This window comes from Zeugodacus cucurbitae, chromosome 2, assembly GCF_028554725.1.
Source record: "Zeugodacus cucurbitae isolate PBARC_wt_2022May chromosome 2, idZeuCucr1.2, whole genome shotgun sequence".
NCBI classification, from domain to species: domain Eukaryota; kingdom Metazoa; phylum Arthropoda; class Insecta; order Diptera; family Tephritidae; genus Zeugodacus; species Zeugodacus cucurbitae.
Window position 1 is genome coordinate 22,012,805 of NC_071667.1, and position 114,573 is coordinate 22,127,377.

The 114,573-nt window shown below is 37.0% G+C and overlaps 8 protein-coding genes across 9 annotated transcripts; 3 read left to right on the forward strand and 5 right to left on the reverse strand.

Annotated features, from left to right (window-relative positions):
* Window positions 1-5,955: 5,955 nt before the first annotated feature.
* Window positions 5,956-8,266, reverse strand: LOC105215835 (putative odorant receptor 85e). The gene is made up of 5 exons (XM_011189995.3): window positions 7,586-8,266; window positions 7,316-7,515; window positions 6,518-6,803; window positions 6,174-6,434; window positions 5,956-6,088 (listed from the first exon to the last, which is right to left on the reverse strand). The coding sequence occupies exons 1-5, from the start codon at window positions 8,141-8,143 to the stop codon at window positions 6,023-6,025; spliced, it is 1,371 nt and encodes a 456-aa protein (XP_011188297.1). The 5' UTR covers window positions 8,144-8,266; the 3' UTR covers window positions 5,956-6,022.
* A 9,167-nt stretch (window positions 8,267-17,433) lies between these two features.
* On the reverse strand, window positions 17,434-19,735 carry LOC105215836 (putative odorant receptor 85e). Its single transcript, XM_054225341.1, has 5 exons — window positions 19,178-19,735; window positions 18,909-19,108; window positions 18,022-18,307; window positions 17,689-17,949; window positions 17,434-17,595 (listed from the first exon to the last, which is right to left on the reverse strand). The coding sequence occupies exons 1-5, from the start codon at window positions 19,733-19,735 to the stop codon at window positions 17,530-17,532; spliced, it is 1,371 nt and encodes a 456-aa protein (XP_054081316.1). The 3' UTR covers window positions 17,434-17,529.
* Window positions 19,736-23,170: 3,435 nt separating this feature from the next.
* Window positions 23,171-25,579, reverse strand: LOC105215837 (putative odorant receptor 85e). The gene is made up of 4 exons (XM_054225657.1): window positions 24,923-25,579; window positions 24,657-24,856; window positions 23,685-23,970; window positions 23,171-23,605 (listed from the first exon to the last, which is right to left on the reverse strand). The coding sequence occupies exons 1-4, from the start codon at window positions 25,460-25,462 to the stop codon at window positions 23,261-23,263; spliced, it is 1,371 nt and encodes a 456-aa protein (XP_054081632.1). The 5' UTR covers window positions 25,463-25,579; the 3' UTR covers window positions 23,171-23,260.
* A 1,279-nt stretch (window positions 25,580-26,858) lies between these two features.
* Window positions 26,859-60,074, forward strand: LOC105215798 (probable cytochrome P450 313b1). Of its 2 annotated transcripts, none has more exons than XM_054228084.1 (7): window positions 26,859-27,819; window positions 53,662-53,859; window positions 54,151-54,339; window positions 54,453-54,522; window positions 56,350-56,476; window positions 56,706-57,020; window positions 59,436-60,074. In XM_054228084.1, the coding sequence occupies exons 1-7, from the start codon at window positions 27,783-27,785 to the stop codon at window positions 60,024-60,026; spliced, it is 1,527 nt and encodes a 508-aa protein (XP_054084059.1). In that variant the 5' UTR covers window positions 26,859-27,782; the 3' UTR covers window positions 60,027-60,074. The 2 variants fall into 2 exon arrangements, with proteins under 2 accessions (XP_054084059.1, XP_011188224.1); XM_011189922.3 differs by lacking the exon at window positions 26,859-27,819 and adding an exon at window positions 47,424-47,852.
* Window positions 60,075-71,283: 11,209 nt separating this feature from the next.
* Window positions 71,284-75,125, reverse strand: LOC105215802 (dual specificity mitogen-activated protein kinase kinase 4). Its single transcript, XM_011189926.3, has 6 exons — window positions 74,581-75,125; window positions 74,262-74,519; window positions 73,556-74,145; window positions 73,339-73,479; window positions 72,911-72,996; window positions 71,284-72,802 (listed from the first exon to the last, which is right to left on the reverse strand). Exons 1-6 carry the CDS (start codon window positions 74,609-74,611, stop codon window positions 72,628-72,630), a joined length of 1,281 nt encoding a protein of 426 aa, XP_011188228.1. The 5' UTR covers window positions 74,612-75,125; the 3' UTR covers window positions 71,284-72,627.
* Window positions 75,126-75,415: 290 nt separating this feature from the next.
* On the forward strand, window positions 75,416-76,509 carry LOC105215801 (uncharacterized). The gene is made up of 2 exons (XM_011189925.3): window positions 75,416-75,857; window positions 75,919-76,509. The coding sequence occupies exons 1-2, from the start codon at window positions 75,528-75,530 to the stop codon at window positions 76,351-76,353; spliced, it is 765 nt and encodes a 254-aa protein (XP_011188227.1). The 5' UTR covers window positions 75,416-75,527; the 3' UTR covers window positions 76,354-76,509.
* Window positions 76,510-77,986: 1,477 nt separating this feature from the next.
* LOC105215800 (protein NASP homolog) lies at window positions 77,987-89,307 on the forward strand. The gene is made up of 6 exons (XM_011189924.3): window positions 77,987-78,148; window positions 86,192-86,498; window positions 86,581-86,986; window positions 87,552-87,711; window positions 87,810-88,090; window positions 88,354-89,307. The coding sequence occupies exons 2-6, from the start codon at window positions 86,230-86,232 to the stop codon at window positions 88,594-88,596; spliced, it is 1,359 nt and encodes a 452-aa protein (XP_011188226.1). The 5' UTR covers window positions 77,987-78,148; window positions 86,192-86,229; the 3' UTR covers window positions 88,597-89,307.
* LOC105215799 (uncharacterized) lies at window positions 82,064-93,088 on the reverse strand. The gene is made up of 4 exons (XM_029042623.2): window positions 90,939-93,088; window positions 89,908-90,114; window positions 83,935-84,072; window positions 82,064-83,768 (listed from the first exon to the last, which is right to left on the reverse strand). Exons 1-4 carry the CDS (start codon window positions 91,195-91,197, stop codon window positions 83,488-83,490), a joined length of 885 nt encoding a protein of 294 aa, XP_028898456.1. The 5' UTR covers window positions 91,198-93,088; the 3' UTR covers window positions 82,064-83,487.
* Between the last annotated feature and the right edge of the window lie 21,485 nt (window positions 93,089-114,573).

Genomic DNA, 114,573 nt, shown 5'->3' on the forward strand with positions numbered 1-114,573 from the left:
CTAGAAACAAAGTAAGTAAGATCTTAGAACTCAAGGTAGGTCATAGGTCAAAAGATAAGCGGATTTTACGAATGAGAGTCGATCTACGCATAAAAATACGTTTTGTTTTCTGGAGATCTAGAAGTAGAAGTGGATAGTCCGGTTCTCGGCGCGAGTTTTCTTCAATGCGGCTTCAAAGTTCAATAATTTGGTTTTGCAGAACCCTGTGACCGTATTATTTCTTTCCAATTAGTTGATGTTAAACATACCAAAGGAATCTAAGAAAATATCTCCTTACCGATTAATAGGACAGAATCGCCGATTGAAGTCCACTGCTTGAGTGCGTCGACGGTCATTTAATGACGCAGAAACTCGATGTGAAAATTGGCAATTCGGTCACAGCAACCATCGAAGAGAATATATCACACGATAGATCTCTTGCAATAGAGGCTTAAAAAAGCGGTGAGATTAAATAATGAACGTACTGTCTTAGTATATCAATCAACGACTTCTTCTCATATCCGTGGTACGACACTTAACATTAGCTCCATATGAACTTTAAATCTCTTGAAATGGCTAACAGAATTTAGTGACAAGATTTGTATCAGAAATACTTCCAGATACGTATCATAAGACTTATAGAGGGCGATCACAGTTAGAAACGGCTCTCTAGATAATTAGAAATTAGAATTTGAAGTCATGATCAACCGATTGGACTTCTCCGAGAATCACTAAACACAACACAGGTCCACAAAAAAAAATCGATAAAAGGTTCCTTTGACCAAACATGGTGTAGTATATGTATTTTGGGCCGCTGAAACCGAATCTGAAGTCCGTTTTGCTCCATTAAGTCAGGATTTTTTCCTAACCTCAAAATACAGGTCCGATTTTATTTGACGGAAAAAGATTTAAAAATATTAACGAATTTAGCTTAATTTTGGGATAGAGGGGTTTTGAGTCCTTGATTTACGTCCCTGATTACCTGATTACGAAAAGGGATTTTCGAGGTCACTGATTCGAAATTACAGAGGTAGTCAAAATTATTTACACATCGGACGTTTTTTTACATGTTTCACATAAAAAACTTTCGCTTGTTGTTGTTGTTGTTGTCGCTATGTTGTTGTAAACCTTGATCTATTCCTGAGCGAATGAAGTCAGTTTGGCTAGAATAGCTAGAAATATGGCGGAGATATAAGCAAATGAACTGAAGACTCGCAGTAGTCAAAAGTAACGGGTGATTTTTTTGAGGTTAGGATTTTCATGCATTAGTATTTGACAGATCACGTGGGATTTCAGACATGGTGTCAAAGAGAAAGATGCTCAGTATGCTTTGACATTTCATCATGAATAGACTTACTAACGAGCAACGCTTGCAAATCATTGAATTTTATTACCAAAATCAGTGTTCGGTTCGAAATGTGAAATCCGCTTTTTTATCGACAAATTTTGTTCAGCGATGAGGCTCATTTCTGGTTGAATGGCTACGTAAATAAGCAAAATTGCCGCATTTGGGGTGAAGAGTAACCAGAAGCCGTTCAAGAACTGCCCATGCATCCCGAAAAATGCACTGTTTGGTGTGGTTTGTACGCTGGTGGAATCATTGGACCGTATTTTTTCAAAGATGCTGTTGGACGCAACGTTACGGTGAATGGCGATCGCTATCGTTCGATGCTAACAAACTTTTTGTTGCCAAAAATGGAAGAACTGAACTTGGTTGACATGTGGTTTTAACAAGATGGCGCTACATGCCACACAGCTCGCGATTCTATGGCCATTTTGAGGGAAAACTTCGGAGAACAATTCATCTCAAGAAATGGACCCGTAAGTTGGCCACCAAGATCATGCGATTTAACGCCTTTAGACTATTTTTTGTGGGGCTACGTCAAGTCTAAAGTCTACAGAAATAAGCCAGCAACTATTCCAGCTTTGGAAGACAACATTTCCGAAGAAATTCGGGCTATTCCGGCCGAAATGCTCGAAAAAGTTGCCCAAAATTGGACTTTCCGAATGGACCACCTAAGACGCAGCCGCGGTCAACATTTAAATGAAATTATCTTTAAATTTTATGCGTTTTTTTTTTTTAAAAAGTTATCAAGCTCTTAAAAAATCACCCTTTATTTACACACGGCGCTTTAGCCTTTATCCTTGGATTTGGTTTGAGCAATAATAGTAATTGGATTCTATTGCATTCAGAACAAACTAACTCAGCCTTAAAATATAAAAAATGGTAAATAAAATGCAGAAAACAAAGAAATTATCGATTATAACTAGATCGGAGACTGTTACTAAGTTTAAGACTGGGGTTTCGGCTTCGGAGTTAGTAAAAATTTATAGAATTTAAAGGAATACTGTTTATAATATTATTATAAAGAAGGAGACGAACAATTGCAAGGATACTTTAAAGAGAACTGGGTAAAAACCTGTGATAACTCGAAGATAATGTAGAAGATTAGTAGGAACTGTCATGCAAAATCCCACAATTAGTCCTATTAATATTGCAGCACCATCGAATCAGCATATTGCATGAACAGTCAATGATGCTACACTGCTCAGGACCTTAAAAAAATTAACATAAATGCCTACGTTGTGCATAAAATGGTCAATATTTCCGAAACCGATCCGATTCCGAAAAATCAATATGCCTCTCATTTGCCACAGATTGCATCCTAAAGCCTGTCGTGGGCAGATAAGGCTAAATTTTAATTCCAGGGCTTCTTTAGTAAAGGCTTTATGCATTTACCACGTGAGAGAAAGAATAATGCAGTTTAGGTGCTAAGTAGAGTCGGAGGTGACACTATGATTTTTTGGGTAAGTTTTCCTTACTTAAGTTCTGGTGATTTGGTACTAATTTAGGGACCCTAAATCATCCGGATTTATCAGAACTCACATGACCATGCCACTGTGGTAGTTAGTCGGTCTTTTCCAACTATTGACCAAATTTTACAACAGGACAATGCTCCATTTCATAAAGGATCGTTACCAACAAAACTTTTAAGTGAAGCAAATCCAGTTGACCTCCGCAGAGTTCCGACCTAAACTTTATTGAAAATATTTGGTGTTTCGTTAAATATCAGAGGTCAATTGATATAATAACCGAAAACGCCGAAATTATCGACATTTGGTCTAATTTAACAGTTAACTTAGCGCACAATTGTGTTGAATCAATTCGGACCATAAAATAAGCTGTAATTGATACCAAAGACGATGTAACCAATTATGAATTTATCGCCTTAGAATAGTAACTTAGACTAAACATTAAAATTAAAAAACAAAAAAAAATATCATTAAAAAATAACAGGGTAATTCATTTCAAATTGTGTGTAAATACTTTTGACGCAAAAAAAATTTGTGTAAATACTTTTGACTACTGCGAGCCTGTAGTTCATTTGCTTATATCTCCGCCATATTTCTAGCTATTCTAGCCAAATTGACTTCATTCGCTCAGGAATAGATCAAGGTTTACAACAACATAGCATTTTGTTACCCTGCGACAACAACAACAACAAGCAAAAGCTTTTTCTGTGAAACATGTAAAAAAACGTACGATGTGTAAATAATTTTGACTACCTCTGTAAAGGTAAATTTTCAAACTACAAAATTAAAAAAAAATATTAAAGAAATATTTCCGACAGCCATATTGGATCCGCCATTTTGTATTTTGAAAATTTGTCTTTAATTTTGTATTCAGGGACCCCTCAAAACCCCTCTATCCCAAAATTAAGCTTAATCCGTTAATATTTTTAAATTTTTTTCTGTCAAGTAAAATCCGACATGTATTTTGAGGTTAGGAAAAAATGTGATGGAGCAAAACGGACTTCAGATTCGGTTTCAGCGGCCCAAAATACATAACGTACACCATGTTTGGTCAAAGAAACCTTTCATCGATTTTTTTTGTGGACCTGTGCAATTAATGAATATTATATTCAAAATCTATGGAAGTTCTCGAAGCGAAAATAATCGATAGCCCATGACAAATATATAATCACATCCACACCATACAGTTATATACGTTTTCGCAAGAAAAATAATTATTATAGAAACAATTGAATTGTCACAAAAGCTCTAAATTAAGTAAACTTTGGTTCCCTTTTGTTGTCAAAAATTTAAAGATGTTCAATCAGTACTTACATCTGGAAGCTTTGTAATCTATTATCACCGTTAAGCCAGCTGATTTAGTACTTCAAATGTTTACACCACAAGAAATACATTGTAAGTTACATACATGTGAAAAATTCAAAGTCTCCAACCACACAATTAATTACATCAACAACAAAGACAACGCAAGAAGTTTAACAATTTGTACCTATCTGTTTGTCTTGTGATTGACTCACAAGTGTTGGCATTTGTCTATCCACTCACATCCCAATGAACAAACGAAATTACTCACAATACTTCTTGGTAAAAACTTCCGCCACAACCACACACATGCCACATAACAAACGCGTATACAATTTATGAGCGACCGCGTCGCTTATTTGCTTTTTCTACAAACGTGAAATGAAAAGCCTCAATGAGTTGAAAACTTTTTTATGACCACCAGGCCTTACAAAAATACTTGAATGCGTGTACTTCACTCACGTGGTGCTTGCCAAGTCAGCAGTGCTGAGCCCACGCACAATGCGCCGTTTTTTCGTCGTACCTTTTCTGCTGCCTTGAAATGGTTTTTATTCGATTACTTTTTTGCTCGCAGCTGTTGGTGGGGGCGGTATTTTGCTATTATTTTACAAATGTCACTTTTACAGTTATTCCGAATGCATACAAAGAAATTTGTAACAATCTGCTTCCACTTCCTTTCTTTGACGGTATTTTTGTTTTTTTTTTCGAAAATTTCCTTTATTCATTTTATGTCTTTTGTAAACTCATCACGTCGATAAGAGAGTTTAAAGTGTTCTTGTGTGTTTTGTTTTACTAAATTAGAACGAAAAATTGTTGGCGAGAAACGCAAACTTTTGGCTTAATTCGATTTTCTAATTTTTGTTGTTGTTTGCTATTTGTATTTTGTCTTTTGTTCGTTTGAATTTGAAAAATAGAGATGTTCAGTTTTTCCGTGTGTAATCTACTGACTGCTATCTGATATAACTACTTAAAGTATCTACATACACGTATATTATTGGTATTTTTAGCAGCAGCATGAAGCATTATCCAAATGGTTTCACAGAATCATACCTATATATGTCATCTATATATGTCATCCTCCTCTCCTGCCTCTCTTATTATCTTACTTATGAATTGGTCGATTTCCCTTGAAAAAACATTTCTGACAATTCTTGGTCCCGTCATAATTTTGAGGTATACAGCTTCATGAAAATTTTATTATAGAGCAAATCATTTAATATTAAGTAAGGAAAGGCTAAGTTCGGGTGTAACCGAACATTTTATACTCTCGCAATTTATTGAAGAAATTTTATTAAGATAACACACAATTTACCCATAAATTCGGCATAAAGTTTAATAGAATAACGAAAATCGTCATACATACTATATGAGGGCTGAGGTAATTCCTGAACCGATTTCATTCATTTTCACCAGCAAGGCATACTATATCCAAGATGATTCGCTCACTTAATTTTGCTAAGATATCTCACTTATTAACCAATACATATATACAGATTAAAGCCCACCGTATTTTTGAAGAACCTATAATTAAGTATATGGGAGTTAGGAGATGTTATGACCCGATTTTAATAATTTTTCGAACAGAGACACACTATTATGAGAAAATAATTTCCTCTGAATTACATTAAATTCTCCTTAGCGCTGAGTTCAACATGTTCGACATCTGGGGCTTGGAAAGTTATAGTCCGTTTTCGACAATTTTTTCACAAGTGATGTCACAGATGATATGCATATTTGTGTAAAGTTTTATTCCGCTATCGTTTCGACAAAATTCAACCTGTTTACTTACTGCAATAACTGAAGATGTAGAAGAAGCTAACTATTTCTAAACGATTAATTAAATAAAATCGAAACTAGAAACCCTGATCTCATTAGCATTTATTCATATACACATACACAATAATAACGGAAGCAATTTCTAATATTTTTATTTTTGATTTTTAGCTGCCAACTTTTGTAAGAGCGTCAAAAACGAAAATGCTTGAGTTACCACCTAAAAATTAATAATAATCAATTACTTCGCTTCAATGCCACTTAACTGTAAAACTCAACACTAAAATCGCACTTCCAACACTTACCGACCGCAATCTCTCCACATCCATTGCATAGAATTTACCCGCCGTCAACCGAACCGCACGCTTACTATTCGCCAATAAAATTATTATATCCTTACGTATGGCAACGGAGTGTGTCCACCACTGTGAGCGCCAAAATGCCTCACCACAGCGCACACTATGACCGCGCAGCAATTCACCAAAATAAGTGAACATCAACAACTCAATGAATGTCAGCGTCACATATTGAACCAAATTCAAAATGCGCACCATCGAACGTTCGCCCTGGCAAGAATGGAGAGAACGAGAAAATCAGCTTCGATGCTGTGGCAACATACAACAGTAGCATTTCAGTAACAACAACTCACCGCAACGCCAACGAACACCAATAAACAAAGCTGGAAAGTAACTTGAATCGATTTAACAAGGCAATAAGGATTAAAAAGTTCCTCCAACTCTTTGCAGGCATCCAGTATGAAACGATGCAATTGTACACACTGCACTACGGCCATATGCAGGGCTTCCGGCAACGTCACCGCTGACTGCTGAGTGTATAAAAGTTGAAGTGTCGAGAGATTGGTTAAGTGTTCCTGGCAATACATATACTGATTCAGTTCATCGTCGGATGTTATTGGCAGTGCTGCTTGTTCGTTGCTAAGAAGAGGGAATTTAGTAATTTCATGGATTTAATAAAATATTTTCTCTGAGGAAGCTCAATTTCTGTTATCCCATTCGGTTTTCAATATTTATGTGAACAATTAGAAGACACGATCTGAATGTAAAAGGAAGAATGGTTGCAATTGAAGCTCTGTTTTTCCATTTATAAGATCACTTTGTTGTGTTTGAAATAAATTATATCGGAAAGCGCATTGAACTCTAAGAAGATCAACAACAAGTTCGCTTCGTACGATCTTCGACACAAAATTATTAAAATGTTTAGCATTAGACAACTAATTTTTCAAGGCGGACTTGCCGTCTTCTTTCGAACTTAATCTAAGTTTTTCAAATTTAGCTCAAGTTGGTGCTTCGTAGAGAGATCAGCGCTCTGAGGAGAGGCAGTTTTAAGTCGAATTCCTCTTATAATATTTCATACCTTTGAAAATATACACCTAATGGATACATGCCCAAATGCTTCTGAGCTTCCAGTCCAACAATATTTTACCTACCGCAATTTCTCCACTTCAAAGCTGGAGCGCAAACGAGCATAGTAACTCAAGTTCTTCAAGCTGCAGTAGAGCACATCGAACTGTCCACACATAAGTATAACCAATGAAACGAACAAAGCAGAGCCATTGCCGAAAGTGGCGCCCATTATCATCTGCGCCGACAATTGTAAAACGTACAACAACTCGTAGACATATGGTTGCTGTAAATAAAAATAACAAAAACTATAAATAAAAAATGAATTAAGAACTTGTCCCAAACAAAGCACCTACCAACGGATCAAAGGGATACCAGCACTTCAATGGCAGCACGTGCACACCCATCACCAGCGGAGCGAAACCGTACAACAATGTACCGGCCACACAGGCCACCGTCCACACAATAGACATACGATTTGCCAAAACAAAGGTACGATGCGAGCTCACAAAGCTCAAACCGGGCAACGAGTGATGCCAATAATGGTGATTGATACGCCGTAGAAATACCAACAGTCGCTGCCAACGCAACAACCAATAGCAGGCCGCATAAACGCTGAACCAGAATATGATGGTCATTGTGAGTGCGTCGGTAATCTCCTCCAGTTTGCCGTTGAGCAGCATTTCGTAGGAGGTCTTCAAGAAGAGCACAGCCATGTGGAGGGTTTGTGTGATAACGAAAAAGCAGTAGACATAGCCCAGACCGTAACCTAAATTGAATGGAATTTGTCCGGTGGCTTTGAAACAGATTACTTGTGCGACAAACAAGTCAGCAATACGTGGTTTGTCTTCATCGGAGTAAAGTAATGTGGAGCTTTCTAATTCTCTGACGTCCCTTGCTGTTTTGTCTTTCATTATTGTTTAATGTAGAGACTTTTTCGGTTGATTTGGCGAAGTAAACTGAACCGTGAACACTTTTCAAGGCAAATATTTATATTGGATGAACTCAAATGTAGAAAAGAGAAAATTAATGAAATTTCATTTTTGTTTTAATTTATTTATAAATATTTAATATTCAATAACAATCAATGTTTATAAACAGTTTAAAAGCCTCCTAGCACGGTAATCAATTTGAGTTAAAGGGTTTTACAATAAGAAAGAGTCGAAACCATTAATGTGGCAATATTAGTTGCGCACTCAAAGTACCATAACAAGGTCATTGCTGTTGGTATTTCTCGAACAATCCGAGTTTTTATCTACTGAATTCTATCTGAAGTAATGTCTTAAACGACCAAACACGAAAGACCTTATTTAAGTTAATAAGACTCACAATAAATCGAGCTCAAATGAATAATTTCTTTTCGGTTTCGTCGGTACATTTCTATGGATGTACAATGTTTCTTCGATTGATTGTGCATTCCCATCAAAGGTTGAAAGGTCGACTTTTAAAGTCCATCAGTTGAGTTTTTGCTCCAGTATTCCAATTGCACACCCCTATTAGCCGTTTTCCTCTTGTTATTTGAGGCGTCATATGGAATTAAATATGTGTATTCACTGAGTATATCACAAATTCTGAACATTAAACTTTTTGTCAACGCCTGTCGAAACTTTTCAGAATATAATTAAGTGTTTAGTGGTCGACAAAAATACTCTTACCTATATCCTCCGCGCGGGTGTCGACTGGGCAATGGGTGGCGCTGCTTGCACTGTCGTGGACTCAAGCTGCCGCTTGGCTGGCTACGTCATGACAGTGGTGGCAGGCGTCATCCAGCGAAGGATGGCATAATTCTCCATTCCTTTCCCTGAGGTGGACTGCTTTTAACGCTTCCCCAAAGGGAGATGGATGGGGGAAGATGTCGGTCATTGCTATTGAGGTGCCTGGCGGTAGGTATAAAACGCTAGGGGTAGAGGACCCCGAACTCAAAAAACTCACAATGGAGAGCGCAATAAAGGATGAAAAGCGGGCTGGGATATCAGCCCAAACGTCGGTGGGAGATGAGGCTGCTACCACCGGCGGGCACAGCGAGAGCTGTGTCGCCAGCGGCCACACCTCCACTGCAACGGGAGCAGGTTGCAGTGGTTGCAGTACTACTACCAAACCAACCTTACAGCGCACTGGTGCCACAGTCCTCGAAGACTCGGACCAAGAAAGTGCCGTAAGCATCAACGCTGAAAAGGAAGAAGAGCTTCTTCGTTCTCCTGAGCTGTCGACCGTGGGTAGCAACTCTGGTAACAAGAGAGGGCCCCGGAAGAAGCCTAACAAGGAGGGGATGAAAGCTAAGGCCAGATACAAGGCGGTGGTCGGAATATGTGACCGCCTCGAGGGCAAGTCCAACCTGAAGGAAGATGAGGTGCAAAGGTTGGCTTGGGCCAGAGAGGAGGTGAAGACCGGTCGTGCTCATTTCGCAACACGGAACTGGTGCAATGCCTCGGATCCAGCATTTGCTAATCGGATTGAGGAGCACATAGCTGAAAAGAGGCAGCGTTCGACGGAGAGCGAACCAAAGGCACCAGCGAAAAAGAGGAAGTGCGAGGACGTTGCTGAAAAGCAACAAGTCAGGCACGCCGACGACAGACCAATGACATCCAAAGCAGCGGCGGCGGCCAGTGAGATTGGGAAACGACATCTGATCGTGGCACTCATTGACCGTAGTAACCCGCTGGGGCAGATGTCACAGGAGCGGTGGAAAATAGTGGAAATGAAGCTATTGAAAGCCCTCTTCGCATGGATGGATGCTCAGCCAAGCGCGCCCATGCCCACATTTGATGGAGCTGGGTGGCTTAGCGGAGTTAAAATTTTAAAGTGTAAGGATGACCCGTCGCTTATATGAGTAAAGGAAGCAGTCAAAACGCTTCCTAGCCTATAGGAGAATGGGAGACTGGAGGTGGTGGACCGCAATGATATTCCATCGGTGCCCAAGGCGAAGGTAATTATACCTCGCGTAGTGGACCAGGAATATGCTTCGCGGCTGCTACAACGGCAGAATCCGGACGTGCCGACTAGCGACTGGAGGGTGTTGAGCGTGGCAAAATCTTCAAATGAAGATGGAGGCTAAAGCTACATCCTCCAGATCAATAAGGCGGCGGACTATATTCTGTACGGAAGGTTCGGGAAGATGGCGTGGGGCGTTGGGAGCGTGTTCCTTCGCCTCAAGAAGCGCCACCCCGCAGACAGCAACGTAAAAACGCTCGAGAAAGGTGAAGTGGAGAAGGATCTCGATTTAGAAGAGATCCTGGCGACTTCACTGGTCCTACAGGAGGTGAAGAAGGCACCGACCCAGCACTCTGGAAATGCAGAACCGAGAGCTGAGGGTAATACAGGTGAACCTCCACAAATGTAGGATCGCCTCCGCCGAGCTCCATCTCAACTTAGAGAAGGGCGGCTACGATGTGGCTTTAGTCCACAGACGACCTGACTGTTGTGACGGTAAAGGATGTCAAGGATAAGCCTATACTCCTTGCGTCCTGTTACCTGCCACATGATGACGAGGCACCCACGGCGGAGGTCCATAGGCTGGTAGCGGCATCCAGAGGAGGGAAGCAGGCGCTAGTAGTGGGAGCCGATGCCAACGCCCATCACACGATCTGGTGCAGCACCGACATTAATCAAAGAGGTGAGTCTCTACTCAACTTCATTTTACAAAGTAGTCTAGTGATAGCTAACCGAGGGGAGAAGCCTACAAATATAGGACCCACCTCAAAAAAGTCTTAGATATAACACTCTATACCGGTAGATGAGCAATGGTAGAGAATTGGAGAGTGCTAAGTACACCGTCCCTCTCTGACCACAGGTACATCTACTTCTCTATAACATCTGAACCGAAAATTAAGGTAGACGTTAGGAGGAATCCCAGAAATACAAACTGGGATTTCTATGTTCAAATACTAGAGCACACAAGACTAAGACCTTGCGTATTCAATTCTCATGAAGAAGTAGAAGCAGGCGTGAATCTATTCACAAATGCTCTCAATAAAGCATTTCATTCCGCGTGTCCAACTATACGATTAAAGCGCAAAACGAAGCCCCCTTGGTGGAACAAGGAGCTCGGATTGCATAGACGCATGGTACGTGATATGTTCAACTGAGCCAAACTAGCAGAAAGAGAGGACTGTTGGAACGAGTACAAGGATCTTTTAAGGGACTACAAAAAGTTGGTGCGCTGGACCAAACGACAGTCTTGGATAAACTTTTGTAGCAGCTTGGAAAAGACCAACGAGGTAGCGAGGCTCAGGAAGCTACTATCCAAAAGCCCTGCCCGCTTGGTCTAATTCGCAAAGATGACGGGGGGTGGACGGATAACTGTAAGGATTCATTAGAAGACCTGTTCAGTGTGCACTTCCCGGGCTGCAAGAACACGGCTAGTCCCATTAACGAAGGGAATAGGGCTGTAAGTGTACCCGAAAATATCATAACAGAATGGAGGATAGAATGGGCAATCCAGTCCTTCGACGCATTTAAATCACCCGGTACGGATGGAATTATTCCTGCCAATCTGCAAAAAGCTCAATGGTTGGTTGTGCCGTGGTCAAAAACGATTTTCAGGGGGTGCTTGAGGTTCGGCTATGTGCTGCATTCATGGAGAGAGGCTAGGGTTGTGTTTATAACAAAGGCAGGTAAAAACAACCCAACCTTCTCGAAAGAATTCAGACCCATAAGCTTAACTTCCTTCCTCTTGAAAACGCTAGAGAAAATACTAGATGCGCATATCAGAGATGCAGCGCCTCCCGGCAGCTTGTCTAAAGCGCAACATGCTTATACAAAGGGCAGATCCGTGGAGACTGCACTGCATTCGCTGGTATTCAGCATCGAAAAAGCCTTGGAATATAAGGAATATGCCCTCGGAGCTTTCTTGGACATCTCCGGAGCTTTTAACAACGTGTCAACGGAAGCCATTCTGAACAGTATCGAGTCAATAGGAGTTGAGACTGCAATACAACGGTGGGTCAAAAGCCTCTTGACTTCAAGAAGGATATTAGCAGAATGGAATGATGCCAGAATGACCAAGGAGGTCCGCAGAGGTACCCACAAGGTGGGGTGTTATCTCCGCTCCTATGGACATTAGTTGTGAATAAACTATTAAGGAAGTTAGACGGCAAAGCCCCTAGCTAGTAGCATATGCGGACGGCATTGCCATCTTAATAACGGGCAGGTGTCTACACACTATTAGCAACATAATGACAACTACTCTCAGTACTGTACTGAACTGGGCAACTCATGCAGGCTTGGGATTGAATGCGGAGAAAACTGACTTGCTTGTTTTTACGAGGAAGTACAAAATTCCCACATGGAGACACCCCTCGCTAAATGGGATAGGACTCCCTCTCAAGGACCATACCAAGTACCAAGCACCTGGTAGTCTGTGGAAGTACAATGTAGATGAGAGAGTAAGAAAGGCCATCAATGCTTTATATGCGTGCAGGCAAATGCTGGGTACTACCTGGGGGCTTTCTCCCTCTCTTATGCACTAGTGCTACACAGCAGTGGTAAGACCGATTCTGCTCTACAGTGTTCTAGTGTGGTGGACAGGCGCAGGGAAATCAACGTATCGAAAGCCAATGGAAAGGGTTCAGCGGCGTGCGGCTATTTGCATAACGGGAGCACTAAGAACCACCCCAACGACGGCTCTTGAAATAATACTAAACCTGCCGCCTATAGATTTCTTCGCTGAAAACAGCGGGGCAAAATCGGCGGGGCGCCTTATGGCAGCAGGAGAATTTAAGTATTGAACCTTTGGGCATAGCTCAGTGGGTAATGGTAATTTGGCGGACACCGACTACCTGACCCCATCTTTCAAATGGGAAAGAAGGTTCAAAGAAAGAGATGGCTGGCGTAAGGGCATAGCATAAACATATTTACGGATCGCTCGAAAATGGAGGACGGGATAGGCGCGGGGATATATTTCAAGCGGAGGTGTTTGCAATTGGAAAAGCCGCTGAGCTATCCTTAAGCGCACCAACAGGATACTCTAAAGTAAACATATACGTAGACAGTCAGGCGGCAATCAAGGCAATATCCTCCTTCAGCATATCGGCCAAAAGTGTCTTAAGTGGTAGAACAGCAGTGGATGATGTTGCCAGAAATAGGCGACTTCAATTCTACTGGGTGCTAGGCCACAAGGGCATAGAAGGTAACGAGATAGTGGACGAGATTGCCAAACGAGGCGTAAAACTGTCATCCGAAAATATGATGAACGCAGATAGACCTATACACTGTCTATATGATGATCTAGACAGAAACTTGGTAAAAAAGTTCAAAGCGCGCTGGAAGAATATACCGGGATGCAAAACCGCAAAAGTTATGTGCAAGGCGGTAGATAAGATGTACACGAAATTTCTATTGGCGCTCGATAGAAGCAAATGTAGGAATATGGTCGGCATACTCACTGGTCACTGCCTTGTGACGGCGCACACCTACAAGATGGGGCTGAAAGATGGTGAAGACTGCTGGAAATGTCAAGAGCAAGGCACCAGAGAAACAGTGGAGCACCTCTTCTGTGAATATCCTACATTATCAAGACAACGACTTCAGCATTTGGGGGCTGCACATTACGTTAATCTGGAAGAGATTTCGTTGGTAAAGCCACAAAGCCTTTTGAAATTCGCAACAAGCGCTGGCATCCTAAAGGATGACTACTCCTCATTAACCAAGTGACGGCACTCCATCTGGTTTCCCAAAGGACCAAAACTGGTCTAAGTGTGGCGTTATAACCTGCCAGAGTAACCTAACCTAAGTGTTTAGTATTAAGTAGTAGCCATGCGTCCCTTATCTCACCGCATGTGTACTTATTGGACAATGTCCAGTCTGCATGACCAGCGCTTTAGCACAAGTGGACTACAGATTACTCCCTAACTGGCTTACAGCGTACTATCATCGAACCCAAGACCAGTACTGCTTCTCTGCTGTAGGAGTGATCACACACCTCCGTTGTGCATTCCAGAGTGTCCCTGTTGGGACCTTTTGTGCCCACTGAGTACGCCATCACGAGCCGTAATGGAGCGGCCTGTAAATGCACGGTTGCAACGTGCAAAATAGCATTTAGTGCCATGGTTGGTGTTGCCATTCTCATTCCGTAGAGAATAAATAATACGTATATATGGTGATTAGTTCCTTATATTAGTATGGGAAAATATGGGAAGGAATTGTTCCTTCTTCTTCTTGACTAGCAGAGACACCGCTTACATGGTTATAGCCGAGTCCATAAAAACGCGCCATTCGTTTCTTCTTTTGGCAGTTTGGCGGCAATTGGTAATGCCAAGTGAAGCCAGGTCCTTCTCCACCTGGTCCTTTCAACGGAGTGGAGATCTTCCTCTTCATCGGCTTCCACCAGCGGGTACTGCATCGAACACTTTCAGAGCTGGAGCATCTTCGTCCATTCAAAGAACATGACCTAGCCAACGTAGCCGCTGTCTTTTTATTCGCTGAACTATGTCAATGTCGTCGTATAAGTCGTACAGCTCATCGTTCAATCGTCTGCGAAATTCGCCGTTGCCAATTTTTAAGGTACCATAAATCTACCGCAAACCCTTTCTTTCGAAAACTCCCAGTGTCGCCTCTTCGGATGTTGACATCGTCCACGCTTCTGCACCATACATCAGGACGGGGATGATGAGGGACTTGTAGAGTTTGGTTTTTGTTCGTCGAGAGAGGACTTTACTTTTCAATTGCCATTCCACAATAGCACCTGTTGGCAAGAGTGATCCAGCAGAGTTATGACTGTCAACAGCGGCGTGGAAGCCAAGACGCGAATGCGCTGACTGTTTGTTTGATGACAGGAGATATTTCGTCTTGTCCCCATTCACCAACAGACCACCACACGCTTCGCTTCCTTATCCAGTCTGGAAAAACCAGAACTAACGGCGCGGGTGTTGTTTCCAATGGTATCGATATCATCGGGGTACGCCCGCAGTTGTACACTCTTATAGAAAATTGTGCCTTCTCTGTTTTGCTCTGCAGATCGTATTATGTTTTCCATCATCAGGTTAAAGAAGTCACACAATAGTAAGTCAACCTGTCTGAAACCTCTTTTGGTACAAAACGGCTCGGAGTAGTCCCGATCCTGACGGAGCTTTTGGTGTTCCTCAACGTCAGTTTACACAGTCGTATTAGTTTTGCAGGGATACCAAATTCAGACATCGCGGCATAGAGGCAGCTCCTTTTCGTACTGTTGAAAACAGCTTTAAAATCGACAAAAAGATGGTGTGTGTCGATCATCTTTTCACGAGTCTTCTCCAAGATTTTGCGCATGGTGAATATCTGGTCAGTTGTTGTCGATTTTCCAGGTCTGTTCCATCGTTATCGGTTGGGGAAGCGTGTTCGCCATCTCCTGATGTTGTACAACAACCACTAGATCACCTCTGAAGGTCCTACAGGAGTGTGCTCCGATCTTGAAACCTTCTGTTAGTCGCCGAATCTTTTCAAAGAATTTTCGAGCATTACCCCTGTCGGCCAGTTTGTCAAGCTATTCATACTCACGAATTCGGCCTCTTTCTTTTTTTTATCTGCAAATGCGTCTCGCTTCCCTCTTTGACTCTCGGTATCTTTCCCATCCCGCCCGTGTTGCCGTCGATCGCAACATTGGGATGTAGGCAGTCTGTTTTCTCTCCACTGAGAGACGACAATCCTCATCATACCAGCTGTTTTTTGTTTACTTTTCCGAAAGCCAATAGTTTCGGTTCCCAGAGAGCACGAGTGCTCGAGTAGAGAATCGTTCAGCTGTCGGTTGTGATTGCAGCTTCTCGATGTCGAACCTTCCTTGTATTTGTTGACGTGCGCGCTATCCAACACCAATTTTGTGCTCCTATTAATTTGGGTCCCAAACTTGGTCTCAGACCGGAAGTCGTGAGGTATTGATCCTACTTTACAAACAAGTAAGGTAAGGCTAAGTTCGGGTGCAACCGAACATTTTATACTCTCGCAATTTATTGATGTTATTTTACAATTAACACAATTCGACCCATAAATTCTTTATGCCGAATAGAAAAACGAAAATCATCATAAATAGTATATGGGTACAGAGGTAATTCCTGAACCGATTTCACTCGTTTTCACCACCAAGATACAATATATAATTAGGTATATGGGATCTAGGGGAAGTTATGGCCCGATTTTAAACATTTTTGGTACAGAAACAAACTGTTATAAGAAAAAAATTCCCCCTGAATTACATTAAAATATCTGAGAGATTTACTTATATCGGTGAAAAATTACCCTTAGGCACTGAGTTCTTCATGTTCGATATCAGGGGCCTTGAAATGTCATGTTCCGATTTTGACAATTTTTTCACAAGTGATGTCACAGCTCAAATACAGTATTTGTGTACAGTTGTATTCCGCTATTTTCAATGGTTCCTAATGTATATATTATAAAGTGAACGAAACAGATGGAATTCAAAATTTTGTGATATATCGGAAGTTGGCGTGGTTGGGAAACGATTTCGCCCATATTCCATCCGTGTCATTTCTTAGTGTTTCTGGCGTTTTTCGTTAGTGAGTTAACGCACTTTTAGTCATTTTCAACATAACCTTTGTATGGGAGGTAGGCGTGGTTATTATCCGAATTCATTCATTTTTGGACTGTATAAGGACACAGCCCTATGCTCCATGCAGGAGTAACAGGAACTATATATAAGGAAATAGCTAAAAGAAACGACTGCAGAAAGTTTGGTTTATACAGTTTTTTTGGTTTGCAAGATATATAAAAATAGATGCCACGGCCCCTTTTAAAAAAAAAATACATTTTTATACTCTCGCAACAAAGTTGCTACGAGAGTATTATAGTTTTGTCCTCATAACGGTTGATTGTAAGTCCTAAAACTAAATGAATTGGATATAGGGTTATACATATATATCAAAATGATCAGTTATGACGCATTATAGGTTTTCGGTTTTCGCCATTTTGTTTGCGTGGCAATTGTCCGATTTTGCCCATCTTCGAAAGCAACCTCAGAGTGACCAGGAATATGTTTTCCAAGTTTCATTAAGATATCTCAATTTTTACTCAAGTTGTTGCTTGCACGGACAGACGGACGGACAGACATCCGAATTTCAACTCTACTGTCATCCTGATCATGTTAATATATATAACCCTATATCTAACTCTTTTATTTCTGGACACAACCAACCGTGAACCGTATGCGAACAAAACTATAATACTCTTCTTAGCAACTTTGTTGCGAGAGTATAAAAATGATTAAAGGAATAACATGCACGCTTGAAACCTGTGTCGAAAAACAGTTGCTTTAACGTTTATTTAAATATGTATGTATGTAAATAATATATATTGAGTCAATTGATTAATTCATTTACTTTGGATTCTTAGCCGCTAACTTCAGTAAAAGCGTCAAAAACGAAAATGCTTGAGTTACCACCTGAAAAATGTAAACATAAAATTGAACATTTTCTACGCTCCAATGCCGCTTAACTGTGAAACTCAACACTAAAATCAAATTTCCAACACTTACCGCCCGTAGTCTCTCCACATCCATTGCAAAGAATTTTCCCGCCGTCAGTCGAACCGCACGCTTACTATTCGCCAATAATATTAGTATATCCTTACGTATGACAATGGAGTGGGTCCACCACTGCGAGCGCCAAAATGCCTCACCGCAGCGTACACTATGACCGCGCAGCAATTCACCAAAATAAGTAAGCATCAACATCTCGACGAATGTCAGAAACGCATATTGGGCCAAATTCAAAATGCGCACTATCTGACGTTCGCCCTGGAGCGAAAAGAGCAAAATCAAAAGTGAAGTAAAAATCAAATCGTTAAGGTTTCAATAATAACAACTTACCACAACACCAATAAAAATCAATAAACAAAGCTGGAAAGTAACTTGTATCGATTTAACAAGGCAATAAGGATTAAAAAGTTCCTCCAACTCCTTACAGGCATCCAGAATAAAGCGATGCAATTGTACACATTGCACTACGCCCAAATGTAGAGCTTCCGGCAAAGACACAGCTGGCTCTTGAGTATATAAATGTTGAACTGTCGAGAGATTAGCTAAGTGTTCTTGGCAATACATATACTGATTCACTTCGTCATCAGCAGTGTTTGGAAGTGCTGATTGTTCTTTGCTAAGGAAAAGTATTCAAAGTAAATATATTAAATAATTTTTTAGATTAAAATTAAATATATTAGATTAATTGGTTTTAAAACAACTGGAATTCTAAGAAATCCATATTTCTGGACAATAGCGAATCCTGTTTTATAAGAGCAGAGAAGGCAAAATATCGATTGATAGATGTTGCAGCTCCATTTCGCTGCATTATAACAGGGCGCTAATACTCATTGACAAATGTGGTTTGAAGTAAGAAGATCAACAACAAATAAGTTGTATCAAGTAAGCTTCGTGCGATCTTCGTCACCAACGTACGAGAGAATAACGAGCCCGCAAAATATAGGAAAATACAGCTTCATTCTGCTGAATTCTCTAGAATTATTATACTTTTGCAAAAAAAAGATAATAAGAACTATAACATTATCCGCCACGGATACTCGGAGGATTAGTACCTCTGAATAAAAATATTCATTTGACAGCATGGTCAAACCCGACAGACTACTGCATTATCTTTATAAAACTGAATAATCTTCAAAATTCCGTATCAAATTCCGGATCAATAGTGATAAAAAGTTCATTAATACTAGTAAATACAGGTGACCTTGTATTTGACCTACCGCAATTTTTCCACTTCACAGAAGGCACGTAAATGACCATAGTAGCTCAGGTTCTTCAAACTGCAGTAAAGCACATCGAACTGCCCGCACATAAGTATAACCAACGAAACGAACAAAGCCGAGCAATTGCCAAGAGTAACGCCCATGATTACCTGAGTCGACAATTGCAAAGCATACACCAACTCGTAGACGTAAGGTTGCTGTAAGCCAAAATAACAATAATTATAAGAGTAAAAGAATTAATAATTTGTTCCAAAAGAGGCAACTACCAATGGATCAAAGGGATACCAGCACTTCAATGGTAGAGCGCGCACACCCATCACCAACGGGGTTGAACCATACAAAATCGTAGCAGCCACACAAGATAAGGTCCAAGTAACAGTGATGCGTTTAGCCAAAACAAAAGTGCGATGCCAGCACACAAAGCTCAAACCGGGCAACGAGTGTTGCCAATAATGATGATTGATACGTTGCAGAAAAGCCAATATACGCTGTGAACGCAGGAAGCAATAGGTGGCCGCATAAACGCTGAACCAAAATATGATGGTCATGGTGAGTGCGTCGCTAATCTCCGCCAGTTCGCCATGCAACAGCTTATCATGGGCGGTCTTCAAAAAGAGCACAGCCATGTGGAGCGATTGTATGATCATGATGAAGCAGTAGATGTAGCCTAGACCGTATCCTAAATTCATTGGAATTTGTCCGGTGGCTTTAAGACAGATTACTTGTGCCACGAACAAGTCTGGAATACGTGGCTTATCCTCATTGGAGTAGAGTAGCTTGTTGCTTTCTAATTCTCTGGTATTCCTTTCTGCTCTTTCTTTCATATTCTCTTTGTTTGATGAAGATACTTTTTCGGTTGATGTGACGATAAAACTGCAGCGTTAACTGTTTTCAAGACAAATATTTATATTGGATGAAGACAAAAGGACCTAAAGATAAAAGTAAAGTAATTTCCTGTATTCTACTTATTTATTTATAAGTAATTAAAGGTCAGTAATATAATTTTTACAATCAACTTAATAACATCCTGGTTCGGTAATCAATTTGAGTTAAAGGGGTTTACAATAAGAATGATTGTAGAGTCGAACCCATGAATGTGTCACTTTGACAGTAAACGAACGATTTGGTATATGATAACCAAAAAAACTCTTGCTGCATTTAATGAAACTTACGTTAAACCGAGGTAACACCGATGAACATCGGGAAATTATATGCTTTAGTGATGCCGGTACATTCCTCTTCAGTATTTCTTCGATTAACTATTAATTCCCATTAAAGGTTGAAAGGTCGACTTTTAAGGCCCATCACTTGAGTTTTTGCTCCAGTATTCAAATTGCATACCCCTGTAGCCGTATTCCTAATGCTATATGTGACGTCATATGTAAATATGTACGTATATATTGAGCATAGCATAAATTCAAAACATTAAACTTTTTGTCAACGCCTCAGAAAACTTTTCCTGCTGTAATTAAGTGTTTAATGTTTAGTCGTAGCCAAAGTCCTCAAAATAGCCAGCATAGACATATTCGTGTATATTTTTTATACTTTAGCTACATATTGTACGGAGTATAATAGTTTTGTTCACGTAACTGTAGCTTGTAACATCTAAATCTAATCGAGATAGTTATAGAGTTCTTATCAAAATGACGAGACGGATCGAGTTCTGAATGTTTGTATATCCATCCGTCTCTTTGATTCTCTGAGGAAGTTGATATTGTTGATGGATAAAATCGGAAGTCATAATATTTCGTTTAGTGATATTTCATCTGGTAACAGAAATTGTGGCTCTTGGAAATGAAGATCTGAAGAAGCTAAGCTTTGACAACTAGAGAAAGAGCGCAAAAGGCAGAGTAGCTTTTAGGCATATTGTTCTGCAGGCCGAAGCTCACAGAGAGCTGTAGAGTCAAATGATGATGATGATGATACTTATCACGCAAACACTCCATTCACAGTTTCGTTGAATAACGAATATTGAATTACTATAATATTTAACAAACACCAAAAAATGTTTCTACGACTTTGAGCCTTGCATATTACAGGAGTATAAAATGTTTGGTTGCACCCGAACTCAGCACTTGCACAAGTGTTTTTATTTTTTTTTTAGTTCGCTTGAATTCGAACACTAAAAACGCTCAGTACTTCCATGAGATATGTATATACACATATGCTTAAGGTGCGATTTACTTGTTTATTAGGAAATGCTTGAAATATTATCGAAACTGTGTTGAGTAATTCTAACGAAGTATCAGTTCTTGGTCGGATATAAATTCAGATCCATTCTGGGTATGTAAATTAACTTACCTCCAATCACTGTAAAATAAAACAAGTAAGGAAAGGCTAAGTTCGGGTGCAACCGAACATTTTATTCTCTCGCAATTTATTGATATATTTTTATTAACCCTTTCGCGGACACGTCGGCATAATCCGACACAACGAATGGCTTAAATAGGACACGTCGGTATATGCTGACATAGAAAAAAAATCGTATATAAACACGTCGGACATAGGCGACGTCTACTGCATTGGTTTTATATGTAGTAGCTTATTGTGTGCCACTGCAGAAGCAATCAGATTTAAGTTAGTGTCCCAATTTTGAGTAAAAATTACATCAATAAACCATAAACCCAAAACTGAAATCGGAATTCAATTATCGGTTTTATAAGCCAAATAAATGCATGTGTTATTCTGATAACATTTACTAAATTTCGTGTGTCCGCGAAAGGGTTAAGATAACACACAATTTGACCCAATTTGAAAATCCTATAATTAGGTATATGAGAGCTAGGGGAAGTTACACTAGTAGAAGAAAAATATTTCCTCTGAATTAAATTAAGATACCTGAGAGATTTACCGAAATTTTCGGTAAATTTTCAAAATTGAGTTACATGGGAAGTTGTCGTGGTTGTGAACCGATTTCAACGATTTTCCACACGTGTCATCAGGGTCAAGAAAATATTATATACCGAATTTCATTCGAATTGGTCGAGTAGTTCCTGAGATATGGTTTTGGACCCATAAGTAGGCGATGCCACACCCATTTTCCATTTTGTAAAAAAAATCTGAGTGCAGCTTCCATCTGCCATTTCTTATGTGAAATTTAGTGCTTCTGACGTTTTCACTTTTAGTAATTTTCAACCTAACCTTTGTAGGTGGGCGTGGTTATTATCCGATTTCAACTAATTTCATGGTGTGTGGTGGGGTACGTAAGAACCGACTGCAGAAAGTTTCGTTTATATAGCTTTATTGGTTTGCGAGATATATACAAATAACCGATTTGGGGGCGGGGCCACGTCCACTTCCCCAAAAAGATTACATCCAAATATGCCCCTTCCTAGTGCGATCCTTTGTTTCAAATTTTACTTTTATAACTTTATTTATGGCTTAGTTATGACACTTTATGTGTTTTCGGTTTTCGCCATTTTGTGAGCGTGGCGTTTTCGAAAGCAACCCTCTCACGGTCCCAAAGAACATGTGGTCCAAGTTTCATCAAGATATCTCAATTTTTACTCAAGTTATCCGTTGCACGGACGGACGGACAGGCAGACATCCGGATTTGAACTTTACTCGTTACCGTGATCATTTTCATACATATAACCTATATCTAACTCGTTTAGTTTTATGACTTACAAACAACCGTTATGTGAACAAAACTATAATACTCTCTTAGCAACTTTTGTTGCGAGAGTATAAATATAGTGAGGAAGCGCAAAGTTCAAGCTTAACTCGCAACTGTAAAGCTCATATCCTGGGAAATATTAATTTTTTTATTTTTTTTTTTCATAATTACCTAATGACTTAATGAAATTTAAAGGATTTTCTTGGCGACACCTTCCATTCGGATATATGAACTTTGAATGCAAAAATGTAATATATACAAGGGAAAGGAGGGCTAAGCGAGTTAGATCAAGGCTTGGACCGATTTTGTTCCTATTGTCTCTCCTTTCTGTGTTTAAAGTTTAGTTATAACATTTTCCGATTAACGATATTTTGTGGGCGTGAGATTTGTCTATATATTTCCCATCGTCAAAACCAGCCCTCTCAGTGGTCAAAGTATACTTGTACCGATTGAATAAATATTTATTTAAGACTAGTTTTTCATCCGTTTGAAAATGCTCTATATTATCAAACTGATTTAAACTGATGAAAGGAATAATATCCAAATTGAAGTCTTGTACACTTAAAACACGTATCTTTGACATTTATTTAAAATAAATGGATAAACATTATATTCGTATTTATTAACTCAATTGACTAACTCGTTTATTTTGGATTTTTTGCAGCCAAGTTCTGTAAGAGCGTCAAATATGAAAATGCTTGTGCTACCACCTGAAAAATAGAAACAAGAAAAATTATAAATTACTTTCGCTCCAACGCCACTCAACTATAAAACTCAACACTAAAATCACATTTCCAACACTTACCGACCGCAATCTCTCCACATCCATTGCATAGAATTTACCCGCCGTCAACCGAACTGCACGCTTACTATTCGCCAATAAAATGAGTATATCCTTACGTATGGCAACGGAGTGAGTCCACCACTGCGATCGTCCAAACGCCTCATCGCAACGCACACTATGACCGCGTAACAATTCACCAAAATAAGTGAACATCAAGACTTCTATGAATGTCAGAATCGCATATTGGGCCAAATTCAAAATGCGCACCGTCGAACGTTCACCCTGGAGCAAAAGGAAAGAAACGAAAAATCAAATTTTATTGTAGAGTTTGTAGTATTCAATACTTTGATAGCATATTTCAACGAAAACTCACCGCAACGCCAATGAAAACCAATAAACACAGCTGCAAAGTAACTTGCATCGATTTAACAAGGCAAAATGGATTAAAAAGTTCCTCGAACTCCTTGCAGACATCCAGGATAAAACGATGCAATTGTACACACTGCACTACGGCCATATGCAGAGCTTTAGGCAAAGTAACCGCTGGTTCTTGAGTGTATAAATGTTGAAGTGTCGAGAGATTAGTTAAGTGTTCTCGGCAATACATATACTGATTCAGTTCATCGTCAGATATTTTTGGCAGTGCTGCTTGTTCATTGCTAAGGCAACAAATGTAAAAAAGTGCGTTTTAGACTTTTTCATATAAATATTATATGTATATAATAGACATAAAAGCACTGAAATCTTAAACACATATTTGTATGACGGAAGTCTGGCCCTTAGAGAGTATAAAAAGTGAATAGAGGAAAGGTCGACATTGAAGTCCATATTCTGTGATCTCATTTCGACTCTCAATATTGGCATTTACACTAAAATCTGAATTTATATTTCGCTGATCTTTTTTCTGGTGCAATATCGGCTCTCAATATGGCAGTGATAATGAGCGTATGATCTGTATGGCCACAGGGTTCGCGGTATCAGAGAAAAAGAATCATTAAATTGGAACAACGATATATGAATTAGAGAAAAAATAAGCCCTAGTTTTATGGATATTTTCAATCCAATTTTACTTTTTCAAAAATGTTTAAGGTGTTCTACCTTAGAGAATCTATGCATGTTGTAACTTTTACGGGAAGAATGTTTCGGTAACGACTTTCAAGGAACTGATGATATCGGTTCACTTAAGCTTGGTTTACCTTAGTTTGATATTTGAAATGAAAATTAGAGCTCTCTTCCCGGAATCAGTCTCTGCAGTGTGGACCGAGAGGTCGACTTCAGTTTTGAACTTACGAGTCAACTTAGGTGATGCTGCAAATGATTTTCAAAGTCCAAATATTTTACATACCGCAATTTCTCCACTTCACAGCAGGCGCGGAGACGACCATAGTAATTCAAATTCTTCAAACTGCAGTAGAGCACATCGAACTGTCCGCACATGAGTATTATCAAAGAAACGAACAAAGCGGAGCAATTGCCAAGCGTGGCGCCCATTATTATCTGAGCCGACAATTGCAAAGCATACACCAACTCGTAGACATAAGGTTGCTGTTAACAAGAATAACAACAAGTATAAATATATTTTATTTACTATTTTTTAAAAAAGCCACCTACCAACGGATCAAAGGGATACCAGCACTTCAGTGGTAGCACGTGAGCACCCATCACCAGCGGGCCCAACCCATACAACACCGTACCGGCCACACAAGCTAGTGTCCAAGCGATAGTTACGCGTTTTGCCAAAACGAAAGTGCGATGCCAGCACACAAAGCTCAAACCGGGCAACGAGTGATGCCAATAATGATGACTGATACATTGCAAAAAAGCCAATAGCCGTTGCCAACGCAGCAACCAATAGCAGCCGGCATAAACACTAAACGAAAATATGATGGACATGGTGAGTGCGTCGGTGATCTCCTCCAGTTCGCCGTCGAGCAGCTTATCATAGGCGGTCTTCAAAAAGAGCACAGCCATGTGTAGAGATTGTATAATAATGATGAAGCAAAAGCCGTATCCCAATCCGTAACCGAAATTCATTGGAATTTGTCCGGTGGCTTTGAGAAAGATTATTTGTGCGACGAACAAGTCTGGAATACGTGGCTTGTCCTGATGGGAGTAGAGTAGCGTGGTGTCCCCTAATGCTCTGGTGTCCATGTTGCTTCTTTTAATTCTTCTTTATCCTTTTGTTTGCTGTAGAGATTTTTTCGGTTGATGTGACGATGTAAACTGAACTGTGTACACTTTTGAAGTCGAATATTTATATTGATTGAACCAGTTAGCAGAAAGAGCGAAAGTTGCCGAAATTCAATGTTTTGTGCTAATATATTTATAAATAATTTAGTTTCATTTATAATCACAGTAAAAGCATCAGGGGTCTGTAAACAATTGGGGATAAAGGATTTTGCAATACGGATTGTTGTTTCAATGAAATGAAGTCAAGTGTGTTGTTAAATTGTTAAGCAGTGTTCAGGTGTCTACCAAACTATTGAACCAGTTTTAATATCGAATTCTACTCTTCTTGCTACTGCGGTCGTCTTAAAGGATCGTGGATGTCTATTACAGTTCATTCCTAGAAATGCACGGTTTTGACTACACCAACCTCAACTAACTATTTCTAATAACCCAATTGTAAACCCCTGTTTAGCCAAATCATAAATTCCAAATACTCAACTTTTTGTCAACGCCTCTCAAAACTTCGTATTCGTATTGTAATTAAGTGTTTAGTGTTGCGACGTAGCCTCATAAAAGTCAACACAGACTCTCCAGTCTCAAACCACGTCCTATTCTTATATAAATGTATATACTTGTTTGTGTATTTTATTTTCATTGTTTAATATATTTTAGAACTTGTTGAACTATTAGTGACTAGACTAGACTTATTATTGTTAGAGCGGGCAGGCATGTTCAAATATGATGACGTCGACCCGAACCTGTTGTTTCTTGCTTCATGTAAGCTACTATAGAACAGATGGTGGGGATAGAACAAAAATTCTACTGAAACTTAACTCCTAAAAGAGCCAAGCAATATATACAATATGGTACTGATGAACATAATTTCGAATACTTTACTCGGAGCTCCTCTGAACTAATATAACTTATAGTGTTCGAGTTTCATAGATGTAAAAGACATCCCACAAGCCTGTTAGCTTATGATAGACCCTCGAAAATACAGGAATGAGCGCAATACCCCCAGATAAAAGTAGCTAACTAAAAAATTATACAAAAAATATTCAATTTCATTCTGAAAATTATAGAAGTTCATGGGACACTTTTTTAAAATTAAATCATGGACTCATTTTAATTTTAAACTATAATATTTTATAAATTGTTTGACAATTTTCGACAAAATTTGGTATACCTATAACTGTTTACTTTTGAAAATCTTTAAGAAAAATTAGAAAAATTGTCATATTCCCATTAGGCCCACCAATATATAAGAAGAAACAAATACGAGTGCATACTACAATGTAAATTGCTTCAAAATCGTATGCATCGATTACCCTAATATCCTAGTAGCATGGAATTTTGTTTCAAATTCACGATCCCTCCATGTTTGTGTCATGTATGTGGGAACGGTAGTGCGACCCATTACTAGAAGTGGACGCACATACAACAACATACAGCCCTGAAAGATAGCGAGTAGAGTAGTACAATAACATGCAACTCTGAAAGATAACGAGTAGAGAAGAGTAGCGAGAACAAGCGGGTAGGATAAAACGAACGATCTCACAGTTGGAATAGACGCGGACGCGAACACACGGCACTGGTAACCTTTTTAACTTGTTAAACAAATATTCTTAACTTTTAAAATAAACGTTGTAATGAACTATTTTTAAAATAAACGTTGTAATAAACTATTCTTAACTTTTAAAAGAAATGTGGTAATAAACCTTTACGTTTTAAATAAACAAATCCACAAACCCACAAATTGGGGGCTCATACCGTGGAAAAATTGTGGATAAAATTTTAATGCGTGTTTTACTTATCGGTGACTGTACATGAAGCGGTAAAAGCGTCCGTAAGCGTCGATATCCCAACATTTTTTTTTCCGTTAACTTTCATTGAAGAAGACTAGCAGATCACTCAAGCTGCGGGCGAGAGTGAGCTAGTAAGAACATATTGGTTGGTGTCAGTGAATAAGCAGAACGTGCGTTGAAGAAGACTAGCAGATCACTCAAGCTGCGGGTGAGAGTGAGCTAGTAAGAACATATTGGTTGGTGTCAATGAATAAGCAGAGCGTGCGTTGAAGAAGGCTAGCAGATCACTCAAGCTGCGGGTGAGAGTGAGCAAGTAAGAACATATTGGTCGGTGTCAGTGAATAAGCAGAACGTGCGTTGAGGAAGGCCAGCTGGTGAGCGGCGGTGAGTAAGCAGAAAGGCGAAATCAACTAGAAAGCACAAGCTGAAACAAAAGCGGAGCGAGTGTACAACGTGAAGGCGTTTCGGCGAAAATACAAGTACAAAGCTTATGTGTGATGAATGAGCAGAACGGCGATTTAAGGAAAAGCAAAGGTATTTGCAGCAGCGAGAAACATTTCATTCAGAAGTAGTTTGTTTAGAAACATTGTAATAAGAGTAATTTGTTTAGAAATATCGTTATAAGAGTAATTTGTTTAGAAACATTCCATTCGAAAGTAGTTTGTTCAGAAATATTCAGATACCGTAATATTACTGTGTGGTGCCCAAAATATGGACAGACAAACGATACTGACGTTTAACGTCAGGGAACTGCAACAAGCACTCCGTGAACTAGACATTTCCGTTACTGGACGTAAAGCGGAGTTGCAAAAAAGACTATTGTTGCACTACGGACATGAGACAATTACGGACGACAGAAATGACGAATCAGTTAGTTCCTATGAAGATGTACAAGACACAAATTTTACGACCGCGGTGGCACCGATTAATAGATCCACCTTTACGTTCAACGATATAAAAGAAAGTTTAACACAATTTAGTGGAGATGATAATATTGATATCCGACAATGGATAAGCGAATTTGAGGAAAGCGCAGTAGTAGTAGGGTGGAATAATGTGCAAAATTTCATTTATAGCAAACAACTGTTAAAGGGAGCCGCCAAATTATTCATTAGAAGCCAACGAGGCTTAGTGAACTGGGAACTCCTTAAGCAAGAACTGATCAGTGAGTTTGGGAAAAAATTATCGTCGTCAGAAGTACATAATCAGTTAAGAAGTCGTAAGAAGAGGGTAAACGAAACGTTTCGCGAGTATTTGTATGTTCTTACTGAAATTAGCAAACCATTAAGCATTGATACGGAGAGCTTAATAGCATATTTCATTGAAGGTATAACAGACACGAAACTAAACAAAGCGGTTTTGTACGAAGCAAAAACAATTGAAGAATTAAAAGAAAAAATTAAAATTTACGAAAAAATTCATTGTAAACCAGTTAGGTCAATACAGAATACCGGCAATATTCCTTACAATCAAAAACATACAAAATCGTGTTTTAAGTGTGGAAGCTCTACACATCTCATTCGTGACTGCAGCAGTCAGCAAACAAAATGTTTCAAATGTAATGGCATAGGACACAAGTCTTTCGAGTGCAAAAGTGCTGAAAGTATAAAAGTAAAGAAGGAATCAGATAAAATTAATGTTGTAAATGTTACCGGAAAAATAAGTTTACCTGTAAAAATAGTGAAAGTAGGTGGGCTAAAAATTGATGCACTGGTTGATACCGGATGTTGTTTGTGTTTAATTCGGCGTGATGTTTTCGATAAAATTAATTTTGATGGTGAAGTGACCGATGACAAAAGAACTTTGTATGGCGCCTGCGCAAAATAATTTTCAACGTATGGTAGTTTCGTTACAGAATTGGAAGTTGATGATTTAAAATTCTTACAGCAGTTTCACATCACCAGCGAAACTGCTATTCCATATTCGGTATTCATAGGCACATCAGTATTAGATAAAGTCAACATTAATATAAAGCCAGAAGGAGCGAAATTTGTAAAGAGAAACAATATTAAACCAGAGGTAGAAGGAAAAAGTAAAGAAAACAGAATGGAATTACTACATGAGTTTGAGGAGTTATGTTTGAATGTAGAAGAATATAGCGATTACGTAGTTATTCGGGAATTGGTAAATAGTTATAAGCCCCAATGTATTGAAAAATGTCTAACTAAAATGAAAATCGTTTTAAGCGACGAAGTACCTGTATTTCAACGTCCACGAAGACTATCTTTAGAAGACAAAAATTTCGTAAACCAGCAAGTAGAAAATTGGTTAGAAGCTGACATCATACAGCCAAGTTTTTCAAATTACGCATCTCCGATTGTTATAGTAAACAAAAAAGATGGGTCAAAAAGGTTGTGTTGTGACTACAGGTTGTTAAATAAGAAAATCATTCGAGATAATTTTCCGATGGCACAGATCGACGATATTTTAGATAGGTTGCAGCAAGCAAAAATATTCACAACGTTGGACTTGGAAGATGGATTCTTCCATGTACCTGTAGCCGAAGATTCGATAAAATATACAGCATTCGTGACCCCAGATGGGCATTACGAATTTAAATACGTTCCATTCGGTATATGTAACTCGCCAGCTGTATTTTGTAGGTTCATAAACTATGTTTTTAGAGACCTCATAAAAGACGGAACGATTTCTATATATATGGACGACATCATTATTCCTTCCAAAGACGACGATGAAGGGATAATGAAACTGAACGTCTGGTACGCATCACTAGCAAAGCCTTTAACAGATTTACTTAAGAAGGACAGCACTTTTAAAATAGGAAAAGAACAGGTAGCATCTTTTCAAACTTTAAAGAATGACTTAACCACATCACCGGTTCTTCGGTTGTACAACCCTCATGGTGAAACCGAGATCCACACAGATGCATCAAAATTTGGATATGGGGCAATTTTTATGCAAAAGTGTAGTGAAGATCAGAATTTTCATCCAGTACAGTTTTTAAGCAGAAAAACAAGTCAGACAGAAGAAAACTATAGCTCATATGAGTTAGAAGTCTTAGCAGTCATTACAGCGTTAAAAAAATGGCGAATCTATCTAAAAGGAGTAAAGTTCACAATAATTACAGATTGTAACGCTTTCGCGCTTACGATGCGTAAAGAAGACGTACCCCCCAGAGTCGCAAGATGGGCTCTATTTTTACAAGAATTTGACTACCAAATTGTACATAGGTCCGGATCTCAGATGAGGCATGTAGATGCTTTAAGCACTTACCACTTAGACCACTTAGGACCTTTGACGGCTACTGCAAAACGTTATAACCACATTTGATCAGTTGTAGATGCGTTCTCTAAATTTGTCTGGTTGTACCCAACAAAAGATACTGGTGCATTAGCAGTGATTGATAGGTTAGGTAAACAAGCAGCCATTTTTGGAAACCCAAGAAGAATAATAACGGACAGAGGTGCAGCCTTTACCTCCCAAGTTTTTAAAAACTATTGTAGTGAGCAAGGAATACAACATCGGTGTGCCGAGGGGAAACGGACAGTTGGAGCGCATCCACCGAACGGTAATCCCAATATTGACGAAACTGTCTTTGAACAATCCAGATCAATGGTATAAAAACGTCGACAATGTACAAAAATGTTTAAACAATTATCCAAATCGTAGCACAAAGGTGTCCCCATTTAAACTATTAACTGGACTTAACATGCGTTTAGAAAATCAGGTAGACTTGAGCGAATACATTGAAAACGAAGTAATAAAAGAGCTAGAAACCGAACGTGAACAGATTAGAGAGACTGCTAAGAGAAATATTAAAGCAATACAGGAAGAAAATCGGAAAAACTATAATGCGACTAGAAAAGCCGAACAAACGTATGAAGAAAATGAATTAGTAGCTATAAAGCGTACACAATACGGTCCCACATTAAAGATTAAGAAAAAGTTCTTAGGTCCGTATAAAATTATTAAAAAGCTGAACCACGGTCGGTATGATGTCGAGAAGGTAGGTGAACATGAAGGACCGAATCGAACGACAACAGTAGCCGAATTCATGAAAAAATGGTGCGTGTCGTTCGAGGACGAACGAATGTCAGGACGGCCGAGTGTGGGAACGGTAGTGCGACCCATTACTAGAAGTGGACGCACATACAACAACATACAGCCCTGAAAGATAGCGAGTAGAGTAGTACAATAACATGCAACTCTGAAAGATAACGAGTAGAGAAGAGTAGCGAGAACAAGCGGGTAGGATAAAACGAACGATCTCAGAGTTGGAATAGACGCGGACGCGAACACACGGCACTGGTAACCTTTTTAACTTGTTAAACAAATATTCTTAACTTTTAAAATAAACGTTGTAATGAACTATTTTTAAAACAAACGTTGTAATAAACTATTCTTAACTTTTAAAATAAACGTTGTAATGAACTATTTTTAACTTTTAAAAGAAATGTGGTAATAAACCTTTACGTTTTAAATAAACAAATCCACAAACCCACATGTATTTAAGCTTAACTAACTCACGTGGCAAAAATAAAACTCGTTCATAATCGCACTTAAGATGATAAAACTCATTTTGAAATATTTGCAACCACAAACGAGTAAATGTCTAACTTCAACCGGCAGCTGTGATTTCACATTAGATGCAACATTTCAACTATCCCAAATACTCATGTGACCCCAAATATTTATGCACTCATTTTGCATTATTCACACACACTACTATGTGATTCTTGGTATTGCGTGTAATACTTTTGATTCAGCAATGGTTACAAATACTGCTGAACTCGAAACCAAACATTATGGCAAATTTTTCTCAAGCACTCTAACTGTCCAAATAGCAGACGCTTTCAGTATGGTTTATTTGCCTTAGTATGTTAAAGCTTTTCTAAAAGGTCAATATGCTTCATTTTATGAGCGGAAGTTCGTGGAAATTATGGAAATGCATGCAATCCATATAAAGTTAGAGAGTAGCAGTGATTTTTGAATCCTAAGTTGATTACTCAGAATAATTCAAATTTTGTCATAAAGAGAAGCCATCCCCTACGGATAATAAACAACAAGTCTGCACGTTACGAAAAAACAATTTATATATTACATATAAAATGGAAAGGAACGAGCAGAAATCCTCATGTATCTATATATACTTAACTTACAATAGAGAGAATATTGGTATTTTCATATAATATCTAATCAATCCTTCTGATCCTAAAGAATGGAGACTTAGTATATCCAATTCCTAGCAGCAGGGTAGAGTATTTACATATCGATGTCGGTCTTCAAAGTACACTATTCAGGCAATCTCTTTTGAAGAACTATTATTCCGAATGGGCAATCAATGTTCCAAATCTATTTCCGATCTCCTACTGTTTCCTATTATCTATTACCGCCCGAATTCTTTAAATACCATGAGAACTAAGTGGGTTCGTTAACGCGATCTGGCATTATCTAACAAACTCAGACCCAACATTCCCCGATAGACTAAGTACTTATAGCGCCAAGTATGAAAATGAACCAAATATTGTTGGAAATATGATTCAAACTAATCTCTAAGCCACCTACTTACTTTATAAACCTAAACAGTTAAAGCTTTATTTCTTTCAGAATATTTTACTTTTCGTTACAAAAAAATAATTGAATCAGCAACATTAACGCGCTTTACGCAGGGTCTTCCATTCACGCACACGACAGTATGTGAAATTACTCGAATAACTGCGGTACAGAAAAAATAAATCCATTAATATGCTAGTTGGTATTCATTAATTTGCTGCAAGTGCTGCGTGCCGTCCAACAAAATTACCCGACTGTGTTTATGAAAACTTTCCCCAGTAGTCGGTAGTATATGTATATGTATATATGTACTTGTTTATGTGTATGTGTATTTGTACTTCCGGGTTAAAGCAGGAAGTTGTGGAAAACTCAATTATACGCATCGCTTGACCGTGAAGCATATAAATCGTTACCCCATTCGGTCGTTATTGCCCTTTAGCCGCTTTCACGTTCATATGATTTCACACAACGACGCATTAGTACATAATCATATACGAGTATGTAATTTTGTTCTCCTGGTTGTGTGCAAAACTGAGACAGTTATCAGCTCAGCTAACAGTCGTCCTTCGCTAAGGTTCATGCATTATATAATATGTCTGTAGGAAGTTAACCTTCAATGCGTACAAAATAATAATATTTGATACATACTTACATATGTATATTAATATAGATAGTTGTGAACTGACCTGTCCGTCTCTTAATGTCTTTCAGTGTTTAGGAAGTGATTCACTACTGATTTATTTAATTTAATATTGGAATCAACATTTAACTCTCTAAGAGCCATTTTTTTTTCTAAGACTGTATTTAGAAGCTATTAACTTTCCAATAACTCTCGACAAATCTTTCCATATACAAGCCGGGTTTATACTTCCTACTTTTGTAACAACTTTCCAACTTCCATCTCACAAAATCTCGACCTATGTTATCAGGCCTGGATGTATCATCACTGGAGAACTTTAACATCGGTCAATTAAGGAAGCGAAAAATCGCTTCATATATATTTTTACATTCGGATTTTGAAATGTAACTCATCCACTTCCAAACAACCCGAAGGACAATCAAAATCAAATGGATAAACAACAACCAAATACAGTGCGGTCTAAGTAGTTAGACTAGTTCCAAACCAACATTCAGTCTAGGACTGTGATATTGTATTCTAGTGCAAGTGGCAAAACATAGGAGCCTCCGCCCAAATATGGAAAGTCTACCATTCAGGGATATATATTTAATACCAAACATTTTGATGTAAGACACCAACTCACGTAGCATTCCTTCCAATTGTCGAAGGAATTACTGTTCAAATTTCCTTTTTCCAATTGTTATTGAAAAAAGTTCGCTAAAATTTATAATGACTTCAATATCAATTATGAATAATCGAAAACGACTGACATTTAATTAAATTTCTAGTTTTAAGGAAATTTAACATGTTTGTAAGCGATTTTGTTTTTGTTAAATTTTGAATGTAAAAATGTTTTAAACTAATTGTTCATAACACTCGAATCTGACAATATTTGTTTGTTTTTACCGGTGGAAAATGTAAAATTTGTAAACTCCAATGCACTTAAACAAAACACACACCCATAAGGGTTAAAAAACGTAAACAAAAAATCTGTAAGAACGTACAAATTTCGGATAGCTACCGCGATGATAAGCTGGAGATACATATATTGGAGCCATTGGTCGATTTAGAAGTGTTTTTACGCACTTTCCTTCGTATACTGCAACTCCAAACGAGGTATTACCAAGTACACGTAAGATGGGTTTAGTTGCAAATATGAGTCCAAAAAAATTATCTGGCCCATATAATCGTCTCATTTATTTCTTAAATTATGTAAAAATTCAAATATTCGAACTGAGCGAAATAATCCACCCGCTATACCTTATCTGCTCTATTAAACTATTCGCAATTCATTTAAATTTGATAATGAAAAATTAATACCATCGACTAACCAGATTAACCGGTTAGGCCATTATTCGAATAATAACATTCGTTTTGCAGTATCCGAATAATCGTTAGTCGCCGACTATTCGATGAACCGCTCATATTCGACTATTCGAATAGTATTAATCGGTTAATATTCCTGTGAACCGTTACAAACCGGATATTCGAATAACAGATTTTCATGTTATTCGAATATTTTTAAGAGCCCTAATATATTATATTATATAGTCTTGTTTAAGCCTACGACCGGATCAAATAACTTCCTCTGGCCAATTTGATATAACCGTATGGTAAATAAAACTATAATATCCCAAGGCAGTTTTAGCACTCTGGGTTAAAGTTAGAATACGAAAAAAATACTTTGAATACAAAAGCCCATTAAAATAACTCTACTGTCAAACTTTGTCAACAATCACATGGTTTCCCAGCACACATACACGACATATTTATGTAGCTACGAGTATTGCCAGTGTTCAGCCCAGTAGTCACAAATTATAAAACTCGATGAAACTAGCTTGGTTCAAAATTAACTGTAAATATAATGTTTGAAAAGCACTGATGGATCTTTTTCTCCATCAAACGGTAGTCAAAAAGTTTTAAAAGCGACCAAAAATTTATAATAAACTTAAACTGAAGAGAGCATTTTTATACTCTCGCAACAAAGTGGCCAAGAGAGTATAATAGTTTTGTTCAAATAACGGTTGTTTGTAAGTCATAAAACTAAACGAGTAATATATAGAATTATATATACCGAAGTGATCAGGGTGACGAGTAGATTTGAAATGTCTGTCTGTCCGTCCGTACGTGCTACGGATAAATTGCGTAAATATTAAAATATTTTCTTGGGATTTAGGGAGGGTTGCTATTCAAAATAGGCAAAATCGAACCATTTGTGGGCGTGGCATCACCCACTTATGGGTCAAAAACCATATCTCAGAAACTGATCTACCGATTTCAATGAAATTCGGTATATGGCATTTTCCTAACACCCTTACGGACGGAATATGGGCGAAATCGGTTCACAACCACGCCTACTTTCCATATAATACAACGAATCAGAGATATTGATTTTATAATACATGTATTAATTGCGAACCAATGAGGATTGCTTATCGGGTAGTCTAACGAACTCGGCAGCTATTCTCTTTCTACAATTGTTGTTATTGTTGTCGGAATATATTCGGACAATGCCAACATAGCACAACTTGCGCTCACAAAAATTGCATTAAAAAGTTTCGTTTATGGCGTGTTTTTGCTATTGTTGCTAGTGTTTTGTTGTCATTGTTATTGGTGTTGGTGTTGTTGCCACAACCAATGTTGACAAACACAATGTTGTAATGGTTTTATGCGAATTTTGTTATTGTTGTTGTTTTTTTGTTTTATTTGTGTCTTTTCTGTACATAATTGCCCAAAATGAATAAAAGAGAAGAGGAAAAAGCGGAAAAAGCTGGCAAGCAAGCATAGCGAAAAACAATAACAACGTAAGGCCGAGAGTGGCAATAGCAATAAACTAGAACACAATAAATAAATTAAAAACAATAAAGTGGTGTTGTCAGTTAGTCCTTTCGACATAGTATTTTAATGGCTACACTTTTGTACAACTTTTTTGGGCCGAAAAATTGAATAGATTGTCAATACAGTGGCGTCCCAGATGAGAGAGATATGTATGCTAGAGGAGATTTTAAAGGCTTTAAGTTACGCCATGTACAACGTACAACAACAGCAACGTGCCACTTTTAGTTGCAGAGTTGCAGCTGGTTCTTGTTTTATTTTTTGCATACTCCAATTGTTGCTTAGTTATGTTGCGAGCGCAAAGTTGTTGGCACTTTAAAGTTTTGCACTCTCATCAACTACTAATTCGCTAAAATAGTTTATGCCACTGCTGGAGAACGCGAAAATTCGCTATGCTTGTGGCCATTTTACTGCCACCAACGGAGCGCCAATGAGTGCTAAAAAAAAAAACAAAAAAAAAATATAACAACAAAAAGTTTAGCTAATGCAACCACGTTCCGGGGGTGAAGAGCGTTGTTGACGTCGTAATTGCTCGAGCGAATAAATTAACGAGCACCGGGAGCAAAATGCCAACTTGCCGCATAAGCGACCCCACTTTATTGCGCACTGATATTTGCACTGCAGCGTAAGGCTTTCTAATGTGATTGCGCAACACGTTAATTGGCTGCAACTGGCAGCGCCGCCTTCACTGCAAAACTTTATGCACGCGCACTGCGTACTTACGGTACTTCCATGGCACTCGGGCGTGTGTGAGCGTCAAAGCTGTGTATTGGCGTTGTGGGCGCAATTAATTAGACAATTCTAAAATGCAGCCGTGTGTTAGTGACGCATAAGTGGCGGCATAGTGCCTACATTGCGGCTAGCGCAAGCTTCACAACAACTTTAAGATTTACATAGCAACTGCAATCAACGCACACTGCGGTTGAACTTGAAACTCTTGATAAATGTGTATTATTTTATTTGAATTTACATTTCTTGTTTCTTGTTGCCACGATTGAAGGTTTGCTTTTTCTTTTCTTCTAATAAAGTATGCAAGAATTCCTCGTTTAATTTTTAATTACTAATTGAAAAAATCATACAACCCAGAGAGAAATTTTAGTTAAATTTGAAGGTCACCGCCATGGAGCAACTTTAGAGACCTCTAGATAACGTATTTTTCAGATGGGTAAAAAAAGTCGTATCATCGCTGGGACAAGTGTACTGAGTATTATATTGCGAATTTTTTATACTCTCGCAACAAAGTTGCTAGAGAGTATTATAGTTTTGTTCACATAACGGTTGTTTGTAACACCCAAAACTAAAGGAGTTAGATATAGTGATATGTATGTTAAAATGATCAGGGTGAAGAGTCCGAATGTCTGTCCGTCCGTCTGTGCAAGCTGGAACTTGAGTAAAAATTAAGATATCTTAATGAAACTTGGCACACTTATTTCTTGGCACCATAGGGATGTTGCTTTCGAAAATGAGCAAAATCGGACCACTGACACGCCCACAAAATGGCGAAAACCGAAAACACATAAAGTGCCATAACTAAGCCATAAATAAAGCTACGGAAATAAAATTTGGTATGAAGGATCGCACTATAAAGGGGCATATTTGGATGTAATTTTTTTGAGGAGGTGGGCGTGGCCTCGCCCCCAAATAGCTTTTTTGTACATATCTCGGAAACCAGTAGAGAAATATAAACCAAACTTTCTGCAGTCGTTTTTTTTATTCCTAATACAGTCCTAAAATTAAAGAAATCGGATCATAACCACGCCCACCTCCCATACAAAGGTTAGGTTGAAAATGACTAAAAGTGGGTTAACTCACTAACGAAAAACGTCGGAAACACTAAATTTCACATAAGAAATGGCAGATGGAAACTGCACTCAGATTTTTTTACAAAATGGAAAATGGGCGTGGCGTCGCCCACTTATGGGTCAAAAACCATATCTCAGGAACTACTCGACCGATTTCAATGAAACTTGCTTTGTAATAGTTTCCTTACATCCCAATGATATTTTGTGAAAATAGGTAAAATCGCTTCACAACCACGCCATATAGGATATCGGTGCTTCTAACCTAATATTATGGTTTCCAACTTTCAATGGACTTTATACAATATATATGACGAATATGTATGTCAAATTGTGTATTATATAATATAAATAAAGTTAAATAAATAAATTGCGAGAGTATAAAATGTTCGGTTACACCCGAACTTAGCCCTTCCTTACTTGTTTTAAATTCTTATACTCTCGCAACAAATTTGTTAAGAGAGTATTATAGTTTTGTTCACATAACGGTTGTCTGTAAGTCATAAAATTAAAAGAGTTAGATATAGGGTTTGGAATGTCAAAATGATCAGGGTTACGAGACGAGTCAAAATCCGAATGTCAGTCTGTCCGTCCGTCCGTCTATCCGTGCAACGGATAACTTGAGTAAAAATTAAGATATCTTGACGTATATCAACCAAACTTTCTGCATCCATTTCTTTTACATACTCCATTACACACCATAAAAGTTAACTCACAAACGGAAAACGTCAGAAACACTAAATTTTACTGAAGAATTGGCAGAAGGAAGATGCACTCAAATTTTTTTACAAAATGGAAAATGGGCGTTGCGTCGCCCACTTATGTGCCAATAACCATATCTCAGGAACTACGCGACCGATTAAAATAAACTTCGGTCGATAATACTTTCTTGATACCCTGATAACACGTATGGAAATTGAGCGAAATCGGTTCACAACCACGACTACTTTCCATATACATAACTCAATTTTGAATTCCATCTCATTCCTTCACTTTATAATGTATTCATTAGGAACCAATGAAGATAGCTTTACACAAATACTGCATATCATCTGTGACTTCACTTGTGAAAAATTTGTCGAAATTGGACTATAACTTTTCAAGGCCCCGGATATCGAACATGATGAACTCAGCGCCTAATGTGAATTATTAACCGAAAATATGGAAATCTCGCAGATATTTTAATGTGATTCAGAGGGAATTTTTTTGTTATAACAGTTTGTCTCTGTACCAAAAATGGTTAAAATCGTGTCATAAATTCTCCTAGCTCCCATATACCTAATTATATGAAGGTTTTTCAAAAATACGGTGGGCTTTATTCCGTATATGTATATTGTCTGGGATATAGTGTACCTTAGTGGTAAAAATGAGTGAAATCGGTTCAGGAATTACCTCAGCCCTGATACTCTATATACTCTATATATGATTTTCGTTATTCTAGTGGACTTTATACCGAATATATGGATCAAATTGTGTGTTACCTTAATAAAACTAAATCAACAAATTGCGAGAGTATGAAATGTTCGGTTGCACCCGAACTTAGCCTTTCCTTACTTGTTACTCAAGTTATCGCTTGCACGGACAGATGGACGGACAGACATCCGGATTTCAACTTCACTCGTCATCCTGATCATTTATATATAACCCCATATCTAACTCTTTTATTTCTGGGTGATACAAACAACCATTATGTGAACAAAACTATAATACTCTGTGTAACATGTGGCGAGAGTCTAAAAATGTTTTTTTCCCACCAAATAAAATGGTCAAATCGGCTCAGAAACATATCGACTTAACCTAAATTTGAATTCTAATAAAGTTTATGCGTGCCTTACTCCATCCCTTGACAGGTGGATTTTTCTTCGAAAGAATTCTCTCCATATTTTTTTCGATCAAAGTATCTAATATGGGAAGCAATATACCATGTACCGAATATGAGGACTTCTATCCGTCCGATTTACTTCATACCGATTCGCCGCGCTCGAACTTAAGCATTCCTTCCTTTTTATTTTTTGTAACAACAACATGTGTCAATGGTTAATGAATCGGATAATAAATATTCAATAAGTGGTAATTGTATATTTAGTATGCTATTTTCTTTTTTTCAGCAATGCAGAGATTCTCCACATGCAATGTTTCGGACAATTATTGACATTTTTGTGGTTCGATGGATACTGTATAAAAACATAAATAAATATATGAGCTCAATGTATTTGAGCACTTGATTTATTGACCTCAGTAAAAGTGCAATTTCTGTTATTTACAAACAATTAAATATATTTACGCATTAAAGCCTCGGCTGTAAAAATCTCTTAATTTAATTCGCAAAAAAACAAAGTATAAAATATACAGATAATTGAATGGGATGTAAATATAAAATGTTGCAGTTATAATTCAGACGAGTACACAATATGAAATATATGTATAGTATTAAACATAGAATATGTAATAAAGTATAAATAATAAATAATTAAAAATATAAAGTTTAGAATATTGAATACATCATAGAACAATATAATACTAAATAATATACTTATATATTAGAAAATATAATATGAAAGAATCACTGACGTCTGGAAAGACTTGGCGCATTTTACGTCGATATCTTAAATTGAGAGCGTACAAAATACAGCTTTTGTAAGAACTGAAGCCGCTTGACCTTCCCCAACGAAATCGCTTCGCTCTATGGGCTCTTGAAAAGTTCCAAGAAGATCCGACGTTTTCAAGTGAAATTCTATTCAGCGATGAGGCCCATTTCTGGCTCAATGGGTATGTAAACAAGCAAAATTGCCGCTTTTGGAACGAAGAGCAACCTAAAGAGATTCAAGAGCTGCCATTTCATCCAGAAAAAACAACAGTTTTGTGTGGTTTGTGGGACGGTTTGTGTTTCTTCAAAAATTATGCCGGTGAGAACGTAACCGTCAATGGCGACCGTCATCGCGCCATGATAACTGACAATTTAATGACTGAAATTGAAGCTCGTGATGTCGGCGACATTTGGTTTCAACTAGACAGCGACACTTCCCACACATCGCATCAAGAAATGGGTTTATTGCGAGAATACTTCGGTGAGCCGATAATTTCACGTTTTGGGCCGGTCGATTGGCCACAATATCGTGTGGTATTTCACTGATAGACTCTTTGCTGTGAAGATATGTAAAGTCTAAAGTCTATGCGAACAATCCTGCAAGTATTTTCGAAAGTCTAGGAGATTTCGTGCTTCCAAAGATTTTTAATGATATTTCTGTAGAACTGGTTTTATTCGAATAAATTTCTAAATAAACTGAGCTATTATTCATTGCACAACAAAGATAGTGTAATCCAAAATATAGTGAAAATGTTCGCTATTTCGAACGAAACATCGAATATTTTATTTTCGCTAATTTTTTCAACTATTAAATAGAAGTTACAATTGTTTACTAACACTGCACATATTGCACAAAAACAAAAACAAACTAGTTTCAAACTCATTGTTTTGCCTCACTATTGTAATAAAATTATTTTTAAACAAACTTCAATTTCAGCACAACAAACCTTTGTTTACCTTTTGTTTTCTAAATTCCGAGAATGTGAAAAGTATGGAACAAAAGCGGAAAAACAATAGAAATCTGCTGGCCAAATAGTTGTTCAATGGAGTGTATTTCCATACAAATAAATAACGAGTAGTATTAAATAGAAGTGGGCGAATTTCCAAACGAAGCGTTAGTAATCAATAAAACTTTAATATTTAATTTTTTATCCACATTGCGGTTTATTATCACGAAAAGCAACGGTATTGCGGTTATGAGATAAAGATAACCAAATGATTTACTGGTTCTGTACCCCTGTTCAGATTATGTTATCCCAACACATCCAAATACTGAACGCTTTCCATATGCTAATAGAAATCAGAAGGCCTCTTCTAGACACTGGGAATTATGCGCTGCTCGGAAAGAAACTATGGACGACGTGTTGAAAAAATATACATTTCCAGCGAAATTTTCAGCTTTCCTTGCATTCACAATCACGATGTGGCAAATGAAATTTTCTGCCTTTTCTGATTTTTCTGAATGTTGCGTTATTCCACCTGTGGCGCCAGATGTTGCAATTCAGTCCAATATCAGCCATTTTCCGTATGCATGCAGCCATTCACTCACAACCAACACTAATTTGCATCAAAGCCTTTGGCGTTTCATTGAATGAGTTCCGTTGAAGTCGCTTGTTCGTGCAAGCTTTCCACTACCATTGCAGCGCGATTCGAGTTTTCCATGCAATTTGCCAATGCCAGCGTCATCGTCAGCGACACCTTGAATGGCAAAGCATGAATAGCGAACGCCGACTGCGCAACCGAATGGCGGCAAACATTTTCATTAATTAACAGTTACATTTGAGTTTCGGTGCAATAAATGCAATGCGCTTTATATGCTTACGAAAAGAGATAATATTTTATTTGAACTTTTTTCATTTGAATGTAATTCTGCATTTACGCTCTTTCTTATTTGTCGCAAATTGATTAACGTCACACATTACGCACCTACTCGTACAAAGCAATGTCAGTACTCATATGCACAGCCATACCCAAGCATTGGTGGGCATGCAAATGTCGAAATTAATTTGAAAATCCAATTCAGCAGCGAACAAATCGTTTGAATGCAATGCAAAAATAATGTTTTTATTTCTTTGCGATACGGAAGCATGCGTTGCCTCAAAGTACATTTTAATGACAGCTATGCCATATATAGCTGAGTATACAATCTCGTTGGAGAGTCTTGAGAGCCCAGTGAATTAACTATCAAAAAAGGATGAGATCTTTGCAATAAGTTTATGGCTATCATGTACCTCTTTTCAAACAGTCAAAGCTTTCTTTAAGAAACCTTCAGATACTTTCTCTTTAAACTAGTCAGAGTATCTCGAAGCAATGACACTCAAAAATACTGTTTAATAACTCAACTATAAGCTTAATTTAAGGTAAGTGAGTTCGAGGTATCCTAATTGAGCTTGCTTCATACAGTTGGACTTACAGCATGTCCAAGACGATCCCGATAAATACTAAATTGATACGCCGACGTTTCAGAGAACATTTATTCTATTGAAATATCTGAAATTTCGATTAAGCCTCGAAATGGTTCTAGAATTAATACCTGTGTAATTGTGGAATACTTAAATGTACTAGGCCTACGTAATATCACCTTATCATAAATTTCAATTTCGTATAAAGAAAATAGCGCCTGTAATACAATATCGTATTAACCTAATACTCTGAGCACCTACTTTCGGAGTTTTATTTCTCAAGATCAGTAAAATTTCGTCTATAACTTTTTCCATCCGTTAAAAGTTTTTTTTAATCGGTTACATCGATGAGTTTATATTCTAATTCTCTGATAATCTTTACACAATTTGTTCCGACTGAGAGATTTTTTTTTCAAATGATCCTGAACTCAGAAGGTCTAACTTCAATTAAATATCCGAGTTTGGAGAACATACTATATTATTTTCATTTGATCACCTGAGTTCCAAAATATCGACAAATTAACGAGAATAGTGGCAGTCTTACAGCTTCAGCAGATCTTTTTCTCTTTTATTGTAATTTTCTCTACAATTTTCGAGATGCCAAAAAACCACTCCATAAAAAAGCCTGTGAAATTACCTTTGATTAATTTTATATTTCATCCAAATGGATTCACTTCACGCTGAAATTTAACCCACTGCCAAACAAGAGTTTCGTAGCCTCAGCCCAACCGATTGCCTTAACCCAGACCCATACTAAATATTGTTATTTACATTAAAACTTAATTTGTTTTCGCCAATGCATCAATTCATCACGATTCTATAATATAAATATATAAATACATGATTTAGGTTAAGATGATAATTATTTAGCAATTTCGATGAGTTTATATTATTCGCGCTTCTATGCAGACTTTTAGCGTGTTTAATGATTCCGAGGAAAGAAAACAAATGCGAGAGACGCCAAAACACATTTATATTTAGCCCAACGATCATTTTATATGTACATATATGTATGTCAATAGATCGGAAAAATATAGTCAATGAAAGGAAACAATTCCTTATTGTATTTTTTATTGCTTCCTCCATGTGTGCCGTTGTACTATATGCCGTTGTAAATATGTATTCAACAACATTTTTTAAGCAACACTCACATCACAAGCATCACAGTCACTAAAATCTGCAGACCATATTTTTTCAACTCACACACATCCATGCAAAAAACACACATATTGTGGCTGGCTCAAATAATTGACATCTCGTGCGAAGCGACGCTAAAACCAAAACAAACCGCTATGCTGCGCATACAAAGCACTGCATTAGCGTGTGAATACGTGAGTAATTAGCAATCAGTATATGCACGTACAAATTATGACAAGTACAGTAACAAAGAGACATGTTATGTATACGTAAATATACTCGTATACGAGGTTTGACTATGAAATAAAGAGACTAACGCTAGAAAATTTTAATCTACCAAGTCTACCAAGATCGAAGATCCTCTGAAGGAATTCTTCTATCAGAAATGTAAATAGATTTCGTCGTGTATGAGTTTTAACTTTATACAATTTCTAAATACTCACTATTGTCTTCAACACATTGTATATGTACATATGTAAACACCACCTTTGCTGTACCCTAATAATTAAACAAGTAAGGAAGGGCTAAGTTCGGGTGTACCCGAACATTTTATACTCTCGCAATTTATTGATGTAATTTTATAAAGATAACACAATTCGACCCATATATTCGGTATAAAGTTCAATAGAATAACGAAAATCCTCATAAAAAGTATATGGGGACTGAGGTAATTCCTAAACCGATTTCACTCGTTTTCATCACCAAGATACAATGTATCGAAGACTATACGCTCCCTTAATTTAATATTACTTATAATTAGGTATATGGGATCTGGGGGAAGTTATGACCCGATTTTTACCATTTCAGGTACAGAGAGAAACTTTTATAAGAAAAAAATTCAGAGGGAATGAATTACATAAAAATATCTGAGGGATTTACCTATATTTTCGGTGAAATTTCGGTGATATTTTCGGTGAAAAATTACCCGTAGGCATGTTCTTCATGTTCGATATCAGGGGCCTTGAAAAGTTATGGTTCGATTTTGACAATTTTTCCACAAGTGATGTCACAGCTCAAATACAGTATTTGTGTAATGTTTTATTCCGCTATCTTCATTAGTTCCTAATGTATATATGTATTATAAAGTGAACGAATCTAAAGAATTCAAAATTGAGTTATATGGGAAGTAGACGTAGTTGTGAACCGATTTCGCCCATATTCCACCCGTGTCATCAGGGTGTCAAGAAAGTGTTATATACCGAATTTCATTGAAATCTGTTGAGTAGTTCTTGAGATATGGTTTTTGACCCATAAGTGGGCGACGCCACACCCATTTTCCATTTTGTAAAAAAATCTCAGTGCAGTTTCCTTCTGCCATTTCTTATGTAAAATTTTGTTTCTGACGTTTGTTTCTGACGTTTTTCGTTAGTAAGTTAACGCACTTTTAGTAATTCTCAACCTAACCTTTGTATGGGAGGTGGGCGTGGTTATTATCCGATTTCTTTCATTTGTGGACTGTATAAGGAAATGGCTAAAATAAACGACTGCAGAATATTTGGTTTATACAGCTTTATTGGTTTGCGAGTTATATACAAAAAACATATTTGGGGGCGCGGTCACTTTTCCAAAAAAATTACATCCAAATGTGCCCCTTCCTAATGGGATCCTATGTTCCAAATTTCATTTTCATAACTTTTTTTATGGCTTAGTTATGACACTTTATGTGTTTTTGGTTTTCGCCATTTTGTGGGCGTGGCATTGGTCCGATTTTGCCCATTTTTGAAAGCAACCCTCTCACGGTCCCAAGGAACATGTGTTCCGAGTTTCATTAAGTTATCTCAATTTTTACTCAAGTTATCGCTTGCACGGACAGACGGACAGACAGACATCCGGATTTCAAATCCACTCGTCTTCCTGATCATTTATATATATATAACCCCATATCTAACTCTTATATTTCTTGGTGACACAAACAACCGTTATGTGAACAAAACTATTATACTCTGTGCAACAGGTTACGAGAGTATAAAAATACTGTTTCTATGATAAGAACTTTTAAGCAATAAATCGCCAACCCGTCAAATTGACGTGTTCCGTAAATCTAGTGTTAAATAGATCTGATAGATAGAAATATCAATCGTAATCTAGGATTCAACTCATCCCTTACACCGAAACTCCTTTTCCATGTCTCTGTTATATTTATATTGGATTGGTCTTCTAGATGACCCCAGTAGTCCCACGTAGCGTCCTTAACGTTAGTTGATCGTAAAATTCGAAATGAACTCTTTCAAAACTGAAATGTCCGCTCTTCAGAACAATTCATATCACTTTCATATTTCATACAATTTCGTTCCATAGACATGAAAAGCCATATATCATTCAATATTTCTTTTGAAAACTCAGTCAAGATCTGCGAAGTTAGCCGGTTTACTAAATTCTCCGATTATCTGCATTCATCTACACCTTATTCAATTGATCCAGTTTTCTTGAGACATCTTCAGCACAGATCAAATAATTATTTATCTGACGAAGTTTGTTTCTGTTACTTGAACTAGATTCTTCGGTACTGGATTAAATACTGCATGCTTAGGGGTCGTGGGAAGCAGTTCATTCAAGTTTAATGTAAATGCAGGAAATAACTTCTAATTAATACGGTGTAGAAGGACTATGTTCTGACGGATTAGTACATTCGAGTTATCCTTCAATTGAATAGAGTGACCTACGAGGCACAGTGTGGCACTGAATATTTGGCGCTCCGCCTCTAAACGACTTCAGCTTCCAAATTCAACAACTACACCTAGTATACTCATATTTGGTAAATTGCGCTTTTCAAATGCATTTCAAGCGCAAACGCTGAGTGCTACACAAATTGGTGTGTGACCAACACTTGACCAACGAAATGAGACCCATTTTCAGTTGTGTCACTTTCTCAATGAGATGAATGAGATGATGATGAGCAACGTCAACAGAAACGATAAACAACAATCGCGCCGCCACGTCACCTCACCACAAAGTTACGCAAAATGCTTAACTGTAATGGTAAACAAAAGGCAAAAGGCAACAATCAATTTGTTTGCACATTCAATTCTCAGCTGCCAAAATGTGGGCGCGCGAGTAATGACCGAGCTAAGCTGACAATTAACAGTTTGTCATGACGATTTGTTGGGCGGCGTTAAGCCAAATGGCACGCATATATTGCTCCAGCTCATTTTATTTATAATTGTTGTTGTTGTCAGCCAATATACGCAATTATTTTCGATTTGCAGTGCTGAAAACAGAAAATTATACCTTTAGGCCGTACAGCTATGTAGTTGGCGGTCGTTTTGCCAGTTGATGCGCAACAGTCGCTTCAAACGGTTCGGCAAACGCACACACGAAGTCGTAATATTCGGCAACTGTTAAGCACAGTACGCGTTCTTCGCATTTGTTTCGATACGGTACCTAATTGTTACAAATTGGCATTTCACCAGACTTTTAGGACGCAAAATCGCACTCGATTACCACAGACACTTATAGCGCAACGACCTTGTCTCTCCAGCGCGTCGCGTTCCAAACTCAAACTCAACTCCTTGTAATGGACAATGTCGTCTGCTATGCTCTGGCCACGTGGCTGCTGTTGTTGTGGATTTACTTTTTGTGGTCACGTAGACGCTTTTATCGTGTGGCCTGGCAGTTGCCCGGTCCCGTGGGTTTGCCGTTTATTGGTTTGGGATTGCAAATGATGCATCCGGAGAGTAAGTATCAAATGGCTCTCGAGCGACATCTTTGGCAAGTAAAACGATTTTGGTGTCGGCTAATTTGAACAATTTTTTATTGAGTTAAGTAGTCTGAAAGTCAAATTCAACCAAACGTGAAAGCTTCGAAAATTGATCTAATTTAAATAAAAATTAATAATAAAATTTATACTCTCGCAACAAAGTTGTCCACATAACGGTTGGTTGTAAGTCCTAAAACTAAACGAGTGAGATATTAAAATGATCACGAGTAAAGTTCAAATCCGAATGTCTGTCTGTCCGTCCGTCTGTGCAAGCTGTAACTTGAGTAAAAATTAAGATAACTTGATTAAACTAGGCACACTTATTTATTGGCACCATAGGAAGGTTGCTTTCGAAAATTGGCAAAATAGTACCACTGCCACGCCCACAAAATGGCGAAAACCAAAAACACATGAAGTGTCATAACTAAGCCATAAATAAAATTTGTATGAAGGATCGCACTTTGAAGGGGCATATTTGGGTGTAATTTTTTTTTGGGAGTTGGGCGTGGCTTCGCCCCCAAATAAGTTTTTTGTCCAAAAATGAAAGTAATCGGATAATAACCACGCCCACCTCCCATACAAAGGTTAGATTGCAAATTACTAAAAGTGGGTTAACTCTCTAACGAAAAACGTCAGAAATACTAAATTTCACATAAGAAATGGCAGATGGAAGCTGCACTCAGATTTTGAGCGTGGAAAATGAGCGTTGCGTCGCCCACTTATGGGTCAAAAACCATATCTCAGGAACTTATATGTTGTTTAAAATTTAATTGTTGTTTAAAATAGGCCAAATCGCTTCACAACCACGCCTACTTCTTTTGAAGTAGAACTTTGAAGACGATCTGAATCGTTTACATTACAATATATAAAGTAAGCACTAGTGAAGATATCGGTGCAGAACTTTGCACAAATACTATGTTTATAGTGTGGCAGCCCCATTCTAAAAATCGCCGAAATCGGACCATAGGTTCTTAAGGCCCTATATATCGAACACGAGGACCTCGGTTACACCCGAACTTAGCCCTTCCTTACTTGTTTTTTAGAAAGTGAAGATTTTTTTAATCCAATACTCATCAGATTGATTTTTTTTTACTAACTAAGGCAGTTTATTTAAATTTTATTCAATTCGAGTTCATAAGGGCCGCCAAAAGCATTGTAGTCTTTAAAAAAGACTCATTATACACAATATGGAGGAATCTGGAGAAACCGTTTCAGAAATTATTTCTTTATTGAATTGTTCTCGGAAAATGGTTTATAATCCCCTTAAAATTATAAACACCGACGAGACCTATTTGAATAAAAACATAAAATAGCAAATAGCAAAATTTCTAAAAATAGAGAAATTTCTGAAGAGGTGAGGTCGATCGTTTTAAGTCTGGGGAATGAAAAATTAAAGAAATTAATTAATAATATGGAATAAATATATCAGGAGAGAGTGTAGGTCATAATTTTTTGGAAGCCTGAGTAGAAAAAAGTCACACCTCTCAAAAAGGCTAAAAAAAGGCTTCGTCTACACTTCGCGAGGGGACATAAAGATCAGAACCTAATTTTTTGGAAGAATGCGCTGTGAATTGATTAATTACAAATTAATAGAATGAGTTCTGATAGAAAATGTACTGTTCATCTTCCTAAAGGTCAATTATCGAATCCCAGGTACACAAAAACGACAGTAAAATATACAGACGGAAATTTTGATGAAATGGGGTGCTCTTGCCTGCCACAGAGTGGGCCCAATTTTTCGAATAAATGGGAGAATCGATTGGTTTTAATATTTAGATGTATTAAGAAACGAAATGGAATCATTTGTTTTTATTCGATTTCCACTCCGCTGGACTTTTATGAAGGATAAGGACCATAAGCATACACTCAAGGACACAAAGTATTGGTTTATGACAAAATAAATAATGGTTTTGGATTGATCAGAGCATAGCTCTGACCATAATCCACTAGAAAACTTATGAAGCGATGTAAAACTTAAAATTTCTGTTGGAATTTCAAGAATTTTGAGAATTTATGAGGAAGTGTTAAGGAAACTTTGATATCCATTCCATTGGAGAGATAATGGAAGTTTATGGAAAGCATAATAGGCTTTATTTCGAAATTGAGGGTCCAGTATAAAGTACTAAAAATGTATCTTTATTGTGACACAAAATAAGTAAATATTTTTTTTAGTTTTGCACTTTTTTTTTAAGTTTTGAAAATTGTGCTTTTTGTGTGACCACCTCAAAACCGAGCAATATTTAATTTAACTGATATACAAAATATATGCTGAAAGATAACGGAATTTATTGAATGGTTACTATAACTAGATAGATTGAGTAAAACAACAAACAAAAATAGTTAAAGAAAAGTTAGAGTTTTCGCAAAAAAAATAATAATTTTTTCGGTAGTCGCATTCTTTATGCGATTTGCGTGACCATGGCTGTATAAAGTTAGTACTAGTGAAGATATCGGAATAGAGCTTTGCAAAAATACTGTATTTGTATTTTGACATTGCCCTTCTAAAAATCCCCAAATTCGGACCGAAAGTTTTCAAGGCCCTATATATCAAATATAAGGACCTCAGTACTTATAACAAATTTTTTACCGAAATTATAGTTAAGTCTCTCAGATATTTTGAAAAAATTTTAAGGGAATATGTTTCTTCTAATAATATGTCTAAGTGCCAACAATGAGTGAAATCGGGTCATAACTTCATCTTTCTCCTATATACTTAATATTAGGGTTTTCAACCTTTCAATGTATACCATATATATGCCGAATATGTGAATCAAATTGTGTGTTATATTAATAAATTTAAATAAATAAATTGCGAGAGTATAAAATGTTTGGTGACATCCGAACTTAGCCCTTCCTTACTTGTTTATCAATAAAACGTTCCAAAGTTGAGTAAAAACATTTTAAACGTTGAACGTTACATAGCTTAAGCTTTTAATTATTTAGCAAAAACTTCCCTTTCATTACTAGTTAACGAAAATTCTGCATAGATAAAACCATTATATTTCTTTCAAAAGGTATTGTCTTTTTATTCTTAAATAATAATAATAAATAATAACATGCACAATTTATAGATAAAACTGAATTATTCGCTACATCATTCTAAATCTGAATCCTCTCCGAATATCGCGATCATTCTCTGTCTCTTACGTGTTGCTGGAGATGCAGACACTGTTAAATCCTCGCTCCTCTTTGTCAAATCACGTTGGACTACTGTTTGTATGTATGTGTCTGTAGACCTCTTCCGTTTGTGCGAGGGTTTTTGATCACTTGTGGTTCTTTTTACTGGAGTTAAAGGATCTTCTCCGAACAGCTCGAGCATCCTCTCCCTCTTTCTAGTTGTTGGAGATGCAGACGCTGTTTGACGCTTCTCTGTCTCTATTGGCAAGTCCAGTTGGGATTGAAATTTTTCTCGTAAGTCTGTAATATGCTTCTTATGGGAGCTTTCCATATCTATTTTGTTGTTTTCGGTCTTGGATGAATTTTTATACTCAGATACATGAGATGTCAATTTTGTATTGCCATTAGCAGCTGTGTAACTGCAGTTCCGAGACTCATTGCTGATTATTTTTACTGGGGTTTCTCCGAATAGTTCCAACATCCTCTGCTTCTTTCTTTCTGGAGTCTTTGCTGATTCTGTTAGACCCTCACTTTTCTTTTGAAAGTTTAGTTGTTGGTGGTGAGTTTGTTGCCGTTGTCGATGTGACTCTTCATCATTATTAGATTTATGGACGACTTTGTTGCTCCTCGTAATGTCTTTTACTTGATGCGTGGAATCCTTAATACTATAATGGGTTGTTGTAGCAGATTTTGTCACCATGTGACTTATGCGTTGCTTCTTTGGTCGTGGTGCATATTCATACACCGAACAGTCCGTTTCTTGTGGGGGAGTATCAATAAGGGTATAAGTTTGATTCTGGTTTTCATCATTATTGGATTTAGTCATAACGTTGTTGCTACTCGTAATGTCTTTTACGAGATGCGTGGAATCCTTAGCCCTAGAATGGGTTGTTGTAGCAGTTTTTGTAATCATATGACTTATGCGTTGCTTCTTTGGTCGTGGCAGGTATTCATACTCCGAACTGTCCGTCTCTTGTGGGGGACTATCAGTAATGGTATGAATTGGACTCTGGATTCCATATGAGATTCGATCATTCGGGTGGTGTGGGGGAGTTAGAACTTGTGGCATATCCCGTTTGACTTGATTATTCGGATGATTTGTTGGAGTTGTATCTTGTGGCCTATTCCGCTTGACCTGATCCCGCTCGTGCTCAGTATAGAAGGGCCACTTTACATTCACATAATACCACATGTGGTCACGAAGACTGTACATACGGCTACGGAGCAGAGCAATAGCCATGAGTATGCTAGCAACGGACTTGCGCTCATTGTCACGTATTCCTTCCTTATTCAGTCGCGAATATAGATCTGCTTTGCTGAATGGTTTTAATGCCAACAAGTGAGTGAGTCGTTCCCGAATATTACGACGAGATACATCAGATGAATTTTCATCTGACCAGAGCTTTCCTGTTCCATTAGCTCTTATAGTTTGTCGATTGTTGCTATTACTGGAATAACGGTTATTAGAAATGTTCGATGTCATGGTTTGATTTGGGTTGGATAGTTTCAAATTTACTTGTTCCTTTAACGAATTGTCTTTTAGAAATGAAATATATTTTGTCATACGCAGTCCTTTTATACAAATTGACTTCAACTTTCCGACTTTTCTACCTGTTTTCACAAATGAGGAGTTTGTAAGGGTGAGCTCTTTTACTAATTGTTTTACCTGTTGTGTAGCTCACCTGGTTTACTGATACAAACAGGTAAAAATGTTCTGGTGTTACGGTACATTTATCCTATTTAAGAAAACTGTTATTTAGGTAGAAACAGAGCAATTGTGAGGAAGGGAGGTTTTTATGCATCCACCTTATAGCCCGAACATATTCTTTTCTAAGGCGAAAGATTTTGCTATTGAAAAATCCGCCCCAAACATAATAAATAAAAAATTTGTTGAGTCTAATACTCTTCAAACTTAATTAAAAACCAAGATAGTACGAAATATTGCAAGTGAAAATTGGGTCATCAGAATACTAACTGCTAACTTTGTTTTTTGCGTTTATTTCATATGAAAAGTCAAATTTAACATCTTTGATTAGCATATTTTTACCCTAAATTAGTAATGGGTGATGCCTACTTTGTTGTCCAGAGCTAGAGAGAGAGAGATTAAGAGGTGCATTTTTCCTATAGTTTTCGCATATCATAAATCCACTATTATGGCCGCCGGTGTCTTCCCGTTTTTATGCAAAAAAACAGTGAACATTCATAAACGATTTTAGATTTTACATTGGGGGCGCTACTCTAATGATGCGCAGTGTATACCATATTGAATATACCACAATGATGTTCTCAAGCGGTTTTCTCAAATATTTTCAGGTAGTTAAGGTTTTATTTAATTTAATATCCGAAGTTTGAGAAAGCATACCTAAATACATCAACTTGATTGACTACATTTTTTTAAGAAAAAAAGCGATATGCATCTGTACTAATTGATATTTACCGAACATTCTAAATTAAACCATTATATTTGTTTCAAAAAGTATTATCTTTTTATTCTTAAATAATAATAATAACATATAAATAAAACTAAATTATTCGCTCCATCATTCTAAATCTGAATCCTCTCCGAATATCTCGATCGTCTTATATATATAATATATAAATAATATATAAGTATATAAATATTGTGTATTATTCTCGTTGTTTTTGCACTTCTTTACGGTTATTTTCAGCTTTCTTACAGTATATGGAACACACATCCAAACGGTATATTACACCCTTTATTTCATGGATGGGCACAAGTTGTTTTCTTTACGTTAATGACCCGGAAACAGTGGAAACGATTTTCAATTCACCGCACTGCACGAACAAAGGCGAATTCTATCGTTTTCTAGCTGTAGCCATTGGCGATGGGCTCTTCACGTCCAGCTGTGAGTACAAATAAATATGAATCTTTGCACGTACTAACTCGAACTAATGACTAGACCGTGACAACACTTAGTCTCTGACACACGCCTCGGGGCATAAACACCCACACGAACTTTAATGCCATTTCGACTATTATTCGTGAAATTGATTTGGGTCAGTCGTAGAATGTGTCAAAGTCATGTTCATATTGACCCCGCCATAGCACAGACATAAATATACAATATATATGTATATATTGTGTTAAGTATTCACAAGTTGTTTTGCCAAAATTTATTTTGTCCACTCTCTCTTAGCGCCCCGCTGGAATAAGCATCGCCGCCTCATCAATCCGGCTTTTAGCCGCCAAATTATCAACAACTTCCTGCCCATTTTCAATGCGGAAGCCGATGTATTGCTGGGCAAATTCGCCGCTTTGACCACGACCGGCACACAGCTAGAAATATACGAGATGTTGAAACGTAACGTTTTGGAGGCAGCCTGTCGTAAGTGTTATAATTATGAATAGCAGCTGTGCGACGACGAAGCATTTAACATGTTTTCTATTTCTATTTTCGGCTCCTCATTTGTCTATTTAACTGTGAAATGAATTGTATAGAGACCACAATGGGTAAGCGCATGAATTTCGAGAACGAAGGCTCGGCGCATATCTTCGAAGCGTACAATGGGTAAGCAATAACGCAAGAAAGCACAAATTTAACTCCAATACTGTGCATTAAATATTCAAAACAAAATTTAAGATGACTAACTTATAGCTTAGTTTGTTGAAGAACGATAAGAATAGAGCTCGATAAACTCGTGAGTCAAATAAGTATTGCATTCTTGAAGTTTATTTTTCAATCTCTTTTAAAGCTGTTCAACATCATTGGTGTGGATGAAGCACCTGTTACAGTATTTTGATCTATCTCAAATGCTTGAGGAGTAGAGCTAGTCGGTCCCTAAGCTTTTTGGTATCAATCTAATATTATTTTGAAACACAGTGAGATGTTAGATAGTTTTATTAGGTTAGATTATTTGACTGTTCCGGAGACTACGAAAGACAGCTCGTTCTGAAGCCAGGATCATTAAGTATGATTAAGAACTAAGATTCGACAAAGCGCCCTGACCCTATCATAAATCTGTAGAGACTTCTATATCCGATTTTTCACGCGGTTGACGGAAATAGTGGGATCCGAGAAATATTTGTCTTGTTCTCGCAAAGACGTGGCATTTCAGAAGAAAGTAATGAAATAATGAATGCTAAGTAAGCGCATTCTGAAGGAGTTACAGCATCGTTTTGTGCATTTAGAGAACAAGGAACAACCGAAGAATCCGGAAAGGTCATGATAGCCAGCATTTATGATGACAGCTTTTTATCCAAACTTGAAAAATGGCATTGTTTGTGGCAATGTTTTTCGTTGGCTTGTTGGCATAGACCATAGACTTGACGTAGCCCTACTGGAAATAGTCTTACGGCATCAAATCGAGCCGGCCAATTGACTGGGCCATTTCGTGAGAAAGCACGTTCACTACAATTGGTTTTTTAAAAATCGATTGTGACATTCGCTGTGTGGCTTGTGGCGCGGTCTTATTGGAACAACATATTGTCCAAGTCCACATCATCCAATTCGGGCCAAAAATATTCGATTATCATTGAGCGGTAGCGATTCCCATTCCCAGTAACGTGCCGGTCTTGATCATCACGATAGAAGTACGGCTATATGATGCCGTCGGCCCATAAACCGCCCCAAACCGTTATTTTTTCGGGGTGCAATGATGACTCATGTAGTACACGTGGATTGCTGTCCAACCAATAACGCATATTTTGCTTATTGACGAAGCCATTCAGCCAGGGCCTCTTCGCAACGTGGGACGTAACGCTCTTAATGTTTAGGGCATTGACTCCGAATTTTAGTAGTAAATTTTAATAATTTCGACTCGTTGTGGGACCGTATATCTTTCCATGATGAAATGGCAAACCTTACTGATGAGAAATGTCAAAAATGCGAGCATGGTTTGCAGTTCCTATCGGTCTACTTTTATAGCTACCCTTTTGAAAAACCCTTTTATTGAATCGTGACAGTCAAAGTATTTATCAGATGGGTTAAAGATTTCGAACCAGCACTGGTTTCTTGAGGTAAGGTTCTGAGTCAAAATGACAAAAAATCACTTAGCTTCTCGTCCGAAAAGAGTAATCTTCGTTATACCCTCCTTAAATATTTAATCGGCTTCTGTTTTCATTCCATTATTTGTTTTTTGTACCAACAAAAACTCTACTTCACATCACTGTGCATTACTTGCTCATGCTGACGATTGTCGTCTCAATTGTTTCACGCTATTCCAACTCATTTGCCAGTTGTGCTTTCAATGTCTTTTCAAAAGTTTCGCTTTTGTCTGCACTAAATGCACACACACATTTGTCTTTAATTTTATTTCTTTTTCAACACTTCCTTTCACTTACCACTTAACTATCCGCATATATATATACCGACATACATACATATGTATGGCTATAGCATCACCGAGGTGTGTGTGCGCCGCATGCTGTCGCCCTGGCTTTATCCGGATGTGCTCTATCGCCACTCTTCGCAGTTCGTGCGCCAACGGCAGGTCGTTCAAGTGCTCTTCAGCTTCATTGATAGTGTAAGTAATGCCAACACATACACCAATACATATGCTTCTATTCGCATATAAAGAAACTATTCACACCCACGCTCATTGCCACAGTGGCTAGATGGCAGTCTGTTCATCTCATCAACCATTAAAGTGTATTTTCCTTTGACCCTTGCGGCTAATTTCTTTTTAATTCCGTTCCTCCTCTTTTCTTCCTCCTCAACCGCCATTCAACTCTTCCCACTGCTCACCACTCCAGCTGCTGCAGCTAAAAAATAATAAATCAGTTGCAAATGGCATAGGACAACAACAAGTGCAACAACACGCCACAACGAATGGAAAGAAAAGTGAAAATTGCTCTGGATCTGCCAAGGAGTCTGAGGGTGTTGTAAGTGGGAGAGAGCATTTAAATGGAAAAGTGGGTGTGGATGCATCAACGGATGTGAATGCGGATGCTTCAGCGGCCATACGGAAGTCGAAAGCTATATTTGTGGAGCAAGTTCGTACGCATGTGGAGCGAGGTCAACTGTCGTGGGAGGATGTACGCGCCGAGGCGAATGTTATCATAGCGGCGGTGAGTAAATATACAAGAATAAACTTTAGACTCGGGGAAAAATAATTATTTTGAGACGTTTAAACGAATTTAATAAGCTGTTCCTCTCATTTACTTTAAAATTTCCTGTGCGGTTGTCTAGAGTTACTTAGAAAATGTTAGAGAAAAACAAAGTTCTGAAAACTGTAGCTCAAGACATACTTGTAAGTCTTTCAGGGGTAAAATTATGATATATTCCAACAAAAAGTGATGAAGTTTTGTAACTTATTGAACATTCATGAATGAAAATGTTTATCGGACCTTTCATCATCATCATCATCTATTGGCACTACAACGGGGTGTCGGTTTTGGCCGCCAGTCGTCTCTGCATTGCGCACGACGGCGCGAGTTGGAGAATTCAAGCTTCGTCAGGTTCACATCAACTGGTCATCCTTTTTTTCGTCGACCCCCAGTGGGTACCGTGATGTACGGTATTTTATTCCATTCGGGCGATATGTCCAAGCCAAAGCAACCACTGTATTTTTACGCGCCGCATTATGTCTATATGAGCCGAAGGCTCATACTGCTCGTAATTCCAACGAATCTGGTTCTCAACCCACGCTTAGCGAGCCATAAATCCTTTGGAGGACTTTTCTCTCGAACGCTCCTCAGGAGTGCTCATCTTTATTGGTCATCGTCCACGCTTCCGCTTCCACGCTTGCTTTGAACCTCGTCATGGTCTGTGGGTTCGGGTTGTACTTCCATGCTATCGATAGCATTTCTGTCACAGTTCAGCAAGCTCGAGTAGTGATCCATCCAAGTCCCTAGTATGCTCTGGGAATCTGTCACCATGTTACCTTAATTGCCTTTGCGGGAAACTGGGCCTGGAGTTAAAGCCTCTAGTCAAGCGGGAGACCTTCCGATAAAAGGACCCTTCGTTCAAATTTCCTCCAAAGACATCTTAAAACATTTACGAGCTCTGCTTTACCGACCCTAGTTTCATCCCTTTAATATTTGTTTAGCTTTTTCCAATCAGCTTTGTAAATAAGAGTCCTCACTCCTCATAACAACATATTCTGAGAGCCGTTTGATACTAAACTCGACAACATAGAAACTGAGGAATTTAAGAATGAACAATGAAGGCACAATAATGGTATCGAAGACAATAGCCTATGGAAATTTGTAGAAATACAAAGGATGTAACCTGCATATACTGCCTGAAGGCACCCTTAGTTCTCAGCAATTCGGCAATGAAGATCGTATTATAAGTCCAAGAACATGGCTCTTAACCTAAACTGAAGTTTCAATAATTAAACAGAAGGTACTCTCGAAATGAAGCCTGGGTCGATAGGTGCAGGACTGTAATTAATTGCTATTTTGACGAGAATTTCTTTATCATTATGAACTGAACATCTGTTTAAGTCAATACTCAATATTAGCCGTTGTAAACGAGGCCGCCGTTTGTTCTGCTTTTTCCCGCATGGATAAGGAGGCGAAGCGAATGGATCTGGAGGTGAATGAGGACAAGACGACCACGTCACTGTTGACAGTCATAACTTCGAGGTCGTAGATAATTTCGTATACCTGGGAACCAGCATCAACAACACCAACAATGTCAGCCTCGAAATCCAGCGCAGAATAACTCTTGCCAACAGGTGCTACTTTGGACTGAGTAGGCAATTGAACAGTAAAGTCCTCTCTCGACGAACCAAAATCAAGCTCTACAAGTCGCTTATCATTCCCGTCCTGCTTTACGGTGCAGAAGCTTGGACGATGTCAACATCAGATGAGACGACACTAGGAGTTTTCGAGAGGAAAATTTTGCGCAAGATTTATGGTCCTCAGAACATTGGCAACGGCGAATACTGCAGACGATGGAACGATGAGCTGTACGAGTTAAACGACGACATTGACATAGTTCAGCGAATAAAAAGACAGCGGCTACGCTGGCTAGGTCATGTTGTCCGAATGGACGAAAACACTCCAGCCCTGAAAGTGTTCGATGCAGTACCCGCCGGAGGAAGCCGAGGAAGGGGAAGGTCTCCACTCCGTTGGAGGGACCAGGTGGAGAGCGACCTGGTTACACTTGGGATCTCCAACTGGCGCCGAACTGCGAAGGAGAGAGAGAGGTGGCGCACTATCGTCGATTCGGCTATAACCGGCTAAACGGTTGCAACGCCAATCACATACATACAAACGAAACGAACTATTGCCGTATCCGTTAGATACAGAACATAAAATCCGTTAAATAGATTGCTAAGATCACCATTACTTCTAAGAATCTCAACGTTTGAGAATCTCATCCACCCTTCCAGTTGGTTTTACATTAACCGAACAAGACTCGCATTTTTACCGTTCAAGAACATTAGGATATTCAGAGATACGAAAATATTAATGCAGTTGTTGTTGTTACATATATGTTCTAAGGAACTGAATATCTATTTCTTATTTTTCTAGACCTTCGAGACAACTTCGACAGCTTTGTATATCGTCTGTTTGTGTCTCGCCATGCATCCCGAATACCAAGAAAAGCTATACAACGAACTCAGCACGATCTTCCCAGAAAATGAACCACCCATAGTGGACTATGAGCACCTGGAGCGTATGCCTTACACCGAAATGGTCATCAACGAAGCGCTGCGGCTCTACTCACCCGTACCGATGGTGTTACGTAGCGTAGCCGATGATTTTCGTCTACGCGACGGCACGCTCATACCGCGTGGCACACAAATCGGCATCGACATTTACAATATGCAACGCGACGAACGCATTTGGGGATCAAATGCCAAGCAATTCAAACCGGAAGCACACTTCGGACCGAATACGACGAAGCGACATGCATTCGCTTTTATACCCTTCACCAAAGGTTTACGCATGTGTATTGGTTATCGTTATGCGCTGATGCTGATGAAGGTGTTCGTCGCGAAGATATTCCGACAATATCGCTTGACGACCAAAGCATCACTGGATCAACTGATCGTTAAGGGTACCATATCGCTGAAACTGGCCGAATATCCATTGTGTCAATTGGAGAAGCGCAAAAGTTGAGGGGTTAGGGTTATTATAGAGTGTAATGTAAAATAAAAGTTTGGCGAAGAAAGAAAAGAGGGAGAGAGAGAGAGTGATAAAAATTGTCGCTATATATCTCAGTAATTAAAATGTAAATAAATTTTATTTTTTTTTGGTTTTTTATTAATAATATTTATGAATTTTTAATCAAAATTGTTAAAATTGCTGTTATCCGTTATCTGTTTGTTTTTGTAATATTCACAAGCTGCTTTTCCTTACGACTACACCTACGTTTGTGCTTAGCATTTACTCCCTTACAATATTTATTTAAATCTCGGTTTTCTTGTAATTTTCTTTCTATTTTATTTTTTTCTCTATGGAATTCTCGGCTTAATTTTGAGTTGTTTTGCATCTAACGCCCAACAATTGAGCCCTGTGAGTAAGTATTAGTGTGTGCACAATTTTTCTACGTGAATTGTTGTTGTAGTTTAACTATATGTAATTGATAATTTTTACTTGTAAATTCAATTATTTTTTTAATTAAAAGTTTTTCAACATTTTTGCTGTTTATTACGTTTAAATCTATCAATTTCACTACGTTGATTGAAGATCTTTTATTTAATTCGCAATTAATTAAAAAAATAAAATATTTTTTTCTTTTAAACTACTCAATTTAAGTTAAATTTTGCTTTAAAATGGTTTACTAAATTATTCGGTATTTTTTTTTTAATTTCATTGGTTTTTTGGAAGACAACTTCCTTAAGCTTTGGGTTAAGTTTTTAACTAATTAAGCGGAGTTTATGGTAGTTTTCGTATAGATATTTTTTTATTAAAGTAAAAAAGTTTACAAGCCGTTTTTCAAGCTTATTTACAACTATGTACTATACTTTATCTTATAAAAAGATTTTTTTTAGTAGTATGTTCTAATGTTTAATGTAGGTGTTTCAAATATCTGTGGAATAATGTAATGCATGTAAGATATACAAAAGAGAACAGCAACTCTGGGACCTAAAGGGTGATTTTTTAAGAACTTGATAACTTTTTAAAAAAAAAAACGCATAAAATTTGCAAAATCTCATCGGTTCTTTATTTGAAACGTTAGATTGGTTCATGACATTTACTTTTTGAAGATAATTTCATTTAAATGTTGACCGCGGCTGCGTCTTAGGTGGTCCATTCGGAAAGTCCAATTTTGGGCAACTTTTTCGAGCATTTCGGCCGGAATAGCCCGAATTTCTTCGGAAATGTTGTCTTCCAAAGCTGGAATAGTTGCTGGCTTATTTCTGTAGACTTTAGACTTGACGTAGCCCCACAAAAAATAGTCTAAAGGCGTTAAATCGCATGATCTTGGTGGCCAACTTACGGGTCCATTTCTTGAGATGAATTGTTCTCCGAAGTTTTCCCTCAAAATGGCCATAGAATCGCGAGCTGTGTGGCATGTAGCGCCATCTTGTTGAAACCACATGTCAACCAAGTTCAGTTCTTCCATTTTTGGCAACAAAAAGTTTGTTAGCATCGAACGATAGCGATCGCCATTCACCGTAACGTTGCGTCCAACAGCATCTTTGAAAAAATACGGTCCAATGATTCCACCAGCGTACAAACCACACCAAACAGTGCATTTTTCGGGATGCATGGGCAGTTCTTGAACGGCTTCTGGTTGCTCTTCACCCCAAATGCGGCAATTTTGCTTATTTACGTAGCCATTCAACCAGAAATGAGCCTCATCGCTGAACAAAATTTGTCGATAAAAACATTTCGAACCGAACACTGATTTTGGTAATAAAATTCAATGATTTGCAAGCGTTGCTCGTTAGTAAGTCTATTCATGATGAAATGTCAAAGCATACTGAGCATCTTTCTCTTTGACACCATGTCTGAAATCCCACGTGATCTGTCAAATATTAATGCATGAAAATCCTAACCTCAAAAAAATCACCCGTTATAAACCATATCTAATACAATTTGCATGAGACAACTACTGCCTTTGAAGCCCTTCCTATTCGAGTTCTATGTATATAAGTAACTGTAACTATTTAGAAGCCGAATACTTCGGCTATCTTAAACACAAATTATTTTCTATCGATATACCAAAAGTTTTTTTAGAGAATGACTAGTACAGCAAATTTCTACCCGAAGAAAAAACACTGAAGATGACCACAAAATTTCACGATACGTGCCATGTATCTTTCGTGTAACACATTCTCGTAACCTGCTAGTCTCAGCTAGATTTAGCCGATTCAGACTTGTAGTTTTATGTAGTGGAAACGTCTGTGAATTGTAGAAAAATGGAGAAATAAAGTGACATCGTTTGGTGATTAGATTTGGCTGTACAAAAAGTCTTTAAGTTAAGAATGTTGAGGACGGAAACTTCCAGTATTTATACCATACAGACAACCAAGAAGGGTAGGGTGAGGTAATCAATACCAATGAACGAGTTTCTATTTAAGAATGGTTGTAATTTTTTCTTTCTATTCGAAACTCTGAGTGGAGGATGGAGTCATATGTAGAAGTTCACGTAAGTGAGGAAAGTTTCTGACTGTCATTCACTTGGGAGTGGCCAAGAACGATTCTTTTACATGTGGCTCAAGCAGCTCACGACTTCCGGTCTTAGACCAAGTATCCTCTGGGTAGCCAACAGACATCCGTTTGGAGGCGAGCTAAAGTGAGAAGGCGAAACCCGCCTATGCGGTTGTGCTTAGGGTTTGGGACCCACCACATAAAAACACCCCCCAATGAAAAAGAAAAAACAGCCTCGGATGAGAGACCCCAATTTTGATGACGACCACCGCAAACGTTTAAAGGACTACGAAATAAGGGCATGCACCTGGAATGTCCGGACCCTTAATTGGGAAGGTGCCTCTGCCCAGCTGGTTGATGTCCTCGTAAGAGTAAAGGCTGACATCACCGCAATCCAAGAAATGCGATGGACGGGACAAGGACGGAAGAAGGTGGGTCCTTGTGACATCTACTACAACGGCCATATAAAGGAGAGCAAATTCGGTGTGGGATTCGTGGTGGGAGAGAGACTCCGTCGTCGAGTCCTGGCATTCACTCCGGTGGATGAACGTCTAGCCACAATCCGCATCAAAGCGAGGTTCTTCAACATATCGCTGATTTGCGCCCACGCTCCGACGGAAGAGAAGGATGAAGTGATCAAAGATACCTTCTATGAGCGCCTAGAACGTACCTATGAGCGCTGCCCCCGCCACGATGTCAAAATCGTGCTTGGCGATTTCAACGCTAGGGTGGGTAAAGAAGGTGTCTTTGGCACAACAGTCGGAAAATTCAGCCTCCATGACGAAACATCACCAAACGGTCTGAGGCTGATCGACTTCGCCGGGGCCCGAAATATGGTCGTCTGTAGTACTAGATTCCAGCATAAGAAAATCCATCAAGCTACTTGGCTGTCCCCGGATCGAATCACTCGCAACCAGATCGATCATGTTGTGATGGATGAACGACATGTCTCCAGTGTTTTTGATGTGCGTACGCTTCGTGGTCCCAACATCGACTCGGACCACTATCTTGTAGCAGCTAAGATACGCACCCGCCTCTGTGTAGAAAAGCGCACACGTCAACAAACACAAAGAAGGTTCGACATCGAGAAGCTGCAATCACAACCGACAGCCGAACGATTTTCTACTCGACTTGCAAAACAGCTGGTATGATGAGGATTATCGTCTCGCAGTGGAGAGAAAACAGACTGCCTACCTCGCAATGTTGCGATCGACCGCAACACGAGCGGGATGGGAAAGATACCGAGTGCTGAAGAGGGAAGCGAGACGCATTTGCAGACAAAAAAAGAAAGAGGCCGAAATGCGTGAGTATGAAGAGCTTGACAAGCTGGCCGACTGGGGTAATGCTCGAAAATTTTACGAAAAGATCCGGCGACTAACTAAAGGTTTCAAGACCGGAGCAAACTCCTGTAGGACCCCCAGAGGTGATCTAGTTATTGATGACCAGAGTATACTGAGTTTGTGGAGGGAACACTTCTCCAGCCTGCTGAATGGCAGTGAAAGTACAACTCCAGGAGATGGCGAACCCGATTCCCCAATCGACGACGATGGAGCAGATGTTCCATTGCCCGACCGTGAAGAAATTAGAATAGCAATTACCCGCTTGAAGAACAATAAGGCGGCGGGTGCCAATGAATTACCGGCCGAGCTATTCAAATACGGCGGCGAAGAGCTGATAAGGTGCTTGCATCAGCTTCTTTGCAGAATATGGTCGGAAGAAAGCATGCCTGACGATTGGAATCTCAGTGTACTCTGCCCAATACACAAAAAGGGAGACCCCACAATTTGCGCCAATTACCGTGGGATAAGCCTCCTCAACATCGCGTATAAGGTTCTGTCGAGCGTATTGTGTGAAAGACTAAAGCCCACCGTCAACAAACTGATTGGACCTTATCAGTGGGGCTTTAGACCTGGAAAATCAACAACGGACCAGATATTCACCATGCGCCAAATTTTGGAGAAGACCCGTGAAAATAGGATCGACACACACCATCTCTTTGTCGACTTTAAAGCTGCTTTCGACAGCACGAAAAGGAGTTGCCTTTATGCCGCGATGTCTGAATTTGGTATCCCCGCAAAACTAATACGGCTGTGTAAGCTGACGTTGAGCAACACCAAAAGCTCCGTAAGGATCGGGAAGGACCTCTCCGAGCCGCTCGATACCAGACGAGGTTTCAGACAAGGTGACTCACTCTCATGTGATTTCTTTAACCTGATGCTGGAGAAAATAATACGAGCTGCAGAGCTAAACAGAGAAGGTGCAATCTTCTATAAGAGTGTACAGCTACTGGCGTACGCCGATGATATCGATATCATTGGAAACAACACCCGCGCCGTTAGTTCTGCTTTTTCCAGACTGGATAAGGAAGACAAGACGAAATATCTCCTGTCGTCAAGCAAACAGGCAGCGCATTCGCGTCTTGGCTCCCACGTCACTGTTGACAGTCATAACTTTGAAGTTGTAGATAATTTCGTCTACCTGAGAACCAGCATTAACACCAATAACAATGTCAGCCTGGAAATCCAACGCAGAATCACTCTTGCCAACAGGTGCTACTATGGACTAAGTAGGCAATTGAAAAGTAAAGTCCTCTCTCGGCGAACAAAAACCAAACTCTACAAGTCTCTCATCATTCCCGTCCTACTTTACGGTGCAGAAGCGTGGACGATGTCAACATCCCATGAGACGGCACTAGGAGTTTTCGAGAGAAAGGTTTTGCGGAAGATTTATGGTCCCTTAAGAATTGGCAACGGCGAATACCGCAGACGATGGAACGATGAGCTGTATGTGTTATTCGACGACATAGACATAGTCCAGCGAATAAAAAAACAGCGGCTACGCTGGCTAGGACATGTTGTTCGAATGGATGAAGGTGCTCCAGCTCTGAAAGTATTCGATGCAGTACCCGCTGGTGGAAGCAGAGGAAGAGGGAGACCTCCACTCCGATGGAAGGACCAGGTGGAGAGGGACCTGGCTTCGCTTGGAATAACCAATTGGCGCCAAACTGCCAGAAGGAGAGATGCGTGGCGCGCTGTTTTGAACTCGGCTATAACCGCGTAAGCGGTGTCTACGCCAGTCAAGAAGAAGAAGATTCGAAACTCTGTAAGCGAACTTCTATCTAGCTTCACAAGTATTTGACTATGCGATCTTGACTATGTGGTCAAAAGAGATTTTGAAAGATCGATAACAATTTTCAAATTTTTTAGAGCGTCATCCCCTCCCCTAAAAAAAATATGTTTAACATGTCTAGAATACGGCAGTGAAGTGATTTTTAGAAATTCGAAGTCGTTTTAAAGATACAGCAGTTAGAAGAAGGAGCTGTCCGAAGCGCTCAGGAAGTGCTAGCACCTTTTTCAAGGCGAGGGTGTTCAGAACGCTGTAACTCATGTTCTACACATTATTTTTAGCTTAAAATTTATATAATAAATGATAACAAACTTAAGGTTCTATCTATTTACTGGTCGTAGAAAAAAAATTCTAAAAAATCACTAAAAAACAGGACGTCACATGGGATGACCACCTTAAGTGAGTGAGGACAGTTCCAAAAACAACAAGACAAAACAGAAGTAACTCTTGCTTTTTACAAAGATTTTTCAACAGATCTATAACTAGTTTAGTTTAATAACTGGAACATTTCTAGTGATCTTCTGCTGGATATCAATCAGCAAGTTTAGGCGAAACGAACTCATATTTAGTTTACAAAAAATAAATATGTTATTTAAATGTGTTAAATGGAGTTCAATAAGTGAGCTTAGGCATTTTTTTAGGTCAAAGATCTATAGAAATCAGTAAAAAACCTGAACAATCCTATCACTTTTTGTCACACTCTCTCTGTGTTGCCTAGAAATAAGAGTTAGCGATCCCATACTATTAAAAATTTCATGCTTAATAAGTTGTGTGTAAGTATGTATGTATTTTATAGTTTTAATGTATTTTTTTTTTTTATTTTCCATTTTTACTTATAAAGGGTGATTTTTTAAGAGCTTGATAACTTTTTTAAAAAAAAAAACGCATAAAATTTGCAAAATCTCATCGGTTCTTTATTTGAAACGTTATATTGGTTCATGACATTTACTTTTTGAAGATAATTTCATTTAAATGTTGACCGCGGCTGCGTCTTAGGTGGTCCATTCGGAAAGTCCAATTTTGGACAACTTTTTCGAGCATTTCGGCCGGAATAGCCCGAATTTCTTCGGAAATGTTGTCTTCCAAAGCTGGAATAGTTGCTGGCTTATTTCTGTAGACTTTAGACTTGACGTAGCCCCACAAAAAATAGTCTAAAGGCGTTAAATCGCATGATCTTGGTGGCCAACTTACGGGTCCATTTCTTGAGATGAATTGTTCTCCGAAGTTTTCCCTCAAAATGGCCATAGAATCGCGAGCTGTGTGGCATGTAGCGCCATCTTGTTGAAACCACATGTCAACCAAGTTCAGTTCTTCCATTTTTGGCAACAAAAAGTTTGTTAGCATCGAACGATAGCGATCGCCATTCACCGTAACGTTGCGTCCAACAGCATCTTTGAAAAAATACGGTCCAATGATTCCACCAGCGTACAAACCACACCAAACAGTGCATTTTTCGGGATGCATGGGCAGTTCTTGAACGGCTTCTGGTTGCTCTTCACCCCAAATGCGGCAATTTTGCTTATTTACGTAGCCATTCAACCAGAAATGAGCCTCATCGCTGAACAAAATTTGTCGATAAAAAAGCGGATTTCACATTTCGAACCGAACACTGATTTTGGTAATAAAATTCAATGATTTGCAAGCGTTGCTCGTTAGTAAGTCTATTCATGATGAAATGTCAAAGCATACTGAGCATCTTTCTCTTTGACACCATGTCTGAAATCCCACGTGATCTGTCAAATACTAATGCATGAAAATCCTAACCTCAAAAAAATCACCCGTTACAACATGTTCTTCATATTTATGAAATTTATTTCAATAATGTTGCTTCGTGTTTTTTTATTTTACTTTTATTTTGCAATGTAATTTTATTACTTGTTGTATTTGTGTTTTTGAAATGTTTAATTATAAAAAGCATACTTGTAGGCGCTCCCCTATTTTATGCGCTGACTTTAAAAGCTAAATTTTTGGTTTTTGTATTTCTATTAAATATTGTTGTTGTTGTTTTGTATTATTTCTTCTATGATAAAGCTATTTATGCAACGCTCATTAGCTTATTAAATAGTATCCAAGTATTTTTTTATACGTGTAAAAATATGCAAATAGTGTTTTAGCAAAGTAAATTTACCTGTAAACATACACATACACATGGTAGGTATTTTATGTATATATTTTTTATTTAAATTATTTTTTACGCTTAATAGGCATTTCAAAAAGTGGACGCTGATTGCATTTGTGGCATTATTTAGGCTTTAATTATGCTTACTCGCACATACATACATATGTTTGTATGTATGTATGCATGTAGCTTGGTATATACATATATTTTATTATTATATTTATCGTAGACAGACACATTCATGTGTTGCATGCACGACGGTGAGCTGTTGTGACGGTAACGGTGCAAGTGACGGTGCTTTTTTAGTTGTTTCATTCAGTTTTTGTTGTTGTTTTTTAATAGTGTTTATTATGGCTACTTTGGAATATTTCGAAAACTGTATTAAAAAATAAAATAAATATAGATTTTTTTTCAAGCTTAACAGTAGTTTAAGTACAAAATCAAATAAAAACTGGCAAAAATGTTATAAACTATTTAGTTGGTAATTTTATTTCTCATCTTTTTTTTATTTTTTATTTATTGATTCTTTATATTTTTTTCGACGGTTTTCACAAAATATGTACAGTGGAACTTCCATAACTCGAAGATCTCCATAACTCGAACACTTGAATTGGCAATAGCGTTCAGAAGCCAAATTTCCTTCCCTAACTCGAATTTCTATAACTCGAATTTCTATAACTCGAAGTTCTCCATAACTCGAAGTTTTGAAGTGGTAATAGAAGGCAACTTTCATACAAATTTCCTTCCATAAATTTAACTTTTTGGTCAGGGCATTATACAAAATTTTTAAATTTTTCTATCGAGGTAGAATTATAGAAGAGTCCCCCTATATCTTATGGAGGCGAACAAAAAGTATTATACACTACGGAAAAAATTAAGTGATCAAAAATAAATTCCAAATTTTTTGGGCAAATTTCAACAGGCCGTAACTTCGAAAGAAATGGTCGTACAAGAAATCGATACAGAAGGAAATTATAGCTCCAAGTGTCTAGTTTTTGGATTATAACTTTAAACCTACCTCTGCGGTTTTTGAGTAATAGTAGAAAAACCAGCAACAAAAAAATTTTCAAAATTTTTTTAGTTATTTTTTTGGTCTACGGGCGTGAAAAAAGTTTGTTTAGCTTAACCACTATAAGGATCGGATACTTTGTTCATTTAGCTTTAATTTGGTTTTTTGAACATCTCGATACGTCCACCTCTCGTCGAGATATCGGTCTAAAAATGGAAAAGGATCTTTCTGTCTTTGATTATCGATATCTCAGCAACCAATGATCGCACAGAAAGTTAATGGTGGGTTTCAAGAACTTGAATGAATTCTCATTAACGACTAGCCATTGCTTTTCCGAAAAATTTTGTTTTTCTTATTGTCACATGAATTTGAAAATGTAACAAAAAAAGGGCTCTTGGTGGTTTTTTGGAAAATCGTGCGCTAGATCGAAAATATTGAGGAAACCACTAATGTTAAGTGTGCCTTCTACAGTTTAATATGTCCAAAAAAACCCTAAAAAAAAATCAAATTAATTCAGCCAGCCGTTTTTTTGTTTCACTCGATCAAATTTTTGAAAAAATTAAAGGATCACGTTTTTTGCTCTGAAAACCTCATAATTTAAAAAAATTAGAAAAAAAATCATTTTTCTAGCTTTTTCCACATTTTTGCTCCAGAAAAATCTTAAATTTAAAACAAAAAAAAAAACAAGTTAAGGAACAAGTTGTCTGCGATTGGGGAAGTTTCGAGCAATAATATTTGCATTCTCAAAAGGTTGTGCTTTTTCACGCCCTGAGATCAAAAAAAAGATTTCAAAAATTTTGAAAATTTTTTTGTTGCTGGTTTTTCTACGATTACTCAAAAACCGCAGAGGTTAAAATTTTTAAAGTTATAATCCAAAAACTAGACACTTGGAGCTATAATTTTCTTCTGTATCGATTTCTTGTACGACCATTTCTTTCGAAGTTACGGCCTGTTGAAATTTTCCCAAAAATTTGGAATTGGAATTTCAGTAGTGTATTACAATTATGAATTGCATAAATCATGTAACAAGGGCATGGAATACAAACGTCAAGAGCCAAACAATTGCAAACTGTAACAAAAAAAATTCAGAATACATGTTTTAACGTATGAACATAAAACTTTTTGCGAATTAAATAAATGAAACTGTGTATAAATCTATATTTTACTGCTTTTTGAAAAATTATATTTTTTTAATGAAAATTCTATAACTCTAAGTCTCTCTAACTCGAAGTTTTTTCTGTGCATTATGATGATTCTAGTTAGAGAAGTTCCACTGTATTTAATTTATTTGTTTTTGATTATTATTATTTGCTTGATAAGTAATAAAATGCTGCAAGCTCTTATTTATAGTTATTGCAAAATGGTTACTTGTTGTTTTTATTTATATTTTTGTTAATTATGTTCAATGTTTAATATTTGAACACAAATTTTTCAATATTTAACTGTTTTATCTGTTGTGATTTTTTTTGTTTTATATAAATTTATTGCATTGCGATAATTTTAATTATATATTTTGAATTTTAATTATTTATTTTTAATTGCTAGAGAAATTTTGTCTTCATTTGTTTTATTTTCACATATATTATTTTATTATATAATTTACTCTTTCTTTTTACTTATTTTAGTAATTTATACTATTAATTTTCGTTTAATAATAAATTGCTGTAAACGCATGTTTTTTGATATTTAATCATTTCTATATTGTTTGTTTTTTTTTTTTAATTTCGCCAGTGAGATACTTCTTTTGTTTATTGCTTTATTTTTTTTTATCTTTTAATTTAAGAAATATGCAATAAATTTATTCTTAATTTTTTAATAGCAAAATGCTTTAATTCTTTTTTTTTTGTATTTTATATGCTTAATTCACTATTTTGTTTTGTAAATATTAATTTTTATTTTTTGTTTTTATTATTCTTTTATAATTTCATATATTTTATACCATTTATTTATTTAATTTTATTTGTTTGTTTTAATTTTTTTCTGTGTGTGGACAATATTCGTAATTGTAGGCACAGTAAAGATTTATAATTCAATAATTATGTATTTCTTTTTTATTTTTGTTTTTTTTATTATTATACTTTACTAAATTGAATTGCATATCAAATTATGCTTTAAGGGTTTTGATCACACTAATTAACGGTAAATATATTGCAAATATCAGTGGTGTTATGCGTTTTTGTTTACCTGTTTCTTTGTTGTTGTTGTTGTTGTTTTTTTTCATATAATACATATACATAGAAATATTTGTAAATATATTACATGCAACAAATCGCAATTAATGCGTGAAATTCACCTAATTAAAATCACTTTAGACCGCAAATCGCTGCTTAATTAGAAAACAATAAAAAACACATTTTGTACGACATCCAATGCGTCTAGCTCAATTGGCGAACCAAAAATTGTAAAGTTCATTGATGTTTACTTTTATTTATTGTATTTTATTTATTTTTTTATTTTTTTTTTAATAAATTTTGTATATGTGCTACTATTTGGGGTATCCTACTGTAATTACCACATGTAAGTATGTATGTATGTATCTTTATTGGTATGTATATTCTCAAGCCACTACTAATTTTAACTAAATTTTTTAGGTTAACTTATTTTTTATGTGAAATCTATAACTTATATTTACTATTTGCGATTTTCTTTTGTTTTTTTTTTGTTTTTGCATGTTAAAAGAAATATTACGTGCTGTGTGTTTCTAAATTGGCTTGTAGTATGTAATTATATGGCTGATTTGCTGCTGCTTTGTTGGGTTATCTACGTTATCTTATATTTATGCATGCCCTTAAAAAAATAGCGCGCAATTATTGCTTATGATTGAACATTTCACACTGGCTTAAATTAGTTATGTAATTTTTACGGCATATTTTCACTTTAAAGTAGAATTTTATTTATTTTTTTGTTTTTTTTTTTTTTTGTAATTTTATAATTATGTATGTATATATGTATGTATGCTTCCAATGCACTTCACATTTTTCACATCTCACATTTCATTATCGCTATACTACTTAATTGTTAAATTTGTTATTTGCTTTTACAATATTCAGTGATTTTGTTTTTTAGTTTTGCTTTCTTAATATTTTTTATGAGTTCTACCCAAATTATTAAACAATTATTTTATTATATTTAAAATACTTTGTTGCTTGCGTGTGGGTATGTATGTAAGTGTTGTTTTTTTGGATTTTTATGTTTTATATTTAGTGTATATGATTATTAATATTTTTATATAAAATGCAATTTAAGTATTTGTTGGAAATACTTTTAGCTTTTTTATAGTTTTTTGTTTAATTTAATTTATTATTATTAATAATTTTTTTTATTTGTATTTGTCAAATCGAAGGCGCAAAATATGTTGACTATAGAAAAGCGTTACATTTACAACACAAGTGTGAACAGCAAACGTAAGACAATAACAATGCAAAAGTGCTAATATGAACTTAATTGCATACAAAAATATTATTTTTGTTTTGCTAAAAAAATAAACGCGTTCTGCTTACTATTCTAATCAACAAAATATTTATGACTAACATTTATGCAAACCGCTAAGTTTTTTGCTTATCGCTATTATTTTATGTTTGACTTTCCACTAAATAATATGTTTTATTTTTTTTTTTTTTTTTGTTTTCACCTTTTTGTTTCGAATTTTCGCACTTTTTTGTTTTTTTTTTTTGATTATTGTATATCTTTTAATTTTGTTTTAGCAACTCAACAGCTAACCGGAACTGTTGCAACAATTAATCACGCACACACAATTTGCATACCATTCTGCTACTATCGCTACTCGCCTATCAAAATTTCACACTTCCACTGCTCTGCATTGCTAAAACGGCAAATGGCGTTTACTATTTAAGCGGGAATGCCCATTAACTTTCAGCCGGTTGATTTGTTGTGAATTCGGTTATACCATCTTTGACCATCTTCTCCAAAATGTCCGTTACATAGACAGCAACATCAGTGTGACTGCGCTGGCCACGCAATATAAAAGGCATTTCCAGCAATGGGCCGTACTTGGGACGTTCTCTCTCATCTTTGTTCAAACTATTTAAGTAGGAAGTTGTTATATATAAATATAATAACAATTAGTTCTTTTAAATTTGGAGAAAAATAACATGTACTAGAATATAGTGGAAAAATTTATTAACTTACCATGTATTTACAAAATCTACAAATTCTTGTGAGAACTCCATGCCATTGTAGGAAGTTTGTAAGCGTGGAGGATCACCTTTTACAACCTGCAAATTAAACAAAAAGATTTTTTAAGAAATTTCTCTTATGAATTAATCAATTATGATATAGTCAATTTTCCAACTATTAATGCTAGTTTGTCGAAAAATAGCCTTTGGACGGTTAAAATCCAATTCTGTTTACATTTTCACTTAATCCTCACTATTACTGTACATTTCACTCTCACATCGTTTGATTTATAATTAATCAAAGGAAGTGGTGCCAACACACCATCAACTCCCAAAACAAGTTTGGGTATTTTTTATGCTGTTTTAACAACAACAACCTCGGTAGCTCTCTTTAGCAATTTTACTTAACCAAAATCAAAGGACTTAGTTATATATACTCACTTGATACAACTGCTCGAAAACTGAATCCCATTTCGGATAGGGAAACAGACCGGTTGCGACTTCCATCAACGTTATACCCAAAGACCATACATCGCTACGTACATCGTAACCCTTAGCACGCTCTGGATCAATGCGTTCAGGCTACAAAATCAAATTATTATAAACAAATTCAAAATCTTTCTTTTTTAGAAATATTTTACTGTTAATACAAACATACCGCCATATATGGCCTACAACCAGCATCTTTGGTCTCCGCAATCGAGTCCACTAATTTGCCACAAATGCCGAAATCACACAGCTTGATATCGCCACGACGATGCAACAAAATGTTGCTGGGTTTCACATCACGATGAATAATCGATAACTCTTCTTTTAAGTAATTCAATGCTTGCACAGTGGCCACAGTAATTTTAGCTAATATCGACTCTGGTATACGTTGCTGTTTACGTTCGTAAATGTATTTATAAAATTTATCCAGCGAGGTATCCATTAATTCCATGCATATCCAACAATCACCTTCTTTAAAGAGCGCACCATAAAACTGCACTATATAGGGGCATTCATTTGAATTCATTACCACTTCCAAATCCATTAACAATTGTTTTTGTTCTTTCTCATCGACAGTGGATCGTATACGTTTCACAGCCATTACCTTGCCTACTTTGAATATCATCTTGTTTACAGTGCCAAAAGCACCACGCCCAATTTCACCAAGATCAGTTAAGTCATCCGATGTGAAATGATAGCATTCTTCATCGATGAGCAGCTTACCACAGGCTTGTTGCTTTATGCGTTCACGGGTGCGTTCTGTAAATTGGCAATAATATGTTTATTTTTATTGTGTAATTTTGTATTGTAAAGCTATTCAAAGTTTTAATTATAAGCGTATTTTAAAAATGTGTAATTATATATATAATATTTACCTTGATGGTTTGTTGTTGCAACTGGCGGTGCTACCGGTGCCACTACTGTTGCAGGTGCAGGTGCAGGTGCTGGTGCTGGTGCTGATGGTGCACAGAAGCGTTGCACTAAATTGTGTGAAGAGGAACTGGAGGCAGACGATGTAGACAAATTGGACGATGCTGAACCGGATGAAGTTGATGAGAATGAGGGCGGTTGACGACCATTAAAACTTCCCAAATTCAATTCACTTGGCGGATTGCGCGGACGGCTACTTCCAGCTTTAATTATAATGGAATATAGTTATAATTTAAATTAAATAATTAGATATTCTGTATTTACCCGCAAAAAGATTACTTGGACGTTCGGCCATTTGAGTTTTCTGCTTAAAGTACTATTAGGATGTAGTATATTTAATTAAAAACAACTCCTCTCACTAATAATGCTGACAACTTATTGTTGGCAATGTATTTGTGGATTATTTAAAATTCGCAGCAGTCTCGACCACAGAATTAATAATTTAAAGTTAATATTAAACCGCTTTTTATGCAGCACCGCGTTGCAGGTGCAGGTACAGGTGATCCTTGTCGATTTTTCCACAAACACAGAACTAGCGAAGGAACAATAAAGTACAATTACAACGGCAGCAAGGAGAATGACTGTCTGTCATATAATTGTCAATTTCGGCCACGACTCAATTTTTTATTGCTGACGATTGACTAAGGATACAATTTCTAATGGATATCATTTATGTAACACGCGTAATGCGTGTAGAAAAATGTAATAAACTGCTGCACAAAATATTAAATATGCACTTTTAACTTTAGCGAAAAGTTTATAAGTTCTTTTGTATGAATCCACTGAAAATGATTGGAAAGAAAATGTCAAACAATTGCAGAGTTGCATGTGAAAAAGCGAATGCATTAACAACAGCAGATACACTTTTGCTTTAAACTAGGGTGTACCAATTGCACGGAAATGTTTTAAATGTTGGGTAATTTTAATTATTGTATAATGTCTTAATCATTTGAAATTCGGGATATTTGCTCTATAAGATATATAAGAATATTTAAATTTAAATAAAATATAAAATATAAATAACTGTTGAGTTATCCGATACGCATAAGAAATTTAACATTTTAATCATGTCTAAAATAACTATTGTGAATAGTAGTTTGTAATAGCGAAACTGTTTTTGTTCGTTCGTCATATTTTAATAGTGAATTACCTGAACGAAAAATTCTTCATTATCTTTATTTACAAACAAGTTTATTTTTTGTATTTCACTAATGGAATGGCCAACGGAAAAATTGTTACGACTTATTGAACTTTTTAAAAACAATCGTTGCCTCTGGGACCCACAGGATAGAAACTATAAGAAAAGCAACTTTAAAGACAAAGCATGGACCAACATCAGCGATGAGTTGGGAGGGAATGCCATTGAGACAAAGAAAAAGATGGAATCGCTACTCGCATCTTATCGGCGGGAGCGTAAAAAATATGAATTGGCCCTCTGCGGTTCGCATCCGGACAAGGTTTATATGTCAAAATGGTTTGCATTTAATGCCATGAGCTTCATGGCCAACAGATCATTTGATAAGAGGCCCTTAAACGATATTGTATGAGTTTAGAACTATATTACTCTGTATATCCTTAATAATTTAAAATTTACTTTTGTAGCACCATGATCCTTTGGATGAAATACTACATCAGGACAGTTCTCACAGTCAGGACTACTACGAGGCTCTAAAGTCTAAACGTTTGAGACCAAATGTGGAAGGCAGTCCTCGAAGAAGTACAACATTTGAAGTGTCGCCCTCTGTACCAGATAAAAAAATAGCGACAGAGAAATACTCGTGCTGCAGTAGCAGAGCTGTTTACGAATACAAACGACGAGATGCTAGTGATATTTTTGGAGAATATGTTTCTACAAAGCATCGAAAATATAGTGATCATGTCAAAAATGTTATAGAACATCAGATTGCACAGATTTTATTCGACGCGGACATGGGTCTCTACAATCCTGGCACAACAACAACAGTTACGATATCGGCACGTTCTCCAATTATGGCTACCGATACGGGAGACACTTCGGAAATTATTTATGAAAAATAATTAGTGCAAAATAAATTATAGAAATTAGAATACATTTATTTTTAAATTTCTCTACTGATTACAATTTAATATTAGAATCAGTTTCACAATTATACTAATGTATTGGATACATAATTTATTGTAACTTGCGTAGAATAGATAAGAGACAGTTTCAATTTGTTACTTATAAATAGTTTGTATTTACTGGATGACGTCATTACGTATTTGTGTAAAAGGAAAATATATTAATTTTACAAATGAAATATTCAATGAAAGGTTGTACTAATAATACTTTAGATAAATCATCGAAGAGAAATTTCTAACTTTTTCCAACCAACCCAGCCATTGCCAAAAAGTCGCTTACATTTTGTCAGCTACCAGAATCATTTAATTATCGCTACGGTTTTGTTTTCACTTTGTAGATGAAGACTTCGAAAATCTTGTCCAATAAAAATGTGTAAAAGTATTTATTTTTAATCAATGCAAAATGCAAAGTGTACTAAAGTTTTCATAATACATTAAGGTTTTGCAAAGCACCTGAAATTAAAGCGCGGCGCAGTGTCCGTCGAGTCTCTATTGAATCATCTGTACGGCAGCAACGCAATGAAAGAAGGGAAGAAAAACAAGTAGTTACGAATCTAATAAAGGAGTACGACCAAGAAAAGAAAGGTACTAGTAAATAAAATTGCCAATAATATAGGACATAACTCTGGAGGAAGTGGAAGTGGAAAATAAATTCCACTATGCAATTTATGTGTATGAGGAAGTGGAGGAACTGCGTGCACAAATGTAAGTGTGTAAATTGTTAATAGCCTTTTAAAAAGTCTAAATGAATATATGGATTGCTTTATTGACAGCATACGTATGTGTAAAGAAAATATGTGTCTGCGTAAGATTAATAAAGGATTGGCAAAAAAGCTTGAATAGTGGAAGAAATTAAATATACAGTGAGATATTCAAGAAACATTAAGAATTAATAAAGTGAATATTCAATTAAAAAATAAGACTCAGGAATGCCAAAAAATTGTTACCAGGAAAGTTGTAAATGAACCAGAAATCAAAAGTGAACTAGAAGATAACATTGAACCTGTAACAATAATTGCACAAAGCATAATAAAAACAGAAAATATAATTTTAGACACTTCTACACAAATGGACTATACGGATGCAATATCCGCTGAATACTTAATTTTGTTAGATGTGCCTTAACATTGGAAAAATATCTTAAAAATGAAAATTATTAAAATAATTTTTATTAATAATAATTGAGAATTGCATATCAGAATGGAATGTTTAATTTATTCTTAAGGTATCAGTTACAGGACTGCGGCATTCACTAAATGTAATTAACTATTTGAAAAAATATATTCTTGTATTTTTTGTATTTGTTTTAAAAAACAACATTCATAAAAACGTAACAAACATTTAGTACATAAATCCAAATGCATTTCCGGTGCCAATAAGTATTGCTAAGATTTCTCTAGCTTATTGCGAATGATTCAATGCAATTGACAGCCGGCTGTCGCGCGCTAAATTATTTGCAACACTTGCTTTCTATCTCTTTTTACACAATCAGCTGTCAGCATGCCAAATAACATGTACGAAAGAGAAGAACACCAGCCTACATTTAGCAACGGAATTAAGCGGCATTTTGGCCAGCAGTAATCAAAACGCATTCAGATTCCATTATACTTACGAAAACTCAAGTGTGTGGACGATTGTTGCAGTTGCATATTTTTAATTTAGCTATATACAACAATTTATTCATAATTGGAGAGTGATTTCAACAATTGATTGCAAACAATTTTTTACTAAGGTAAGCATTAAATTGTGTTTTGTAAAAGGCCTTATGAGGACTCACCAAATATTTTGTGCCATTTGTTTTCAACTATAATTAAGAAGTTGACATCACAATATATAATGAATACGCGGCGTCATAATAAGTGTAAACTTGTGCTTTGTTTTTATTCCATTCCGAAATGAGTGTTTCTAGAATTGCAGCTTTGTACGCCTCTTGAGAGGTGGAGGAGGGACAGTGCTGTAGGTGAATGAACCTTCCTACGTTATTTAGTAATCTGCTGGATTTCGTGTATTTCCTTTTACATTTTGCACATTATCTGTGCATACTTTTACATACCTACATAGGCGCAATGTGCATTTGTACAGCGATATACACAACATTGATATTGGCGGGCGAATTTATCCTACGTACTGCAATAAGTTCCAAAATAACTAATGGTTTAATTTAATGAAAACTTATATATATATATAGCGTATACAATTTTTTTATGTATTGTATGCTATAAAATATTTTATTTGTTTGAAAAAAAAAAAAAAATTGCGGTGTATCGACCTTGCACAAGGCGCATAATAACACGTTTTTAATGTAAGTGTACCTTCATTGTTCCATTGACTTGTTTTCTATAGATTTTTTTTAACATCTGTTTCTGTCAACGATTGGGTATATTCTTAATATGTGCATTTAAAAATTTTTCGCAAAATTAATTCCAATGCAACGTTTGCAGTTCATTCGCATTTATGAAATGTTAATGAACTTCAAATACGATTTTCAATGAACTTACTGATTTTCTCCAAAAAGCTGGTTTTCTTAAAAGGGAATAAGGTTGGTTTTGTATGTGTGTGACACATATTTTATTCATACTAATTTGGGCGGGAACTTTGTGATAAACACATGTCAACACACTTCTGTGAGGTTATAGTATTATTATTTGTTATAGTAAAGTACCTCCCTAACATGATTATAAATTTTTTTATGTCTTATCCTTAATTAAAAAATAGTATAATGAATAACTAACTAATTAATATTGTTGATTGAATTTAGTATAGTGAAACTGCCATCGTTTTTCTAGCATCTCTATATCATACATGTTATATAATTCTATAAGCAGAGCAATGGGCTTTTGGTGTTATAATTTTCTAAGGTCTAACTTATACTCTAATTTAACTACAGTTACGATTTCAATATTTTTTCTCAATAGGCGGTTAGTATAATGCTAAGTAGTTTACCAATCCGATTTAGTAGTAGTTGTAGTATTTTCTTTCATAGATAAAATTACAGATTCGTTCCGACTCCTTTAGGGAGGTGAAATGAAAGAAAGAAAATAATAACGAATGGCTTGGACACGGCCGGAGTATAGGAAAAACGATTTTGATAAATAAGTCTTACCGATTAACTTATCCCTTGGCTGTCTATGTAAGCTCAAACAGTTTAAAGCTGGTACAAGATTTAGACAAAAGTGCGATTATACATACGTATATGTATGTACACATACAGTGTTGGACAAAACATACTGGACTCATGCCTACCACGTACATTAGTACTATCCTTATATTTGAGATTTTAAACAGTATTGAGATCGGCGATTGAGCTGTCTACTTTAGAACATTCATATTTTGTGCTAGTTTCGAGACCACAAAAATGACATATTCCACTTGGCATGGGGAAGCATCACGTTTTCAAGGATATCCTTGAATATGAATCGATTAATAACTTTTCAGTTCTCTAAGTAGTTTTGAATCGTCATTCCATGTTTTAGCTTTGGGTCGTTCTCCATGATGGTGATTTTTCACAGATACCTTTCCCTAGATTACTTTATAATGAAGTTTACTGCTGATTTTTTGACATAAAACTTGTTACAAATATCTTTCTGTGATACAACATTATTATAGTATTTAATAAATAATGGTTTTAATTGAACTGAATGTTTATTTCCAGCCATGGCGACTTTTTGTTAAAAAAGTAGAATTTCTTCTTATACAAAAATATCTTAGTTAGGCTAAAATGTTGCGGATTTTTTTGTGTCGTTATTCAAATTGCGTAGATAATGTAAAATCGTCACAAAAAACGTGATTTTCGTTAAATTGCGACCAGTCCAATATGTTTTGTCGCTAAATAAACAATTTATCTTTATATTTAAGTACTTTTTTTATAACGAAAATTGTAATTTGGACTATACGAGATGTTTTTAGCATACATAGCCATCAGTCCAATATGTTTTGTCCGACACAGTATATTCAAAAATATATTAAGTAGAAATACAGGACTATTTTCGGAATTTTGGGATTAATAGAGTCCACTTACTTGTATTATTTTAAAACTAAACAACTATTTTGCAGTTTAAATAAATTTGTTTTATTAATTCTTGTGTTTAATGTAATTTTAAATTTTAAGGCAAAGCGTTTACATAAAAATACTTTTAGCTTCTAGTACATATAATTTTCTTTACATTATACGTATATTGTATTTACATATAATATATGTATGTATGTAAAAGTAGTTTCACTTTTTTTACATTTGGATTGAGTTTTTTTTTTTTTTTTTTGGTTTTACAATTTTACATTTTGTAAATTACGTAATTTCGTTAGCATTTTTCATAAAGCATTTTATTGAACTGAACAGTAGGGATAATTATGTTTTTGCCGAAGGCCCTGTAGCTAGTGCTGTTCTATCTTATAGGTAGTATAATTATTTATACAGTGGAACTTCTATAACTCGAAGATCTTCATAACTGGAACACTTGAACTGGCAATAGCGTTCCAGAAGCCAAATTTCATACAAATTTCCTTCCCTAACTCGAATTTCTCCATAACTCGAACTCCTGAAGTGGCAATAGAAGACAACTTTCATACAAATTTCCTTCCATAAATCGAACTTTTCGACAAGGGCATAATACAAACTTAAAAATTTTACTATCGAGGCAGATTTTCAAAAGAGTCTCACTATATCGTATGGAGGCGAACAAAAAATATGATATTACACTTATGGATTGCATAAATCATGTAACATGGGAAACAGACGTCAGATACGTATGTCCATAAAAATTTTTGCGAAGTAACTAAATAAAACAGTGCATGAATCTATATTTTACAGCTTTTTGAAAATTTATATGTTTTAATGAAAATTCTATAACTCGAAGTCTCTCTAACTCGAATTATGGTGATTCGAGTTAGAGAAGTTCCACTGTAATTGTATTTCCTTTAAATAAATAAATAAATAGAATTTTGTTTTTAAAACAATCCATTAATTATATTATTGGTTTATATATATATTATTATATACGTATGTATGTATTTAAGGAATCCGTGCGTGTTTGTAATTCTTCGGTTTTTTTTACAAAAGGAAGGCTGGATATTCATGTTCCATTAGAATTTATTCGAGTATTATTAAATATTTAAAGGCTGATGTGAAAAAAATTATACATTGTATAGAATGAAACTTAGTATTACAACAAAAGACTATAACATGTTTGAAGTGGTTGTTTTTATTTTGGTGAAGGTATTCCTGTAGCTTTCTTTACTAAAATTAAAGTTCAACATTGAAGTTGTGAAATTGAACTCAAATATGGGAGTTAAACAGCAATTTAGGTTTTGTTCAGTTCGAAAGTGTGTGATAAAGGCGAAAGGTTTAGATAAACATTCATATCTATGTTTTAGAAGGTTTTGTTTTGTTTATTCTCAATTGGCGGGTAGTTGAGTCTTAAAATCAGACTTTAGCTGCATATGTTTTGAATATTTTTTGTTTTACAATAATTACAATTAACTAACAATTTTTTCTAATTTATGGCTACAAGCATCGCTATAATATTTGAATGGTGCATTTTATATTTTTATAGAAAAACTTTTATACTCTTATGGTTTTGTGTAAAATTAGGTAATTATGTTTTTAACGCACATTTCTTTGTTGTGTAAAGTAATTTTTTACATAAGTGAATCGTTTTATTCAGCACATTTTTGTAAATACATATATGTATAGAGAGTTAACAGGTGTAAATTCATTTTATATTACAGTTTTTGTAAAAAATATTTATATAGATATATATAAGAATATATTAAGCGTGGCTTTTCGAATTAATAAAAAAATAACTTTATTATAATATACATATAACAGTTGAGACATTATACGAATGGCATTCAGTTGTGGGGAATTTATTTCGAGGCATATTAAATTACAAGGCGTGCTTATAAGGCTGCATCAGATATTTGGGATTTGTAAGCTTCCGAGTACTGAAAGCTAGTAATTGCTGTTTGAAGCTTTCATCTCAATGTCCTTAAAGGAAAATACCGAATCTATAATTCGTCTTGACATAAAGACAAATGTAAGGTGTAATCGATTGGTCACTTCTCAGCTCGAAATATTTGGGCGCTGCTCACTTGACAAAAATCATGTGAAAGCAACAACAAAATTATGCAGTTGAACCCGTGCAAGAGAGGATGCGTATACTTCATTCAAAATTTTATCGCCGCTTGCTGAGTGCTACCAAATTTTGTTTTATTTATATAGCCCATTCACAATGGTAAAAATGGCTCAAAGGACAAATTATTGCCAAAAATGACAATATTAAAATATTTTTTGAATGTTTTTAACTTGAAATAAATTATAATTTATTAAATAATAATATCATAACGCTTAGCCAATCGATGACAGCTATAGCAAGATTATGTGTAACGTTGGTCACTTCAATAACTGCCTCTAAAACTGAGACAACACCAGCCTAAGCTGTATGTTGGTATTTTTTGTAGAATTTTAGATTTGAAAGTTTTTTAGGACAACAAAAAGAATTAAAATTAAAATTAAAAAAAAAAGTCCTTGAATGTGTCCTCAAAGATCTGATGCATCCTATATAAATATATATGTATTTGTAAAGCTTTTTGTTAAATAAATTGCGTTAACTACTGATTACTTAGAGAAAATATATAAAACCTAGCATGGAAGTGTGTGGTAAAGTAAATGTGGATAAATCATTTCCCACAATTTTATATATGTATATTAGTTTCTAATTAGTAAAAATATTACATTATCTTTTAAAGTTGTAGTGTTTTCACAGTATTTATCAAAGCAGCTTTTTTAAGACAATTAATTTTGTGTCTGTAATTTGTATGTCAAACAGTTAAAGTTACAGTTACATTTACACTCTAATTAAATTGCATAATTAACCAAATGCTGCGCTTTGTAATTAGCTTTATTTCCTAAAATATTTCACCCGTACATAAATACATACTGACTTATGTACATGTATGTTCCCTCGAAGTCCTTGAATGTTTGCATGCGTTGCTTTGCAATTATAATCACCGTTCACTTGATACACACCACCGACGCCTGCACGGCCTTTTGTAACCTTAGACGACCTCCATCGACTAAATCATTAGCGCTGAAAATGGATTGTAACGCATAATTTTCGACAGTAAAATCCATAACACTGATGTTATGCCGCACAAGACCACACCGCCCCAACCCAAATCCAAACTCCATGATGTCAGAAATATGCGTGCACCCAATAACGGTTTAGCCATAATTGCCACGCCGCCCGGTCGCGCCACAATGCCATCAACGGTGCCATCATAGTCGCTATCTAACATGGGGCGTCCTTGTTGGCGCTTAAAATGTATAATCATAAGGGTGAAGAGCGCAAAGAGTGCTGTAATATGAAAAATATGAAGTAAAATTAATAAATACTATTTTGTGTGCATAAAAGTAACGATATACATTTGTTTGTATGTCTGCCAGCAGTTGCCTTCAAATATACAAGTGTCTGCAGTATTAACATTTCCTGACGAAATGTCTTGCTACAGTTCTCAACTTACCCGCTAGTAAATACATGACGCCTGTTATAAGTATGGCGCTTATTTGACGCTGACAAACACCGAACGCGCCCACCAATGCAGCGCTACCCAATATAATTAGGCACACCAACGAGCAGGAAATTGACAAGTTTTGCATTCCTTTAGTATATACGTTTATATGTGGGAAAAATAATACAAATTTGTATTAAACAGTTAGTTGAGATGGTATGTTGCATGTGAAATATTGTCAATACTTTTATTTTGTAAGGTTAAGGTTTAAGGGGTTTTGTAGGAATTTGAAGCAAAATTTGCACAGCTTTAAAATATGTTTGAAAATGTGAATGTTGACTATTTACTAGCGAAGCGTATTTAAATCTCTAAATTTGTTTAATTAGCTGTCAGTATATAAAACAGTTGTTATATATTTATATTTATGTATTATGTAAAGTATGTATATAATGCTTCAGCTGTGGGTTAAGCAAATGTTAGCGAAATGTTAAAACAAATTGCCGCGAAAATATACAACTTTTTGTTGTGGTTTCGGAAATATTTGTGAAAAAGTATGACCAAGACCGCAGTGATTAATTCAATATATATAAATCTATACAATAAAAATATATCACAAATAAAAAAACACTCTGTAACCAATTTAGCTAAGTGGTTGTATATTTCTTGATGGACAGTAAGAAAATAAAATAAATAAATAAAAGAGTGTGTTGAAATCTAATGTTCAGCAAATTCAAAAGAATTATTGAAAACTGGTTTTGAATTTTCTACATAATCAGCAATTCAGCGGGAAGCTGTTATATGGGAATTGGCTCTATTATTGTGCACAAAGTCTACTAAATGTTTCTTTCAGGCAGATTTATTGATTGCACCTAATATACTATATTTTAAATAGGCATAATAGGACTATCATTCTAATATAAGTAGCGTGTTATTGGTCAGAAATGTCTGATTTGTAAAATATTTTATTTTCCAGCTTTAAAATTTAAAGTGAATTGATTTCCGAAAGTGCTCTTCCTTCCTTTTCCTTGTATATTTATATATTAAACATGTGTCGCGACTGTAATGCTTTTCACAAACAAACTTCTTTTTGTAATCAAAAATTGTAATTTGAAATGAAGGTACACACTTCAATGAACAACATATTGGCGGAAAAGCAAAAGAGGAAAGCACATGCGTTGTACTCATCCATCTGATTGTGATGGCATATCACCAGAGTTAACGAACTATAAAAAATATATATACATATACATATTTATGAATTGTAAATGAACACGCATATCCATTGGGTATATATGTGTATGTATGCATGTGTGTAGGCTGAATTGTATGCCACAACCTGGCCTTGTTTTTAATTTATTTCATGTGCAATTTGTATATCCTTGCAATACCGCTGGTATTTTCCATTTTTTTAATAATTTATGCACACACTTTGATTGCTTGCTTTAAAGTGTCAACGATTAAATTCTTTTTGATTTAAAAATCAACTCTGCGGTTTTGTCATTTATAATTTTTGGTTTTCAGTTATAATTTACTAAGATTTTGAGAAATCCTTTGACAATAATCAGACCATTTGGTTTAAGTTTTGTTTCGTCGGGAGGGTTTTTTTTTCATTTAGATATTATTATATAATAAATTTTGTAAATTTGTTGTTGGGTAAATTGTATCCGAATTTGATTTTGTTTTCAACTACACAAATATAAATATAATTTTTATGCTTTTTTTTAGCATTTAGTTTTAGTAAATAGTATTCCAGAACTTTACTAAAAAACGTAACAAACTTTAAATTAAATGGATATGAGTTTACGCATGATTTGGCAGCATAATGGGTATGCTAATATTTATATATTTCTATTAAAATATGTATCAATGCAGCATATGTGGATATACAATTATGTAACTAAACTAAATCATGCATAACTATAAGCAGAATATGCAGGAAACTAATATGTTTTGTTAAGCGCTATAATAAAAATAATTATATGCAGAAATAGTTGTTCAATGATTTGCAGGTACAACCTACGTGATTAGAAGAATCTTTAGTTGTTGGCTATTGAACGTCGAAGAACTTGTTGCAGCGTAAAACTACATGGAATGTGTAATTTTTTTCTTTACGCAATTAATTTCATCTAAATGCATATGCAGCCAATTTGTAATATATTAATAAAAACCTCACCTAATTTAACTTACTACTATTCATAAATATAAACTTAAATATTTTTATTTATGCACTGCATTTCATATTTTTTTATAATTTTCTCTTTAATTGCAGTTAACACGTAAAACGTAATAAAAAATATATACATAAACATGTCAACAGATGAGCAAACTCCTGTTGTGTCCAACGATGAAGGCGGTGCTGCAGCGAAAGAAAGCACCACTACTCTTGGAGAAACTGGCGTTGTCGATGAGATGCATGCGCTAAAGTTGCTCGACGCCAAAGAGTTGTACTGTTATGGTTCACGAAATTTTCTAGTAAAAAACTACAGTGACGCCGCTGATCAGCTGAGTCAAGTTTGCGCCTTATATGAAGAATTGTACGGCGAGCAGTCGGATGAATTGGGCATGCCATATTTGCTGTAAGTGCCACTTCTAGTGATTTCAACAAGCAGAAGCTGAGAAATAAGACACAATTCGGTTTTTTATTACTTTCATTTGTAGCTATGCAAAATCATTGATTGCCTTAGCATTGGATGAGAACAAAGTCATCGATGTGCCGGACGAAGAGGAACTCGATGATGACGATGATGATGATGATGAAGATGCCGATGAGGCGGCGGCGGACGATGAAATGGCCGTAGATGCAGCACCAAACGCAAAGAATGGTAGTAATGGTGCAGAGGCGACGGCTGCGGCGGCAGGCAGCAGTGGGAATCGTAAGCTAACAAGTATTAAAGAGAAGAATGAAGAGGCTACTGAGCCAGCAACATCGACCACCGCTGAAGTGAAAACAGCGCCGAAGGATGCGGCGCCTGTTGCCGCAACGCCAGTTTTGGATGACGAGAAGCCGAGCACCTCCAACGGTGATACCGCTGGCGAAGAGATTGAAGACGTAGAGAATGACGCGGTGAGTACCACTTGAAGTTAATTTCATTTTGAAATGAGTACGTGTTTTGTGCGCTTGAAATGCAATTGAACAGATTTGAATTGATTTTGGGAATTGTCGCAGACAATGAGTGTCTGACGATAGAAACTCAGTCGGCTATGCGCTGTTGTTGCTAATCACATCTACATAGCCAGCTTTGGATTTGTAGAGCTTGATAAATTTAATTTGTTATGATTAGGGGAAACGTACATGCGAATTTTGGAAACAAATTTGAGAACATTATTATATTATTTCACATAAATAGTATATAACGGCGTATCTACTTTTATTTTTAATGGTATGAGATTAGAAACTAATTTACTATATTATATTTGCTGAAATATAAAATTAATCACTTAAATTCGTAGCTTAAATCAAGTTCGTATTTGCACAAACTTGTCAAATCTCTAATTTAGTGCTCTCTGGAATTGCTAATTTGATTACTTTATGGGTATTTTATTGTTTTTCTTATATTTTAACCTTGATTTAACTGTTTTCCTTACAATTGAAAAATATGTCCCCTAATTCTTCGCTACTTGTCCTTTAGGCTTCCAATCTGCAATTGGCTTGGGAAATCCTTGAGCTGGCTGACAAAATTTTCTCACGTCAAGGCGCAGATGGCATATCAAACTTGGCTGAGGTGCGAACGGAGCTGGCTAATATTGAATTCGAGAACAATTTGCCTGAGGCGGCACGTGATGATTACGGTAAATTCAAAATTCAACAGCGCAAATGAAAGCGAACTTTGTTTATATTTTTGTCTTTCTCTCTCTCTCTCTGCTTCTTCCATATAACATGCATGCAGTTAAAGCATTAAAAATTTACCAGGAACTGCCGCCCAACTACCGACGCGCTATGGCCGAAATACATTACAAAATTGGTCTAACCTATCTGATGCAGCAGATGAACAAAGAGGGCGCTGAATCGCTGAAGGCCGCATGCGAGCTGATCGATGGTGAAATAAAGGAGATACAAGAGAGCGAAGAGGAGCTGAGTGAGAAACGGAAGAGTAAGATACAGGATTTAGAGGAGACCAAACAGGAGATTTGGGCGAAAATATCCGAAATCGAGGAAACACAAGCGCAGGTGAGCTATTCTATACATAAATATATACAGTTGAACTTCCCTAACTGGAATCACCATAATCCACAAAAAAACTTCGAGTTAGACAGACTACCGAGTCACGAAAGGTAATTTGTATGAAATTTGACTTCTATTGCCAATTCAATAGTTTGAGTTATGGAGAGCTTCAAGTTATGGAAGTTCAACTGTATATTTACATATATAATATGCTGTTTTAAAGATAATAATTATAATTAATAAAATTCTCCTTTTTTTGCTCTGCATAGAACATCGCCGAAGTGCGCGCTGCGCTGGACAGCTACATTAAACCAATCAATAGCTCATCAGCGGACACAAATGGTGCCGGTACCTCAAATGCTGCGTCCTCATCGTCAGCAGCGGGCGCATCGTCGTCGTCATCGAGTGCTGCCAAACCGACAGATATTTCACATTTAATTAAACGCAAGAAGCCGAGTGATAATGGGGATGCCGACGTTGGCGCGTCACCAGCTAAACGACCAGCTGCCTAATTATTCTCTATAGCTCGGGTTGCATTGTTTTTTATTTTATTTTTTGTTTCGATAACAGCTCGTGTTTTTATGCAAAGTTTTTGCTAAATTGTGACTGCTTGCCGTTATTATTTATTAACGGAGGAAAGCATATAAGACAAAGCAAACAATTTATTTAACTGTAATTGTTCTTCAACGAATTCTTATTTAGTTTGAAATATATATATTTTTTTATTTTTTTTATGTTTTGCTGGTCGAATTGATATACATTGCTTTGTTTCAACTGAATAAACATTTTTTTATTTGTTGGCTACGCTCAAAAAGACATTTTCTAATTTAATAGTGGAAACTTTATAATTCTATGCTCTACGTTTTTTACTAACTCAATTGCAGTCACAATTCTAAGTGTTTTATAATCTCGTTTTCTTGCTTTAACAACACTTAATGGTGAATTCTCTGTAGTTTTTCTACAATAGCATTTAGTTTTAAGCATATACATTGCAAATACATATTATTTATATAAATACATATTTAATTTATATTATAAATAGTCTTTCTTGCTATTATTTGTATTGTTTATTTTTGTTCAAGCTCATTGCCACACTACACACTCTTACTGTCAGAAAACACAACAAAACAATGCGTAGTGTTAAGTTAAACAATACAAATATACATACATATAAATGATATTCATACAAAAATAAAGGAAAATATTTTTTTCTACTTATACAATATTTTTTAATTTAATCCTATTACAAGAACAAATTTACAGCGAATTCTAACCTTTTATGAAAAAAAAAATTGTTTTTAAGCTGTTTTATAAATGTGCACTACCGTCTCACTACCTCTCTCTATGTAAATATGGATGTATGCACTCAAAGCTTAACTACATAACTAACAGCCGTGGCATCGCATTTAAATGACTACATATGCATTCGATGTTTACGAAACTATTGTCTAATTTATGCAGCGCGTTGCTTACTAGATTATTACATATGTAATGCATTTCGGATAAACGCGGATGTGTGTATTGAGTAGTTGTTTTGCCTAAAAGATACTTGAGATAGTACGACAGTTGAATTTAGTAGCTTTGGTAAATATGAAAGTTCAATATTTTGTCGCAGAAATTGCAGTTGCGAGTGAGCGCACATCTGCGTGTGTGTGTGTTTGTGAGACCAATTTGCTTTTTTCATTACATTCTTTTCACAATTAAAATTTATACAAAATTTTCGTGTTTTTGTATTTGTAGTGTGTTTGCATGTATGTAGTTGTAATACACATAGATTGTACCATACGTACTTAAATGGGGCTGCAATGAGGTCTGGGACTCACTATGTTGCCAATCGTTGCGCTGCTCTTCGCCACGTGCATTCTCCATCGAACCGGCTAGATAATTGACACAAGGCGGTGCACCGCGTGGAAATTTCGGATGTCGGCGCAGCTCTTGCAATTCCTGCATTGGCAAATCTATACACAGTGTCCAAATCCCACCATGCATGGGTACTAGGAAAACGGTTTCACGACGAAACCGATACTCCGCTGTAATTGTAAGACGAAACTTGTTAAATACGAAGTAAAAGTAAAGGCTATATATATTGATATCGTGGGTTCGAAGGAATAAATTGCTTTTCCACTGAAAGGTAATCCCAAGACGGCAGTTCTAACGATGTACTACCAACAACCGAGCCCGATAAAGTTCGGTAGCTGTATTTACCGATCTAAATAGCGCTAGATCGCCGAAAACGAAGAACAAATGCCACCTTCGTCACCTTCACGAACTTCTTCAGTGACCCGTTTCGGATTAGAGCTCGATCCGACTTAACCCCCATATAAAAAATGTGTAACCTGCATGCAAATAGTCGCCGCAGGACACCTTGTTTTTCGACAAAATATACCCTTTACTGAATCTAACTCTTATCGCTAAATAGGGTCAAGGTAAACACTAAACAGTGGAATGACCCCCTAAAGAAAAATAAATGTATCATCCTCAAAGATACATCCTTTTGTCTGACTTAATAATATATAATATATAACCTTCTAAACTGTAAGTAAAGAGTTACCCGGCAATACTAGGACACTTGGACAGTTTTGAGCCTTGTCTTTTGAACCTAACTTAGGATTTTTGTAATGAATCAATGATGCAACGGAACGACTTTTCTGTTAGGAGCTCAGGAAAATAGTTTTTTTTTTTTAATTTCATCACTTCAATTAATGAAGAAGGAGTTAATAAAATCCCTAAATCCCTAGGTAAATCATGCATAAAGAAAGGACAACTTTCAACAATAATATGACTTCAAATAATACTTAATCAGTATATGTGTATATTATAAATCAACGCTCAATGTTGGAGCGCACTCATTTACCTTTTTTGTCGGGCTTTAACATCGCCACTTTATCGTCCAACATCCATTCCAATTGCATAGTCGAACGATTTGTGTAGCGATCCAAACTGTTGCGATCCCAAGTAACATGCTCCCAGTGATCCGTCATGATGGCGGCGCAGAGCATTGCCGTCGCACTGGTAGTCATCAGCAGCGTCACAAACAGGAATAGCACTGGCGGCGGTCCAACACAACAGTTCGAACAACAATTTCCAGCGCCCGAGCTACTACCCATGTCCATAGCCGAGTTTAGAGATGTGGGTGTGCCCAGACCGCCGCCAGTGCCGTCACCGTTTTGATTCAGCGCCTTGGCGCAACTGCTATTACGCAACAGTATGCTATTGCTGCGTCTTAAACTCTCAACAGCCGCTGCAGCGGCTGCAGTTGTTGCAGCGGTCGGATCGAATTGAAACGAGGAGTTGTGCACCACCGCCGACGGATGTTCATAAATGCTGTTATGCCGACTGGGTGCAAAGTAATAGCACGTCGTTTGTGTATTGTTTTTCGTGTTGTGATTGCTGGGACCGTTGCTAACGCCGAAATTACTGCTGCCACCGGTTGTGCCGTCAACAGCATCATCGCCGTGCTCATTGATTGCGCTCAAGTCCTCATTACTTGACGTATACAAAATGGATTGAGCAAACTGATTCGAATAGCAATTCTGCTTGAAAACGCTACTGCCGATTTGAAAGTGACTCGACGGCTGGTGGTGGTAGTGATGATTACTGCCAGCCGCTGGCTTAGCGCTACCGCCAGACGCCTGCACGTAGAGCGCCTCGTAATCGTAATGATGTGGATTCCTATAGATTACCGGCCAGGAGCGTGTGGTCTTCGAGTTGTGACTGTAAGTTGTGGTGGTGGCGGTAGCAGCTGCAGTGACAGCTGTGGGCGGTGGTGCCGTTGGTGCAGCCGGCACGCTAGATTGCTGACCGTAGATGTTTGGTGCGTTCGCAACGCCAACTGCGGAGATGATGCTGGCAGCGGATGTGGCTGGCGACAAGCCACCACCGTATTGTGCTGCTGTGGCTAAACCAACACTAGCTGTTGGCGAGACAGACGCAGCGATCGCGGTACTGTTGGAGCGTTGCGTTGAGCTGGCGGTGTTAGTATTCGAGGAAGGTGTGAGCGCCGTCGGACTGTGACCGAGCGTAATATCGTACGACTCCACCAAAGGCGTCAATTCAGTGGGCTGACTCTCCTCACTAGTTTGTGCAATCAATTTTTCAGCTGCCGCTTTGGTTGGACTCGTTTGTTGTTGGTGATGTGGCTGCTGGGTCGCCTTCTGGCGTTGCAGTGAATTTTTCGTTGGCGCGGCAATAGTTGTTGGTCTGCTTGGCGTTGTGGTGGCGGTCAGTTTCAGTGGTGGCGGCAGTTGGCGAACCGACTCTTTGCCGGTGCCGTTGCCAATGCCAGTACCGGCACTGCCTGTAACGTTCGCTTGTGGATTTACGCGCACCTTGCCATTTACGTTCGTCGCTATCACAATGGTTGCTGTCGGCACCGCTGTCAATTCATTAAAGTCCTCCTCCTCCACCAGTGTGGCTCCTGATGAATAAATGTCGTTAGTGTGTTTACTGCGTTGTAGAAAAGTTTTACTGTTACTACTATTTTGCGTATGGCTGTTGCTATGGTTAATGCTGTTCTTGCTATTATTATTGTTGTTGCTGCTGTTGTAGTTATAGTTGCTATAGCAGTGGCTATTGCTGTTGCTACTGAGCTTGGCTTTCGATTTCTTATGAGATTTCTGTTGTTGCGCTTGTTGTTGTTTATGATTTTCTTTGTGTTTGTGATGTGGTTGTTGTTGCTGTTGTTGATTGTGATGATGATGATGTTGTTGTTGTTGATGATGATGAGTTAGTGTTGCTGATTTCGATGGCAGCTGTTCGCTGATCTCTTGTTGAACGTGTTGTGCTGCATGCGTATGTGGTGTTGTTGTTGTTATAGCCACTGTTGCTGACTGTGGCGTTGTTGCTGTTGTTGGTGTGGTAGATGTGGTTGATGATACCGATGAGAATGGCTGTAATTCATGATAATGGCCTTCGGTCGGTGAGGTTACGCTCACTTCGGGTACGCAGCGCGCAGTCACTTTGTAGTGACTGCCGCCCACCCCCAAACCGACCCGCGTCTTCACCAGTCATAAGTCGGTGTCGCGTTTCTTGATCTTATTGAGACTCATATTTTTGAATCCGCTTGTGGCGGTTATTTTAACGCCGACTGTTTTTTGGGTTGAGTTGGTGGAAGTGCTCGTGGTTTCGGTAATTTTCGGTTTTGTTTTTGTATAGTGTGTTTGAAAAAAATGAACTGTGCGGTTCGGTCGGCGGGTTATTGGTAAATGTAGAGCGGTTTAGGCGTACGTTCGGGATACTCGGTGGTGTTAGTATGTGTGTGTGATGTTAATGATTTGTTTTTTAGTGTGAGCAAAGTTTTGTAACCGTTTCTCGAAGTGTGAGCTTTTAAAATAAGCTTTTTAAATAAGCTTTGATTGCTTGTGTATTGTTTGTTTGTGTGCCTCTATAAACTATAATCACTTACTATAAGTTGTAATTAAATTAGTTTGTATTGTGTGCCTAAAAGTATGCTAGTGTTTATTGTGTTTTCGAAATTTCGCTCTAATATTGGCAACCCTACTCAACAAAAATACAGTGTATTGACTTGTTATTGTGTGGCTCTATTATAAATTCAATTATCACTACAAATTACGGTGTTTCTAATAATTTTACGCAAATCTCATATTTATTGGTGCATTTGTGTGCATGTGTTTGAGTGTGGTTGTGTGTGTGTTTGCGTTGGTTAGTGTAAATTTTCTTTTTGTTTGCTCAATTTTAGCTTTTCAACTACTGCATTTAAGATTTTTGTTTGTTAGCATCAAGCTACAAAGTAGAAAGAAATGAAAAAAATAGATAGAAATTTTCAAGTTAGTGATTTGTGAATTCTCTCAAAACTTTTCACTCACTTAACTAGTAAATAGAAAATTAAACGAAATAATATTTTTCCTTTAAATACTGTAAAATTGTGCAGTGTCAAAACAATCTCAATATTTACATACATATATTAAATAAATAAACAATAACTGTACTTATATACACAGATATTTATAAAGAAGTAGAAGGAAACGGCAGATTGCGTGCATTGTGTTTTAACTTTTCATTGTGAAGAGAGGACACATACACAAATACATATTAACAACAAAAATAAACATATACATACATATATACTCATTTACATTCATACATATACTTGAATAAACTAAATCACATAAGAGTTTGTGCAGTTTACATAATCAACAAATACTCCGCAGAAAGTCCAGCTGTCTGGCATTCAATAATAAACAAATAAATACAAAGTCTAATTTTTGTCTTTGGAAGGTAAGTAATTCATTTTAACAATTCCTCAAATATTTTCGAAAATTACAATATTCATTTACATGTAGTATACCTTTAGGCAGTTAGTGATTTTAATGACAATAACTCTGAAGGAAATCAACTCCTTTCAATATATATTTTTTGTTCGTTGAAGCTTACTCTAAATTTATATCTATAGCTCACCAAATTGATCACAATACAAAAATTAGGCGATTCTCGTGAATTTTTTTTAAAGAAAGTATTCGATCGATTGTTTCGAAGAATAAGGTATATTTTCAGCTACTCACGGTAGTATTGAATACATTTTAAATGAAGGTTAAAGGCACCATTAATTTTCTTTTTTTATTCGTTTCTAGGACTCTTCTAAATAAGTTTTATACAAAAATTAAAATCATCCCCTTAGCAGTTTAAAAAAAAATCGAATTTTTAGAAAAAGAAATCCAAATTTCCAAGAATTAGTGTACCTTTCAAATTTTTTTCTTTACAAAATTATTGAAAAACAACGGAGTTATACTCTTTCTTCGGAGGTGCAAAAAAATAGTTCGCTAACTGCAGACTTGATTCTGGCAGAAAGAGTTGCTGAAATAAAAAAAATAAAGGGTTATTAAAATTAAATATATTTCCAATGACCTCCTATTTTTGAAAGATATCAAAATATGACAAAATAGAATTTGAAGTCGATCGGCCAATGTATCGTTGTGTTATGATATCAGCAATTTTGAGATATGTCGTTTCGAGAAAAACGCGTTTCAACTATTTATACCTCTTCTTTATATATATACCTCGCTCTTTAGAAAGCTACCATTCAAAAACTATTCAAGATACGACCTTGTCGCTTTCACAGAATATTTTTGAAAGTGTAAACTATCGAAAAAGCAAAAAATAAAAAAATCGATTTTTTGAAAACAACTTGCTCTTAGCTGGTTCATTTTGTACACTATCTATTGGCATAAATGGTATTAAGTTAAACATTTTGATGCACGCCAACTACCAAAGTTGTTTTCTAGTATTTCGTCTTTATATTTTTGTTCGAATTGCCAATTAGTTTTCTTCGGTATACACGTATATCCAAATTCAACATTTTCAGGATTTAGCAAAATCGAATGGTCGACTAACTAACACAAATTGGCAATGAAAAAGGCAATATTGAAGCCAGAAATAAGATAACATTTTCAAAGCCGACGAGTGAAATAAAAATACAATGACTGCACACGTAACATGTGAATGGCGGAACAAATTGTTGCAAGTGGATTACGTATGCCATCGCATTGGCCTTGGCTTGGCCTAGTTTTATAGCTTACTGACTGCATGACAGGCGGTTTTCGTTGCCGTCCGGTAGCGGCTGCTGCATTTCTGGCTGGCTGACAGCTACATAGTTGCTCCAAAAATAAAACTCAATGGACTGACTAGCTGCCTGCCGTAACTGTGTTGCTTGAGTTTAGAAAAACTAAATATTAGTGCTGCTGGCAGGCGCAGATTGTAAAAAGAGTCATTTGCCACATGCGACAGTCACACATATTTAAGCGTAGATGTATTAAAGATGTATTCTGCGTAACGGAATCCCGAAATTTTACAATTAAATTTTATTTTTTTTTTGGTTTGGGAAGAATAAAGGATATTTGAGTTATCAAGTAAATGCAGAGGGTAATTTTGTCTAATTATAGTCATCTCACGGGATAAATTTAATTAAAGTTGATTATGAAAGAAGGAAATATCCATGATCTAATTTTTCTCTTAAACAATATCTCCTTAAATCCAATCCTGTCAACTCTCCACTACTAAGAACAAACGCCTAAATATCTCAGAGCCTTAAGCGAGATGTTATTTGGATTTTAAAGATTTTTCAAGGCATATTGAAAATTAGGATTGATGATTTATTCTCTTGTAATCTCCCGAACCTTGCGGAGCATTATCTATAAAGATAATCTTTAGATATAATCATACTATAATTTCAATTTCGTGATTTCTAAAGAATTTATATATAAATTCCAAAATTTCCTTCTTATGTCAAGTTGCCACCTTCAAGTGCTTAGACTCTGGGTGTTCTATATCGGTGTGGCTTCTACTTCTAGATAAAACCAAATATAGTTCATTCGATTTTAGTGCGGTAACCTTACCTATCCATCTCTAGCACTCGCAATTGCAGATGTTTCATGCATATTTTGGTATACAATATATATAGTTGTTGTAACTAGTTTTGCAGATGTTTTTGTAGTGTTTTTCCATGTTACACTTGTTTGCCTTTTATGCAGCCGACATGGGAATAGTAAAGTGAAATTTTATTTACCAAAAACAACACTAAAAGTTGAAGAGTTATGAAAAGCCTGACAAGTTGGTTGTTAGCAACAAAAACTGTCAGTAATTCCATTCGTCAACAAACAGTAAAACAGCAACATACGCTGCACAACAGATTTGATTAAATTTTCTAACTTAACCACAAACTACAATTAGAGCATAGTGCTACCATCGGGATGCAATGTGTATGCCATCTAGGATTAGTATATATTGTGGTTTGCCTCAAAATTGTTCGTAAATAGAATTGTTTAATTACGGAAATAGTATGTTTGGTATTTGAAAAGTTGCAATGTTCCATTTGACATTGTGGTTTCGGGTGAATTTCATTCGGAGCTGCGAAGGGTACATTTTCTGATTAAATTTGCCAAAGACTCAGAAGATTTTTATGATTAATTCAAGTATTAAGAAATATATTGGTGTTTAAAGTTATTAAATATTTCTTTCTTAATTGTGAAATCAAATAAATAATTTATCAAGTAAGGAAGGGCTAAGTTCGGGTGTCACCGAACATTTTATACTCTCGCAATTTATTTATTTAAATTTATTAATATAACAAACAATTTGACTCACATATTCGGCAAATATATGGTATAAAGTCCATTGAAATTATGAAAACCCTATTATTAGGTATATGGGAGATAGATGAAGTTATGACCCGATTTCATATTATTAGAAGAAACATATTCCCTCAAAACTATAATTTCGGTGAAAAATTTGTTAGAAGCACTGAGGTCCTCATATTCGATATATAGGGTATTTAAAACTTATGGACCGATTTCGACGATTTTTAGAAGCGCGATGCCACTCTTTAAATGCAGTATGTTTGCAAAGTTCTGTTCCCATATCTTCACTAGTGCCCTCTTTAAATATTGTAAAGTACAGGATTCAGACCGACGTCAGAGTTCTGGTATAAGGGAAGTAGGCGTGGTTGTGAACCGATTTGGACTATTTTCACAACATAGAGTGTATAAAAATGATCACCTCAAATGTTCGGAGGATAGTCGGGTATACATACGTATGTATATAGAAGTTATATTCGGTCAATAACTATAGTATTCCTAGAAATGCCTGTTACCACAAAAAATTACTGGTGAGTTCGAGTGTGGTGAATTTATTTTTTAATTAGCAACTCAATAAAATTGTCATGCCAACTAACAAAAGTTGATGAGAACTTTTTAATGCATGAAAGCTATGCTAAAGCTGAAAGTGTGTCCACCTACATGATGTTAACATACTAATTGGCTACATTTGGTTAAATGAAAAAATATAACACATGTCTTTATAGATATACATTAAGGACGGTGCGTACGACATTCCTGGAAATACATCATAAATTATGAAAGAAAAAGTTTTAGTTAAAAGTGGCCTCCACACATCGCAATGGTTAACCTCCGAATGAATTTCTGTCACGAGAAAAGTTTTATAAAAATTTCATATGCGCAATGAAATAGTGAAGGAAGGAGTGAAAGTACAACACACCTGCCAAAGTTGTGTAACCTGAAATATACGACAACAAATATACTTCAAAACGGAAAGATAATTAAAGTATGAAATAGAAATAAATTTCTACGTACAATATATAAAATTTGTTTGATGTGACCAGTCCACAACGATGGTCTACGCACCTGCCAAATATGAAATTTTCATAAGCCACAAGGGCTTCGCGGAAATTGTTGAGGCCAACAGTGTTCATGCGGTATTTGCTTAGCATTAAATTTGTAATAACCAGAGCGTTAAGCGAGAAATAAGAACGAAAGAGAAATGTGAAAATTATTAGCACTGGTAAGGTATTTTCCCCCCTCGTTCATATACTAAATATTTCTATGCACTTTGTTCGTGATTATAATTAACAGCGCCAACGACACGTGACATCATTAGAAAGTTGTTGCCGCTATCAGTAGCCAGCCATGAAGAGTCTACATACTTACACACATACTCGAATAAAAGTCGTTGATTTCCTTGCGCTCGCTAGTAATGGCCACTGATAGTTCATTGCTTAGTGAACTCGGTAAAGTATCCACTGACCCTCCAACTAACTAACTGTATGGATAACTAATGAGCTTTGCTCATTAAGTTGCCTAACATTTGACTTAGTTGCATTGCTTATGCACTTAACAAGTTTTCTGATTTTTATGACTTCATGGCAATATTATATGGCTGCATATGTTGCACCGTATAGCACTAAAGAAGTGTTAATAAAATGGTGAAATTAGTTTAATATTTGAAAGGGAATTTTAAAAATGGAGTCCGGGTAGCTAAGAAGGTGCGAATGTGAGATCTCTTCGCTAAAAGTATTCTTGATAACACATAATGATGATGATAACACATAATTCGCCCTGTATATTCGGCATACGAGTAGAGTCCACTAGAATAACGAAAATCATCATATGTATATAGTATACGAGGGCTGAGGTAATTCTTGAACAGATTTCATTCATTTTCACCACCAAGGTATATCACATCCAAAATCTTATGTCTACTTATTTTAGATAAGACATCTCACATATTAATCCATAAATACGATATAAAATCCACCGATATCTGGTGCCTTGAAAAGTTATAATCAAATTTCCGAAATATTCCCTGGTACTTTATGTATATATTGTAAAGTGAACGACTGGACTTAAAAATTGGGGTAGAAAAAAATAGGCGTGGTTGTAAACTGATTTTGCCAACTTTCAAACTATACTCATTGGTATGCCAAAAGCATGTCATGAAGCGAATTTGTACAGGAGTTGGGCGCGGTTAAAATCCGATTTTATAATTTTTCATGTTACATAATGAAATGCCTAAAAGAAATTACTCCAGACCATTACCTTGGTTGATATAGCGTTAGTAGTTTAGCAGATATATACCAAAAACTTAATAGAGGACGGGCCACGCCTACTTTCAAAAAATATTTCATTCAAATATGCCCCTAGTGTGATCCACTAATATGTACCAATTTTCCTATCATAACTTCATATATTTATGGCTTAGTAGGAGCTCTTTATAAGTTTTCAGTTATCGCCATTTTGTGACCGTGGCATCTACAATACCAATTTTCTTATAGTGCCAAGGAGCAAACAGATTTGGTATATACAGTGGAACTTCTCTAACTCGAGAGACTTCGAGTTATGGAAATTTTCATTAAAACATAAATTTTCAAAAAGCGGTAAAATATAGATTTATATTTATTTACTTCGCATAAAGCTTTATGTAAATACGTTAAAACATATATGGGATGGGATCATATGTAGAAGTTCACGCAAGTGAGGAAAGTTTCTGATTGCCATTCACTTGGGAGTGGCCAGAAACGATTTTTTTGCATATGACTCAAGCACCTCACGACTTCCGGTTTTAGACCAAGTATCCCCTGGGTAGCTAACAGACATCCGTTTGGAGGCGAGCTAAAGTGAGAAGGCAAAGCCAGCTTCTGCGGTTGTGCGTAGCGCTTGGGACCCACCACATAAAAAAATCTCCCCAATGAAAACAAACACAGAGCCTCGGATGAGACACCGCCCTTTTGATGACGACCCCTGCAAACGTTTTAAGGATAATGATTTAATGGCATGCACCTGGAATGTCCGGACCCTTAATTGGGAAGGTGCCTCTGCCCAGCTGGTTGATGTCCTCATACAACTAAAGGCTGACATCACCGCCTGCTTTCCATGAGCGCCTAGAATGCACCTATGAGCGCTGCCCCCGCCAGCGAGACGCATTTGCAGACGTAAAAAGAAAGAGGCCGAAATGCGTGAGTATGAAAAGCTGGCCGACATGGGTAATGCTCGAAAATTTTATGAAAAGATGAGGCGATTTACAGAAGGTTTCAAGACCGGAGCATTATCATGTAGGGACCGAGGAGGTAATCTGGTAACGGATGTCCAGAGCATACTGGGATTATGGAGGGAACACTTCTCCGACCTGCTGAATGGCAGTGAGTGTACAACACCAGGAGATGGCGAACCCGATTCCCCAATCGATGACGATGGTATAGATGTTCCATTACCCGACCATGAAGAAATTCGAATAGCAATTACCCGCTTGAAGAACAATAAAGCGGCGGGGGCCGATGGATTACCGGCCGAGCTATTCAAATAGGGCGGCGAAGAATTGATAAGGTGCATGCATCAGCTTCTTTGTAGAATATGGTCGGAAGAAAGCATGCCTGACGATTGGAATCTTAGTGTGCTCTGCCCAATCCATAAGAAGGGAGACCCCACAATCTGCGCCAACTACCGTGGTATAAGTCTCCTCAATATCGCATATAAGGTTTTGTCGAGCGTATTGTGTGAAAGACTAAAGCCCACAGTCAATGAACGATTGGACCTTATCAGTGTGGCTTTAGACCTGGAAAATCTACAATGGACCAGATATTCACCATGCGCCAAATCTTGGAAATGACCCGAGAGAGAATAATCGATACTCACCATCTTTTTATCGATTTTAAAGCTGCCTTCGATAGCACGAAAAGGAGCTGCCTTTATGCAGCGATGCCTGAATTTGGTATCCCTGCAGAACTAATACGGCTATGTAAGCTGACATAGAGTAACACCAGGATCGGGAAGGACCTCTCCGAGCCGTTCGATACCAAACGAGACTTCAGACAGGGTGACTCACTATCGTGCGACTTCTTCAATCTATTGCTGGAAAAAATAATACGAGCTGCAGAACTAAATAGAGAGGGTACAATCTTCTACAAGAGTGTACAGCTCCTGGCGTATGCCGATGATATTGATATCATCGGAAGCAACAACCGCGCCGTTTGTTCTGCGTTTTCCAGACTAGATAAAGAAACGAAGCGTATGGGTCTGGTGGTGAATGAGGACAAGACGAAATATCTCCTGTCATCAAACAAACAGTCAGCGCACTCGCGTCTTGGCTCCCACGTCACTGTTGACAGTCATAACTTTGAAGTTGTAGATAATTTCGTTTATCTGGGAACCAGCATTAACAACACCAACAATGTCAGCCTTGAAATCCAACGCAGAATCACTCTTGCCAACAGGTGCTACTTTGGACTGAGTAGGCAATTGAAAAGTAAAGTCCTCTCTCGACGAACCAAAATCAAACTCTATAAGTCGCTCATTATTCTCGTCCTGATGTATGGCGCTGAAGCGTGGACGATGACAACATCCGATGAGACGACTCTTCGGGTTTTCGAGAGAAAGGTTTTGCGCAAGATTTATGGTCCTCTAAACATTGGCAACGGCAAATACCGCAGACGATGGAACGATGAGCTGTACGATCTATATGACGACATTGACATAGTTCAGCGAATAAAAAGACAGCGGCTACGCTGGCTAGGTTATGTTGTACGGATGGAAGAAAACACTCCAGCTCTGAAAGTATTCGATGCAGTACCCGCTGGAGGAAGCCGCGGAAGACGACGACCTCCACTCCGGTGGAAAGACCAAGTGCAAAGTGACCTGGCTTCACTTGGTGTTTCCAGTTGGCGCCAAAAAGCAAAAAGGAGGAATGAGTGGCGCGCTCTGGTGGATTCGGCTATAATCGCTTAAAGCGGTTCCTACGCCAAATATATATATATATATTATATATATATATATTATAGAAGTTAGAGTTATGGAAGTTCCAATATATAACTCTATATCTAACTCATTTAGTTTTAGGACTTACAAACAACCTTTATGTGAACACAATATTATACGCTTTTTGCAACATGTTAAGATAGTATAAAAGGAGAAGTGACAATTCCAAACAAGAAACTACAGTTTAAAAAAATATTATATATAATATATGAAACTTCAATACACCTCTTCCTGACAAATGCTTTTGTTATGAGGTGCGGTACCTCAGTATCATTTATTTACATCACAAGATGTCAGTTGTGGCAAGGTCAACCAAAAAGCAGGAAAAACTCGCACGAATAATGCAAATCATAAATCAATATGATACTAAAGTGTATATAAAAAAAAACAATTTTATTCAATTTACTTTGTGAGCGAATTAGTTTGAAGTGGAAGATGAGTTACTCAGCAATTGCGGCGATGAATGTAAATAAAGCAAATCCTTGACCCAATTCGAAGTGCAATAGTTCTGCGACTTATTCTCCGAATACAAAAGTATATGTATATCGCGAAAATATAGAATATTTCATATAAATATACATTTGAGTATGTATATTTCTAAACCGCAAGAAAGTTTCAAGTGTTGCCACCTAACTATTAAACACACCTGCTATTTGTATGCATATGTGCATGTCTTGAAGAAATGTCAAACTGCTGTTGCGACACTATACGGGTGTAAATACAACAAGAAGAAGAAAATAAGAAAAAAAAGAAATGAGAGCAAACCAGCATTGATGCCAAGTTGTGGCATAAACTTACTCGTAGTTAGTCTCCTTCAACGTCAACAGTTTTGTGTGAAAGTTGCACTAATTGCATTTTAAGTTGTTTGTTTGTTGGAACTTGTTGCGGTTGTTGTTCTTGTCGTTGTTGGCACTGTTAGTACTAGTCAACAGTGGGTGTGTTGACAGAAAATAAACTTATTAAATGTGTGTCACTTAATACAGCGAGCAGTGAACGATGAAAGATGTACCACACGAATACATACTAACACATCCACAGTTGCAAGTATCAGAGTGCCTCTTCCGGCGTTACTTAAGTTGCGACATATCCAATAACACCATCCATATGTTGCATAAAGCACATACGACGGTGTCGTGTTGCACGATGGCGGCAAATTTATGCTCGCTTGTGTGCATAACATCTGTGGCGGCACTTTGCTGTGTGCCTCTATGGGGCTGGCGGTATTCAAATCGTAAAATACATATTTACTTTGCTACATATGTACCTTTGTAAGGGGATATAATGTGTACATGTGACAGTGTTAACTGTGTTCCTAAACGTGAAAGTTTCAATTTTAACTCTCCGAGCAAATCACAATACCCATTTCATCTTTCAGTGTTTTGAATATTTAGTTTTTTGTAGTTTGCAGTCCATATCTCGTGACTCTGAGACTCCAATATTCCACAGGCATTTCTGTGCACCATGGATATGAGTGGATCTAATGATAGACAATACTGAAACAAAAACCCAGTAGGTCTCCATGGACTCTCCTCCGATGGATCAAAGGAACGTATAATTATATTTCGAACGAACAAAGGGGGAAAAATACTTATAAGCCTTTAGCTAATCGACGTACACGTCTCGAATGTACACAGCTAAATAAAGCAATCCACACGTAATCCATGAGTCAACATGGCATCCCAAAAAAATTACGGCTTGGTGTGGTTTATGGGCCGGTGGCGTCATTGGGCCATACTTCCTCCGTGATGATCGAGACCGGTTACCCGTAGGCACGTTACTGTGAATGGGAATCGCTACCGCTCAATGATAACCGAATAATTTTGGCCCGAATTGGATGATATGGACTTGGACAATATGATTTTCCAAGAGGACGGCGCCAAACGTCACAATCGATTTATTGAAAACCAAGTTTGGTGAATGTGTTGTCTCACGCAATGTCCCAGTAAAATGGCCGCTTCGGTCGTGTGATTTGGCGCCGTTAAACTCTTTCCTGTGAGGCTACGGTCTACGGTCTATGCCATCAAGCCAGCGACGATTGATGAACTTCGTACGAATATCGAAAAGTATCGTCCGATTTATGCTTGAAAAACGTCGAAAATTGGATTCAGCGTCTGGACTTACGCAAGCCTGTCCGTGACGGTCATGCAAAAGAAATCGAGTTTCATGCATAATGGCATCGAATGTACTTTCACAGGAATAAAGAATTTCATTGACATTCCAAACCGTTTTTGAAGCGCTCTTATTGAAAAACCCATTATTATCGAATTGCACCATAAAATATTATATTATATATGTAAATATGCTGCAGAAGGAACAATTATTGGCCGGACATAAAACTGTATTCGTTTTGATTAGAATCTACCTTTTTGATCTACCGAAATGAATCAAATCGATCAAGTGACATCAAAGAAAATAAACTAATGGGATCAAATTATACTATAAGTTATTTAAAACTTTGAGAATTACTATACTCGTGGCATTTGACATTTTGCTTGGATGGAGTCACCTCTTACATATATAGTTATTGGTCGAGTAGGGCATACAGCTGACTATATTGAAAACATGTATATGCGCTTATCAATCTGTTCAGAAACAACAGGTGTTTTAACCTTGAATATCTCAATCCCAGAGTTAGACGACTAAGAAACTAAAATTTATACTAGAAATGAATATCTAATTTTCTCCCCAACCTTCTGTGATCACTCCGCGTAAATATTCTTATGATTCTCTCCCACTAAGGCATCGTTTATGCGATTATAGCCGAATCAAAAATTCACTTCTCTTTCTGCAATTTGGCGCCAGTTGGAAATACCAAGCGAGACCAGCCCGTTCTCCATTTGTTCTATCCAACGGAGTTGAGGTCTTCCTCTTCATCTGCTTCCACCAGCAGGTACTGCATCGAACACTTTTAACGCTTGAGGTGGTTTCGTCCATTCGTATATGTCTACGTCGTCGTATAACTCGTACAGCTCATCGTTCCATCGTCTGTGGTATTCGCCATTGCCAATGTTCTGAGGATCATAAATGTTGCACAAAATTTACCTCTCGAAAACTACTAGTGTCATCTCTTCGGATCTTGTCATCGTCCACGCTTCTGCGCCGTAGATCAGGTTGGGAAAAGTGATCGACATGTAGAGTTTTTTTTTTGGTTCGTCGAGAGAGAATTTTACTTTTCAATTGCCTACTAAGTCCAAAGGTACCGGTTCTTCGTAAAAAATTGTGTGTTAAGCTCCAAAATAATAATAATAATAATATTAATAAGGTGGCAAAAAAGGACTTTAAGCATAGCTGGATGGAAGAGAAGTGATTCGGCATAAATTTCAAATTCTTTAATAAATTGAATTACTTACGAACAGCACAAACTAACCGACGCATAGATTGTCGGTGAGTCACTGGTAGCCCACCCATTTCTCTTTCATGACGCGCCGTTGCGCAAATAAATTGCAAAGTTTTTGAATTAATTTCGTGGTTATTTCATGCGGAGTAATTAAATGGAGCTACTGGCACTGAGCGCATAAAAGCACGTTAAAAGCTCAATGGAGAGTGCAAGACGTATGGAATACGGGAGCAATGAGCAAAGAGTAAAGATTATAGTTCCACATCCATGGTGGGTATTTGCTAACACTTTTCATTTGCAGCTGCTTAATTAACTTTCGTCTTCTGCGGCTTGATGTGTTCCGTTTTTGACAGTGTCGGCAACTTTCTTTGCCAAACAGTTTTTTGCAGCTGAAACTTTTCAAAGCAATAGTTGTTGTTATGAAATAAGAATTCATAATTGCAATAAGTGTGGCATAATTAGGAGATGAAAAGTGTTGTTATGAAACTGAACACTATACGTGTGTATAAAAAGGGGTTTTCAATAAGAACGATACAAAATTGTTTAATAAAACAAAAACGGTTTGGCATATCATTGAAATTCTTTATCCCTATGAAAAGACGTTCGATTCAATTAGGCATAAGGAACCAAATTTCTTTTGCATGGCCACCACGGGTATGGTTGCCGAAGTCCAGATGCTGAACCCAATTTTCGACTGTTTTCAAAAGTAAATCGACCGATAATCTTGCAATTTCACGTACGATATTCGTACGCTGTTCATCCATTGCCGCTGGCTTGTTGCCATAGACCATAGACTTGACGTAGCCCTACAGGAAATAGACTAACGGCGTCAAATCGCACGGCAGAGGCGATCAATTGACGGCGCCATTTCGTGAGATAACACGTTCATCAAACTTGGTTTTCAATAAATCGATTGTAACGTTCGCTGTGTGGCTTGTGGCGACGTCCTGCTGGAACCGCATATTGTGCAAGTTAATATCATCCAATTCGATCCAAAAGTATTTGGTTATCATTAAGCGGTAGTGATTCCCATTCACAGTAGCGTGCCGTGTCTTGATCATAACGGCAGAAGTACGGCTCAGTGAAGGGTGCCATTGTGACCCATGGAGTACGTGTGGATTGCTGTCTGATCAATAACGCATATTTTATTTATTGTCGAAGCCATGCATCCAGAAATGAGAACGACCATATATTGGACCTAGCGCTCTTAAAGTTGAGGCAGCTGACTCTGAATTTCGGTAGTAAATTTCAATAAATTCCACTCGTTTTTGGATCGTATATCTTTCCATGATGAAATGGAATGGATACTGAAGAGAAATGTCAAAAGAGCGGGAAAACATATGGCGTCGCTTGCTGTCTCTATCGGTCTTCTTTTGTAGCGTAGCTTTTGTTACTGTTTGATCGTCAACAAGGGCTTTTTCATACTCAAAATTGTTCAAAAATAACAGCATGCGATTAAATTTGTAGTTTTGAAATCCGAGCGGTTTTCAAAAATATTAATAATTTTTATTTGGAAACAAAAAAGTTTTGGAAACATTTTTGATTTTAGAGGTATTTACGTTAAGCAAGTTCAAAGTTTGATGTGGTCAATGTGGTCCTGAATAAAATGTTACACACTTTTAATAGCTCTGTACTGGCGTAATCAATATTAAAAAGCACTCTTTATATTTCAAAATATTCAAAAATTGTCAAGCTCACCCTATAATCATCAATTTCTCAAATCATACACTTAAATAATGAGCAAACATTACCATAACATTACGTCAACGGTTTTTGATTTTCTCTTTTTTTTTTGGTGTTTGTTTGTCTGCGACTGTCCTTGAACCCGCAAAAGCAGGCAAGAAATCGTGCAAACCAAATGTTGTAATGCTTCCTTGTAAACATACTGATATTTTTTCTTCCAAAAATATCATAAATTTGCGGATGCTAGAGTAAAGTGACACTTAAGTAAAGTTCTATAGCATCCCTTACATCATCTTTCCTGTGTCGGCCACTTGCTTCGCGCTCAACTTGTGTCTCTAAGTAAGTGTGTGTGCGGCATGAATATGAAGCGGTCGCTTTGTGACCAGCAAAGCAATGATTTTTGCTGTTTGTGTGCACAAAGAATTGTGAAGAAATATAAAAAATGAAATATACACAATTCTTAGCGAAAGGAAAGGAAAGCAAAGAAATCGACGCAAATATACTCGTAAGGAATTGGAGAGGAAATTTCCAGTTGTCTCTTTGGTGTTGTTGGTTGGTTGTCTGCTTGGCTGGTTCACTGCGCCAGTTTGGCGATTAAGGCGGGCGTCACTGATACTAAGCACGTGGCTGCCATGGCACAGACACACTTACTACATGTTTTTATATCGATAAACTTGCAGACGCATATGTAAGCTTTTGAGCACAATGTCAATGTGTTTTTCGCTGCCAACTTGGTGACTTGGCGGGAGCGAGTGCAAAGCGTTAAAGCATGGATAAATGCGTACATATTGGGGTCAAGAGAAAAGGTCAATTTGGAAATGCTTTAATAGTGAAAGTGTGTGAGTAAGTGTATGAAGTGACTTGCGACAATGCCGAATATGAGGCAGAGGTGTGGGATGCAAGTCGACAAAGTAAATAAATATGGCGCTGCAGTGGGAAATGCCAAGCGATTATACTTTATAAATGACCAAATAAATAGGCAGTGGGCAGTCTAATATCATGGGTGCAAACAAATTGTTTTGGTTAGTCAAATTTACTTAACGACTTGAGGGAACATTAATAAAGTGCAGCAAAAGTAGACAAACTCACATAAAATGATTGTTGGATAGTTTTAATTGCGCATATTTTGTAATCGAAGTTCGGAGATATCTATTTACATATTTCTGTATAATTGAAACTATAGAAAATACCTTTAATCAGCAGGGTTGATAATTATATTTGGTATGCTTTAAAATAAACGGCTTTGATAATTACAATAACTGCTAATACATCGAAAGTTGCGAGTATTTCCGAAATTATACTAATACTATTGTATATTGCTAGGCAATTCAGTAGACCGTTTTTGGAAGTGTTGATACTTTATCCGTTCATTCATACCCAGCTTTTGCATATCAAGCATACTCTGGTCAATATAAAACAAACAAGTTCGGGTGCAATCGAACATTTTATACTCTCGCAATTTATTGATGAAATTTTCTTAAAATAACAGATTTGACTCATATATATGTAATGTAATTCCGCTATATCCAAGACTATTTAATAAGATATCTCACATATATGCGGAATAAAGCCCATAGTGTTTTCCCTTCTAATTGCATTAAAATATCTGAGTGATTCACAGATATTTTGGATGAAAAATTACGCTTAAGCACTGAGTTCTTCATGTTCGATATCAGGGACCTTGAAAAGTTATAGTCCGAACTCGACAATTTTTCCACAAGTGTGTTACAGCTCAAATACAGTATTTGTGAAATGTTTTTTTCTGCCATCTTAATTGGTTCCTAATGTATATACTATAAAATAAAAGAATTAGATGGACCTCAAAATTAAGTTATATGGGAAGTATGGTATTAAAAAAAATTATAAACCAAATTTCATTAAATTCGATAGAATAGTTTCTGAGATATGGTTATTGACCCATAAGTGTTCTATAAAATTTAGTGTTACTGGTGTTTAAATTTTTACCAAAGTTTTCACTTGCACAGACGGACGGCCGTACTAAAGGAGTTAGAACTTTAGTTATAAGTGTAACAAACAACCGTTATGTGAACAAAACTATTATACTCTCTTACCAACTTTGTTGCCTGAGAATAACTGCTTGGTTTATTTGTGAATGCGTCAAGCCAATACGAAATTGAAAAATATGTAGATGAAGCTTTCAAATAAAATATCAAATAAATCTCTTATTGAATTATGTTTTGCAGTTTTAACCCAAAAGTTCTTTCGCTTGCTTACTTCTTTACCTCAAATGAAAGCGAACTAACCTTGAATCCATGTTTTAGATACTTGCGTTTATTTCAGCTTGTTATTAAAAAAACGTAATCAAAATGTCAAAGTGCAGCCTATAATATCCATGTAGCCCATATATCTAGTATTGGCAGTCATTATACCAATATTACTCATACGCCACGTAAGTCTACTCAACGGGCAAATTACTTCGTGGTATACGGATCAGTCAAATATGAAATTATGCTCTTATTAACGTATGTATGTATGTGTGAAGTTACTCATATACCAGGTCGTATGGATAATACCCATGAGTACAATACATGTTACTCATACGCCGCGTACCACTAATACACCATAAATGTGAACTAACAACATTACTTATACGCCACGCATGACTTCATCTAAGGTCAAGTAGTTCGTGGACTGTATGTACATATACGTATATGCAAACATACTAGCTTTATATCAATGCAAATAGTTGGAAAGCTGATACATATCTACATATGTATATTTGTATAAGTATAATAATGTACAAGCATATATGCTAAGGTACACAGCATCACACATGATTAGTTTATAAAAGAGCAGCAACTACACGACTAAGCTTGAAATGATGGCTTATAAAGCCATACTAGCCGTGTACACTATGATACTTGGTACTCAGTTAACTCTATTTAGACGCACAGCGTGGCACTGTTGACCTTGCACAAGACGCCAGCAGAAAAACGAGCGCATAGACACACACACATATAAACAAATTAACATGTAGATTTACCGAGAAATATGTTTAGCACTCGCTGCGGTGTTCAAGTGTGCTTGTTGTGTATGTTTTTAATTGAGTTTGCGGCGGCGCTCATTTACCGCATTTCACCGCTTTGACAAGTCAAGTGGGACAAATTATTTGTTTGTGTTCGACTTTTGTTTGTTTTACATATTTACATGAATGCGCATGAGTGTTTGTTCTTCATACACGCTCGCGGCAGTGTACATTTGCATGTGTGTGTGTGTTAATAAGGAAATATGTCACCGTGTGTGCTTGTTGTTGGCATATGTTCATATGTGTTCGGGGTTATTTTTCGGTTGAATTATAGCGACCCTTTGGCGCTCGAGCACATAATTGACATTTAACGCCAGCGGATGCTGTGAATGCAAATAAGTGTAATTAGTTAAACGCTACTAATTACATTAGATATTTAAGTGGGTGCATATACATATGTGTACAGTTTGCCTATAGTTATTAATATTAAATCAATCGATTTAGTTTAAACGAGTTTTAATAATTTTTTGTTAAGGCAGGAGCCTCAATAGAGGCCTAACCAAATTATTTTCGGGGTTAAGAAACCGTTTATTCGATTCAATAATAGCGCACCAGTTCGCTCTCCACCTGGCTTTTCCAACGGAGTGGAAGCCTTCTTCTTCCTCTGCCGGATACCCCATTGAACGCTTTCAAAGCTGGAGTGTTTTCGTCCATGTGGACAACATGACGTAGCCGCTGTCGTCATATAACTCGTACAGCTCATCGTTCCATCGTCTGCGGTATTCGCCGTTGCCTATGTTCTGAGGACCATAAATCTTGCGCAAAATTTTTCTCTAGAAAACTAGTGTCGTCTCATCGGATATTGACATCGTCCAAGCTTCTGTACCATAAAGCAGGGCGGGAATGATAAGCGACTTGTAGAGTTTGATTTTGATTCGTCGAGAGACGACTTTACTTTTCAATTGCCTACGCAAGCCGTAGTAACATCTATTTGCAAAAATGATTCTGCGCTGGATTTCGAGGCTGACATTGTTGGTGTTGCTGATACTGGTTCCCAGGTATACGAAATTATCTACGACTTCAAAGTTATGACTGTCAACGGTGGCATTCGAGCCAAGACCCGAACGCGCTGACTGTTTGCTTGATGACAGGAGATATTTCGTCTTTTTGACGGTGGGCTTTAGTCTTTCACACAGTACGTTCGGTAGAACCTTATAGGCGATATTGAGGAAGCTTATCCCACGGTAATTGGCACAGATTGTGGGGTCTCCCTTTTTATGGATTGGTCAGAGCACACTGAGATTCCAATAGTCGGGTATGCTTTCGTCCGACCATATTCTGCAAAGAAGCTCAGTTCTTCGCGGCCGTATTTGAATAGCTCGGCCGGTAATCTATCGGCCCCGCCGTTTTGTTGTTCTTCAAGCGGGTAATTGCTATTCGAATATCTTCATGGTAGGGCAATGGAACATCTGTTCGTACAAGCTCGTTTTTTGTCGTTGCCGAAATATGTATTTTATAAAAATGAAAAATTTAGATTGACGCTTTGATACTGATTTTTGTTTATTTAGAAATTATTTTTAATACAGTGTGATAAAAATTGTTTTTTAATCCAATGAACTGCAGAAGAGCTGTCGTAAAAGATGTGTGACAACTAGCTAAAACACTGTTTGCTTTGGAAAAATTATATGTAAAAATCTCACTACTCAAACCAATTGTACCTATTAGCTTAAATCGAAAGCTTCTTAGCAACATTGTCTGCCTTTTACTGCCTTATACATTTTTGTTGACTGCGAGCGCTATAAACTGAGTCTGTCACCAACATCAAGCTGACATTGGTAAAATTACTGGAAAATAATAGAGTTGATTCAAGCTTCATTCCGCATTCCGACTTGCACGTTTATCCCACCCACCTTATGCTACTCTAGCGCGCATATTGATTTTAGCTGGAAGAAAAGATATTTTTGGCGAACAAAGACATTTCGTAGTTCAAGCTTATTGCAAGGTCTTACTGGACTATAGAAATATGTGCACACACACAAACACTCATACAAGTGGCTGTAGCAACTGGTAAATGCTTGGAGAATTTCCGTGAATTGTGAAATTAGTAAATCACTGCCATGTCATGCATATCAAAAATTTATACGACAATGTTGGTTGTGCTGAGAATTCCACTATGAAAAGTTTAATATGTGAGAAAGTAAAACTTATGTTGCATGTAGTCTTTAGTTATACAATGTCAGCCGCTGTGACTTGGCCAGATTCCTGCCATCGACAACAATGGCTGCTGATCATATATTTGTGTGTCCCCTGTGGCTATTCTTCAATGTCAGTCGGCTCTGTCATTTGTTACAATATTTCTGCTATGTTACGCTAAGTCATTGCTATTGAGTACAAGCGCATATTTCTTAAGCACGCCGCGTACGTGTATGTACAAGAACAATAAAAAATCAGGGCATTAGACATTGGTATCTATTGAACTGCTGTGAGCTGATTTCTAATGAGTCTACATGCACAAATATGTACAGAAGTGTTTAAGCCGTTGAATGCTTAAATTGCGCTACTAGTGTCTATGCACATTTGGCATTTACGTGAACTTTGTAAAAGAAAATAGTGAACACTTTTTCATATTTTATAACAATTAAAACGCCCTCCTCACAACCAAATCTTCTTTTCGTCTGTGATTTATTACAACAAATTGTTAACAGCAAGTTGAATATAAAGAATGTTAAATAAACGCAAGTAAGCAAAGAAAGCTGATTTCTACCCTTTCTTGTAATATACAAATGCATTAATATTACTCATACGCCATGGCTTGCCACAACATATGGTGAAGATAGCAACACCACCGCGAAGAGGTTGAAAGTGTACGTGTAAGTCGTCTCTGATTGTATCATCGTTTAGCTTTTACCCGCAGCTGTCTTCATTGCATAATTTATCAATATCAATATGGAGCTACAAACACAATACATTTATCAAATGTTATATTAACGGAAATCGATTGAAAACTGTTCGAAATACTATAAATTAGTTAATCAGTGTTTTTTCCGAAAGAATTCGGTTTAAACATTTTGAGTTTACTTGATCGGTAATATTAGATGGATCGAGATAAAACTGGAGATCTGGATAACCAGTCCATGTAAAAAATATTTGACTTCAGAATTTCAGGAAGTTTTTTTTACTGAAACTAAATTGTCTTATTAAAACCATCAACAGTCAATATTTTTATCACATATTTGACTTTTATTATACAAATTTGCTTCAATTAAATCTAATGGTTATAATCATGTTTCCCAAATATATATATCTCATAAACAATATATTACGAGGTGTGTTCAAAAAACAACGGGAATTTTCGTTTTTGAAGAACATATTTATTCATTGGTCTACATTATGTTTTCGGCTATAAAGTAATCCCCATTCGATATTATTCACTTATACCAGCACTACTTCCAATCGCCGAAACACTTTCAAAGTCGATATTTGGGATATTTTTTGGCGCTTTCAGTGATTTTTTATAGGCTTGTGAAATGATGACCCTTATGGAAATATAAAAAAATTAACCGGAGACATGTCTACTAAATTTGGTAGTAGATGGGGCCTCTCACCAAAAGTAGTTCTTTGGCTTTAATGTTTTACGGGGTTCACGTATGTTGGGAGGCGCTTGAAAAGGCTTCACTAGTTAGGAAGTTAGTGAGTGTGCAACGGGCGGCTCTCATAGCCATGTGCGGTGCACTACGGACCACATCGACTTTGGCACTGAATTCCTTACTTCATATAGCACCCGTGGACATAGCCGGAAGGTGTATGGCCGCGAAAACCGCTATCAGGCTGAGGGAGGCTGGGTATATAACAGAGTGCGCGCCTGGGCACTCTAGTATCCTCAGCCGCTTCGACTTCATTCCGAGGCTACTGGACTACCATCATGTCGATGAGCCCTACCCTGGCGGTCTATTCTCTGCTCTCATACCTTCAAGAGAGGGTTGGGTGGGTAGAAGTCACTGGAGGCGAGACGCGGTAAGCTTCTTTACAGATGGGTCGAAGTTAGCGGGGAAAGTTGGAGGAGGAGTTTATTGTCCGGAACTTCTCATTAACTACAGCTTTAGGCTTCCGGACCATTGTAGCGTGTTTCAAGCGGAAGTGGCGGCCATAAAGGTTGCAGCGGATTCACTGCTGCGGAGTGCAGCAGCTTTCAAAAAGGTAACGATCCACTCTGATAGTAGGACGGCATATTAGCCTTAAGCTCAATGACTGTGCGCTCCAGGCTGGTTTGATTGCCAGTCCTCGCTATCAGTTGCATCAGAGCACTTTGCTATCATACTAGTTTGGGTGCCTGGCCACAGCGGAATCACAGGAAACTGCAAGGCTGATGAGCTTGCTAGGACAGGTACTTCTGTTGCACTTACAGTGGAATGGGAACAAACAGGAG

Bases quoted from the DNA above. Each gene is read 5' to 3' on its own strand.
- LOC105215835 (XM_011189995.3), bottom strand. From the start codon at position 8,143: ATGAAAGACAAAACAGCAAGGGACGTCAGAGAATTAGAAAGCTCCACA. The intron at 6,435-6,517 runs GTGAGTTGTTGT...CATTCTTGCCAG, and splicing joins TGGTGTTCGTTGGCGTTGCG to GGCGAACGTTCGATGGTGCG. The intron at 6,089-6,173 runs GTAAGTGTTGGA...ATTAATTTTTAG, and splicing joins ATGTGGAGAGATTGCGGTCG to GTGGTAACTCAAGCATTTTC.
- LOC105215836 (XM_054225341.1), bottom strand. From the start codon at position 19,735: ATGAAAGAAAGAGCAGAAAGGAATACCAGAGAATTAGAAAGCAACAAG. The intron at 19,109-19,177 runs GTAGTTGCCTCT...TTTGGCTTACAG, and splicing joins GGTATCCCTTTGATCCATTG to CAACCTTACGTCTACGAGTT. The intron at 18,308-18,908 runs GTAGGTCAAATA...ACTTTTCCTTAG, and splicing joins TGTGAAGTGGAAAAATTGCG to CAAAGAACAATCAGCACTTC.
- LOC105215837 (XM_054225657.1), bottom strand. From the start codon at position 25,462: ATGGACACCAGAGCATTAGGGGACACCACGCTACTCTACTCCCATCAG. The intron at 24,857-24,922 runs GTAGGTGGCTTT...TCTTGTTAACAG, and splicing joins GGTATCCCTTTGATCCGTTG to CAACCTTATGTCTACGAGTT. The intron at 23,606-23,684 runs GTGAGTTTTCGT...TTCGTTTCTTTC, and splicing joins TGGTTTTCATTGGCGTTGCG to CTTTTGCTCCAGGGTGAACG.
- LOC105215798 (XM_011189922.3), top strand. From the start codon at position 47,693: ATGGACAATGTCGTCTGCTATGCTCTGGCCACGTGGCTGCTGTTGTTG. The intron at 53,860-54,150 runs GTGAGTACAAAT...ACTCTCTCTTAG, and splicing joins TGGGCTCTTCACGTCCAGCT to CGCCCCGCTGGAATAAGCAT. The intron at 54,523-56,349 runs GTAAGCAATAAC...GTATGGCTATAG, and splicing joins ATCTTCGAAGCGTACAATGG to CATCACCGAGGTGTGTGTGC.
- LOC105215802 (XM_011189926.3), bottom strand. From the start codon at position 74,611: ATGGCCGAACGTCCAAGTAATCTTTTTGCGG. The intron at 74,520-74,580 runs GTAAATACAGAA...TTATAATTAAAG, and splicing joins TCCAAGTAATCTTTTTGCGG to CTGGAAGTAGCCGTCCGCGC. The intron at 72,803-72,910 runs GTAAGTTAATAA...CTACTTAAATAG, and splicing joins GTAGATTTTGTAAATACATG to TTTGAACAAAGATGAGAGAG.
- LOC105215801 (XM_011189925.3), top strand. From the start codon at position 75,528: ATGGAATGGCCAACGGAAAAATTGTTACGACTTATTGAACTTTTTAAA. The intron at 75,858-75,918 runs GTATGAGTTTAG...TTACTTTTGTAG, and splicing joins AGAGGCCCTTAAACGATATT to CACCATGATCCTTTGGATGA.
- LOC105215800 (XM_011189924.3), top strand. From the start codon at position 86,230: ATGTCAACAGATGAGCAAACTCCTGTTGTGTCCAACGATGAAGGCGGT. The intron at 86,499-86,580 runs GTAAGTGCCACT...TTTCATTTGTAG, and splicing joins TTGGGCATGCCATATTTGCT to CTATGCAAAATCATTGATTG. The intron at 88,091-88,353 runs GTGAGCTATTCT...TGCTCTGCATAG, and splicing joins TCGAGGAAACACAAGCGCAG to AACATCGCCGAAGTGCGCGC.
- LOC105215799 (XM_029042623.2), bottom strand. From the start codon at position 91,197: ATGGACATGGGTAGTAGCTCGGGCGCTGGAAATTGTTGTTCGAACTGT. The intron at 84,073-89,907 runs GTGAGTCCCAGA...TATATACTAAAG, and splicing joins GCGCAACGATTGGCAACATA to GAATGCAAAACTTGTCAATT. The intron at 83,769-83,934 runs GTAAGTTGAGAA...TTCATATTACAG, and splicing joins CGTCATGTATTTACTAGCGG to CACTCTTTGCGCTCTTCACC.